Source organism: Ornithodoros turicata, chromosome 5 (genome assembly GCF_037126465.1).
Source record: "Ornithodoros turicata isolate Travis chromosome 5, ASM3712646v1, whole genome shotgun sequence".
In the NCBI taxonomy this organism is placed as follows: Eukaryota; Metazoa; Arthropoda; class Arachnida; order Ixodida; family Argasidae; genus Ornithodoros; species Ornithodoros turicata.
Window position 1 is genome coordinate 55,552,355 of NC_088205.1, and position 144,179 is coordinate 55,696,533.

A 144,179-nucleotide genomic window follows, 5' to 3' on the forward strand; every position below is an offset into this window, starting at 1 on the left:
CTACCTACTCCGTTTGTTGCAAAATCTGTACTTGGAGTCGTGTATCCTTTGGTGGCATCATGGACGCTCAGGACCTGCCCCCGCTACAAAAGCTATGCCACTTCGGTGTTTTCACGGCCAGAACAATAGAGAAGTAGCCCCTGTGGACAAAGTTCGGTGACAGCAGTCTTTGCTATCCTTTTTTCTTTTTTTCTGTGTCATCTTGTGGCGACAGGAAATAAAGTTTATTTCCTGGAAAAGCTACATATATCGAACCCAGAAACTGAACCTGACGCTCCGTCCAGTGGGAGACGCGGATTTTGCGGGTCGTATGCGGATTACATGCTTAACTTTGCGGGTCTGATTCGGATGCGTTGTGCGCGGATGCGGGTTGGAGGCAGATGTCAAAAAGCTCATATGCGCAGGGCTTTAACGCCAAGCACTTGATTCCATTGAGGGGGCTGGCATCACGTTGCTAATCCTGTGTTTGAAGGCTTCCTTTTGGTTTTGTTTTGTATCCGTAGAACGCTTCCGATGTGCTAAAACTTTAATGTGTGCTTCCTTTTGATTTCCCTGAACCTCACCCAGCTGCCGTTCGCTCGCACCGCATGCCCTTTCCGCACCGGCGCGTGTACTCTCTATTTTAGAGCGCAGCTCTTAGGCGCGCGATCCTAGGTTGAGGGGCGTCGGTGTATGTAACCGGCAGAGCGAACGAGGAGCGAAGCGAAGGATGAAGGTACGGGAGAGCGCGAGGAGGAAAGCGAAGATGGAGTGTACGGCGAAAGTAAAGGGGCAAGGAGGAAAGTGAAGGAGGAGGGTGCTACGAGTGCAGTCGAATGAGCCACGCTCGATCTGCGACTTCTGCCTCTATATGAGCAATAAAACACGCTCATGATCACCTTGATCATCAAGAACTGAGATAGGAGTGCTACCTGTAAAAAGTACTATGTTTGCAAAATAAAAACAGTGGTGTCTACCTCAACAGCTGCGCTCAAATTTCGCATTACGGACTATCGTAATCGTCCAGTGATCTTTCTTCCCCTCTGACGCGGAGAGGCCAGGAGGTTTTTGCCACACGGACAGGGCTATCTCCTAATGGAACCTACCGCTGTAAAAAGTTGAGTACATCCGATGTCCAAGAGCATACGTATGAGATCAGCCTATCAAAAGGCCGAAAATCATAAAGCCGCACTACCAAAAGGCCAAAACTCATAAGGTCGAAAAATCAAAACACCGAGCACTCAGAAGGCCGAAAACCAAAAGGCCGAAAAGTCAGAAGACCGAACTATCGAAAGGCCGAGTTCACCATCAGAAGCTACCAAGAAGTGAAAAGTATATTCGAAAAGTTTCCACAAAGTCGAGTTTAGGAGAGGCATTGGGAATTACTGTACTAATAAAAAGATTTGAAAACAGTAGAAATCACGGAACCTGCCCTATGGGTTATACGTTTACTGAACACATTGGCACCCCAATAAACTAGCAGGCAGAAATTCTCACCAGCATCGCCTCAATAAATTGTAAAGTGAATTACCAGCAACCCGCCTGCATCACACGGCAGCAGGTCGTAAGTAACGAACTAACCGTAACCTATCCCTGCCGCGGCCTACGTCCTTCCGCCTACATCAGTCGACAGCATGTCGTAACAAACTAACGCTAACCTATTGCTGCCACGGGCTACTTCTTTCCGCCTGCATCTGTCAGCGGCATGGCATGACGAACTAACGAACTACTTTTGTAACAAGTTATTTTGAAAAAAAGCCATTCCATCCTGGTGTAAAAATTAAACTGTTCACAGACGATTGTTTATAAGATAATAGGACTGAGGCTGATCAACAACTTTTGCAAAACGCCTTTGATGAAGTTACACATTGGTGTCACCAATGGGAAATGGTCAATAAAACTGTTTCGATGGCTATAACTCGTAAACATAACCCTTGTACTTTTACATATGCTATTTCAAATACATCACTCGTAAAAGTTAAGACGTACAAATATCTTGGCGTTATCATCGATTCTGAGCTACGTTGGAATGTTCATTTAGATTATGTACTAGGAAAGGCAACCAGGAGACTCAATTTTTTACGACATAGACTTGATAATGCTCAACAGCAAAATATCAGCATTCGTTCTTTCCTTACATGTGCCAACACTGAAATTTGCTAGATGATAATATGATGCGTCGTGAAAGCTCGGAGATATTTTTAGACCGGGTCTCATCTTTGTTTAGGTCGTTCTATGCTTACAGTTTTATACTGGGTTTAGAGTTAGTGATTAGAGTATATGTTTAGTATGTGTTAGAGTTAGTGTTTGTGTAGTAGAGGTGCCTAGAGTTTATACTGGGTTCACATGCATGATGTGTTGGTGAAATGATGTGCGCCAGAATTACCCGCAATGTCTATTCTGGCCGTATGTTTCTTTTCTTATGTTTATTCTGTAAAATCAATCCTTAATTTTTTGCTCTTTTCTCCCACTCATGTAACGACCCCTTGGGTCAACAGTATAAATAAATGAAGTGGAAAAGCCTTCGAGAAAAGCTTCAGAATCGTTAACGCTATCATCTAACTTAACTGCCAATAATTATTGTGGTGAACAAGGCAATAAAACGCAAGCAAGCTGGTGTAACGATGTTGATGGTATCATTTCCTTGCGCTTGAGGAGGAGGTAGGGACAGGAACACAAAACACAAGTTGAGTCAAACCCTGTCTACTTCTGTTCCTGAACCTACCACCTCCTCAAGCTCAAGGAAATGATACCATCAACAATTATTGTGGGTTGTACAGCAAAAACAAGTCCCAAAGATTCTGATACTTTATCTTTCAGGCTTCGGCAATTTTCAACCAGGACAGACAAATCTGTGTTTAGTACACAAGCCTTTCCCTTTGGTATACCCGTCAAGGTTGTTCGACAACTCCCCAAGCAGCACAATGTACTGAAAGTCGAGTGCATTAGGGGAGGACGGGTAGGTGGAAGGCCTTGAACAGACTCGTGAAACTAATGAACGTTGATAAGACACATACCGTCCACCCCTATTGCACTCGACTCTCAGTACATTGTGCTGCTTGGGATTCTTTATGCGGTGTATCATACACGTGTGTTGCATCGCAACTTAAACGTTTTATCAAGTGACATTCCATACTCGATTAGTTTCCCTCTTTGAAGCTTACATTTGCTTTGAAATCTTTCTTAATCGCAAAATTCGATCGATCCAGCCATTTCGTCCTGGTAAACAAGATTTCCTGCCTTTTCTTAAAACAGGAGAACTTTGCGATCAAGAGCCGCACACTGCTTTCCTGATAGTTATCTGTTCTGCCCCGCTTCCATTGCTGCAGTGTAGTACTTAGTGTAGCCCAAATAAATGCTAACGCCAGTAGTATACGATAGTGGCGAGGCTAGTTAGAGACATAACAGGTGTTAACCGCGATCTACCTGTTTTTCAGCCCCTTTTAATCCAAGTGCCATCTAAATGAATTCGCGTGCCATATTATTAATCCAGGTACCATAATTTAATATGGCTGGTATAGAATAGACCTCTACCCAAGTAACATCACCTGACATAAGTATGACGTTGATAGACAAAGTGAGACCAAAACAACGTGTACAGAAAACTCTGTCGTTTCACTAAGCCGTATTCCTTGGCGAAGGTCACTGCTTTGTATTGGTGGTACACAGGAATGAGGCCACATTTTTGGTAGCCTTGGTTTTGTTACCAGCATGTGCCTTTGTAACCAGTTCACCGCAGAGAGGACAGAAGGCTCCACCCAAGGGTTGAATTTGTCTTGAAAGTCAATGTTGTAATTCTGTGCAGAATGTGGTTTGTTAGTGCGATTTAGTTCGCACTTGCTTTGTGGGCAAATACACCACGTGTACTCTGAGTGAGGCCGAATACTACTCAGGCTCTTGAACATGGAAGAGCCTGGTAGCCAATTTTAGAAAAAGATACGGAAAAGGTAGGGCCACCAGTAGACTGGAGCAGAACAAGGCCATACAATGAATAATATGTAAGAAATTACATATAATTATTTTGTTTATCAAATGCTATATTTTAATGTGACCTTCTTGTCACCTATTGATTTTTTACTATAGTACCAGTTTGCGAAGTTGGTGTTTGCAGCATCGGGAGTCATTTGTTCGTAAACAGTGAGAAGTGTATTAATCCATGGCATTTTTAAGCACTCTAAATGTAATTCATACCTCATCATTTAACTTATTGACAGATAAGTTGTTATTGGTGAGTATTCGTACAGATGGACCCGCCAAAACTGGATAATGGATGCTGGATACTTTGCACAAATTTGTGAAAAATATAATATTCAACTGGTGATAATTCTGGACACGGTCTAGACCAGTGTTGATTGGTTGGTAGGGACTGACCAATTGTTTCTGGTAACTGATAAGGAGCTCTTGTCTGATAATGATTGATAATTAGCTATAAAGCATAAGAACTGACAAGGTTATTGACGTTATAGATGAGATAATGGGGGTGACTGCCCAATTGAAAATTTTTCTGATGGAACTATCAAATCTGGTAGCTTTTTGGCCCTGAATGGACCATTATGTTGATGGTCCATCAACCTACTGGTGCATCAAGCCATCAGGGTTCAAAAACCCACCAGATTTGGCCCACCAATTCTGATGGGGGCTCATCCATCAGGCCTCATAGTTGATGATCCACTAGGGCTGAGATAGCCGGACAGTTGTGTATCTCCAAAGCAAAACCATACAGATTCATTTACATATGAAAAGGATAATAATAATGATCGAATAATGTAAGTCCAGGTGCCAAGCGGGAGTTACGTAAGACTTTCCTAACGCATCGCAGGTCAACGGCCAATGTCCACAGCGCGGAACTGTAAGACAGATTGATGCATGTCGTAAACGACTCGTCACAGACACAAAACATGACCTACCTGTGTTTTGGATGGAATAATCGGTCGATCGTACTTGTTACACCTCTCATGAGTAGTCAAGATGGAATGCACACTGAAATTAATATGCAACTCCCTCGAACAAAGGTTCGAGTGACTGCGAAGCGGTTGTGTTAAGCCTTACAGTATTCAGAAACATCCCTCACGTCCTTGTGGGTGGGCCTACTACTAAACGCATTCAGCCAGAAGAACGTTCCGAAAAGTATCAATTCCAGTGGACACACTGTATTGATACTTGTATTGACCACTGTATTGATACAGTGGACACACTGAGTTTCACATATTCCATCCGTCTCGGGTACAGTGAAAACATACAATCACATGTGTTGTGAACAGATGAATGTCAGCGTGAAAGACGAAATTGTGTTAGGGTTCAAGGGTTCGGCAGAATCAAATATGTGCATAGATAATATGCGTGCGTTGGTTGAGGACGAATGAGTTACATAGTGCACCTATTTTATGACATCATGGAGGTGTACATTTGAGTTTTTGAGGTGTATAAACGTTTAAACATCCCGTGAATTAGTTAGTAATATACACGCGGATGAAGGTGCAAGGGACGACCTCGGTGGATCTTTTTTTTTTTTTTCTTTTCCACAATCCCAGCGCTGTGAACGGCCGTTTCGAGCTTCTTGGCTCTTATCGGCAGAGCGCAGTAAAAAAAAAAAAAAAAAGACCTCGGTGGATCAGTTAGTAGCGTGTCCGCCTACGATCCCAAGATCGCGGGTTCAAACCCGGTCGAGGACGGTGGCAACTTTGTAGAAGAGAAGGTACTCGGACACGCGGTCTTCCGCGAGTGAGTTAAATGCGGCATGCCATGTGTCGAGATTTCGGCGCACGTTAAAGAACCCTCAGGTGAGCAAAATTAATCCAAAGATCCGACCACTGTGGCGTCAGTCATGATCACAGTTGTCTCGCGATGTAAAGCCCCGAATTATTATTGAAAGCGCAAGGAGGCAAAGCAAGGTGGCAGAAGGAGCTCACCAGCACCATCAGATGCAATCTGGTTGTCCACCAGTCACCAATTTGGCAGTCCATTAGGTACCAGCAATGACAGTCTGCTGGTCTCTCAGGCGCCACAAAGGGCGGTTTTGGTGGTCCAGCAGGGATCATCAGAGTGGCTTTTATGGTCTATTAGATGCCATCAGAGTATTTCTATGATTCATCAGATTTCCTGGTGGTCCATCAGAAAAATTTTCAGTCGGGTGGACTATTGGGAAGTCACTAGTAAGGACTTGCAACAAAAGGCAAACTAAAAAAGTGGCTTTATAGCACCAGAGTAGCTTGATGGGCTTGTTGGTACATGACTCGGAGAACAAGGAGCAGTCTAAACAAGGACAACGACACAAGAAGACACACAAACAGAGGCTCTGTTTGTGTGTCTTCTTGTGTCGTTGTCCTTGTTTAGACTGCTCCTTGTTCTCCGAGGCTTTATAGCAGCTGCTGTGCGGCCTGCTGAACTGAGCATAACGGTTCGCTGAGTGATCACTGATCACAGCTGATAAAGGCTGGCAGACTGATAACTTTACTTACTGGTAAAGAAATGATGAACAAGGTATCATGCTCTCTTTGAGAAAAACCTAGTACGAAAACCTGCCGCCTGATAGACCACCCACTGTTTGTATACAAACTACGTCACAACGCCAGATGTCGCGACCTGTCGGCAAAACAAGCCACGTGCGTTGGCTCCCGCGGATCACATGCGTCGTTTTGATGGTTGTTTCCGATGATGGATGCCATTGCGCGAAGGAGATACGAAGGAAAACTTCATGTGCGAGGCAGATATTACCCTGACCTCATCTCGCGAACCGCGTTAACCGCGAAGTTACACGACGGCAACACCAACGTGGGCTTGTTTCACCAACGATCCACTCTTCCCTAATCACATGACAACTTGATGTGACGTGCTGCAGCGGGTGGCCTATAAGCACCTACCAGTAAGGGACAGGTGACTGATAAAGCCTCACTTATAAAGATAACTGCCGGTCTCTGGAAATGACGTATTGGCAAGCTTCACTGATAATTGGTTGTTGGTCGGCACGTTTTGTTACTTTACGCCAGATCAGAGTATGAGATGTTGTTTATCATTTCCTTATTGCTTAGTAATGTTATTAGTCTACCAGGTCTTATCAGTCGCTATCACTCAGTCAGCAGTCACCCCCAGTCCACCGGGGCGCAGTAGCTCACATGAAGCTCACGTACAACTATAGTTCGCCTGCTTATGAGCCCTTATTAGCAATTCCTTATCAGTCAATGCATCATAATATCTATGACACCAGGGATCTTGTCAGTCGTTACCTGTCAATTAATCCGGAATGGCTAGGAGGTGCACCTTTTTATCGAGAATCGAGTATTGAAATGAGCAATAACGATTGATAGGAACTATACTATACACGCAATTTTTTTTGTTTGTTACAGATTTCTTATAAAAAAAACTAGCAGAGCAAAATAGATGCAGTTTTTGCAGTTGAGTTATATGTCCAGGTCAACATTCCCTCAAAGTAAGTATGTAATTACCTAAGGTAACCACAGGTTACATGAGGTAATCTTGAATTTCACTTAATTCACTTTAATTACGTTGACTTGCTTTAATTACCCTCAATGTCCCTTTAATTGATGTTAATTACCTCTGGTTACCTTTGGTAATCTTTAATTTAATTTCATCTTTCTCTTAAGAGAAAGATGGATTGCCATAGTTCATTCATTCATAATTTCATTCATAATTGTCATAGTTCATTCATGCGAAAGATGAATTGAAAAATTATTGAAAATTTTTCCTGGGGTTACCCTAAGGCTCTGGGGTCCTAAGGTATTATGGGACATCTGAGGTAATCCTAATGTCTGGGGTCACCCTAGGGTCTGAGGTTACCCTAGGACCTGGGGTAACCTCAGGGTCTGAGGTTACCCTAGGATCTGAGGTTACCATAGGGTCTGGGGTTACCCTAAGGTACAGTCGCAGGAAAGCACACAAACACTATAAATAGCACCAACAAATGACTTTATTCAACACTTACGTACCTTTAAAACCGTATCCATTCATAAGCACACACTGCCGCAACGCACAAGGTGTCACGGTGTTCGACGCGTCCAAACGATGAACAACGATGGTAAAACACTGTGATGATCCGTTCTTCTGCGTTCCGTACCCTTTAGAAGTCTTGCTTTCTTGTCCAACTTGTTTTTCTTGCATAAAATACCGTCAAATATCTGCGATCGACTATCCCCATCGCCAAGAAGAAAGCGCTAGAACCATTGTTGACGGTGTCTACTCCTTTGTAGGGCCTTAATCTGCAAAAAATATCATGTCAAGAACACGGTTACACAGCGTGCCCGTAATAACATACAGGCTGTCCCAGAAAACGTGTCATTGAATTATAATAAAAAAAACTACACCACCTAGAGTCATGCGGTCAATGGCATTTGTTCTTACTGGGTTTTGCCACCTCCTCATGTGAATGTCGTGTAACGTAAGTTTAATTATGTAAATTTTTGCGAGCTTAAGTCGGAAATTTGCCTAGTAAAGGTCACTTTTTTACCCCACCAATGTGAAGAGCGTGCCTAATTTAGTCAAATTAATGATAATTGACAGGGATATTCAGGAGCTATCCCATCGGAAAAAATAGCCGAACATCATGCTCTACGGAGGTCGCACAGAATAGCGCACGATGAATTTTTCAGCGCAATCTTTGTCAGTCCGACGAAAGGAGGTTGGAAACCCAGCCCTCCCTGACATCGCAGAAAGAGATAAAACAGGCACGGCTTATCACGTCCGACTTTCGATGGGATAATGCTTTCCCTCTTCCAATTTTAGGAACTGTTACTTTTACTACTATCACTCTGTGGGCTGGCTTCGGAACCTCCTTTCGTCGCAATGAGAGCGATTGCGCTCAAAAAGTCATCGCGCGCTATGGTCCGGTGCGCCGAAAAGCATGATATTCGGCTATTTTTTCCGATGGGATAGCTCGTGAATATCACTGTGAATTATCATGAATTTGAGTGAATTCGGCAAGCTCTTCATATTGGTGGGGTAAAAAGGTGACATTTACTTGGCAAATTTCCGAGTTGAGTTCGCAAATATTTACACAATTAAACTTGGAGTACATGACATTCACATTAGGAGGTGGCAAAAACCTAATGTGGCGTAGTTTTTTTATTATAGTTCAATTACACGTTTTATGGGACACCCTGTATATAACATACCCACTGTATCTCCCTGTATTCCATCTTGAATTCTATCTCCCCAGCAGCGCAAACGTTACCTGCAAACAGAAATATGATGAATGGGAATATGTAGTATAGCCCAATATATATACGTTACGATATGTTACGTACCTCAAATGGTTAAAATGCCGAAGGCGAAAAGCGGTTGTTTTCAGGTCCGGGGCCGAGGACTTCACGCTTTGACGACTGATCAATCTGCTGGCGGTTTCCAAAGTCGCTTCCACTTACAAACTGTGCAATGTCACAGGCTTACGAGAATGATACTTTCACGTCAAAGACGACAATGCAAAGGTATTACAACGATGAACCACAAAAAAAAAAAAAAGATTTTTTAACGTTCGAAATCACGCGAAGTAAAAGTGTCAAGTTTAACTAACGAAAAACATAACAACAACACCGGACGAGCTCAGGCTATCAACTGAAAACTTTCCCAGCGCAACAAGCCAAAAACCGGTCTTGGGAGAAAAATGAATAAAAGGCTATTGTTCATTGGATGAGAGACGAAGGACCAAGGTCACCTCCCTGTACGAGACAGAATAGGTTGTGTCGGTTTCGCGGATTAGTGACGTCAGCGCTCCGTCGTCTGCTACTTCCGGGTCAAACTGCTGCTGTCAGTTAGCACCACATTGTATGCGGCAGCTGTTATTCATTCTTTGCGGACGCAAAAGGACGCTTCGAAATGGGTGGATGCTGTGCTTTTAAGTGCACAAATAGCACTACAAAAGGCCATCGTATGTTCCGCGTTAAAGACAGAAGCAATGGGCGATTGCAATCAACCGACTGGGCAAGGACGGCAAGCTTTGGATGCCATCGCTCAACAGCCGGCTATGTAGCGAGCACTTCATCAGCGGTAATTGGCATGCTTCAAGGTCTACCTGTGCATGACTAGGCATTGTGGACAGCATATATGTTGTACGTGATACGACTTACACATTAGGATCTAGCAGCGACGACCCAGCAAACGTGGACTACGTACCGAGCATTTTCCGCCACAGCCAGAAGCTGAGCGAGAAATGCGACAAGGCGATTGAGAGGTAAGTTTGCCTTGTTGAGGTGATGTGCTAGATGGTGTCTTAATGGTATGAATATGACAGCCACAAACGCCGATGCCGTGTTGCCGAAAACCGTTGCACCGCTGCGGCGGCCGCCCCTGAACCAACCGCTTTGGAACAACAAGTTCCCGCAGAGGATGGAACCGAAGTGGACATGGACGTTGGTTAGTTTTTTTCTTCAGTAACTAGTCAATACTTTCACTGTATGGTGTGGTGTGCGCTATTCCATCACGCTTTTGATACACTACAGATACGACGCTGTCAGATCTGACGACAAACCACGTTGTGGACGCAGAAGTGCAAACTGCTCCATGTGGAGCGCTATGCACCTCCTGCAACATCCTGCACAAGAAGGTCAACATTCTTACACAAAGGGTAGAAGAACTTACCATCTCCAACAAGAAACTGTCTGAACAGCTTGCATCACAGAACAATGTCAACTTGATGCCAGAGAAGCAGCTGATATTTTATACTGGTATGTAAACCTCCCTTCATTGTTCCCTTCCTTGTTGTGCCACCGTCAACTCGTTACTCTGTCATCTCCCGGATCATTTATACAAAAAACATTGCTTGCAGGCATTTCGAAGGCAAGATTCTTAGCCTTGCTGGCAGCTATTGTGGTGTGCCTACCACAGGCACAGAAAATCCCACATTCAGCTCATCTTCTCATGGTACTTATGAAGTTGAGACTAGCACTACCGTACCAGGACTTAGCATACAGGTTTAACGTCCACCGACACACTGTCAGCTCTACATTCAAGATCTGGATCAAGCCACTGGCAATTCTATGCAGCCATCTAGTGAAATTTCCCAGTCCAAGTGTTGCACAGAGTTGGCTAACAAGGACAGAAAGAAGGAAGTTCCCACGTCTGCGCTGCATTATCGACTGCACAGAAGTGAAGGTATCACGGTAAGGACTCTCTACTGCAATTTGGATAGTAGCATACATTCAGTCTGTCCTGCAGGCCACACAATCTGGATACTCAACAAGTTGTGTGGAGCAACTATAAGCAGACGTCGACACTGAAGTACCTCGTGTGTGTCAACAATGCGGGAGCAGTTGCATTTATTTCAAAGGCATATGGAGGTCGTATATCGGATAAGTCCATCACCCTGAAGAGTGGTATGTATAAATCTTGTTTTCTTGCTCCTGTCTGCTCTACCTAATCGATAATTAGTAAGCCCTGAAAGAGGCACTGCAATAAATTTGAAGAACACAATGTCATTGCTTTTAAAGATATATTATAGCTTGAATGCACTGTTGAAGGCCACCTTAAGTATGGAATGATTCAAATGCATTCATACTAGGAGTACAGAGACCAAGCATATTGTATTGCTATATTTGCAGGGTTCCTCGATCTTCTCAATGAAAGGGACCAGGTCCTGGCAGACCGAGGATTCCTTCTGCATGACGAATTTGCCCTGAGAAATGTGGAGCTGATTACGCCCACATCACACCAAAAACAAGCAACAGTTGAGTGCCCTTGAAACTACCAAATCACGGAGAATATCCTCAACACGGATCATTGTGGAGTGGGCTATTGGGTACCTGAAGAAGTGGCGTATCTTGACGGGGACTGTTCCATACCACCTCTGCCCAATGTGTGATGACATACTTGTTGTGGTGTCAGGACTGACAAATGTAGCACTACCGATTGCAAAGAAAGGTATGTTATACGCCAATCAGCTACTCTACAGAACAAACAAGAGATATCTGTTCAGACTTGGAAAATATTTATGAAACACGCAATGATGTGAGAGAAGACAGTGTTGACCAAAAATAATGGGATTAAGCACTTACAATGAAAAAAAAAAAAAAGGGTACTATGGACAGATGCTATTTACAATATCAAAGACAATGACAGCAGCATGGGAAAAAATAAAAGCAATTCTTCATTACGACACTCCAAAGGAAATTGTGGGGATAACTGAAAATATATACAATGTGCACAGATTTGTGTGTAGGAATTAATTGCTATTTAGGAGCATTTGTGGGAGGACCTTCTGTGTATAAAATGTACGCAACTTAGCCATGTTTCGGTTCAAAAAGTTATCGTCCTTTTCGATACACCAAATCTCCTCCACCATTTACGTGGACGTAAAAGTAGCACTTGTTGATGTTCTGCAGGTTGAGGTGGATTTGTGCTTGTACCTGGTAATAGTACCTATGTGCAGTCTTTAGGTTTCCGTCTTTATCAAGACAAAAATCCTTCTTTGACTGCCCCACAGAAAGGAGGTCGCAAGGATTCACGTCCTGCAAAGAGTACAGGCATTTCACCTTAACCAGTGATGGAGGGTGGCAGTCACACTCAAAAATTCCGTCCGGTGTACAGCCCAAGAAGGGGTACTTAGGGTGCACCATCAACCCACATTCCTTCAGGCGGGCATTGAGATGCCTCTGGCGGATGGCATTCAGTAACGCCACTTTCGCAATTGGCTCATTTTTCCGGCCATACAGTACTGCCGGCGTAGTTAATGGTCGCGGTTCCAGGATTTTTCTCAGCAGTGAGGAGCAGTTCACCATCTTTGAAAGACACACGTCCTTGAACAGAGAGGCAGTGATGCGCCCCTTACGATGGTTTTCCCATTCTACGCATTCGTGCTGCGCACGTGTTGCCTGTTCTATCTCAATGGCATCGTCTTCACTCACACACAAGTGGTGCACAACACTTTCACATAGTTCAGTTATGTTCTCATTACAGTGCCCTTTCTTTCGCAGGGTTCGCTGAGTCAGTGAGCACAGAGGAGTCTCCAAGTTAATGACAATCTTCTGTGGCTCCTCTGGAAGATCATCACTGTCGGATATGTCATCACTACTGTCAGAGGCAGCTTCTGGCATTTCGTTCATCTCCACTAACGTGAAGTACTGTGCATCTGGTGCAATCTGTAAAGGAATATTCAATGTCAGTGATGAATTTGGACAGCTCAGCTCTGCATGTTCCAAGTGAAGTCATATTGTGCAAAGCTTACTCTCTTCAGCTCTGCCAGGAACGCATCAACTGCTGGTTCAGTCTGTTGTGCAGCTTCCAGTGGACGTTTTCTTTGCCTTACTTCTGTCCTCTTATGGACAAACAACAACTCCTCAGCTGGCACAGGTTGAACCAGAAGGGAAATACAATCATGAAACGTGAGTGTATCACATGCAGCAACAGACTGTACATGTGTGTTACAGCAACAAGAACATTTTTAGAGCCTGAAGGTTTACAGAAAATATTTTTTCGGGAAAATTTTTTTTCAATTTTGGGTACAAATCGGGTAATTAAGTATGTGCAATAAATTTATGCAAATAGGTAGGAACCCTTTCAGCATGCCAGTTTCACGAGGCAACCGGACTCTAGAATCTGAAGCAAATTTTACTGCACCCTCAAAAACCATTAGTGCTGTAGGCTTGTTTTGTACACATTATAGAACAGGTAGCACAACCTATACACACATGATGATATCCTATGAAATAACCTAAACATGGAGACTAGGAACACAAAAGAAGGACAACTAAATCAGACCTATTGGCACAGCTATAGTCATGAGGCTCGAGCGATCCTGGGTGTTGGTAGGTACTATCGTAAACAAAAAGTTTTTGTGTGCACTAATAGTTTATTCATGATTTCGAAAAGCTATCTGTTGCCCCAGTAGTACACGTATCCGAAATCATCAACTGCCTGAGCACGCTTCGGTATCCTGCTACCCTGCACGTGTCACATTGGGCTTGTTTATCCATGCATCTCTGTATCTGTGCATCGTAATGTGGAGCTAGTATACTTTTCGGATTAAACTGGGAACAAGGTTCACATGTGCAAACTACTAATCACTATGTGTACATTTATAGCTCTATGTGAGAAATGGACCTTAAGTGAACCTTCATAATTTTTGTATGGTGGTCATGATACCCTTCTGTTTGGAGTTGTCAACACCTGTGATAACTAAGCATTTTGAATTACTATGCGTCATTTATTCTCTGTTCTCACGTAGTATGGTTAGCCTGAGTGATTAGTATGGTTCGGTTAGTGAACCAACGGCTTTTGAATGCCTGTAACAGCTGTTCAGAATACAACGCAAACGAAGTGCGCAAATGTAAACGCACCATGACTAATTATCTAATTATGTATTACTTATTATTCATACTGTTGATGTAATCTCTGGCAATTGTAGTAGTCCAGATGGATGGCACTGACTGTCTCTATCACGGTGCCATTCTGAAGACGCTGGGACCAATGGGAGTTTCGCTACCTGCTGTACTTTGGGTTATCATTATGTATTAGTATCACCAGCTCACTTGCTTCTCAACCATCCTTTCATTACCTGCATATGGTTTAGCAAAGGGCTATTTTTCTGTTAGTAATCAGGTTTTACCCTAAAATAGTCATCCTGAATTCGCAGTGTTAAATCGGGAGAGAATCTGGTTAAACTGCAAAACTTCAGGCTCTAACCATTTGCAGATGATTGCTACAATTCCAAGAACAACTTCAGATTATGTTGCTAACTAACGCATCATCGTATGAAATCAGAATGCTATTACAATTACTGTTCTATATGTAATAAAGTGCAAAATACCTTCTTGAGGCAGGGCACAACCCACTGGCAGGCCTGGTCTGTTGGACCACAAGATTGTGCAGTTTCTTCGTGCCACATTTTTACTGTGAAGCAGATGGCAGCTGCATGGCTGCAGCACCTACCATAACTGAAGGTTTCTTATTAGTAAAATTTCACATGCAAAACAAGTGTCATCCAGTTATCTCCGCTGAAACATTACACTTACCCTGCCATACACGTGCAGTATGCGTCAAGTATCTTGCCATATGCTGTTGCTGCTACCCAGCAGGTGTACGGCTTCTCGGATCTTTGTGAGGGGCTCACTTCACCTTGCAGAACAACAGTGCCAACTGCTGGACTCGCACTCAGCACGCTGTCCACTTTGCCTGTGCAAAAAGGGGTTTTGATGATGTTTGATGTTTTTTGGCGCAATAACATCAGAAAAAGGTTTTGTTACAAAATTTGTTACAGTAACATTTACCGACTTAACCTTTAAAATTGCAATGTCTTGTTTTTGGAAAACCTGCTGCACACAAAGCCCCTGGACGTAACTGACATAACATAGTTGTCGCCCTCAAGGGCTTTAAAAGCCTCGAAAGGCTGGCTGTCAACCCCCAGTTCTTGCAGGAAGTATGATTTGATATCTGCTTCTGTCAAGAGGGGCCACATGCATTTGTCTGCAGTGTACTGAAGTGCCCGGATGTCATCCAGATGGATCCCACTGTAAGATTTATCAATACAAGGTGCTTAGCGTGCCGCAGTAGAGTCACTGTAGTAGAGTTACAAACTAGCTAGCACATAGAGAAATGCGACAGGAATGATATACAGTGGTCTTACCTGAGCAGGCAACGGGGATTACCTCTCTGCATTGGCTCACTGAAGAGTAGAAAAGTTAAAAATTATATTATATATATTTTGACCAATATTTCCTGACGTAGATAGGGACTGAAGCGTTGATTTGAAAGAGAGTATAAAGGGAACCGTGTGCCCTTGATCAGCTGTCAGGGCAGTAAATGCAAAGAACATGTGTTTCGATAACGCCTTCCAGATGTTAAAATATTGTTCCAACATCGAACTGACGCGTTGTATTTACTACAAACTTGCTAGGGAAATAAAATGTAAGCTGCTCTTTGCAGACCTTGTTTGACGTTCATTTCCTGCGCCGTTTCTGCCCTGTACTTCAATATTTCGCAACATGCTAGCGAAACATACTGCAGTGTCTGACCATCACTCTAAAATGAGCAATCGCCCCATCTGGTTTCATAAAATCTCGGCAAAAGTCTCAACATTTTCCGTCCGGTGACATATGCATGCAGAGCGAACGAGATGCACGCATGCAATTTAAACTTCGCCGCTGAACATCGCTTAAAGTTTATTTCCTTCAAAATGTGTCGCTACATGTGTCCATGCTCACAAAATACGACTACCCATTTTGCCACATTCTAACAGAATACCTCGTAATTGATGATCGTTGGCCAGGGATTTCACGTATACGACACGGAGAGACGCTGAAACTTCGACCCGGAAGTGCTTCCTCCTCTCACCTTTCCTCCTCGTCTGTCAAACCCACACAACCTATGGGGGGTTGACTGACGTATTTGTCCAGCGCAACTTCGACACCCTGGCACCTGCTAAGATTTAGCGCTCGTGTTTTATAAAGTCGAAGTATTGCAGTTTTTTGGAGGCGAAACTCGGTACTCAAGGTCACAAGCATCAACATGACTTCTCAGCTGTAGGGGGGTCGAGTGACCGAGGGAGCAGGTGTGGTCAAGCTTGTGTTAATAAAGCAGCATCCTATTTGTCGAACATAAATAGCGTTACATAACATTTTGCAAGTCACCTCGTCAAGGCAGAAAAACTGTTTGCTTCGCAAAGCGGGCTAGTGTTCTGACGTTACGGAAAATTACATCAATAAAAAAATTTGAAGGAATTTTCTTAAGCCGATGTCTGAACGTGTGGACACAGGGAACAACAACGGCACACCGCCCGTGCTGTTTTCGGGTTTTCGCTCATCGTTCAGTAACGTCACGCGAACTTTCAAGAATGAAATGTGTTCGACTGCCTCCGACGGATTGGATTTGAACATGCACTTTCGTGAAGAGAGGGTGAGGTGCTTCGTGTTGGTTCACAAGATAAACAGAGTACACACATATTTTAGAAGAAAAAAATACCATGCCAAGTTTACTCTCGGATCCGTTTCAACGGCTTGTTTTAGTATTCCCATCTCAAGCGACACATATCCGTGTTCCAAAACTGTGTGGATTCCTGGCAAGCCTTTTAGGATATCCGCACAAACAATCCCTAGGAAAATTTAAGGCAATCCCCGAAATTCTTAAGATGCGCCCAGCAGGCTCTTACACACAGGCCCTGAGGTATCATAAGAATTTCAAAGGATAGCACAGCAAACCTTCGGCTTTTTCTGAGGCAACCCCAGAAGCTCTAAATGCAACCCCAGATGCTCTTCTGGTAACCCCAGACGCTATTGGGGTAACCCCAGGAGCTCCTCAGGCAACCTCAGAAGGTCCTGGGGTGACCCCATATGCTCTTGAGGTAACCTCAAAAGGCCCTGGGGTTACCTCAGCATTACCCCAAGTAGTCCTGGGGTAACCTCAAAGACCCCAGGATTTTTTGCGGTAACCTCAGGATTTTCTGGGGTTACCCCAGACGTTTTTTCAATAGGCAAGAGTAAAAGGTAGGAGTAATAATTAGAGGTAATTAAAGGCAATTCAAGCAAGAAAGTGGAGTTTAAAAGTAATAAATGTTAGATATACGCAATTGATATTAATTGTATATATCGAACATTTATTACTTTTAAACTCCACTTTCTTGCTTGAATTGCCGTTAATTACCTCTAATTATCTTTAATTACTCCTACCTTTTACTCTTAATTACATTCAACTTCAATTCTACTTCACCTTCATATCATTTACCTTCATTTACATTTACACTCTTCTCTTCCCTTTACATGTCCACTTATATCTCTGCCTTGATGAGGCTTCACCATCTCATACACACACAGACCACACACACACACATATGCATACAGCTTTTTCCATTTTGACGCTCTTAATGCTAACGCATTAATACCTGTCATTGAATTTCGCTAAGCAAATTAGCCCTAACGAGAACTATGCACTTTTCAAGCGCTGAAGTGACGCGACCTTCGCCTTATCCGGGTCGGAGAGCTGTCTATTTGGCCAACAGATTAGCTCCTACACCAATCAGCTCTATCGCTCGAAAGCATGTGGCCTTCTCACGTGGATTGACTGGCGCTCGAAAAGGGCGTAGTTCTTGTTTCGGTACATTTGCATTGCGAAAATCAGCGATGGACATTTCACCACACGTGCGCGTTTAAGGATTTTTTAAACATGGATTGGCTTTCAACGAGGAATATATCGCGTTCTGCTATATCGGCTTTTGCGCGAAATCCCCTAATTAAAGAATTTCTTAATGAATTTTAGGTAATTAGTGACCTTGTAATTACATACTTCCTTTGAGAGAATGTTGGCATGGCCATGCCAAGTAACGCTCTGGGGCTCCAGGGTATATTGTGCCCGAGAGCATGGAGCCAGAAAATCTACAGAGCAACCTTCGCGTCTACGGCTTGTCTACTAATTTCGTCCCTACGCTCTCGAACACGCTCGAACAACCTAACAGCCTCCACGTCGCCTGCGAGAGGTTCTTGAGCTACACTAGAATTGTCAACTTGAGCTGCACCGTCCCAGTCAAATGTGTGACTCATTGACACAATTGACATCGCGAAAGTCACCAAAATTCTACGCCATCGGACCTTGCGACATCTCTGAACAGAGAGACCGCCCCCCCCCCCTCCCATTTCGGTGCGGGTGGTGTTGTACGATCATTGGGGTTTGTTGGGGGGCGGGGTCCTTGGAAAGTCCCCGATTCGAAGTCAGGACTAACTCTGGATCTAACCAACGGCGGGTGTCTAGTGGTGGTGGCTTGTCTGAACAGGCGGTCCAGTTGTCGTTACCGAGCTCTCTATGGCGCCCACTAGATACCGCGATGGGCGACGTCTAGAAGACATCGACTTAGTGTTGCACTTTTTTACCACAGCACGTTGACATGTGATTTGTTCCTTCTTTCTCAGAGTACCCGCAAAGTGTGCGCAATTCCATCTATCACGCTTTGTGCCAAATCCTCGCTGACGCAGAATGGCAGAGTGAAACGTTCAACTTCCTTAGGGTTGCTGGTGTAAGTTTGAACAATCGTTCTACCGTCAATGAAATAATCAAAGTAATGAGTGATTGCTGTGCAGAAAGAATGGAACCGCCTCCTCAGCGACACTGTTCGGGACACTGCCAAAGAGTTGGGTCTACCCTTGTACAGAAAGGTAGGATATACTCCACTCACAGTCATGTAACGATAAGTGCTTCAAGGGAAGAGTATGGGAAATTCCGCCACGTGTAGTATCAATTCCGTTGCCATCGCTTTCTCGGTGTGGTAATGCAATTGCCCCGCCCATATTCCATCATCGCACCGAATCATGCTACGTGGGCAGTTTGGTGAAGTGTTGCTGGGACAGACTAAAGGAGAACAGCGAACGTAGCAGTACCGAGTGCTATGACGGCTGAGGGCCGTTTGACCTTGTACGTAAACTTGTCGAACGCCATCGTCAACACACTCTCGTGTCCTTCAGTTCGCACGTATAGCAACTAAAAGTGCTCGGAAAGCCCCGAAATTGAATTTGCTGGCTTTTGCTGCTGAGGCAACACGTCGGTAGAGACGCGAGCATGGCTAACGTGCACTACTTTACAACGCTTTTTGTATACGCATTATTTCGTGACTTCCTTGGTTGATTTCGAGCACAGGTGGATCACATGATCACAAACATCCGCTCTGAGCATGGGCGTGCTGCGACAAAAATATATTGCCGGTTAAGCACCCCAGACCGGCCCACGGATGGCCGACACCGCCCACTACACTATCTGTGCTGCTAAATCGTGGCGGCCTACCGGGAACTTTACACCACTGACGGAATAACAGTCATCGAAACTTCAACGATGACGCCAAAGAATGCGGCCCATATGTGATGACGCACGAAACTTGCACTCGACATACGGCCACAAACATCACTGAGCCATGAACGTGCTAAAGAGCACCTAGCTTCATATTCCTTCCGAGGAATATCAGCCATCACAACTGAGAAGAAAATAAGGGCCACTCGCAGCACAGCGGTCTATACATGGAGTTCTCCTTGTGCGGAAAAGGAAATATTATCTGCACTAGAGGGTATTGAGAGGAAAGAAACAACAACAACTACTTTATTTTGAGACGATGAATGGGGAGTTACATCGCCAGGGGCGATACTCTACCCGAATCCTGGTGGTGATGTGAAGAATGAAATAATGAGTCCCCCCACAATAAGGATCGAAGTCCGATGGTGTCCGAAAAGAGCTTTGACTGCAGAGCGTTTGTGGGCTGTATTTGACCAGGGACCAAGCAATTTTGATAGAGAGAGAGGTGGCGAGAGTCCAGCTGATTAAGAGACCCTGAGAGTGTGGTTCGGGAAGGTTGGTAGTGTGGGCAATAAAGAAGAATGCGCTCTAGATCTCCTAGAGCACGGCAGTGACAGCATCTGGGAGAGTCAACTTGTCTCAAGCGGTAACAGTCACTGAGCTGTAAAAACGGGAACGGCTGTTTGAGGAAAGAAAAACGTGTAAAGATAGGATGAGTTTTGTCTTTGTAAGGGCTTTGTCGGCGTAAATTCACGTATAAAGACCAACGTGCAATGGTTATGTATTTATTTATTTATTTATTTACTCCTCAAGGCCCGAAGGCATTACAGAGGGGAGTGGGTTATTACACACAAACACAATATACAAAGGTAATAAATACAGGTCAGTATAAACGCAATCGTACACAAAATACCAAGCAATTAGATAAATAACACTAAAATAAGTCACATAAGTCACAATGAGCCACATAAATAACAAAATGTAACATTGTTATGCAGTACATCATATATATCACAATCAATTAGAAAACTCCAGTAAAGTAATTAGTGCAGCATTGAACTTTGAATTGTCATATATGTCAGTGATGTTACCTGGAAGGCGGTTCCACTCTTCCGACGTACGGGGAATGAAAGAATGAGAACAGGCAGATGGTTTGGCAGGGAGCAATGCCAACTTTATGTTGGTGATCTAAGCGAGATGAAACATAGGAAACTTGTATACGTCACTTCCATTTGTACATTCTACGCTGGCAACTGTTAGACCAAATGACGAATTAACTCCCGCTACCGGTGACATCACGACGGTTTGGACTTATAGGGCGCCGAGGCCTATAGAACTGATTGGACATTTGCACGCTCCAAAAATAAAACGCCGCGTACTACCTCAAAGCTACTCTCCTTCTTTTGTAACACTGTCAAGTTTTGTCGAAGTGCAAGCACTGAAAATACAGGTGTGTGTCTTTCTTTACGGCCGTTGAAAAGTGATTCCGCGGGATGAGAGTTGTCGTAGGGATAATTTCGACAGACGCCCGAAGTTGTAGTTTACAGAAGGAAATGCCATAAATGACAATTACATTTTACTTTTGACGCTATGTTGCTACGGAAAGTTAGTGTGCGTGAAGCTACTCGCCCATGTTTCCCGGATGAAGCACGTGATCTTTTGTTTCTCGTCTCGAACCTTTGGATAATGAAATACATTGCTTTGCAGCGCACCGTCGGCGAGCAGAAACTGGTTGAGTCAAGATGGCATGAGCTAGGAAGCGAGGAACTTGGTATGCCCTGTTCACTTATCCCAAAAATTTCGCTGCTACAATATCGCTACAGATGGCATTGTCCCAATAGTGCATATATCCGGGATATCAGAGAATCACGACGATAGAGATGCTACCTACACTGCTGCTGCTGGTATACTTAATGTGACCAGACTTAGGCGGGACAGGTGCCGCTTGCCACCAGCCTGAGCGTGGGATGGTGTTTTATCCCGCTTTTGACTGAATTGAATCCCGAACGGCAAAAGGATGCGGCGAAACAAGGAAGGGTTTTCGACTTCCACGTGGCCCTGTCCCGGCTCTTATCTCGCGAAGGTCTAACAAGTCATTCCCATAGCAGAGTCAATACTTCATGTATGGCGGGCTAGAATGCAATTTCATACTTCATGGAATGCAAGAAAAATCGCGTGCTTTGTTCATCAAGCTGCCTCATATGGTCTTGACACAATGAGCAATCATCGCGGCGCTAACGATAATGACGAAATGAAAGTGCGAGTTTGGGCCGAGATTTTCCCTTTGTACCTTATATGGGTATATACACAGGGGTGGCATCCAATGTATTTCTCCGTAGAGGAAAGCGTGCTGGGCGAACGCAATGCATCATGGTCAGGTCCTGGTCGCACGTCACAGCAAACGTCAAGGCGCACGTGACCTTAAAGATGGCGGCGCCCGTGATCGGTGGCCAAACCGTTTGTAAACAATGCGGTTGTTGTTTCTGGACGACGTTTTGGATGTTTTTCGATCACGGTAATTATTTTTATCCGATAATCTTGCAGTAAAACGCGCAGTTTTACACATAAAGCCTCGTATTGTTGACTTCCAAAGATGTGATGACGACTGTGCGTTAAGACTTACCGAGCCGATGCCATGTACTTGTACCAACTAAGGAGAAATGGGCTACCATGTTGCGGAAGAAGCACCGCATAGTTTACGCTAGCAAAATACGGTAATCTCTTGGTGTTATGACGGCGAAAATATGTCGGTAAGCGGCAAAACGACATATAAACAAAGTCACATGACCTGAAAATGACGTTCTCTATGACGTGCGACCAGGACAAGATGGCAGTTTTGCCAAAAGCACCCGGTTGAGGGTAGTTACAACAATGGCGGGTTTGTGTCACCCCTGTGGGTATATAGACCTTTCTAGCCTACCCTCGAACAATGTTGCCGTACCCTCGGCAACAGGTGGGTTTTGTTTTGTTTTGGGCTGCTACGAACCGTGGTTGCTGTCGTGTTTAGCAGGAGTCGTGGGTTTAAACTCTGCACTGTTAAAAAAATGTATTATGTATTATGTACGAGTGGTTGTCCGTTAAAACTGACGGATGCTCGACCGCTTCGTGCGAGCGGTGTATAACGTCGTTTCCTCTGGAACAGTGTGAAAAGCAGTTTTTTGACGGTGTAACCATCTGTATCTTTATTGCACGTTGGTCCGTATGCTTCAGAAACGGGTAGGACGTCCGTATTCGCCCAGCGCTCTTTGCGTTTTTGCGTTACAGAGAGGGGTGTTATCTTCGAAATCCCCCCACTAAAGGACACCACTGCTGTGCCGTTGACCGTTGACCTGTTTTCCTTTCCAAATTTCCAATGGCGGTGACAGCGACAGACGCGTATCGGACTTTTTTTTTTTTTTTCTGCCAGGCCCTCGTACTTGGGCCCTTGAGCTTCTTCAGTGCTTGCGCCACCGAAGGTAAGTAACTGACCCTGCACTCATTGTTACTTAAATAGCACAGTGCTCATGAATGTGTATCGCAAAAACATGCCGGCTAAAATCAACATAAGCACAGACTTCTTATTCCCCAGGCTGTGGTTCGTCGTCATGGGCGTTCTTATATCCTGCACTCACAACTCGCTGCAGTGTACGTATATTCAGAAGTTTGCGTATTTTGCTGTCGTATCTAATCGACACAAAACGAAAGACCGAATGTAATAACAATTACGCCATACACAACTCGGCATCATTAGTCAGCGTCTGATTTGCATGCCATTCTTGTAGTGCAGCAAAGCTTTGTCTTTGCTTAAATGATTGTTACCGTCTGATTGACGTGACTTTTTTTTTCTTTTTTGCAGACTTGAATAGAGGTTCCAGATTTTAAGTAGAACTCCTTTTCTATTTCATATTACTTGAGCCCTGGTGCATGTGCTGCCGCAACCATTAAGCTCAGGTTCATACAGTGTGTCCCAGAAAACGTGTCATTGAATTATAATAAAAAACTACGCCACCTAGAATCATGCGGTCAACAGCATGTGTTCTTATTAGGTTTTTGCCACCTCCTAATGTGAATGTCATGTACTCCAAGTTTAATTATGTAAATATTTGCGAACTGAACTCGGAAATTTACCAAGTAAAGGTCACTTTTTTACCCCACCAATATGAAGAGCGTGCCTAATTCACTCAAATTCATGATAATTCACAGTGACATTCACGAGCTATCCCATCGGAAAAAATAGCCGAATATCATGCTATTCGGAGCACCGGACCATAGCGCGCGATGACGTTTTGAGCGCAATCGCTCTCAGTGCGACGAAAGGAGGTTCCGAAGCCAGCCCACAGAGTGATAGAAGAAAAAGCAACAGTTCCTAAAATTGGGAGAGGGAAAGCATTATCCCAGCGAAAGTCGGACGTGATAAGCCATGCCTGTTTTATCTCTTTCTGCGATGCCGGGGAGGGCTGGGTTTCCAACCTCCTTTCGTTGGACTGACAAAGATTGCGCTGAAAAATTTATCGTGCGCTATTCTGTACAACCTCCGTAGAGCAAGATGTTCGGCTACTTTTTCCGATGGGATAGCTCCTGAATATCCCTGTCAATTATCATTAATTTGACTAAATTAGACACGCTCTTCACATTTGTGGGGTAAAAAAGTGACCTTTACTAGGCGAATTTCCGACTTAAGCTCGCAAAAATTTACATAATTAAACTTACGTTAGACGACATTCACATGAGGAGGTGGCAAAAGCCCAGTAAGAACAAATGCCATTGATCGCATGACTCTAGGTGGTGTAGTTTTTTTATTATAATTCAATGACACGTTTTCTGGGACACCTTGTATATTGTCGTTTCAGGGGGTGACATTTTCAGTCAGAGCACTTTTGTCTTGCCGTGAAACGAGCGATACCCTTTGAAGCTGTTCGGATGTTCCTTGATGCTCCGATGCTTATGTTCTCTGCATACTTTGTCCTGAACATGGAACACCCAGGATGCATGCGAGCTTCATTGGAATTCATTATTGAAAGGTACGTTCAAGGGTAAATGAATGTAATACTTGTCCACTGATTGTATACCAACTAAGCGCGGCATGGTCTCTGACAATGTCCTACAAAGCATAGGCCTAGCCTAGCCTAGTTACGACTGCCCTCTTGAGCTTTCTCCGTGCAACCGGTCTCTCGACCAGCCTCTAAGGCCCTTTTGTGTATCTGTCTGTGTGTATGTGTGTGTGTATTCCGTTTTCTTTCCTTTTTTTTTCGTTTCTTTCTTTTTTTTCGTTTCTTCTTTTTTTTCGCTTCTTTCCTTTTTTCCTTTTTTCGTTTTCTTTCCTCTTTTTCGTTTCTTTCCCTTTTCTTTTCGTTTCTTTCTTTTTTTTCGTTTCTTCTTTTTTTCGCTTCTTTCCGTTTTTTCCTTTTTTCGTTTTCTTTCCTCTTTTTCGTTTCTTTCCCTTTTCTTTTCGTTTCTTTCTTTTTTTTCTTTTCTTTCTTTTTTTCGTTCTCTCTCTATTTTTTCGTTTTCTTTCCTCTATTTCGTTTTCTCCCTTTTTTTTTCGCTTTCTTTCTTTCGTTTTTTTTCGTTTTCTTTCATGCCGCCTTCTTTCCTTTTTTCGTTTTCTTCCTATCTTTTCGTCCCCTTTCCTTTTCCGTTCCTCTTTACGAAAGGAATAGCAAGTCGGCCTTTGCCTGACTAACCTTTCCTTGTTTTTTTTTTTTTTCTCAATAAACATATTCCCCCCCCCCCCCCTACAAAGCCAGCTTGTGTATTCCACTACTTATACGCATGATACACTATTTCATTAACGATAACGAAAAGCAACATGTGCAGGCCATGACTAGCTGATACCTGTCAACAGAATTCTGCACTGCGAGTGTAGTAAAAGCTTAAACCCTGCCACGATTTAAATCTGAATGAAAACGAATCCCTCTTTAAATCACATTTATCAAATCCATCGCCAAATCCAGAAGGCTGGCAACATAAAAAAATTTTCCTGGAAGAACAAGCCAGCTAGCCAATCTAAACCCTGATACTTCCACAGAAGTAGAATGCAGTCAAATTTTGAATTCTTTATTAGATGCATTATTTATTCTGAAGCTAAATTTGCTTGCAAAATGAAGTTTATATCTAAATTCATTGGAATTTTTTTCTCATACTTGATTTTGATTTGTTTTGTCGCATCCTTTCAAATAACCTCCAATTTGTTTGGTCAAATTCACATCTCTCATGTAGACTGGTATACATATTATACTGTGAAGCCAATGTACATCTCATTGCTTAGTCGGCCACTGAAACTGCAATTCATTAACGGACGAACGTTTATCAGCTTTACATACGACATGTGTCTCTTACTTAAATGCTTCGTGTTTCTTCCTTTAGACATATCATGAACCAGCCAGAGGAGCGGAGCACAGAACAAGCCAGGAAGACACATTCAAGAAAGGCACTCAAGGTGACTGAGCTGATGCGTCAAACGAAGTGAGCCTTCCAACAATACCAACTTTTTAAATAAATATTTTATAAAGCACAGTTCCTGCACCTGTTGTGTTGGTGACAAGTAATCCGAGCAGCGAATGTTACATTGTAGATGTATTCAAGTAGGTTTTCCAGCCTAAAAGAGACGAATTATCACTTTAGAGCACAAGTACATCGTACAGTATATCAGTCAGAGGCTGCGATGCCCTTGTTCTATTTGTCTACACATCTTTGTTCCTGTGAAGCATTGATATGCGGTCTCCGTTAGTACAATTGGGTATGGGTTGAATAGCAGAACCTCGTCGTAAGTACCACTCGTGTATAGGGAATGTGCGTCGTACAGGAGCTAGTGCAAACGCGTGGAGCTGTAGCAAAAAGCTGGTACACTTCATTATAAAGGAACAATCAATAGTAAAAAGACGGCGCACCTTAACATTTTATAACGGAACATGTGCGGTAAAGAAACAGTTCGCCGTACACCATAGAACGGATAAATCTCTGCAAGTACGGCACCGGTAAAAATGTCTGTTTTTCTACGGCGCTTTCGTAACGTCTTGCAACGGAGCATTTGTTTGTAAAAAAACTGTGCACCGTTGATCAGAAAACGGACAAATGTATGGCAATATCATATTGAGTAAAATTCCCGTTTTTCTACGGATTTATTTTTACCTGCAGTTTTCGACTACGTGGTGTGCGGAGTGTAGTACACGTTCAACACTGCCCGCAACGCATAGCGTTCTCCGTGAAAAGCAGCGGGTGGCAGCCCAGCGAGGGCTAGATGGCGGGTGCCATGGTTTTAGGAAAGTTAGTTTGTCTATAAAGACACATTGAACGGAATACATTCTGGTCAAAGTACTCGATGTGCACGCATGGTAGTACGTAAAATAAGAAATCATAAAAATAAAAATAAGTCACTAAATAAAGAGAATGGCAATCAATTTAAAAAGACGCCATTCCGCACATTCGAAGTAAAATGTATTCGATTTGTTGACCGACAGCAACCCCCCTCTCCCCAACGTCCCGCCTTGAGGTCGGGTGTATGATCACATTATCTAAACGGGACGCCGAGTCTGTAGAGATACTCCCGCATAAGCAGACGAAATCACGGGCGTTGTGGCGCTGTTGCCATGTCAGTATCTGTCGTTTCTACAATTTTTTTACATCCTTCGTACCTCCATCCCGCCTTTACGATTTCAAGGACATTATATTCGTATTTTCAATTTATGTACCGCAATCCAAACTGGTTCAGGAAGCGCCTAGAAAGTGGTTATGTGCTGTGCAGAACAAGTGAAATCGGAAGAGGCATTGAAGCTACGCTCTAAAGGTAGAACTTCACCCCATAACAACGTACTCTACCGAATGCTGTCGAAACAAGCCGAAGAAATTGCGCAGTTTTGATTCCATGTTAGCGCCGCGAAGCAACTGCGGCTATGAGCGGCGTATAGACGTGGACAGATGGAGAGAGGACAGCAGGAAGGAGTGGGGGACAGGTGGTTAAGTATGCGTATGGTGAGCTAGAATGACAGGTGTGCTTATCTACCCCAACAACACCGAATATCCACTGGATCTACGATTAATGGCTAACGTCCGTGGTTCGTCTGTCTGATGAATATTCCTCCGATATCCTGCGTGGATGAAGAAAATAAAGCGCGGAAATGATATCCTCAGGATATCCAGAAACGGACATGTGCGGTGATCTATGCCCCCAAAACACGTGACAGTCCTAAGGATATCCGATGTACGTCTGAAACTGTATGTTGGAATATCGTGGGGATAACAAGTTTCGTCTGACATATACGTATGTACGCTCACAGGTCCAAGTGGAGAAAGGACTCCTCAGGGACGTCCGAACGACATCCAATGTTCTGCGCTGCTTGCCCATGACATTGTTTTTTTTTTCCTGTGAGATTCAAGCGTTTGATGTGACATATTTAATGAAACTATACTTGTTTTGCACCGTTAACACGGATAGACAGTTAAAAGTTAAGGAACAACATGCCGAGACTGAAACCGGAATTTCAACAATTTCGAAACATAACTGACAAGAAAAAGTGACGGTAGCTGTGAGGGTATAATCCTCCGCTCCCACAGTTATTCTACCCTATAAACACGACTTTCCTTTTTCGGAAACATCAAAGAACCAGCATAGTAGTGTTTCTTGGAATATTCGAACTTTGCAAGTGTGCAGAATACGTCAGCGAAACGACACAAAACGAACAATAACCGATGACAGCCGAGAAATTAAGGGGCTCTCCCGTTGGAAAAGTCCGGAAGATTCTGGGCGTAGCATTTACTGTGTTAACCATTAACTTAATGTAGTCCAACAATTTCGTTTGATTAATTAAATTATTCACATTAAAACGGGTTAAAAATTGGACTGTTCGGTTTTCTGGAATCATGATTAAAAGCGTTAAAACCCCATTGCCGGGGAGCTAAAAAGACAGACAGAGACACAAGCACTGTACTGGGTCACATTAGTCACATTAGTAACGTAGCATGTGTGCTTTAAAATTAAGAATACATTAACCAGACAGAGCACCATCTCCCACGGACGTCCGAAATAGATCCCAATGGTTATATCCGAAAATGGACCTCCGTGGAACTCTCCTCGGATATTTATGGAGGGATATCCGTAGCCGTATATCCGCAGGAGGTCCTGTTATGGCTGTTTCACGGATTGTTCTAATCAGCTCCCTGATGGGATGCTGTATGTATCATGTATTGCAAGAGATAGAGAGAGAAACGGGGGACGATGTAGCACTGCATAAATTCGACTTTCTATGAACCAACTCAGTTTCTCAAACCAAATGACTAAGAAACAGAGACAACCTCGACGGTGACTTAATACGCCAAGCAATTTCTCATTTCACTGTTGTTTGTGTACACAATCGAATTAAACTTAGACATCTCACCCTTCATTTCGACTCACAGGCGAACAGGGCTCTCGAATGTGTAGAATCTCGCAAGAACACCAGTGTACAGCGTCTGTTTTCTGTTTGGAAGTGAATGCCACTTCATTTCCAAAGCTTTCCGGCTGAGTGGCCCAATCTCTCGTTTTTTTCTTTCTTTTTTGAACCGCCGCGCTTATTCTCCTTCATGGGGAACAAACCGGAGCAACAGAAAACAAAATCACCGGCGACGTTGGCAGATAAGATAGAAATACCGGAAAGACGCTTTATATTCTCGTATACTGACTTCTAAAAAAGTAACACTTGCTCAAGATACACGCTGTGCCTGCTTTAGTAGAAGCATTAGCTGTAAGAAATATCCATAAAACGTCCCTCCCTCGTCTGCTTAACGTCCCTATGAATATCCTTCAGACGTCCCAGAGGACGCCTTCTTTCTCTCACTTGGACGTGTGAGCGTACATATATTGGACGAAACTCATTATCTCCAGGATATCCCAACATCCAGCTTCAGGCGTACACGGGATATCCGTAGGAGAGCCATGTGTTGTTGGGCTGAATGTCTGTCGGACGTCAATGAGGACTCTTTTCTCTCACTTGGACCTGTGAGCGTACATATATCGGACGAAACTCGTTATCCCCAGGATATCCTAACATCCAACTTCCGACGTACATCGGACATCCATAGGACAGCCTTGTGTTATTTGGGTAACTACAGGGAAAAGCTAAGTCTCCGCATCTGTCTTCGTGTAAGCAATTTAACATTTTTGACGTCGAAGCTTTCCCTTTCTGCTTGCATTTGTGGTTGCCTATTGCGGGGCAGTGACATCAAGGACGTCACGAGACAACGGCAGACGAGTGTGCCTAATGGCCGGCACCTGAACACCTCGATGCGGTAACATGGGCCATGATGTAGATGTTCGTTCGTCACCTTATCAGAAAGCGGCATGGGCGTGTGCATGCTTTGGTTCCCCAGTCCGGTGAACAAGAAAATAAATAAGGAAAATAAAAAACGTTATCTTGTCTACCTCCTGCTTTGATAGGCGTAAAAAGAAGGGGTTTCGCAGCATGATATTCCACTGGTGAAAATATTTCTATTATTGCTTCTTCGAGAGCGTATGGGTCATCGGCATGTCTGGATAGTTGCTTGAGCAATGGAAACAAAAAAGTATGCAAAAGGACGTCAGGCGGGGGGGGGGGGGGGGGGAATATAGGTCTATTGCAAAAAAAACACAGAAAGAGGGGAAAGGTTAGCCTGGCTCCAGAAGCCGACTTGCTATTCTCGCTTACAAAAAATGAAAAATAAAAAGAAGAAAAAGAAAGAAAAACTAAAAGAGCGAAAGAAATGAGGCGCAGTCACAGGCTCAGCGCGAGCCCTGTGTCAGTAAGGAAGCGTACGAGCTCCCTTCCGACGCGCCACTGAATGGGGCGTTGCAGAGGGCCCAGTAGCGTTGCCAGCGAGACCTCCCTCAGCCCTAGGGCAGCTAGCCGCTCCATGAGAGTGGCACGGAGAGCGGCGAACAGGCGACAGTGGAGGAGCAGGTGGGAAGTGTTGCCCTTGGTAGAGCAGGCTGCACATGTAGGGGTGTCAAGCGTGCTGATTTGGAAGAGCCGTGTTGGCGTTCGAGCCACGCTTAACCGCAGACGGTGGATAACAGACGCCTCACTCCTCGTTATAATAATAGTGTTTTATCGGTGCCCAAGAAAGGTCGTGACGGCCCTAATGTTGGCGCACACAAATACAATACAATGCACTACAAATAGACACAATATACATACAAATACAGCAATACAATATGCACTAACAACAAGACACGATCTACGCGGTCACACACACACAAACAAAAACAAAAGAGACTGTACATCAAGAAAAAAAAATACATGACTCGAATTGAAAACGAGAAAAGTGCACACGCTCATTGTAATGTGAGAAACACATGCAATCGCACTGCAACAAAAGGGAAATTATCTGAAAAAGTCAAAGAAAAGAAATCTCCGAAAAATGAGAAGAGATATGACACCTAAATGATGTACATGATGCTGAAAAAATATCAAGAGATGAAGGGAGCGAGTTAAAGAAGATTTGGCATCGTGTAAGGGGGTCATTAGGGCAGCAGTGGTTGATATAGAACGTTGAGGGGTTCCGCAGAGTAGCACGCGGGAGACAAAAATTTAGGCGGCCTAACAGAAAAGAGGAATCAAATATGGAGTGCACACATTTATAAAGAAACATCATGTCATGAATGTGGCGGCGGTTAACAAGAGGAAGCAAGTGCAGGTAATTTGAAAGCTTGTCATAGTCATACGATAAAAATGCGGAGGACATTCCGCAACAAACGCGAATGAATAATATGAAGTGCCCTCTTCTGCACAGCTTCAATAAGTTTGATATCGGTGGCACATAAAGCATTCCATACTACTGACGCATATTCAAGTCGGGGAAGAACGCAAGCTTTGTAGAGAGTAAGAAACACCGTGTGAGAAGAAAACATTTTACAGCTGTAGGTAAGCAAACCAAGCATACGCAGAGCAGCAGAACGAATTGCTCTCACATGCTCATGAAATTGAAGCTTCGCATCAAAGACAACACCGAGATCACGAGTGCCGTCGACTCGGGCTATTTCGCCATCAGAAAAGTACTGAAATCGGGTTACTTGAGACTTGCGCGTGAATGAGATAACTTTAGTTTTTGACGTGTTGATTTTGAGGAAATTAGAAGTACACCAAGAAATAACACTGTAAACATCATCCTGAAGCAGTAAGCAATCAGAAGGCGAGGTTATGCTTTTCATTAATTTGAAGTCATCAGCATACTGTAGCATAGTGGAATGTTTGACACAAGTTACAAGATCATTAATAAAAATATTAAACAGTAGAAGTCCGAGATTTGACCCTTGGGGTACGCCAGACGTAGAAACATAGGTATCAGAGTAGGATCCGGACACACAGAGTATAAGCGATGCCGTAAGTACGAGGCAAAGAAACATACAAGAGAGTCAGAAACACCATATAAACCAAGCTTACGAAGGAGCAAATCATGGTTCATTAAGTCAAATGCTTTCGAGACGTCAAAATAGATTACATCCATTTGACCACGAGAAACAACCGCTGGGGAACAGGCTGACATAAATGATACAAGATTTGTGACTGTTGATCTCCCAGGCATAAAGCCATGCTGACTGTCTGCAATTTTGCGCTTAAAGAACGAGGACAGATTAATATAAATAATGTGTTCAAAGACTTTGGAGCTGGCGCATAAAATACTCATAGGTCCATAATTAGTAACAATGTTATGGCTGCTCGATTTATGAACAGGAATGACCAGGGAAGACTTCCACGGTTGTGGAAAAGTATTTCGTTTAAGAGAAAGATTAAATATGAATACGAGCACAGGCGAAAGGATGTCACGATAAACTTTAAGGAAAATAGCGGGGATACCGTCTGGTCCCGGTGTCGCTGTGGGCCTTAGTTTACGAATTGAATTGTGTACATCATTCTCAGTAATAACAAACGAGGACAGATGATCACCGTGCATTTGCGTAAAAGAAAAGGCAGAATCTGTGCTGGCCGAGTCATCAAACACAGACGAAAAGTGTGACGCAAAGATATTTGCCACGACAGGCAGATTGCATTGCATCACATTACCGTCAAACAGAGACATAGTGACATTCTCACGCTTACATTGTTTATGCCAGGTCCAGAAATTACGAGGATTGTTTTTTACGTCATCCTGAATCCCTTCCAAATACGCATTACGGTCTGAGTCAGCAGACTTCTTGAAGAGCCTCCGAAAAAGAGCAAATTGTTCATAGTCAAACGCCCTTCCAAATTTCTTAAATCTTCTATGAACATATCTCTTTTTGGTAAGATAACTGCGTGTGAGAGCAGAAAACCAAATTGGGTATTTGCGCCGACGTGGTATGGAATATGGGACAAACTCAGAAATAGCATTTCTAAGAATATTGGTGAAATTCAACACTGCATCATCAGGATCAATACAGTTATACACAGAGGAGAAATCGCATGCCGCAAAATGGTGATAGAGACCAATATGATCTCCCTTACGCAGACCCAGTCGAGGGGTAGATGACAATGAATGTACGCGCGCGCACAAGAACAGAAGAGAGAAGGGAGGATGGTAAGTGTCAACCGGAACAGTGGGCGAAACTGAACACCCCAAAGAAACATCAAAGTTTGAAAAACACAAGTCTAGAAAATTACCATGCTTTTTAGGTATGTTGTTCAACTGAGCTAGTTGATGAAAGCGCGCGAAATCAAGAAGAACATTTCCCAGATGAAATGCAGAACAATTACGTGACACTCTGTCATTAGTGAAGTCAACACCAGGAGCATTAAAGTCACCAAGAATTAGAACTTTGGAATTAACATTCATAAGCTTCTGCCCTATTGGAAGTAAATAGTTCTCAATAAGAGTTACATTAGAACCTGGAGAAAAATAATGCGCACCTATTAAGATTCTGTCGTTATCACGAAAGCAACATTTAAGCCAAACACATTCCGGTACAAGCTCCAGATCAGAGCGACGAGATACATTGAAATGAGACCGAACAGCAATAAGGGAACCACCACCCCTCTCGTTTTGGGTTTGACAGCGATCGGACCTATGAACAGTATAAGACGAAGGAAAAAAAGAGGAACTGGGTATACCTGGCCACAACCATGTTTCAGTGAAGCATATGACATCAAAACAGCATTCAATCACTTCATTAAAACACACTACATCTTTTGTCCTAAGACCCCATACATTCTGATAATAAACGCTACACTGAGTAACGTCAAACTGATTATGCGGAAGTGAGCCAATTTTCACCTGAAAGGCACAAACAAACTATTGTGAGGAGGCTACACGTTGCCCTACGTCATCACTTGCAAATATCATATGGGTACGCAAGGGACCAGTGAATTCGCAGAATAGACAGTCTTCAGGCCACAGATTCGCGTCCATCAATTTTTCAAAATCACTATCTTGGCAAGAAATGTGAAAGGAAGCATAGGCAGGGCTCCGAATTACCAGTTTAGTACATACCTGCAGTTCAATGGCAATGGACGTATTGCATTTTTGGGTCGATGGAGTGCAGAAATGTATTGGGCGAGATGGCACGCTCTATGAAATCTTGGACACAGCGAAAGCGCAAGCGACGTATTTGGAGCAGGCAGGCTGACATTGAAAGCGGGATGCTGAGACTCAAGGCAGCCGTAGTATGGGCACGTTTCGCAGCAATGTCGTCACGGGTATTTCCGGGCAGCCCGACGTGACTGGGTACCCACTGGAGCCGTACGCAGTGGCCGGAAGCCAGGAGCTTGTTGTATCTGGCGATTACAAGCGTGCAGCGATCGCAAATAGCACTGCACCGGTACGACGCCAAGGTATCCAATGCTTACTTGCTGTCCGTGAAGATGGACCACGAGTCGGCCTGTGAACCGGATATGGCGTTGAGCGCTTCATAGATGGCTGTCAGTTCCGCTTCAATGGATGAAGTTTCATGCGGCAGCTTGAAAGCCTGTGCAGTGTCGCTGTGAGGCATGTAGAAAGCTGCAGACGACGCGCCGTACACAACCGAGCCATCCGTGAAAATTGCTTTACGCTGACCGTGGACCGAGTTCAAATGGTCAGAGCAAACTGGCGCGCAGCGAGGACAGGAATGTCGTTTTTACGGGACATGTCGGGAATATGCAGGTCCGTCGTGGGCAGCTCGAGGGTCCACAAAGGTGGGGCGTATAGCAGGCGCGACGGAGGGGGCGGATGAGACTGTGCCAGTCTGCAAACAGCAGCCCCGAAAGCTGAGTTTTCATACAGTAGGTGAATGTCCCGTGCGTAGTGGGCAGCATGTCGTGTGCGGTACCGCGCACAAGAGCGGAGGGTCTCCATGTCGCGTAGGACGTGGGCTGGCGTCCCCTTCGCCTCAGCCAAGACCAGGAAGGTGTCGGTCGTTTTGGGGACACCAAGGCACACTCGAACGCTCCGCGCCTGGATGTTCAAAAGTTCGCGCTCTGTTGTTGAACTTAGACCGTGCAATACCGGTAAGCTGTAACGCAGGAGCCCTAGGACGAGTGAGGTATGCGCCTGGCGAAGGTCAGGGAATGATGGGCCCCAGGACGAACCAGAGATGCGGCGGAGGACGTCCACGATGGTAGTCGCCGCTGTGGACAGGACCTTGACGTGCTTGGTCCAAGTCAGCTCCCTGTCAATGGTTATTCCCAGGTATTTGTGATGACGTACGAAGGCGAGCTGTTGGCCGTCAACGAAGAGGGGGAACTTGCGGAAGAATCGGCGGGTGAATGTCATGGCAACAGTCTTGCTGAGTGAGATAGAAAGACCACGGTCGGACAGGTAAGATATACCTATGGTGGTAAGATATATATATACCAGCGGCATGGCCGAGTGGGCTAAGGCGTCCGGTCGCTGGTGTCGTGCTGTAGACTGGGAGGTGGTGGGTTCGAATCCTACCGCCGGCTGTGCTGTCTGAGGTTTTCCCTGGGTTTTCCGAAGACTTTCCAGACGAATGTCGGCACAGTTCCCCCTGAAGTCGGCCCAGGACGCATACTAACCCCCCTGTCCCCCACTCCTTCCTGCTATCCTCTCTCCGTCTGTTCACACCTGTACGTCGCTCATAGCCACAGTTGCTTCGCGGCGCTAACATCCAATAAAAAAAAACAGGTAAGATACGATAGTGTCCAGAGCACCTTGCAAGCGACGCTGGATTACATCCCGTCGAGTGGAGGAGGCCGATGCAGAGGTCGTTAACGTATATTTTGACGTTGACATGTTCACTTAATTGGGCAGGTAAAGCTGCCATAATGACGTTGAACAGCAGTGGGCTCAGCACACTCCCTTGCGGGACACCTCGCAGAACTATGTAGTGTGCGGTGTCCCCATCAGAGGTGCGATCAACGAGGAAGTCCCGAATCCATGCGAGTATGGCCCCCAATGCCAGCGTGGCAGTGACAGTGCTGTACACCACGCTGTCATATGCTTTTTTTACGTCGCGGAAGACCGCTGCTGTGAGCTTCCCTTCCGATCGCGCTTGTTGCAAACTAGAGACAATGTCGACGACGTTGTCTATCGCCGACCTTCCGTGGTTTAATATAAAAATACTACGCGTATGAAGAGTAAACGTTCCGTTCTTCGTTGCTTCAAACATGCTTTCTTCGGTCCGTACTGATGTCGATATCATTCGTCATCCGCAAAAACGGGACATATGTGTTCACTGAGCCAAAAACACGGCGGAATCGACACTCTAAAACGGGACAGTCCCAGCCAAAAAGGGGCACCCTTCCCCAGACTGAATTCACCCATGATTCAAACTCGCACATAGCTGGTGTCATCTGTTGTCGCTCTTCAATATAGCCAAGTTCCGTGGACGTTATCACGTCCTCCCTTGACAGCCCGTCGGGATTTGCGAGACGTGACGCCATCTGAATACCATTACGCCCAGGACACGGCCTATAGTGGCGACATCTAGTCGAGAGAACGGACGAATTTAATGGCCTCTGCTAATGGCTAATCTCCCTAGTGATTCGTTTTCACTCTTGTGAGTTATTTACAACAATAGGCATGTGTTGCGTACTGTGAACGAAAAGTATTATTTTCTGAGGGTGTATACTACCTTGAATACTACCTTGTGTTACGAGTAAGTATAATTCGGTTAACGGGGAGTCAGCGCAACCATCCAACTTCGAAAGATATAGACAACAAGGCTTCGAGCAAGGAACTCGATAGTTTGCGTTATGCGTTGAGATATGGATTACAGATATAGCGAGTGAGTAATACAAGGCGTCTTTTTTTTTCTGTTCGACATAAACACATTTCGTATTAAAAACAGTACTTAAAGCAGCTGCACCAAGGCTGTTAGAGGTGCGTAAATTTCGCTTTCGCAGGTGGGTTATACGGCCAGGCGAACATCCTGTAGCACATGCAACTACTGGATGACCAATTAGCTAGAATTCGTTAATTAAATTGTGAATTAGATGTTTTCCCAGAAATGCGAGATAGCAGAATTGAAGCCAGTCATTATTCAAATCCATCGTCCTTATCAACCCTAGAAGCGAACGTTCCTTGAGATATAAATTCCCGAATTCTACGATGAAAAGAGTCCGAAACCAGAACTACGCACTGCTCTAGCGCATTTCAAGTTGCTCATGTTACACACGCAGAAGCAACGCGTACATTCGTATATATCAAAATCGTAGTGTAGGTGAAATACAGCTACGCTTATGCTACTTTATTTGCTTATATATGTTTTGACATAACAAATTATTATTTAGGGTTGAGGTCTCGCCAGGGTTGTCTGGATTTAATCCACATGAATTTTATCCGGTGGATTTTTTGGGATTTTATCCATACAATTTAATCCGGATTTTTAAGGGATGCTGTCTACATGCGATGTGAAAGACAATCTTAATTCAATGTCGCACGGAAAACTCCCGCGTTATTTTATTGTAGTGTTGGCTGTTTACAAAAGCCCAGGTAGGCGCAACGTTAACTTCTAAATTTTTTTATCTTAGTAACTTTTTAACTTGACCTTTTGAGCTTTTCAGGTTTAACTTTTTTTCTGCTTCTTCTGCGCATTCAGGGAGAGGCTTTCTTCTGCTTCCTGGAGGCATTGACTTGCAAATAAAGTACGACAGCTAATCCAGGTGTGTCGCGTCTACACCATTCACCCACGCAAGAACCACGCGTGCATGGAACTCTACCTTTCGTAAAACAATGAAAACTCATTCAATGTTACTGAGACAGGCAGCTTCATAAACCGAAACTATGAAAGGTCACCCTAAATCAAGAAGGACAGCAAAACACATTTGTTTTTACTCTGTGTCACATTTCTAGGCTTGTCTGTGTTCTCCAAAAATATCCAAGAATATCCGGGTTTTATCCAAAAAAAGCCCACTGGAGAGGATCTTTTTAGGAATATTCGAATTTTTTTCAACCCTGGGTCTCACCCCATTTCACGCCATGGTGCCCACTACTTGATGGAATATTGATAGAAATGAGGATAGTTTTTTGTACACTACTTTCGTGCTGTATTCGCAGCAGTGCCCTTCTAAAGGGCCTTTGGGGTGTGCTGAAATGAAATAAATAAGTCAGTTGATTCGCATATGCGCTGTAAGTTATTTGGATAATTAAATAAATACCTACGCAAAACACACGTATTCGCCCATGTTTGCCAATGTCGAGGCACAAATAACTTGTACATTTTGCAAATATTTCGTGTTGCTCCACTAAATGTTTGCTAAAGTTTCGACTTTTGTAGTTGAAGAGTTGGCAGAGGCCACAGGAGCTTCTTTATCAGTGTCAACCATGAGATTGGTTGGGTGGTTTAAAGAAAGACAGAGAGAGGTTGGCCCATCCCTGCGTTAGGACTTGGGGCTTTCCCAGTATGCGGAACGAAAGTCAAGAGAGAAGAAACTCTTAGCACAGTCAAGACCATCCTAGACATGATCAATCCTCGGCATTAGGATAGACATTCTTAGTGGTTCTCCTGTTCGAACGACGGTAATCCGCAAAATAAATTATTGTCCCGTCTATCTTAGTTCCGATGTTCCCGTTGTTCTATCCTGTTTGGCAAGCGTGTCTTTCAGCTTCCTTGAGCGCCCGCGGCGACGCGGTGTTCAACATGCCGAGTAGCTCCCAGAGGAGATTTATTGAAGCCAAAGAGATGCGCGTAGGACATCTAAAAAGCAAACAGCCTTTCATTTTGAAAGGGACAGATGATAAGCGCTATATATGCTTCAAAAGCTGCTGGAACGTTTGCCCCGGGTACGCAGTGTCTGGCGGTGATAGGTGAAAAAGATCAATATGTGGAATGCACCAGTGTCATCGACACAAGCATGCTACGCGTGCACTCTAAGAAAAAAATGAGTAAAATAGGGAACAATTGCAGCTTCTAGTCCCCTAGATTTCAATTACTGCAATTGTCACTGCAAATTGTCACTGAACTTCGCGAATGGTCTTCCGGATGCAACAATCTACATAAATATGTGCTCTTGGTCAATTTGATGGCATAAGGTCAGGGGCGGATCCAGGGGGGTGGGCCTGGCCCCCCCCCCCCCGAGAAATCCCTCTACCCCCCCATTCCAGCAGATTCTCCTGCCGCACGCTCCGTTTTCCGCACACGCCACACGGTGGCGTTCCTCTACAGCTTGCTATGCTTCGCAACATGTAGATCATAAATAAAGTTATGGTGTGAAATGAAACCGCATCAGCTCGCCGTCTTACATGGCGACCCCCCCCCCGTCTTCTCTCATTTTTTTAGTGCCCCCCCCCCCCCCGAGGATCTCCCCTGGATCCGCCCCTGCATAAGGTTGTATAACTCAGCCAACTTAGAAATTTTCCACCCACACAGAGTAAGAAACAGTTAGCCCTTCCTTCGAAAATTGTGCCCTATGTATGTCGCAAGATTTTATATCACTCGATATATCACGGTTGACGGTTTCTATCAAAGTATTTTCATGCATGCACACGAATTATGTACCTGGAACTGTTTGAACACAGCGTGAGATGCAGTCCCCACTCTGTGACATTCGTTTACTCCCGTCATAGCAAACATGGTGTCCCAAGTGGGCACGACCTAAAGAATTCACAGATGTGGTTAGCAGTTATGTGAGGATGGTGACATCCACGATACCAGTGTCGTGTCTTGCTCGGACCACAGTCACTTCTAGAGCACTTAATTGATGGCAGTGCTGCTACTGCATCAAGCCCGAACAGTGTGGTTCATTGATGCACTACGTGCAATAGAAGTGAAGCGCTCTGCGTCTTGCACTTGACAGGGATGACAACACATCCTCGCGCTGGTATCTGCCCTCTTGAATAGTCATGAAGCTGAATCGAGGATGGTCGCAGTAAGAAATAACTGAAGAAGGTGGAATGATAGACGTCCCTGGACAGTATGGAAACAGACGATGCTGTGTCGATTAAGAACTTGACGTTCTTGTCTGCAGCTTCCACTGAAACGTAGACGGCCTTTTCCTTGGTCGCATATCACCTTGAGAAGCAGAGCACTTGCCGTAATCGAAGAACTGACGTCGTCCTATGAGGTATCGAACTCCCGAATCTGCTGAAGTTCGGAAGACAAGCAATAAGTTGTATCTGTTCTGTCTTGGAAAGGAAATGCTGTTGCATCATATGCCTTTCTAAGTGGTTTCGCTGGTCTTGGTGGCCTAGGGACCTTTTATATATCTCTCATTGTTTGTGATGAGAAATACGCTGAACAAATACAGATGAGAAACCACGTATGGTAGCTGATGACCGAGGTTGAAAATGTATAAAAAACACACGCACGCTGACTGGGTGCTCCAAATGTGCCCGCACTTCCCAAAATAAATAATTCACTAAGGTATCTGCTTGTGCTCCTGAAGCCACACTAGAAGTGTCCTTGGGGGATTTGCCGGGGAAGTTCTGAAGATGATACGCGGAGTCTCATTCTAACACATTTCTGACAAATTGAGGACCATTCGGGGACGTCCTAGGGATATTATTCCTATCTCTGAGTGACATCCCTGGGACAGCCTGGTGAGGTCAGTGTGTTCTTGGGGGTTTGATTGAACCTTGCACATGGCTCTGAAGTGACCTACATTCTTGCAGTTAAAGCATTCTTTATCTCGTGCGATACAGTTTGGCGAGTTAGCCAAATGGCGCGTTCAGCCGCGTTCAGCGATAGCAGACAGTTGATTCTTCGCTTTCGGCTTGTCTCGGGGCTTGCTTGAGCTCTTTGTTCTGTTGCTTTAGAGTAGTCGAACTGTAGCGGTTTCCTCATCAAGCTGATGATGAGCTGCTTTCCGACTCTGTTCTACATGACGCGCTAGCACAACCGCCCTCCCAGAGTAAGTGCTAAGCCCTCTAGTAGTAGACGTTCCCGTTCCTGCGGCAAAGCGGCTTTATCGACAGGTTGGTCACGCAGAGTTTCGTCAAGCATCGGCCCGTAATTACAAGTAATGGCGAGTCCTCGAAGAGCTGTAACGTAGTCCTCGACGGTTTTATCGGGGAGCTGAACACGCTGCCGAAACATCTGGCGCTCTACCATAATGTTAGACGGCTCCGCGTACCTCTTTTCAAGCGTAGGGCTTGTTCGTAGACATTGACTGTGGCTGCAGCCGTCGTCGAGGCTCGTCCGTTGACTGGTTCCGGTGGTACAGCAGCAAGTAGCAGCGTGTAGAAAAATTCGCTGGCCTTCCGTTCCCAAAGCATGAAGAAGCACGGCCTTCTGTCGTTCTGGCACGAAGGAAGCCCCGTCGATGGCGAGCATGTAGTTCTGGGATATATGCAGACATATTGATTCCATGGCACGAGTGGCTTGCCAGGTCGGTCCAGGAGCGGTAGTACAGTAAGAACACCGCCAAAATTAATGATAATTGTACCGGTTGAGACAAAAGTTTACGGAACACGCGAGTGGCGTACTCTTTCTTCGGTGCCGCACCCTAGCAGCTGGCGGAAGCGGGTGAGTTCACTGTTTCGGAGGGGTGGAAGGGTGCGCTGTTGGCGACACACAGTGGTAGTTCCGGTGTCCCTTGAGTGTGTCTGGGAAGTGGAAACTACCGCTGTGTGCCGCTAATAGCGCACCCTTCCACCCCTCCGAAACGGTGAACTCACCCGCTTCCGCCATCTATTAGGGTGTCGCACCGAAGAAAAAGTACGGCACTCGCGTGTTCCGTAAACTTTTGTCCCAACCTGTACCGCGTACAACAGATGCAGAGCCACTGAAATCCTTGACCTTCCAAGAAGTCACGTAGCTCTTTCGACAAGTCGCCAAAATGTCGTGTCTTGCTCAGAACACAGCCAGTCCTAGAACACTTTATTGATGAAAATGGTACTCGCCATATACACCAGCGGCGTAGTGGCGACACCACAACCAGCAAACGGAACTCCTCAATGCCGGCAAATCTCAAAGCTCATCAAGTATGTGTGGCTGAGCTGCCGAGACCATGGGCAGGATCTAAAATAGCACTTGTCACATAGAATGGATATCTCTCAAGGGTGTGAACTTCTGATGTGTAGGCCACGAATTTAGTACCTAAGGTGACAACTCTTCCTCGGCTTCACGAGGGGATGAATGTGTAGGTCATAGACTTGCGTCGCCAAGGGAGCGTAAAGAAGAAAGCTCAAGAAACCCCGTTACTACTAGGTTCGAGACTGGTGGCCGAATTCGCTTAATTCCGCAGCCTTATAAGACCCCTGTGGAAGATGGGGAAGAATGTGCCGACACAGAAGACAGTACTTCTGGACAAAACTGCGCTTTGTGACGATGATATTCATGCTAGATCTGCTCGTTATGTGAAGGAACCACAAAATTACCAGGCGCGTTCAGTCTACGTTTGTGAACTATGGACTGAATGTGTGTTTATACCTATTAATATTTTGCTTTAAATTCAGAAGGGGAGATGTGGGATGCAGCAGTGTCATCGACACAGGTACTAGACCCGTGGCAGGAGCCCGCTTGAGGTTTATTCAATCAAACGTAGCTCAGGCTTTCGAGTATATTAATCTCCTTGCGTGGTTCCACTCTGGTCACCACGGCGTCACGCTACTCATAACAAAAACAATAGTACCGTGAGAGCCCCAAGGCGGCATGACGGCTATACTAAACCTGTCTGGAAGTAGGCACGCGGAGATGTTCGTCAATGTCATAGCACACTGAGAATGACCCATACACCAGACGCATGACGAACCAACTATACCTCTGGTTCAGTGAACAGACAAAACATACCTTCATCTGGGAGAATCGTACTTACGTACCCATAATCCTATCTCGGCACTGTAAAACAGAGGGAATTATAAGATCGACAAGCACATGCAACCAGGGGAGGGTAACGGAAATGGTAACGGAAGCAGAAACGGTCTATTACCGAAATTCGATAACAGAAACAGAAACGAATACCACGGTCCTTCATTACCAGAAACAGAAACGGAAACCAAAATTATCGTCCGGTATTGAATTCGGGTAATGGCTTTTCCTGTTGTGCGATGACATTTGAGTGACGTTTCATTTTATTTTTGTATTTTGATAACTCCATTCTCTGTAATGCTTTAAATACTACACGTGCGTGAGCATGGAAACAAAGCACAATATTGGATCTCGAGGGTGCATCCCTCGCTTACCTCGTCCCAGTCCTCATAACTCTATGACATCAACGTCTGACTATAGACTCCACGATAGCACGAGAATGACAGCCTACGATTTTTAGTTGTGTATTTTTTACTTTTTTTCATTTCACCGTGGCTATGGCAGTATTATTTACTACTGAGAGTGCCCGCTTATGAATGCGACGTTGGATGAAGATTACGCCTGTCTTGAGTTGCTGGACTTAGAGTGACGAAAGACATGTTCCTACATTTTTTTAAAAATCTTGCAAGATGTGCGCATCCCAACGACGTAAAATTACTTGTGTAGTGTGTACGCGTGACACCAAAGCAGGACTTGGGCAAAACGGGGTGCTGACAGAGCCGGACTGGCTGTCCTCTCGCAGCTCTGTAACAGCCTTTCCGTTACCAGAAACAGTAACGGAAACTTAACGGAAACGAAATTGAAAAAGGCTGGTATGAGAAACGGATAACGGGAATGAAAATATAGCAGTAGCGAAAATGCAAACGCTAACGAAAATACGCCCGTTACCCTTCCCTGCATGCAACTTGTACCCATGCCGAGAGCAACAAGAGGTTGCGTCTCCCAACGAGGGTATGCCGAAAACATGGTTTCAGCTGGACAACAGTCAATCAGCGCCGCATTTTCATGCAGAAAATCCAATCTACGAGAACGTCATGAGTACAGGCACGTAAGACCGAAAACCGTACACAGTAGCGTACTGCTTGAATTTCGACTCGGACTGTACATTTGACTACGGGCACAACATGTGTATTTGTCGCGCTTCTGAGACATTGAGGACTGAGAAATGAACTGAGAACTTTCCGTACGCAGTAACAAAATACGGACGACTTATGTATGTGTTGCACCTGGATCAGTTGAAGAAAAAAACGTTATCCACACTTACTTGAATCATTTCGGGGAGGTTCTTGACTGACGTCGTAGTCCGCCCTCCTCGTACTGCGGCTGTGAGTTGTCCTCATGGGTTGAAGTCCTTGTGCGCACTGGATATTGTCGAGACTGCCTTGACGTGGAGGGAGAATGTTGGCGATCCTTATCGAGTTTCCTCTTTCAGCTTGACATGACACTTGGCCTGCACATATGAGCCGTGTCATCCAGTTTTCGCAATGGTTCAGTGAAAGAAAATAACTTGTGGTCCCACACATTTTTAGCGCAGCAACATATCCTACAGGTTATTTACGTTATGCTGCTTTTCCTATGATTATGACTTTGGACTTCATTTCAGTTATCTTATCTGTGTTCGATAATTATGACATATAAATTACCGTGATTGCATAAATAATGTTTTTTTTTTCTTTTTAAATGGTAATTACGGCTTCAGTCTCTGTTGCCTGCACTCGCTGTTGACGGCCTTTTCTCGTTTGTTTTGGATGTTCACTGTTCCTGTTCACTCGCATGTCCTATTATGGGTCTGCAAAATATATTGCCATATCCCACTAATCCCTTGGCGTTTGCCCTTCAGATTATCCAGAGTTGAAGAGCATTTATTCTCCTGGGAATCTACTCGAATATCTTCTCCACCCATTAGAGGATAATGATGATGGAGATAATAAAGATGTTAACGGGTAAGGTATGCAATTAAATATTGTAGTTTGCATGAAATTCTCATGATGAACCTGTAAAGTATTGATCGATTTCCCTGCTTCATCTTTCTGTTACATAACTTGTGTTTGGATTCCTTCAGCCTTTTCGACTTTTCACTGCTACAACACGAAAGCTGTACGCCGTAACAACCCATAAACGTATGACAAGCAGCAGAGAAAACACGGACAAGGGTGAGGAACAAGGGTGCTCACCCTTCTCCGTGTTTTCTCTGCTGCTGCTCATACGTTATGGATTGGCACCAACTACGCCGCATTGTTCCCGTAGAGCCGTAACAACACTTATCATTACAGAGAGAGAGAGACACCCTAACTGCCCTGATTAGCAGTACGAGTAAGGAGTGATAGTATCATTTACGCACACGCATCGACACCATAATTAAAGGGATTATCGCATCCGTCCCGGTCAATTCCGAAACTGCAGTGCAGTTTTACGCCGCGTTCATCGCTGATAATAATGCGGGAAATCCGACGCGAATCGGTGGCGTTGTTCCTGTGCAGTCGCATGTTACACATGGCAAGAGCAGACGACGTATTTTTAGAGTATTCCAGGATTCCCTTCTCTCGAAACGTCACCCGCACAAGGCCAATCAGTGAGCGCCTTTTGGCGCGGACGAGACCAATCAGGGAGCGACCGGAGGGACCTTGGTAGCTTTGGCGACCCAGCAACCGACAGGCTGGCGGGCGAGCTGGAATACTAATGGACGGCGTCTGCTCTGTGATTGGCTTGCGGAATGTTGTTTCTGGTTAGCGTCGGACGTGTTCGTACAGCCGGGAACGTAACACCGTGTTCCACGCAACCTGGTCACGTCACAACTCACACTGGTAAGCGAAAGTCGGTGTATCTGCCGAGGACTTTTCACTTAGTATATTGCGATGCGAACGTCAAGCAGACGACCTCGGAGGCAGTCGCCTGCGCTGCGCTCCCAATCGTGTCCCAGGCTTACGTCATCGTGGTGTTAACTGCAAAGGGAGCGCGAATCTTTAAAACTTGTTTATTTAATATGTAAACTCTTTTCGGATTAGAAATTTGGCCAAGTTGACTGTAAAGCGGTGACGAACTTTACCGTATCGGTCTCATGCATACGTTCCTGGATGCGATATTCCCTTTAAGTTCATAACACAGAGCTCCAGAGACTGCAAACGTGCCAGCCGTAGAGCTTTGTACCAGGTCCTTATACGTAATTACGAATTTCGAGCGATAAGTAGGCAACGAGTTTCGTGTGCCAATGCGAGTGTTTTTTTCTTTTTGCACACACCCTGTACATAAAATATGTCGGGGTCTGGTTTAATGCTGCTCTAGCAACTACTTAAGGGAACACGAAAAAACACTCACAAAAAAGGCTTAACAAAATTTGGAAATAATGAAAAATGATTCGTTGTGGACGTACAACAGCCATGAAGTAATCTGTATATGGTTTGGGAAGGGGCAATGGTCCCAGGTGTGACTTTTGGAAACGCAGTAATCGGCCCAAACCCAGGCATTCTTCCTTCATGGGTACATGGCAGAAGAGAATTAGAAAACTGGCACTGGGATCGCATGGAAATGCACCGATGAAGGGGTAACGAGGGAGATATGGGATGGTCATCATTTGAAGTATGAGGGGCAGAAAGTAAGTACGTGCGTCTAAGGAAATTAGACGAAAAGATGTGGTCTAGGAAGGTAGTATCATATGTATACCTAAACAACGTACACACGAAACGGCGGTAAAGAACTCGGCGTTTGTCTGCTCAATATTTAACTTGTAGGAAAGTAAGAAGAGAAGCACCAACACTAGGGTACGAGAATCGTAAAAACGAGCAAAATGCACGTCTGATGAAAGTATGTGTGTCATTTTACCGAATGGCGCTAAATGTTTTGATGTGTGCAATTTGTTTCCCAGAAAAAAAAGTCACATAAACATGTGTCCGCGTCTTCACCCTTAACTCGCCACTCCGGGTATTACGAGTGAGATACCAGGCCCAGGGAGAAATAAACGGTTTAATGGGGCAAGGTGAGAGAGACCGTGGACAGCGAAGCTTCCCCGTCGAGGCCAACGATCGAAGACGAAGCTGATCCTACTAGCTGGTGCTGAAGAGCGCGAGAACAGCTGACGACGTTTCGTCTTCCTCTCGATCAGCTGTTTCTTGCTCTCAGGCCACTACATCCCTTCCACCTTAGCTGTAGCCATAACGTTGGGGGCCTCTCCGGAGACGCGAAGGATAGCGCCTGGTGGCAGCATCTCCTGAGCCCATGACCTGTCCAGGCTCGTGATGACCAGGAGCAATAGCGTCATTGTTACCATGGGGTTCGTGGAAGTCGTTCTGGTTCCCCTCTTCTGGACGAGGATCTCGGCGGCAAGGAGGGGGAAGAGGAACCTCGTCTTTTCGGAATACCTCTGGAACTGAAGCTTGGTCAGGCCAGGAATCAACGGAGTGCCGGCACTTGAGGTGGTCCTTGTGTACGCGGTGTCGCCTCTGCTGCTCATCTTCGACGACGTAAATTGCCGACCCTTGTTTGGAGAGAACGACACCAACTTTCCAGTGGGATTTCTTGCCAGGGTCCAACATCCAGACCTTTTGGTTTATCCCAAAGCTCCTGTCTCGGCTGCACTTGTCATAGTTGCGTTTCTGACGTTCGCGCGACATGCGCACTGTACCGGAGATATCGGGCTGACCAGGACGAATAAAATCTAGGAAGTGTCGAAACTGACGTCCATTTAACATTGCACAGGGAGAGCGCCCTGTTGTGGCATGCGGGGTTATCCTGTACTTGAACAGGAAACTACGAACACTGTCCTTCGTCCCTTCCAGCGCTGCGCGGCGAAGGGCTGTTTTGAAGGTACGCACAAAGTTCTCCGCGAGACCATTCGATTGCGGATGGTATGGCGGCGTCAGAACGTGACGTATCTCGTTTGCCTGAAGGAAGTTCTTAAACTCCTTGCTGGTGAACGGTGGACCATTGTCGGTGACCAGCACCTCTGGCAAGCCATTTCGTGTGAACATGTCGGAAAAAGCAATAGCAGTCTTCTCAGCAGCTGTGCTTGTCAGTTGTTCTATTTCCGGCCATTTGCTGTAGGCGTCTATTACTATGAGGTAGTGCTTCCCATTTAGCTCAGCGAAATCGGCATGCAGACGTACCCAAGGCTTATCTGCGGGTTCCCATTGGTGAAGTGGCACCGGTACCTCGTGGGCAGCAACAGAGGCGCATGGCTCACAACTTCTCACTTCCCTTTCGATATCTCTGTCGAGGCCCGGCCACCACAAATAGGACCGAGCTAACATCTTCATCTTTGTTTGTCCAATATGGCCCTCATGAAGGAGACTTAGCAGAGGACTTCGGAATTTGGGTGGTATCACCGTTCGTATCCCCCAGAGCAGACCTCCTTTGTAGATCGTTAGCTCCGTGCGGCGTTGAAAGAACGCTTCCAAACCGGGATCGACGTGCGTCGGCCAACCACCGGAAACGAATGCAGCCACCCTGGCCAGGTCCGGGTCCTGTGACGTGGCCACAGCAATATCCTCGACGGAAATGGGTAAGGTAGAGACCTGATGGTCCAACACTACGTTTACCTCTGTCAGGAAGACGTCGAAGATGCCCCGTTCCATCTCTCGGTCAAAGTCTCCATCTGGACCCTCAGGCAGACGAGAGAGGCCGTCGGCGTTTCCAAATTTCGCAGTTGGCGTATATTGAATGTCAAAGATGTAGTTCATTAAGATCAAAGCCCATCGTTGCAAGCGACTGGCGGTTGTCGCAGGAATTCCTTTCTTGGGACCAAAGATCGTGGTCAGGGGCTTATGGTCCGTGTACAGAACAAACCTCCGGCCCCAGAGATACTGATGAAACTTCCTGACGCCAAAAATGATGGCTAAGGCCTCCCTCTCTATCTGTGAGTAGTTCTTCTCCGGGGCAGTCAATGTCTTCGAAGCGTGTGCTATTGCCATGTCTTTGCCATCGACCTTGTGATAGATAACAGCTCCAAGACCTCTAGAAGAAGCATCTGCGGCCAAGAAAATGGGTTTTGCAGGATCGAAATGCGTAAGCGCGTCCACAGATACCAGCATCATCTTGACCTTTTCAAAAGCCTCCACACAACCCGAAGACCATTCCCACGGTACGGCTTTCTTCAGGAGGTCATTGAGGGGCGCAACGACATCAGCAAGCGATTTTAGGTATTTTCCGTAATGTTGTACCATACCAAGGAATGACCGCAGCTCGGAGACGTTCGTGGGTGCTGGCATATTGAGCACTGCGGACACCTTCTTGGGCGATGGCCGGAAACCCTGTGCGTTGACTACATGCCCCAAGTACTCCACTTCGGCCCGAAAAAAAGCACATTTCTCGCGCTTCAGTGTAAACCCAAACTCGCGTAGTCGGCCAAAGACCTGCTGGAGATTGTCCAAATGCTCATCATCGGATTTGCCTGTGACGATGATGTCATCTAAGTAGCAGGCAACGGACGGTATGCCTGCGATGACCTGCTCCATGATTCGTTGAAAAACTGCCGGTGCTGAGGCGATTCCAAAGGGCATTCGCGTAAATCGGAAGAGTCCTTTGTGCGTATTGATGACAAGGACCTTCTGTGCTTCGTCGTCGAGCTCCATCTGGAGATAAGCCTCCGACAAGTCTAACTTGGAAAACCGCTGTCCGCCATTGAGTACGGCTAACAGCTCTTCAGGCCTAGGGAGTGGGTACTGCGATACAGCCAACTGCGGGTTCACCGTCACACTGAAATCCCCGCAAACCCGAACAGCCCCATTCGGCTTAGGAACGACGACGATGGGGGTAGCCCACTCCGAAGCGTCGACCGGCGTTAGCACTCCGTTCTTAACTTGTCTCTCGATGTCTGCTTCGACTGCTTGCCTCGTAGCAAATGGAATCGGACGCGGTTTAAAAAACTTTGGTTGAGCAGCCTCCTTGAAATGTAGATGCACCTTCGCCTTTGTGCACCTCCCCAGACGGGATTGGAACAGGTCGGGAAACTTGGACAAGACCTTTTCGAGTGAACTTCCAGGCCTGACAACACTTCCGACGAACAACTCATTAAGATCCAGTCCCAGGTGACGAATCCAATCTCTACCCAGTAGGTTAGTGTGCTCCATGTTAGTAAAGAACACTTCTAACTTCCTCTTCCGTCCACCATAAGATACTTCCACTTCCGTCTGGCCACGAAGGGGTATATCGTCTTTGCTGAAAGACCGAAGACGGAACCGTGGTTGTTTCAGCTTGGGTTTACCTAACCTAACATAGGTAGAAGTATTGAGAAGAGTGGCCTGCGATCCGGTGTCCACTTGTAGCAGCACATCGTGCGACCGTATCTGGCAAGTCACAAACTTGTCTTCACCGGTACCCGCGAAGAAAACATCCGAAACATACTCCACGTTCCGATAGCTCTTCTTCCCTTTCGAAGGACGATTGGTACGGCACATCTTCGCGATATGGCCAGTTTTGCCGCAGTTATGGCAGTCTTCATCTCTGAATCGACATGTGTCCGAGTCATGATTACTATTGCCGCAGCGAAAACATCTTGCATGATCGCTTCTTTTTTCTAACTTATGCACGGTCTGCTCGGCATGAAGTTGGCGAGACTCGGCTTCTGCGGTCAACGTTTTGTCAGCCAAGTTGGTAGCAGCTTCAAGCGTGAGAGCCTTCTCTAGGACTAAACGGGCGCGAATTCGTGCATCATGAAGTCCCACAATGAAGGCAGTTAATAAAGAACATGCTCTCACATCGGTTTCTGCTTCATATTCACAATGAGGGATGATGGCGGAAAGGCGTTCCAAAAAGTCTTTGACCGACTCCGACTCGTTTTGACGGGTTGAAAAAAGTTTCCACCTCTCAAATTCTTTAAACTTCTTTGGGGTGTAATGCTCGGCAAGCTTCCTTGTGAGTTCAGAATATGCAACGGACAGAATGTCCCGTGGCTGAACAAGGTTGTATAAATGTTTGAATACTTCAGGGGTGAGCGACGTTATGAGCAAATTGGTTTTGTCTTCCTCTTCGGTGACTCTAGCCACCCGAAGTGCAGCCTCAAACCTTACTTGATACATGTTCCAATCTTCCTTGGCCGGGTCAAATATTCCTGCGTTTCCAAATTGGGCGTTTCCAAATTTCGCAGTTGGCGTATATTGAATGTCAAAGATGTAGTTCATTAAGATCAAAGCCCATCGTTGCAAGCGACTGGCGGTTGTCGCAGGAATTCCTTTGGTCCCAAGAAAGGAATTCCTGCGACAACCGCCAGTCGCTTGCAACGATGGGCTTTGATCTTAATGAACTACATCTTTGACATTCAATATACGCCAACTGCGAAATTTGGAAACGCCGACGGCCTCTCTCGTCTGCCTGAGGGTCCAGATGGAGACTTTGACCGAGAGATGGAACGGGGCATCTTCGACGTCTTCCTGACAGAGGTAAACGTAGTGTTGGACCATCAGGTCTCTACCTTACCCATTTCCGTCGAGGATATTGCTGTGGCCACGTCACAGGACCCGGACCTGGCCAGGGTGGCTGCATTCGTTTCCGGTGGTTGGCCGACGCACGTCGATCCCTGTTTGGAAGCGTTCTTTCAACGCCGCACGGAGCTAACGATCTACAAAGGATGTCTGCTCTGGGGGATACGAACGGTGATACCACCCAAATTCCGAAGTCCTCTGCTAAGTCTCCTTCATGAGGGCCATATTGGACAAACAAAGATGAAGATGTTAGCTCGGTCCTATTTGTGGTGGCCGGGCCTCGACAGAGATATCGAAAGGGAAGTGAGAAGTTGTGAGCCATGCGCCTCTGTTGCTGCCCACGAGGTACCGGTGCCACTTCACCAATGGGAACCCGCAGATAAGCCTTGGGTACGTCTGCATGCCGATTTCGCTGAGCTGAATGGGAAGCACTACCTCATAGTAATAGACGCCTACAGCAAATGGCCGGAAATAGAACAACTGACAAGCACAGCTGCTGAGAAGACTGCTATTGCTTTTTCCGACATGTTCACACGAAATGGCTTGCCAGAGGTTCTGGTCACCGACAATGGTCCACCGTTCACCAGCAAGGAGTTTAAGAACTTCCTTCAGGCAAACGAGATACGTCACGTTCTGACGCCGCCATACCATCCGCAATCGAATGGTCTCGCGGAGAACTTTGTGCGTACCTTCAAAACAGCCCTTCGCCGCGCAGCGCTGGAAGGGACGAAGGACAGTGTTCGTAGTTTCCTGTTCAAGTACAGGATAACCCCGCATGCCACAACAGGGCGCTCTCCCTGTGCAATGTTAAATGGACGTCAGTTTCGACACTTCCTAGATTTTATTCGTCCTGGTCAGCCCGATATCTCCGGTACAGTGCGCATGTCGCGCGAACGTCAGAAACGCAACTATGACAAGTGCAGCCGAGACAGGAGCTTTGGGATAAACCAAAAGGTCTGGATGTTGGACCCTGGCAAGAAATCCCACTGGAAAGTTGGTGTCGTTCTCTCCAAACAAGGGTCGGCAATTTACGTCGTCGAAGATGAGCAGCAGAGGCGACACCGCGTACACAAGGACCACCTCAAGTGCCGGCACTCCGTTGATTCCTGGCCTGACCAAGCTTCAGTTCCAGAGGTATTCCGAAAAGACGAGGTTCCTCTTCCCCCTCCTTGCCGCCGAGATCCTCGTCCAGAAGAGGGGAACCAGAACGACTTCCACGAACCCCATGGTAACAATGACGCTATTGCTCCTGGTCATCACGAGCCTGGACAGGTCATGGGCTCAGGAGATGCTGCCACCAGGCGCTATCCTTCGCGTCTCCGGAGAGGCCCCCAACGTTATGGCTACAGCTAAGGTGGGAGGGATGTAGTGGCCTGAGAGCAAGAAACAGCTGATCGAGAGGAAGACGAAACGTCGTCAGCTGTTCTCGCGCTCTTCAGCACCAGCTAGTAGGATCAGCTTCGTCTTCGATCGTTGGCCTCGACGGGGAAGCTTCGCTGTCCACGGTCTCTCTCACATGCCCCATTAAACCGTTTATTTCTCCCTAGGCCTGGTATCTCAACTGGCGACGAGTTGTCGTCGCCCGACAAACTGGGTTGAGTCGCCATTGCTCGTCGCCAGTTGAGATACCAGGCCCAGGGAGAAATAAACGGTTTAATGGGGCAAGGTGAGAGAGACCGTGGACAGCGAAGCTTCCCCGTCGAGGCCAACGATCGAAGACGAAGCTGATCCTACTAGCTGGTGCTGAAGAGCGCGAGAACAGCTGACGACGTTTCGTCTTCCTCTCGATCAGCTGTTTCTTGCTCTCAGGCCACTACAACGAGGAGGAGAAGGTATCATATCACGTCACCGATGACGTTATAAGGAGAACTCGTTCTGGTTCGCCGGTCAGTGGGGGTCAGCGACTTGTCCCTTTGCCGCCGTAAACCAGTTTTGCCATGTTCTCCCGGAGAATTGGGGATAGAAGAGCGGCCGAATCATTACCGACCGAGAAGAAAGGCTTTTTCAGAACCCCGAACAGCCGAGTAGCAGACGACAGAGGAGTAGCAGATAACATTTTTCTAGACTAATCAGCGAGCGTTCTCCTTATAGCATCAGCGCGAGGTTCCATGAGGCAGATCACAGGCTGGTACTCCTCTTCACCGCCGTTGCGCACGGTCGCTTTTTGCACCGTACTTTAAATTCAATTTCTGCGACAATCATGACTCTGTGGTGTGAATTACTTCGCATGGTGCATGTTACTGGCCTACTGAACAGTTTTATAGGAAGAAAACTGGGTGTTAAAAATGACTTCTGTGCTACTTTAAAGCGGTACAAAATACAAAAGACCGACTAAATGATTGGTGTCATAGGAATAATTTAGTTAAATCTAATTCGAACACGGGTAGAGTACAAATAGTTCTGCCGTAATTTCAATCATGTGTTAATTCTAGGCTAGGTGGCGCAAGCTACCGCCCGTCCAAAGGGAAAAGCCATCCGTCCGTCCGCCTATGGCGATTGGTTTCAATGACGATTGAACTAGCTAAGCCTATTTTGACAGTTAGGAAATACGAACTCAATGTACAAGGTGTGTGCAGAAAAACGTAAATCGCATTTGCACACGTAACTCGTTTCCTATGTACTCGTACTTATCAGACAAATCTCCGGTGGCGTACGACGATGCATTATTCGAGCTAAGGTCTACAAAATAAATAGAGCGACGAAACTTGACCTCTCGAAACTGTTCCCCGGAGAGTTGTGTGCAGGTACCGCTATTGGTGCAGAAACCGAAATGACTGAAATGAGCATCCATGCCTGCGACTTCATTTCGGCTTCTGCACTAGTAGCACGCTTAGCTGTACTTGTACACAACTCGGAGAACGTCATGTTGACGTCGGTCTAGCTTCTTGTTTTGTGCGGAAGCCCAAGTTTCGTCGCTATATTTATTTTGTCACGGAGTGTTTAATTTCCACGTTTTCCTTGGCCTTACTTCGCATAAATGCGCTGTCGTGCGCCACCGGAAGTTCGCCCGATAAGTAGGCAAGGAGCTACGTGTGCAAATGAGACTTAGGCTTTTCGGCACACAACCACTACATCAATACACTCTTAAAAATGAACTTCACCACATAGAACGCTCCTATAGCAAACACATCATCCGGAGTGACGTTGCTCTTTCCCCTGGTTTGTTGAAAACTGGAGGCATACGCCATTTTTGTGGCATTTTGCGTTTCATAATTGCCACAAAAATGGCGTACGCGGTACGCCCCGTGTTTTCATCAAATCAAGGATGAGAACGTTGTCACTTGGGATGATGGTTGGCTAGGACCGTGCTATGCAGTAAAGCTCTGTTTTTAGAATGTGGATGTGTCGCTGCAAGTGACGCCCCATTCCGGTGGTGTGTCGCGAAACCATTTTCATTTGGAAGATGAAACAAGACCAGTCGATTTCCAGCTGAGTGAGTGAGTGAATGAAAAAGAAAAAACTGAGAAACTTATTCCAGCTGATTCTGAACACAGCTCGAAGGGTGCCTTCCCAACGTGAATAATGTGAAATTGGGGCAGTGTTCAGCAAAATCTGCAAAGAATGCGGTGAGTACCACAAAGATGCAATGAAAAGGCTGACGGGGCTGCAGCAGCTGCATACCGTTCCCTATCAGTCGTGCGGATTACCCTCCCCAAATGGAGACAGGCGAACCTTCCTCAATGATGTGGTGAGGCCTCTCGCACATGCACAATGGTCCTGTGACGTTCCATCAAGAGTTCTGACGCGTGAAGTGGGCCCTGACCTTTGTTCATATGCACTATGCCTCGCCATTTTGCATCACTGATGCTTAGGATTCGTCTCGGGGATGCGTTCACCCCCCATTTCACGCATCTGATCGGACGCTCCGACTCCATGCTCTGCTCTCACTGTGCTGTTTTGGCGGATACCAAGTCTGTGCTTCTCGACTGCCATCTTTACAAGTCCCAAAGAGCAGCTCTGCAGTGTCGTCTGCAAGTCTGCAATCGATCGCGGCCGCACCATTCACATTGGCAACCATCCTCGGCCCATGGTCTAACCAGATCGACCATAGTCAAGCTCTTGAGTACTTCCAGATTTTTCTCCGGGAAACTGGTCTCCTCTCTACCCTATGATGTGTCTGCGTACCTGTGTGCTGTGTGTGTTTTTTTGCCTAGCGTTCTGTTGATGTTGTCTCACTGACACCACTGACTGTCGACCTCTATTCAGCGTCGCTCATCGTTTCATCTCAAGACACATCTCATTCCGTTCATTATGCCTTGCGCTAGTGGGCCGCACCTCACGTGGCGAATTTCCCCATTCATCATCATTAATTCACTCAAAACACCCCATTTCAGAAGCCTTAGAAAATCTCTAAATATCTGCATCGGATGCTGTATTTAGCACACAACATTCTCGTTCGAAATGTTTCTACTCTACTACACATTTCTTTACACATTCTACGAAACCAATCGCGAAACTTTTCAGCACGCACAGCACGTAACGCTCAACTCACACAGCGCTTGCTCGCGGGATTCTTTACGATGTTGTCATATCAGATGTTGACTTTTGCAAAAATAAATAGATGCCCGCTTGTCATATCAGGTATAACCATATGAAGTAATGCATCGTTATGCTTCCGTTTCCATTGCACTTCCGTTGGCGAATCCGTTACTTGCTCCTTTTCATTTCCTTTGTTTTTTCTCGATACCGAACCGCTCTCCAAATTGCGTTTTCTTACCCCTTTCAGAGCACTGACGAAACATTTCCGTGCCTCCTACTTATTCTTTGCATCTCTTTTACGCGAACGACGCTGTTTTCTCATCCTCTCGTTATTCAGAAGACGAAATACCGATCTCTAACGCTGCATATCCTACTTCTTCCTTTTTAATATACATGACTGTCCTTTATAACGTCCTGAGGTCGCTGATATCACTCATTTCTCATAAATGGAGCGCACATTTGTTCATATAGCTGTATCGTAGTTTTCTTTTTCCTCCCGAACTACAAAGCATGTACAAATCCTTCCTTTTTAGTGAAGCATCCATATGGGACCAAGCCAGAGTAAGTCTGAGCACGAAAGACATGTCAGAACTGGTAAGTGCACCTATTATGTTCTTCGTTAAACAACGGCTCAATTGTAATGTCGTTTTTGTTATTGCTTTTAGAATAATTCCCACTTCTGTATGATCGTTATGTAGAATACCGTGTCCATACGTCACCCGGACCATTAACTTGTCTCCCTAGGCCATGCACCCATGTTTACACAGGTTAAAGACAAGTGTACCTTGACAAGTGTTTGCTTGTTCTGCCCTAGAGGGAGATGTTCGCGTCATGCAATTACTTGGGAAATGCATTACCGCACGACTTCCTTTCGCCGCTGGAGTGCGAACGCTATGAAAGAGAAGAACTAGGAAATATGAGTAAGTGGCTTAAATGAGCATGACTCAAAGTCACGGAATTAAGCAAGAAACTAATAACGCCTGCCTATGTTGTCACCAAAAACCTGGTGTAAATGCAACACTTGAATAGTATTGGATTCGTGCAAGAAACGCCTTAAAGAGGTTCTCGTGGTCTTCGAACTTGTTACTGGAATGCGAACTACGTGTTATCACACAAATTTAGATACAAAGAGTAGTGAAGACAATAACAATGAGCATTAGTAAATACCAACTAAATTGGAACCCACATCCCGAGTTACGAAAGCGAGGCCGAATTCGAGGGTGATTCAAGCGAAAACCGCAAGTGTGTGAATAACTATCGAAGGCTCAGGAAAACGGCATGCTAGCGTGGTATGGTGTTCTCTTCAGTACAACGGTGCTATAGCGCAGAGCAGATCTGGCCATCCTGCCTCAAGGCAGCGTGACAAAACCATGAAAGATGGTGGCTCGTTTGGAAGTGTGCACGGAAAAAGTGCAAAGTGCTGTCTTAAATTTCTCACCGTGAAAGATGAGAAACTGCTGCAATTTTATCGTCGGATGACAAGGTAGTGTGGTTCGTCATGCATGTCTCATGGAAGTGTACAGGTGGGCTAACAGAGAGTGTAATATTCAAGAATGGTGTGAGTTGTACGGCGTACTCCTCCAATCCAGGCCAGGCGTACCGAGTCAATACTCCAGAAACAATTGCGCCTGCTGAGGTGCTTATTCGTGTGAACCGGCGCGTCACCGTGTCGGGCCGACATATACTCCAGATGAGTGCAAGGCTCCCCAGTCACATCACCCATGAGGAGCTCGAGTATTAGAAGGTGACCACAAGATGGGTCCCCGCCAGCTGACAGACGAACAGCGAGTATAGGTGGGTGAACGCTTTTTAAAAAGCGGGATCGTAAATCAGTGGGATTGACTTTGCGCCTCAGAGCCGCGCTCGCAGCCATTGCATCTCGTGTCCTCCAGATCCCAACGTCTTCGCGTCATGCGGGTGTCGTCAGCGTTTGGTAGTGTATCGATGAGGAACCGTTTCACGACTGACAAAATCGAAAAGCTAGTCTTCGTTCACTCGAATTTTAGCAATAAGCGAGACAACATAAATACAACAACACAGTCTAATGTTTCTTGGAGAGCAAAGGGTCGCCTTCAATTTGGAGGTATCAGGACTTTTGTTACGACTTTGTTCTGTTTGCCCATACAACCGTCATAGCTGATGGTTGGTTGGTTGGTAAAGCAAAATATGGAGAGGTTGGCCCAACTCTATATTGGGATGGCTACTCCACAACAGTTTGGCTGGTAAGGTCTCGCTACCAGACTTTTAAAAGAGCTCCACGGGAGCCCTAAAGAAGGAAATCACAGATCGCGATAATTTTTGGGAAGGCCAGCTCATACAATTTTTCAACCTGCCCTTCCCGCTAGTGGGCCACAGCTACTGCCAGCTAGTGGGCCACCACGTACCTGTCCCGGAGCGAGAGAGCACGAGTTCAGAGGTCCTCAGACACTAAACCAAGAACAATATACCTTGCACCGGCCAGAAGCACCACTTGTTCTACTGATGTGTTCCCGTTTCTATACTGAAATTTTGCAAGTAACTATGTTTACGTGTTGGTGTTGCATGAAAAGTGTGCCAGCATGCTCGCATATATTTGTATGGTAAACTCGCTGGACTTCAGAAAACTCTGTAGAAAGGATAACGTGAGGTGTTACACCGTGCAAGTCGTTTTTTTATTGTTTCAATACTCATCAAGACAGTTTCGCTAGCACCGTCTGTAATTATTGCCAGCAACTTTGCATCTGCTTTATACTGAGCCGAATAAATTTACCATAACATTTTGTTAACCTCATTCATTCCATTCACTCAAACAATAGAGCGCTACGGATGATCGGTTGGGGTGCACAGACTTATTAGAAAGTTTTAGTGCATCGTACGCTATCGCCTTTGCGTACGTAACGGTTAGCGTTGGTGGTTCTGCGCACGCACATAACAAAAAGAGAGCTTCGCGTATTGCGCAGGACCACCATGCTATTCCTTACGTACGCAAATTGATAGCGTACGATGCTCTAAAGTTCACTATTTCCAGGTGCGTGCCAATGGGATAACGACATCGAATCTCCGCAATACCTACTAGCTACTTACCTAATACCTACTAGCAAGCATTGGCTTAAAAGAAGAAGACCTGCTCGCATGCATCAGAAGCAATGGTCAAAAACACAAACACGCGCTGCATTGATAACGCCAGCTCACTTGCGCACTCTCCAGCGCACCACGACGGACGTCCCTCTAACTGGAATGAGAATGCCGCAACACACTCCCCCCTTTATTTCTGCTAAGCGCCGCCAGGGTGGCTCTCCTCCCGCTCTGCTGGGTCGAGGCAGCGTTAAAGTTCACTCTGCTCTGAGTTGTACGGGTTGTGGGGAGCTGCTGGTGTCTTTCACTGCTGGAAGCGCCACTTTTGAAGGCCCCGGCTTGTACTACGGCACGCTGAATGGCGCTGAGAATCACCATAGCATTCTGATACCTGAGGAACTTAGTCCTGAATTCCACGACTCGATACTGTGTCATTTTTTAAAATGAATATGTGTTTTCTGGTGAGATGCGCTCTCTCTCTCTTCTTGGAGACGTCCATCGCTCACTCTGTGATATATTGTACTACGTTAAAAGTGAGCGCTGCGCCCTGGTTCGCAGCGCTGTCCATTGCTTTGCGGACGTAAGAACATAGATATCATCCGCACACAAAGTGAGATGAACACCTCACGATAAAACCATAGGGAGACCTGCAACGCTGAGGTCTAAACACAGCACCAGAAGATGGATTCCGTACGGAAGCTGCAGCGGAATGGAAAGGACCTCGAAACACGTTGTGAAACTGAACAGCAGAGAAGCAAAATATAGTTAGTTAGTTTGAAATATCGAAAAGGTACGTAGAATAGACTAAAAATAACCTTCCGAAAAGGTACTGAGTAAGATACTAAAATACTAACACAACTATTTAAATACTGTAAACGTAAATAAAAATAAAAATAATGTACGGTGAAGTGAAAAACGCGGGCCATACTTGGCTGCACTGTCCGCTCATATACGAAGGACGTTTTTCACACGGTACTCACGCTTTAGCGCACCGTCGACGCAAGTGCAGTACCATCGGGGGTGATTACATTGTAAGGTAAACGCGTGCAATGTCTACCCCACGTAATATACAGTTACTACAAATGGTGTTCGTTTGAATCACCCTCTAGCTTTAGTACTCCGCTTAGGTACACTCGTACTTCCAGCATGGTAAACGCGCGAGCTGTGCTTGACACACATAGAATATGGTGATCTTCTGGTCACCCAGCATGGTAGTTACTCCTGTGGTATTGGTTCTGAAGTATGTCAGTACACAATACTAATCCTTCGATTAACTATCGGCGTGATAGTAAAAGAAGACCAACTTACAAGAGATTATATAATTACGAGATTTCTCGCAAAATGGAACGAGAAACATCTCTATACAACGTCTCTTATTCCATACGTACGGCTGGCGTCAAAGTTAACTTGAACACCGCTCCATCCTGCGAAGTGGGAAGAGACCCTGGCAGCGCCTAACAGAAGGCAAGCCTTCATTACGAAGATCACACCTCTAACTGTAAATAGATGACCAAAAGACATTCAGCCGTTATTTCTACTACGCACTACCAGGGTCCGCAGGCTAGGATGGTGTTCATGTTAACTCTGATGCGAGCTGTACAGGGTGTCAAATTTTACAGGGTGTCCCATTGACAGCGTTAAAAACATTTTAAAATATCCTGCACTTTGGTGTGATATCGTCACTGTCGCGCACACGTGATGACGAGTCTTCATTTTTTTTTTCTAACTGCGCAATCAAAGTTTTACGCTATTTCACTTTCTTGTTGATTAAAACATGGACAGGGCCGTAATTGCGGTGCCGTCGACCATGTAGTATGACGACCTCACTCCTTCCCTCTGCATTTCTCAGACACATCCACTGTTTTGGACTGTGTTAAATGAAAAAGGGTGGCTGGAATGGTGAACGACGTGCTTAGGTCACGCATGAATAAGAAATGCGCCGCAGTCACCCACAAATGAATCACGAACTGCATGGATGCCGAACACACAGACACACAGACAAAACGAGTAAATAAATACAATATCCCAGTTCTGAAGTCTGATAATTCGACTTCATTCCGTCTGAGGTAGTTTGATTAAATATGTTAGATGCACGTCCTATCCAACTGGAAAACACATGCGTCAGTCTATAAACGGCCAGTCGCTAAGAGAGGCTATGGGCTATAATGGACATATTGTTTATTTACGCGTGGAATTTCTCGCAGTATTCGAAACCAACGACGTCATCGCAGCGAGGGAGTTTCTCAAGAGTGGTTGCCCTCATTCCCTGCGAAGACATTTCTGGTCGCTCGTTCTTGGCATCGAAGCTGCAGAGAAAGTAAGTGACCATCTTCCTCCGATCCCGAGGCGGGACTCTGGGTGGATCTGCCGACCAGCATATCCAATACATTTCACTTCGTTGATACCCAATTCTGTTGCTTTTCTTGATTAATAATTCGTATAATTTTTCTCATTTCTTTATTGTTTGCATTCTGCATGCTGTAGAGCGCGAATACTTGAGCAGAAGGTATTCCGCATACTGTGCCCTCATACTCGTAAATCTGAACGGAAAATCTCGCCCCGCACTCGCTGTATCGCTGAACTCTCACTTCCATTTTGTCATTCTCGTGAGTGTCGCGATGGCCGATCATTAAATGAAGAGCATTATCCTCCCGCCGGGGCAGCTTGATGATCTAAGTGTGCGCAGGCGATCTTTGCTTTCCACGAAGTATTGTCAAAGGGATGACTTGTTAGCCAGCACATCACAATGTTCCACTTTCTGGTCCCTCGTTTGTGACAAGTGTTCCCACTAGTTCTTGATCTTTGTCTCCCGCCCCCCAACTACTGGGTTTTCTCACTTTTTTTCATTTATTCAATCAACTAACTGCGGCTAAGTGGTCTGGGGTAGCCAGTCTGACTTTGTCGTGATTTAATCGTTTTTTTTTTTCTATCACATCACATCACATCACATAATGTTCCGTTGCCTATAGCGGGGAAAGATGTGAGGCGGAAGAGGGCAACGTGGAAGTAGAAAACCCTTGTTTAGCGGCACCTTTTCCATTCGGGGATCGTTCCAGCCGAAAGCGGGACAAAACGCCGTCCCCAAGCAAACTGGTGGGACAGCGGACCACCACCGCAGAAGCGGGACTGTCCCGCCTAAATTGGGACGTCTGGCCACATCAAGTAAATATTAATTATTTCGCCATCTTTTAGTGATAGTGTCCGAATTACGAAGGTCCAGTCGCACGGCTCCATGTCTGCCTCCAGGGAGGAGAGCCGTAAAATAGTTTTGTCTGTAGTTCAGAATATTAAGGTAGTACTGTAATACAAAATATCTTGTACCTGAAAGAACTGATGTTCTGGCTAACCTTTTCAGTGACTTTCATCTTTCATCTTGTACCTGTTCCGTCGAGAAATTTGCTGTAACATCGTAATGCTTCTTATATGCATGAACATTTCGCTCTTGGAATGTTAATAGCTATTCCCGTTCGAATTTTAAGACAAGGCGCGGGAAAAAACCTAAAGGGGTGTAGGGTTAAGGACTCTGCGTGTGGTGATGTACCGTGGTTGTTATGAAAGTATGACACAAATGAGGAGTTAGCGCCGAATCATCTATAACCTTTCGATGTACAGGTCTTATTTGTTGTCATGAACGACATAGTCTAGCCTAGACAATGGTACACTCACACTTAAAAGGAAAGAGGAAAAACAGCATGTAAATTACGTAGCTATATTGTTCGTGTCGTAGTTAGTGCCTTCTTAGGATAAATATCCCTCAATCAATCAAAGTGCCCTCATCCATCTGGCGCACATTATGATGTTCGAAATGGTCCTCGTACTTTGACTTTCAGGTTTTATGATTTTATTCCGGTCCCATCTGAAAACGCGAAAGAATTCAACGTGCTTTAATCACATTGTACACACAGCATCCCTGACGTTACGGACACAACGTGACGTCCTCTTATTTGGCAGGTCTGAAGTTGTATCGCTTTGTTTGCTGCATCTGGACGACAATCTAGACTGTAGGGGGAAAGTGCTCCTCCGTTTTTAAGGTTGTGAACCATGTAGTCAGCTAGTCTACGTGAACCGAGACAAGCCGCTCATCACACTACATCTGTGCTGCAATGATGCATATTATGAGACCGCTTGTTTTACAGCAACAATCTGTTAAAGGAGTACAGAGGGACATCCGAAATATTTTCAATTTAAGACGCCTGATGAAAGTATGTGCGTCAATTTGCGGAACACCACAAAAGGTTTTGATGTGTGGATTTCCCCCCCCCAAAAAAAAAACGTACACAAACACAGCCGCGCGCGTTCACTCTCGACTCGTCCAGCGGGGTGTAACGAGGAGAAGAAGGACGATGCTCACGTGATCAGTGACGGCATAATGTCAGCGCGTTCCCGTTCACTGGTCAGTCGTGGTCAGCGCCTGTCTTTTTCTTTTTGTCTTGAGGGCATTCTGCTTTTGTAGCCGGTAAACCTCTTCCCTCGGGCGATTCCGGATTGAAAGGGTTACCGTGCGCATGGAGAATTTCATTGTCCCGCCGGAGTTTCCCTGGGTTACGTAGTCACCCCGAACTACCCTGGGAGCAATGCCTGCCTGGGCAGGCGCGTACATGAGCAACTACTGCCTGGGAGCAATGCTTCTTCAGCGCCCTGAACAGCTGACTAGCAGACGACAGCTGAGTAGCACACAACATTTCTCTGACCCAGTCAGCGAGCGCTGACGGTATGACGTCAACGCAAGGTCAGAGGATGGCACTGCTCTCCACCACTGTCGTGCACGGTCGCATTTTGCGGCGCACTTTAAATTCCATTTCCGCAATAATTATGACTCCGTGGGGTGAATTACTCCTCATGGTGCATTTTACTGGCCTGCTTACCAGTTGTGCAGAAAGAAAACAGGGTGTTGAAACTGACTTCTTTGCTACTGTAAGGGCTCAATTTCCTGAAGATCCTTTCCTGTACGTACGTCGCGTCGCCGAAAAACCCAACGCGCGCCGCATGTGTTTCTCTCTTTGGCGCGAGATGAAGCGAAGAATTGAGAAAAAGGCGCAAGATGCAGATTGATCATTTCGGAGAGTCACGTTGGCTGTGACGTTGACGTCACGTGCCTCGGAGGAACAGTGGCAGCGGCGTTTACCGCTTCGCATGTCCGGGAATGTGAAGAGGTTGCGCCGCGTGCGTGTCGACTCTTCGTCGCCCGCAGCAGCAGCAGAGACGGTAGTGCAATTGTGTGCGGAGGTGAATAGCGGCAGTATGGGCCGTCCTAAGAAGAGTACGTACGGAAGATCTTGCTGCGGACCACAATCGACAGTGCGAACCATGCACGTATCGACAGTCTGTCGCTGTTCATCGATGAAGGGAACCGCGAAAATACAGTGAGACGAAATGCCACGCACCCTTCGCAGCGACAGTGATAGTTGTTTTTTATATACAGGGTGAATTTAGCAAAGGTTACACATTTTGATCACGTCGTAAAAATAGAAAATGACGATTGTGGAATCTTCAAACTTTGCAGACTGCTAGTTATTCACCTGCAGTTTTATCCATATTTTTTTCAAATGCACTTTGTAGAGCAAAGGTATAAGCAAAGCAAATTCTCACCCCGTGCATTTCCTATGGCCTATACCGCCCGCGAACCGCCATTTTCCCCTCTGTCTGCTTCACGTTCACATCACCACGTATAGGTGGCGCTGCCTCAAAACCCTGCATCTGGCCCATGTGGTTGTTGGTTGTACCATAGTTGTTGGTTTTGATTCGTCTCCAGGCAGCGCCACCTATACGTGATGATGTGAACGTGAAGCAGACAGAGAAAAAAATGGCGGTCTGCGGGCAGTATAGGCCATAGGAAATGCGTGGGGTGAGAATTTGCTTTGCTTCAAACGTTTTTCTACACACTGATAGCATTTGAAAAAAATATGGATAGAACTTCAGGCGAATGACTATCAGTCTCCAAAGTTGAAGCGCCAGAGACGTTATCTTGTATTTTTACGGCTCGATCGAAAGGTATAACCTTTGCTAAATTCACCCTGTATATACAGGGTGTCCCAGCTAACTGCAAACATATTTTTTAAAAAAATATATAACACTTTTTCCAAGATGAAATCAATTGCAATATAGCATATGCTGAAGGGCACTCCCTAGAAGGGCATTAGCAAAGTCCAAAGGCAATGTCGTAATTAACTTTCATTAATGAACTTTTTAATTATAAAAGCTACAAAGTTCTGCCAATGAGAACATCTGTTCCTTTCGGTCCCCTGATATCGTAGCCGTTTTCAGAACAAAAATCTGTTCGATAGATCGCCCGCAAAAAATTCGTGAAGGAACGCCATTTTTTTCTTTATTTTGTTCATTGCGCATCTTCGCAGACGCGTATTTCCTTCATCCCCAACGTGAGAGGGGAAAGGAGTACAGTGCCGCCTCATGCGTCGAAGATGAGCTCTATCGGAACTGGCCTTATCTTGGGTTCCATTTTCTGTTTCCTTTTAATCTTTTTCCAGGACGCGAGAGGCGATAGTGTGCTAATTCTCCTTCTTGAGATAAACTGATGTTCTGAGGCTAGAACAACATAGAAGGGACAGATACAAACAAAGCCTCAAACTGCCTAAGAAATCAACGATGAAAAATGAAAGTCACTGCAAAGGTTAGCCAGCTGTAGGGATCGAACCCACATCTTCTGGATTGCCGGTCCAGGGCTCTACCAATTGAGCTAAGCTAACACGCCTCTCCAGCGACTTTCGGGGAGCGTCATCTGAAGGGACGACAAACCAGCCACTCACTCTCACTCACCCTCCAGCTCTCCAGCGACTCAGTCGCTGGAGAGGCGTGTTAGCTTAGCTCAATTGGTAGAGCCCTGGACCGGCAATCCAGAAGATGTGGGTTCGATCCCTACAGCTGGCTAACCTTTTCAGTGACTTTCATCTTTCATCGTTGATTTCTTAAGCAGTTTGAGGCTTTGTTTGTATCTGTCCCTTCTATGTTGTTCCAGCCTCAGAACATCAGTTTATCTCTAAGAAAATGATGTTCCTTCACGATTTTTTTGCGGACGACCTACTCAACGGATTTTTGTTCTGAAAACGGCTACGATATCAGGTCGCCGAAAGGAACAGGTGTTCTCACTGGGACAACTTATTAGCTTTTATAATTAAAAAGTTAATTAACGATTTTTAGGTAATTAGTCATTTTACGGTCGAGCAACATATGGCCAAGAACGTCCGCCGGACCAGAGATGATAGAAGTGAAAAGAGCATGTCTATAGCCCTTATAGTTTTTTTACGAAAAATCTGTATCCCCTAAAAAAGACACCCTGTATAGATATATATATATATATGTCGCATCGTTCCATGAGTATTTATATATATATATAATATATATACTAGGAAAAAATAGCCGGAGCTCTTTGGCTGCACGTATAGCATATGTTTGTAACTCAAACGTCGCCATGCCAGTACCGGACAGCCGTTTCGGCCTTCTTGGGCCTCATCAGCAGTACGCAGGCAGGCAACGTTTGAGTGGATGGCGTCAGAAGGTCACGTAACACGTGATTCCTCCCGTCAGGGTGAGATAACTCACTCACTGAAAGCCCAGTGCAAAGCCAGTGAATTATACTAGGAAAAAATTGCCGGAGCTCTTTGGCTGAACGTATAGCATATGTTTGTAACTCAAACGTCGCCATGCCAGTACTGGACAGCCGTTTCGGCCTTTTTGGGCCTCATCAGCTGTACGCAAGCAGGCAACGTTTGAGTGGGTGGCGTCACAAGGTCACGTAAACGTGATTCCTCACGTCAGGGTGAGATAACTCACTCACTGAAAGCCCAGTGCAAAGCCAGTGAATTATACTAGGAAAAAATATCCGGATATCTTTGGCTGCACATATAGCATATGTTTGTAACTCAAACGTCGCCATGCCAGTACTGGACAGCCGTTTCTGCCTTCTTGGGCCTCATCAGCAGTACGCAAGCAGGCAACGTTTTAGTGGATGGCGTCAGAAGGTCACGTAACACGTGATTCCTCCCGTCAGGGTGAGATAACTCACTCACTGAAAGCCCAGTGCAAAGCCAGTGAATTATACTAGGAAAAAATAGCCGGAGCTCTTTGGCTGCACGTATAGCATATGTTTGTAACTCAAACTTCGCCATGCCAGTACTGGACAGCCGTTTCGGCCTTCTTGGGCCTCATCAGCAGTACGCGGGCAGGCAACGTTTGAGTGGATGGCGTCAGAAGGTCACGTAACACGTGATTCCTCCCGTCAGGGTGAGATAACTCACTCACTGAAAGCCCAGTGCAAAGCCAGTGAATTATCCTAGGAAAAAATAGCCGGAGCTCTTTCGCTGCACGTATAGCATATGTTTGGAACTCAAACGTCGCCATGCCAGTACTGGACAGCCGTTTCGGCCTTCTTGGGCCTCATCAGCAGTACGCAAGCAGGCAACGTTTTAGTGGCTGAGCGTCAGAAGGTCACATAACATGTGATTCCTTCCGTCAGGGTGAGATAACTCACTCACTGAAAGCCCAGTGCAAAGCCAGCGAATTATACTAGGAAAAAATAGCCGGAGCTCTCTGGCTTCACGTATAGCATATGTTTGTAACTCAAACGTCGCCACGCCAGTACTGGACAGCCGTTTCGGCCTTCTTCTGCGTACTGCTGGTGGGGCCCAAGAAGGCCGAAACGGCTGTCCAGTACTGGCATGGCGACGTTTGAGTTACAAACATATGCTATACGTGCAGCGAAAGAGCTCCGGCTATTTTTTCCTAGGATAATTCACTGGCTTTGCACTGGGCTTTCAGTGAGTGAGTTATCTCACCCTGACGGGAGGAATCACGTGTTACGTGACCTTCTGACGCCATCCACTCAAACGTTGCCTGCCTGCGTACTGCTCAAGAGGCCTAAGAAGGGCGGAACGGCTGTCCCGTACTGGCATGGCGACGTTTGAGTTATAAACATATGCTATACGTGCAGTCAAAGAGCTCCGGCTATTTTTTCCTAGGATAATTCACTGGCTTTGCACTGGGCTTTCAGTGAGTGAGTTATCTCACCCTGACGGGAGGAATCACGTGTTATGTGACCTTCTGACGCCATCCACTCAAACGTTGCCTGCCTGCGTACTGCTGATGAGGCCCAAGAAGGGCGAAACAGCTGTCCAGTACTGGCATGGCGACGTTTGAGTTACAAACATATGCTATACGTGCAGCCAAAGAGCTCCGGCTATTTTTTCCTAGTATAATTCACTGGCTTTGCACTGGGCTTTCAGTGAGTGAGTTATCTCACCCTGACGCGAGGAATCACGTGTTATGTGACCTTCTGACGCCATCCACTCAAACGTTCCTGCCTGCGTACTGCTGATGAGGCCCAAGAAGGCCGAAACGGCTGTCCAGCACTGGCATGGCGATGTTTTAGTTACAGACATATGCTATACGTGCAGCCAAAGAGCTCCGGCTATTTTTTCCTAGTAGAATTCACTGGCTTTGCACTGGGCTTTCAGTGAATGAGTTATCTCACCCTGACGGGAGGAATCACGTGTTACGTGACCTTCTGACGCCATCCACTCAAACGTTGCCTGCCTGCGTACTGCTGATGAGACCCAAGAAGGGCGAAACGGCTGTCCAGTACTGGCATGGCGACGTTTGAGTTACAGACATATGCTATACGTGCAGCCAAAGAGCTCCGGCTATTTTTTCCTAGTATAATTCACTGGCTTTGCACTGGGCTCTCAGTGAGTGAGTTATCTCACCCTGACGGGAGGAATCACGTGTTACGTGACCTTCTGACGCCATCCACTCGAACGTTGCCTGCCTGCGTACTGCTGATGGGGCCCAAGAAGGCCGAAACGGCTGTCGAGTACTGGCATGGCGACGTTTGAGTTACAAACATATGCTATACGTGCAGCGAAAGAGCTCCGGCTATTTTTTCCTAGGATAATTCACTGGCTTTGCACTGGACTTTCAGTGAGTGAGTTATCTCACCCTGACGGGAGGAATCACGTGTTACGTGACCTTCTGACGCCATCCACTCAAACGTTGCCTGCCTGCGTACTGCTGATGAGGCCCAAGAAGGCCGAAACGGCTGTCCAGTACTGGCATGGCGAAGTTTGAGTTACAAACATATGCTATACGTGCAGCCAAAGAGCTCCGGCTATTTTTTTCCTAATATAATTCACTGGCTTTGCACTGGGCTTTCAGTGATTGAGTTATCTCACCCTGACGGGAGGAATCACGTGTTACGTGACCTTCTGACGCCATCCACTCAAACGTTGCCTGCCTGCGTACTGCTGGTGAGGCCCGAGAAGGCCGAAACGGCTGTCCAGTACTGGCATGGCGACGTTTGAGTTACAAACATATGCTATACGTGCAGCCAAAGAGCTCCGGCTATTTTTTCCTAGTATAATTCACTGGCTTTGCACTGGGCTTTCAGTGAGTGAGTTATCTCACCCTGACGGGAGGAATCACGTGTTACGTGACCTTCTGACGCCATCCACTCAAATGTTGCCTGCCTGCGTACTGCTGATGAGGCCCAAGAAGGCCGAAACGGCTGTCCAGTACTGGCATGGCGACGTTTGAGTTACAAACATATGCTATACGTGCAGCCAAAGAGCTCCGGCTATTTTTTCCTAGTATAATTCCCTGGCTTTGCACTGGGCTTTCAGTGAGTGAGTTATCTCACCCTGACGGGAGGAATCACGTGTTACGTGACCTTCTGACGCCATCCACTCAAACGTTGCCTGCCTGCGTACTGCTGATGAGGTCCAAGAAGGCCGAAACGGCTGTCCAGTACTGGCATGGCGACGTTTGAGTTACAAACATATGCAATACGTGCAGCCAAAGAGCCCCGGCTATTTTTCCTATTATAATTCAGTGGCTTTGCACTGGGCTTTCAGTGAGTGAGTTATCTCACACTAACGGGAGGAATCACGTGTTACGTGACCTTCTGACGCCATCCACTCAAACGTTGCCTGCCTGCGTACTGCTGATGAGGCCCAAGAAGGCCGAAACGACTGTCCAGTACTGGCATGGCGACGTTAGGGTGTCCACGCTAAGTGTGAACAGATTTTTAAAAAATATATCAATCGCGTTTTCCGAGATGAAATCAATTGCAATATAGCATATGCTGAAGGGCACTCCCTAGGGGGACATTAACAGACTGCTAAGGCAATGTCTTAATTAACTTTCAATAATTAACTTTTTAATTATAAAAGCTACGAAGTTGCTCCAATGAGAACATCTGATCTCTCCGGTTCCCAGATACCAAAACCGTTTTCAGAACAAAAATCCGTTCGGTAGATCGTCCGCAAAAAATTCGTGAAGGAACGCCATTTCTTTCTTTATTTGGTTTATTGCGCATCTTTTAAGAAGCGGCTTTCCTTTACCCCCAGTGTGAGGGAGTGAAAGAGTACAGTGCCGCCTCATGCGTCGAAGATTAGCTTTAACTTGCGGAAACAAAACAAAAACACAAATCTATCGGGTGACTCTATCGCGACTGCCCTGATCTTGGGCTGCATTTTCTGTTTTCTTTTAATCTTTTTCCAGGACGCACGAGGCGATAGTGTGCTCTTTCATCCTCTCGGATTGGGGGCGAAGGAAAGACGCGTCTCTAGAGATGCGCAATGAATACAATAAAGAAAAAATGGCGTTCCTTCACGAATTTTTTGCGGACGATCTATCGAACGGATTTTTGTTCTGAAAACGGCTTTGGTATCTGGTGACCGAAGAGATCAGATGTTCTCATTGGAGCAACTTCGTAGCTTTTATAATTAAAAAGTCAATTATTGAAAGTTAATTAAGACATTGCCTTAGGAGTCTGTTAATGCCCCCCTAGGGAGTGCCCTTCAGCATATGCTATATTGCAATTGATTTCATCTCGGAAAAAGTGATTGATATATTTTTAAAAAATATGTTCACACTTAGCGTGGACACTTTGTATATATATATATATATACTCATGGAACGATGCGACAGCACCAGAGGACACGTGTTTTGCCGTGTTTGCAACTCATCAGCTCTGGGTAGCTGCGCATCGTTCGGAATTGGCAAACCAGGGGTCAGTCAGCGAGCGATATACACCTGGGAGGGTGACTGAGCACTCCTTAATGCCACAGTGCAAGCCAGTGAATTATAATGAGGGAAAAAAAGCCATTAAAAGAAACAACTAAATGACACTAGACGTGTTGAAATTCAAAATTATAGGTTAAGATGGCTTCTATGGCTGCACGCAGACAAACAGATACTCATGGAACGATGCGACAGCACCAGAGGACACGTGTTTCGCCGTGTTTGCGGCTCCTCAGCTCTGGGTAGGTGCGCATCGTTCGCAATTGGCAAACCAGGGGTCGCTCAGCGAGCGATATACATCTAGGAGGGTGACTGAGCACTCCTCAATGCCACAGTGCAAGCCAGTGAATTATAATGAGGGCAAAAAGCCATTAAAAGAAACAAGTAAACGTCACTAGACGTTTGAAATTGAAAATTACACATTAAGATGGCTACTCTGGCTGCACGCAGAGAAACATATGCTCATGGAACGGTGCGACAGCACCAGAGGACACGTGTTTCGCCGTGTTTGCGGCTCCTCAGCTCTGGGTATGTGCGCATCGTTCGCAATTGGCAAACCAGGGGTCGCTCAGCGAGCGATATACATCTGGGAGGGTGACTGAGCACTCCTCAATGCCACAGTGCAAGCCAGTGAATTATAATGAGGGCAAAAAGCCATTAAAAGAAACAAGTAAACGTCACTAGACGTTTGAAATTCAAAATTACACATTAAGATGGCTACTCTGGCTGCACGCAGAGAAACATATGCTCATGGAACGATGCGACAGCACCAGAGGACACGTGTTTCGCCGTGTTTGCGGCTCCTCAGCTCTGGGTATGTGCGCATCGTTCGCAATTGGCAAACCAGGGGTCGCTCAGCGAGCGATATACATCTGGGAGGGTGACTGAGCACTCCTCAATGCCACAGTGCAAGCCAGTGAATTATAATGAGGGCAAAAAGCCATTAAAAGAAACAAGTAAACGTCACTAGACGTGTTTGAAATTCAAAATTACAGATTCAGATGGCTGCTATGGCTGCACGCAGTGCAAAACAATTAGTTACCGGAACAAATGATCCGCTTCGGTGGTAGATTTTTCTTTGAAAGGTGCCCACCGAAGCTCCCAAAAGGGGTAGTACCCATTTTAATGCAGACGCCGCCCTGTTTTATGTTTTTCACGTCAAGTCATGTTTTTCACGAAACTCATTTGAATTTTTATTTAAATAATGAGCCCCTCGCACTCATTCACACTGTGCGTGGCTTGTAGGTGGTATCGGACAGATACTTTTAAAACAAAGTTCTTCGATTGGTGCACCCGTTCGCGAATTATTTAGCCCGGGAATTTAACTGAGACACCCATTTTTAAATGTGGGTTCTGCACATGCGTTTTTCTCTTCCAGGTTCAAGAGGAGTTTGAAAAGTTAAAAAAGAGAGCTATAAAATACGAATTCTTCATCGACCAAATAATGTTCAAGGTAAATGTGTTCGCACCACAAAATCATAATTTTGACACCTAACCATAACTACCTTTTCGTAACTCTCCGCAGGACAACTGTAGCACTGTATGTAATGATGAAGAGTACTTCGTCTTCCAAGACATCGTTTGCGAGGTTAGCTTCTTGTATTGGTCTGAGGAAGATGAGTGAACTTCCATCTGAAGCATGTAGAAGTCACTCTATGGGAGTTTCTGTTCTGTTGAGTTTTATTTTGGTAATTCGGTCCTTATTTTCAGATTATCGTGGCATTTATCCGTGATACTTATGTAGCAAAGCGCTGCAATAACGGCGGCAAGGGTACAAACTCAGCGGCATCGGTGGCAGCTTGCGCTATAGTGCCTTTCTATGGGTTTGCAATGTACGGTAAGTGACTGGAGCGACCACTGATAACTTAAAGGGGTTGTGACACTTCGATAGATGTGATTCATTACATCATGCACACATTGTACTGCATTGGAATATCTTGACACGAGGTGTCGCAACCCCTTTAATGCTGGGGCCCATTTCCTTGTCTTTCTTGCAATGCACATAATTGCATTTTGCTTTGATCTGGAATGACCTGAGACGAGGTGTCGCAACCGCTTTAATGCTGGGGCCTATTTCCTTTTCTTGTTGCAATGCAAATAATTGTATTTTGCATTTATCTGGAACGACCTGAGACGAGGTGTCTCAACCCCCTTAAAGGAGTACAGAGGGCCATCGAAAAAAAATTTCAGATTAAGACATCTGATGAAGGTGTGTGTGTCACTATACCGAATAGCGCGAAAGGTTTTGATGTGTGCAATTTCTTTCCCAGAAAAAAAAAACTCACATAAACATAGCTCCGCGCATTCACCCTTAACTCGCTACTCCAGCTATAACGAGGATGAGGAGGTATGATGCCGCGTCACCGATGACGGTATAAGGAGAACTCGTTCTGGTTCGCCGGTCAGTGGGGGTCAGCGCCTTGCACCTTTGCCGCCGTAAACCTGTTTTGCCAGTTCTCCCGGAGAATTGGGGATAGAAGGAGCGGCCGAAGCATTACCGAGCAAGGAGAAAGGCTTTATCAGAAGCCCGAACAGCCGAGTAGCAGACGACAGCGGAGTAGCAGACAGCATTTCTCTAGGCCAATCAGCGAGCGTTCTCCTTATAGCGTCAGCGCGAGGTTCCATGCAGATCACAGGCTGGTACTGCTCTTCACCACCGTTGCGCACGGTCGCTTTTTGCGGCGCATTTTAAATTCAATTTCTGCGATAATTATGACTCTGTGGTGTAAATTACTTGCCAATGGTGCATCTTACTAGCCTACTTAACAGTTTTGTAGGAAGAAGACTGGGTGTTAAAAATGACTTTTGTGCTACTTTAATGCTGGGACCTATTTTCTTTTCGTTTTATAATGTAATTAATTGCATTTTGCATTTATCTGGAATGGCCTGAGACGAGGTGTGGCAACCCCTTTAATGCTGGGGCCTATTTTCTTTTGTTTTTGCAATGCAAATAATTGCATTTTGCATTTATCTGGAATCAGCTGAGACGAGGTGTCGCAACCCCTTTAATGGTATGGCTTATTTTCTTTCCTTTTTGCAATGCAAATAATTGTATCTTGGATTTATCTGGAATGAACTGAGACGAGGTGTCGCAACCCCTTTAATGCTGGGACCTATTTTCTTTTCTTTTCGCAATGCAAATAATTGCAATTTGCATTTATCTGGAATCACCCAAGACGAGGTGTCGCAACCCGTTTAATGGTAGGGCCTATTTTCTTTCCTTTTTGCAATGCAAATAATTGCATTTTGGATTGACCTCGAATGACCTGGGACAAGGTGTCGCAACCCCTTTAATGCTGGGGCCTATTTTCTTTTCTTTTTGCAATGCAAATAATTGCATTTTGCATTAATCTGGAACGACGTGAGACTAAGTGTCGTAATCCCCTTTAATGCTGGGGCCTATTTTCTTTTCTTTTTGCAATGCAAATAATTGCTGTTGTGTTCATGTGTCCTTCATTTGCCGAACTGGTTTTCTTTTTATTCGTGTTTTTTTTCAGTGGGTCCGTTGTGTTTCATGTATACGGATGTTCCTGAACTGTACGCCGTATTTCGGGAGATGTATTGCCGATACTTCCACAAACTCAGCAGCATCAGCTCGCACCCGCAGGTAAGGTTAAACTACATAGTTCACATTTATGTTTCTCCTATATCATTGATAACACTTATGTATAGTCTGTAATATGACCGCACAAATTTTCACTTGTTTGCTTCTGGCTTACTCAGGCTATTATACATATATATGAACTGTTTTCAAAGTATGCTAACTGAGCTTGTAAACTCGTCCACTGAGTGCCTGGACTAATAACATTGCAATGACTTTATAAGTAGGCATGACGTTTCACCTAGCCGATTGGCACGTGTTACTAAAATGACATTTGTCCGAACATTGCGGGATCGACAATAGGTATTTTAGGGAATTATGTGTATATACGATGTATATAGGGGAAGGTGGAGCAAGATGAGACAGAAATTTGCAATGAATATGGAATATTTTTCGTGTTTTTCAAAAGAGAAAAACTAGCCATAGGCACATTCTCAGTGGTATAGAGCTTCTGATCCGTAAATCGAACGGACGTAGCCCGTTAAAATAAACACAGAACGGGAAATTCAAATATGCAGATTGTCTCGTCTTGCCCCAACCCTCGGGGCAAGACGGGGCTGTAGAGGAGATGGTCTTCCCCTACATGAGTCCTGATCGGCGATGATGATATGTCCTAGCGGGCAGATGGACGTGGCCTCACACTAGGACGGTGCCGGTAGAACTGGCTAGCAGGCGCAGAGCCGCGCGCCAGCAGAGGCACGTCTTCATCGTCGTCCACGGGCCGCCACATCACTCCCCCCCCCCCCCCCTCAGACGCGGAACGGTGCATGCGGTTGAGGTCCGCGTCGATACTATGAAGAGGAGAATGAGGACGACTCGGGGATGGAGGACGACTCGACACACGGCTGTGACTGACTGTTGATGCAGCAGCAGCGGGATAGCGGGAACAAGAGCGCTGCGATCCGGGCGGGTTCCAGTGATGAGGTGTGAGTGCGGAGTGGGTGCTGATTGCGTGCAGTGGCTGCTGATTGCATTGAGTGCGTTGCTGAGTGGGCGACAGTACCGCGACCAGTACGAGAGTGTGGATGCTGTTTGTCGCCAGAGAAGTGCCGGGGAGGACCGTCATGAAGCAGGTGGAGGCCGTAAACTGAGCTTGATGTGGTCTTCCTGCGGGTCCCCGGTGGAACAGTGGTCCCGGTGCGACTTGCCTGCTAGAAGGCGGTTCGCTGCTGGTTTGCCGAAAAATTTAGGATGCTGAGTGGCCCAATTACGCCGAACATGGTGTTCGTTGTTCGGGTCACTAAATGTAGAGGAGGTGGTGTCGCGCACAAATGCGCCGGGTCACCAAATGTAGAGGAGGCGCCCTACATGAGTCCTGACCGGCGATGATGGAATGTTCCAGCGGGCAGATGGTCGCGGCCTAACGCTAGGACGGTGCCGGTAGAACTGGCTGGCAGGCGAAGTGGCGCGCGCCAGCAGAGGCACGTCGTTGTCATCTTCGTCCACGGGCCGCCACAAGGCATCGCGTAGGGCAAGATGAGGCACGCCATGGTAATGAACTATACAAATTAGTTCTTGCAATCCAAGCGCCAACACAGTCCCCTTGAGCCCACCGCCCACATGATGTGTAATAAAATCCACACAGAACTTGGTGCTATTTCCCTTCACCGTCCTTTGGAAACAAGGCACCGCCAGTCTGGTGTGTCGCTGGCCATTCGCTTTCGAGTGCGCTTCTGCTTTGCTGGAAATATCCTAGGAAAGAGGAAAATTTGCTGGAGAATCCTAGACAATATGCAAAAACAGGAATCTCTGAGGAACAAGCATAAAACCACCCAATAGTTGACTTTCTCTAAATTTCATTAAATTTAAATTGCATAAACACATTGCATAAAACATTTAAATTACATTAAGTTGTCGCGTCATGCCCCGTGCATACCATCGGATGCATTAATTTTTGTGTTAAACACCGGATAACCAAGAGTGCCCATATTTTGCATATATATAGGTGAATGAATCAAAAATAGGATGTTGTACTTACATTGACCGAATAAGCCTGCGACACGCTACTGCACAGCTGACAAAAAAAAGCACTACAGAAAAATCGCGCCTTCTTTGCGGGTCTTTACATTCCAGAAGTAACCGTTTTTTTCTTCTTCAACGCAAACACCAATCCGGACAATTCTCACGTACAACAAAGCGGACATGCAGAGCTACCTATGACTAAAGTTGCAAGCGCATGGAGCAACGCGTCTCTGAGACAGTAGGCGTCGAGCAGAAAATGTCGCATCTTGCCCCGTGTCTCATCTTGCCCCACCTTACCCTACACGGCGGTGTATACACGCTCCTTCAAACCGCTAGCCCACATTATAAAGTACGTACCTCACGTAACATCCCACACTCCGGATTTATGCGCGGTACCTCACACAGAACCCCTACCATTATCTTCGGCTCATCGATATTGATTGTTCGGACTCTAGCTTTGGCATTGCTGTTGACCACCTGAATGTGTGTCTCCCCACCACACCAACAGTGCGTTCCTATGCCACGCCAATGTGGAATCTTCGCAGGCCTCCTGTACGTGACAACATTCCTGGTCTTCTGAAGAAAAACTCTGTACCTCCTGTTGTTGCTCATCAAATTACACTGTAACAACCTAGCTCAGCTTACTCTCAACGACTCCCTACCGGGAGTCGTTGAGAGTAAGCTGAGCTTGAGACACTGATCCATCGGTGTACACCAATGGATCAGTGTCTCAAGGCGGATCAACAGCAGCCTTTTTATATCCCACATGAGAACCTCGAAGTGGCGTAGAATCTCCCCGAGGGAACATTGTCGACCAAGCAACACATGGTGACTGGTCAATCCTTCCTGATTCTAAGAGCTGCCTTCAAGCGCTACGCGCACCTGTGGCCTCCAGTGGCCTTGTGGTCATAGTGTACGACATCATCTTATCGTATAATGCCGCTGTCGCAAAAGGGCACACAATCGAGCTCCAGTGGATCCCCTGTCACATCGGCATTGCTGGGAATGATGCTGCTGAAAGAGAGGCACGTGATGCTCACCAACGAGGTCCCACGCAAAAGATATATTTCACCTCTGAGGATGCGAAACGTATGTTGTGCGTCATCCAGCGTCGTTCAGTTCGGAGTCAGTGGTCAAATTACGCAGAGCCGACGTCGCTGCTGTGCAGAATTGGCCCGGACGAGTCTTACCGAATCCCTCCGCGGATGTCCCGGCCGCTCGAAGCTTTGCTTCACAAACTCCGTCTCAATGTCTCATTGGCCAACGCATTTCTGTTCAAGATATGCGCCCATCCTTCGTCGTTGTGTTCAACGTGTGGTGTGCGTGAAGATTCGGAACACATTCTTCTCGACTGTGCGCGGTTTCGAACTGCACATTTGCAACTTCAGATATCCCTGGACCATCTTGATAGCCGAACCTTTGACGTCGTGAAAGTGCTGTGCGAATGGCCTACGATTCATCGTCAGGGTGCACAGCGCTCACTCATCACCTTCGTTAAGAGCAGAGCTCCTCTCGTCTTTTTAGACGTTTTTTTGTTCTTCTTTTTTTCTCTACTAGACCTGGAGTAGCTTGTCCTGCAGTGAGCCGGCTCACATCTCCATTTTTTTCCTATCATCATCATCCCCTACGAAACGTCAGCTACCGAGTCCGGGCTCTTCGCCATACTGACCGCGTTGAATCACATTGCGGGATCAGCGCCTTGCGCGTGGACTGTGTTCACGAACAGTAAGCCGGAGCTAGAAATTCTGGCAAATTATTGTACCAGAACAATCGGCGGCCTAGACACCATGACAGTCGCAACATACAACCGACTTATATACACGGGTCATAGCCTGTGTTTCCAATGGGTACCCACTCACATCGGCCTGCACGGAAACACCCGCGCAGACGCCTTAGCACGTCGGGCACATGGGGACGTCACCTTCAATAACTGTTGACTACCACTTTCAGCCTCAGCATGTCGATTACAGATACGCCGAATTTGCCACAGCGGCACTTGGCAGTTTCAAGAGGGCGCTGCCCGACTGAACGGTCATCTCCGGTCCATCGACCCGTCGATGGATTTCGTTGCTACACACCTCTGCTCGCGTCGAGAAGCGTCCATCCTACACCGACTACGGCTTAATATAGCCAGGACACCTCCGCTTCTCTCTAAAATGGGTCTTCTCCACTCACCCAAATGCCACGCTTGCGCTGTTGAAGCTGATATTCCACATCATCTCCTCGACTGTCACAGATTCGACACCCCTCGAGCCACTCTCAGATGACGCCTACTCGAGCTGGGGTGGACAGACTTTCCTCTGGCCACTTTTCTCGGTCCAGTACGACATCCCACACCAAAGCAGTTTTGACGTTCCTGAGCGACACAGGTGTCATGAACAGCTTGTGAACTCAAATCGTGCCATCTCATTCTTCAGTGCCCCACTCTCACCCTCAACGTATTAACCTCATCTTTTTATTAGAGTCATCTTTTTCTTTAATCCATGTCATCCTTCTTTCACCGTTTGTTAGTTCATCCTTTACTTCCTAAGTCTCTTCTTTTTATTTATTTTATTCATCTCTTATTTATTTTTATTTTTTCTTTGCGGAATAGCAAGCAGACGTCCCGTTTGGCTGACCTTTCCCCCTTTTTTTCTTTGTTCTAAGAAATATATCCCCCCTCCCCCAGATATATTTTCTTACGCTCCTGTTTACGCTACTACTGAGTTTCCGTAACCTTGCAGAATGCAATCATTTATTTAGCGTTTTTTCTTCTTGTGTGTATGCCTGTAGTAGTATACACAAGAAACATCATGCCTTACAAACAGCATTACTTGCTCCCCGACCTACAGCCATTCTTCAAACTAGATCGCCCGGCAACCCCTGGGGCAGTGGGACCCACTCCTACACCGTCCTCCGCGTAACGCTGACACGCTCCTTGCAAGTGGCAGATGTTGTCCCTCGCGTTGCCCGGAGGTGTGCCACACATGCGCGATAGGACTGAGTTGCGAGGACATCGCAGATCAATCGATGTCCTCATATGCAAGGCCCACGATGAAGTTTCTGTAGGGACGGGAGTTGTCCGTATGCTGTATCACCGTCTCTTTATGTGTGTGATGTGTGTGTTTGTGTGGGCAGATGTCGCGTCGCTTGGTTCGGTAACATAGCTATGCACATCGCCATATGCACAACCTGCACATTTTATACACACCCGTCTCTCTCCCTCACAAACGCAAACAAAGAAACAAATCAAACAAACAAACACAAGCAAGCTAACCGTGCTTCAGGCTTCCGTGAGAATGCGATAAAATGGTGATCCCTTCGCGGCTGACGATATACAAAAGACGGTTATAGCTACCCCTTTGACCCGTTAGTGGTCCTGCGCATGACATTCGGGCTCAGGAATTAGGCATAGACGTTCCAGAGGTTGACTCCGTACCCCGTGGAATACCGTCCACAATGACTCACATTCATGAGCTGCTCATCACGGGCTCGTCCCCACAAGAGCGGCGTGCTTTCTCGTGAAGGAACTCCTGCAGGACTGCTTAGGTCACTCATTGTTTGGTCCTACGATGGCTCCGTTTCGCAACGTCAAAGATGCTTTGGCATCCGTCATACCTCTGGCCCATCCGCAGCAAAGTACTCCAACCTTCCTTGGTGTCCAGCAGGAGTCCAGCAGGTGTCGCGTGCACTCTACCTTATCGTGGAGTCCCACGGTTATGTTAGAACCAGAGAAGAACGGTAACGTGCGCCTCAGTTGTCACTGACTCATCGAGAGGGTATGGCGGTGCGCTTACCCGATGTCGAACATGATATCACCACTCTCGAGAGCTCTCATTGCACGAAGTTTTTATGGAGTGTGGCACAAAAAAGTCGATAACTTCGGCAAACAAACACAACACCCCACCAGAAAGGACGATGTTCACTTGTCAACAGTGTCCATTTCAATTCGCGGCTTCGCTTTCGGCGTATTAAACGACCGGGTGCCTTCCATCTGTACAGTGACGGCATCTTTCAGCTGCAGGGGTGGTGTTTCAGGGGAGCATCTTTGATTCCAGTACACGCACGATAACACTTGTCCACACGGGGGGCTGCATCGTGGGGCTGCATCTACCTTGCGTATGAGGTTGCCTATCGTTTACATAGACATTCTTGTTCCCTTTGCCCCAAATCAACGGAGAGTAGTGGAGCGCTCTCTGACGAAGCATGGCATGACATCAGCCACGTGCAGGGAATAATCTGAAGTTCCACAGAACATTGCTGGAAGGCTGAGATCGAGAACACAGAGTAGCTCTGCAATGTGTTTCCAGTCCGTTTTGGCGTATATGAGCGGAAAACAGATCTTATTAACCCCCTCTACGCCACGTTCAAGTGCTGCTATACAGTCAAGTATGTGAATCTTCTTGTGCTGCTCATCTGTATACCGTCTCTCGCACCGCACATCCACCACAACTGCGGAGTTCCATGCCTTTTTGTTCCCCTTCAAGCGCATTCCATCCGTCGGTATCAGCTGCTGGGTGATATTGTTGGAACTCAAGGAGAGACAAAGCGAACCGGCTGGTTTGACGGCGAGAGCCCAACTGATTTATTTTCCGCGGCTACACTCTTAAAAATGAACTTCACCACATAGCACGCTCCCAGCCAACCATCACCCCGAATGACAACGTTCTCGCCCTAGATTTGTTGAAAACGGGAGGAGGAGCCTATTTTGTGCCGTGCATAATGGCCACAAAATAGGCTCCTCCTCACGTTTTCAACAAATCAGGGGCGAGAACGTTGTCATTCAGGATGATGGTTGGCTAGGAGCGTGCTATGTGGTGAAGTTCATTTTTAAGAGCTCTCAGACATATGTCGGCACAGTTCTCTTAGAAGTCGGCCCAGGACGCACATTCCCCCAGGGCGTCAGTCGTGACGTTGCCCACATACGTGAGGCCGACAACGGCAAGCCCTTTCACCATCACCACCACCACCATCATTTTTAAGAGTGTACGCGGGCGCGAGATGTTGAACCAGGATGATGATAGCACCGCTGGGGCTGCTACGTGGCTCCCCCCTCAGCGTAGCGGTTGATGAGATGAAGGAGCGGAGAGGCCCTGCGGACACGTCGTTGAGGGGTGTGGCGGGGGGAAGTACTGGGGAGGATTGGGGAATCAACAGTCTGTGGTAGGAGCCGGGACGCGTCGACTTCGTCGTCCAGGAAAGCCGATTTGAGTCGGTCGAGCGAGACCGTTTCCGTGCGGTTGGCTATTTTGGACTGTGAAGTGCTTGGGGCCACGGGACACGACCAGAAAGGGTCCGTCGTACGGGGCCTGGAGGGGCTTGAGCACCCCGTCGTGTCTGACAAAGACGTGGGTAGCCGTCTGCAGGAGAGGGTGCTGGTAAGACGGGCGGGCACTAGATCGGGGGGAACGGGGCTGGAGGTCGGCGAGGCAGGACCGTAGTCGCCCGACATAGGAAGTTATGTCCACTGGAGTAGTCGGGGCAGCAGGTGGGAAGAAGGCGCCGGGAATACGGAGCGTGGTCCCGTAGACAAGTTCAGCAGGGGTAGATTGGAGGTCCTGCTTGATGGTTGTTCGTAGCGACAGCAGTATGAGAGGCAGAGCTTCTGTCCAAGGGAATGGGGTAGTGGCTTTGAGGGAAGTCCTAAGGCTTTGGTGGAGTTGCTCTACCATTCCGTTAGCTTGGGGGTGGTATCCCGTGGTACGGGTCTTGTGTCTGCCCAGCAGGGCGGAGAGCTCGGCAAAGAGACGGGACTCGAACTGCCTGCCTCAATCCGTTGTAATGGTAGCGGGCGCGCCGAATCGGGCGACCCATGTCTGCACGAAGGCAGCTGCTACCGTACTAGCGGAGATGTCAACAATAGGCGTGGCCTCCGGCCATCGAGAGAACCTGTCGATCATCGTGAGGACATAGCGGAATCCGTTTGATGGAGGCAGTGGGCCGACGAGGTCAAGATGTATGTGCGCGAAACGGATGTCCGGTTCAAGGAATCGACCAGGGTTCGAAGTCGTGTGCCGGGTGACTTTGGACTTCTGGCAAGCCTGACGGGAGCGAACCCAGCGCTTGACGTCGCAGCGCATACCAGGCCAGACGTAACGGGAAGAAATTAGCTGTTGCGTGGCCCGGATACCGGGGTGCGCAGCAGAATGGAGGTGGTCAAACACCGAGCGGCGTACTGCAGAGGGTAAGAATGGTCGAGGAGGGCGACGGGAAACTTCGCAGCAGATTGGGGTACGAGCTTCGGGGAAGGTTACGTCCTCAAGAATCAAGCTTGTCGACGCCGCCTCTTATCACAGCTGTTTCACAGCTCTTGTATTCTTTGGATTTTCACAAAAACTCACAGCTCTTTAGTGTATAGCGAACATGGGTATTCGTGGATCGCTGGAGCCAGTGGTTGTGGAAATACTTCAGGAACTAAGCCGTCTTGAGATGAGCAGGCACTCTGCCTACTTCCAGTGGAATTCTGCACACTGCGTCATCCGCGGGAATGAAGAAGCTGACAGGGCTGAGGCAACTGCGTACCATTCCCGATCAAACATGGCGACTGTCCTCCCCAAGGCGACAGGAGGACCTTCCTTAATGGTATGGTGCGGGCTCTCGCGCATGCGCAATGGTCTCGTGACGTTCAAGAACTCTAATGCGACAGGTGGGTCCTGACCTATGTTTCACCATGCCCTCCTGCGTGGCTCGCTATTTTGCATCGCTGATGCATAGGCTGCGTCTCGGGGTTGCGTACACACCCCATTTCAAGTATCTTCTCGGCCTCTCCGACGCCATGCTCTGCTCTCGCTGTGCCGTTTCGGCAGATATCAAGCATGTCCTTCTCGACTGCCATCTTTCTAACTCCCAAAGAGCAGCACTTCAGAGTCACCTGCAATCGATCGCTGCCGCACCACTTATATTGACAACCATCCTCGACCCTTGTCTAACATGATCGAACATCGTCGTGCTGTACAGTATTTCCTGGTCTTTCTCTGTGACATCTGGCTCATGTCTATTCTATGATGTACCTGCGTACCCATGTGTGATATGTGGTTTTGTGTGTTGTGTTTTTGCATTGCATTTTGTTGATGTTTTCGTCAACCACAATGTTGACATTCGTACTCCGCTGACTGTCGACCACTCCCTTCAGCATCACTCATCCTCTCATCATGATGTCACATCTCATTCCATCCATTGTGCCTTGGGGTAGTTGGCCGCACCTCATGTGGCGAATTTTCCCATTAATCATCATCAATTTATCCGTTGTTGTTGTTTGCCCATCTGCTTCACTACGATGAACATACCTCTCTAATTTGAATTCTATTTGTCCAAAACAATCTCAGAGTATACTGTCCCTGATGCTGACCTTCGAACGGCTGCTGCAATGCAGGGAACCAGATCTCTTGGCTGCGCTGGCTTCTAAAAACATAACACTGTAAGCCTGCTTGTACTGCAGTTTTGCGTATTTAACTCTCGCACAATCTGATATTGAAGTTTGCGTGCAAAAGGCATAATCATACGAAATTGTGATCAAATTGCGACGAGTCACCTCCGAATCAAAACCGAATCGGGTAATCATGATATCTGCAAGAGAAAATAGAATCGAATTGATAGCGTACGTTACCTGAAATCTGCGTTGCTATTCAGATTAGATGAACAGAATGAGTGATAGATGATGAAAGATGAATAGAAAACCATGGAGTTGTCAGTCAGGACAGGGTCAGGACTGAATAGTCCAATACCCGTAGTCTGTGTTTTATCGCGTTGGTTTTACATGATGCACGTGATCATTTGCCTGGTCCATGTGCTAATCCACGATGTCAGTGTTAATGGACAATAATAGGAGCGGTGGAGCCAAATCAATCGGCGAGCGATAATCGTGGTGGACTACATTGGAATAGTCTCAATGATTTAGACAAACCTTCGTTCGTTGCCCGATCGAAAAACACGACAGCAATTTCTGTCGTGATAACAGGATTGTCTTTCGTTACAACAGGATTTTTTGTCGTACGACAGGCACTTCTGTCGTCACTACAAAAATTTCTGTCGTCATGACAGAACTTTTGCCGTAACTACAAAAAAGTCTGTAGTTACAACAGGAGCGCCTGTCGTGACGACAAGCGCTTTTGTCGTGTGACGTACACGCTTGTCGTCATGACAGACTGTTCTGTCGTTACAACAGTCGGTCTTGTTGTAACTACAAAAGAGTCTGTAGTAACGGCAGGAATGGATGCTGTACAACAAGCAGCTTTGCTCATCGAACTCTTCGAAGAGTTTCCGCAACGGTAACAAACCGACAGTCGCAAGAGGTAACACTTACGGATAAACAGATTTATCATTAGTTCACAGTTTATGACTACGCAAGAGTGAGATAGCGTGGGCACCGAACAGTTATTATGGGTAATTTCTTTGAAATTCTGGAACCCAGTTATATTGAAAAATCCAAAGTCAAAGCATCGATACATGGTAGTCCATGGCGGCTCAAACGACTGTCGTGATACAGCGCGAACGTGATGCAAAATAATTCACAATTCGCCCTTCGGAGAGCTTGGGAAATACCTTATTTCGAAACTATCTCTGCTTTCCTTTTATACAGCACTTTCACTATGAGATCGCTGCTTTGGTTATTTAAGTCTCTGATTCACTTGAAAACGCTTCTCTCTTCAGACTGCCTGCGGCCATAAAGTTGCTGATGGGCTGTTTTACGGGATCTCTTCCCGTGGAAGAAGTATTTGAAGTGTGGGACAGAATATTGGCCTACGACTCTCTTCACATTATACCAGGTAGTTATTCTTTGTCAAAGTAATTCCAAAAGAGGCTTCTTGCTGTACCCCGCACTCTACAGCAAGGAACTGAGAAATAGTTTACAGCATCTCTTTGCAAAGTGCTATGACCTCTGATGTTATTGGGCTAAAAAACGTCAAACATCAACATCAAACATCTTTGCAAAATGAGATCTTTTTAGACCAGATCTTTTGTATCCAGCTGCACCGCTGACACAGGGTATCTTCCAACAAAGAAAGTAGGAAAAATTCATTCAAAACGTAGGCTATTAGCCTAGAGGAGGGGACACACACATACATTGGATGATGATGGGGTGGGCGATTCACCGCCGCTCAGGCGGTACACTGCCCTATTCCGCGTTGGGAAAGGATGAGGGTATGATGATGGGGGCTTTCAGACAGCCGTCACCAGACCGGAGGAGCACAAGTATTCCGCAAGAAGGCGAAGGCCTTGCATCTGGTGGGCAGCGTTCGACCACGGTCCGAGGATTTTCGCGAGGTTGAACGGCCGCTTGTCAATGCGTTGCATAGAGACTTTCATTAGTGCACGCTCGTGGTGATATTGCCCACAAGCCAGGATGACGTGGCAGAGGTCGCCGTGCACTCCACAAGTGGGGCAGAGGGAAGACGAGGTGGAGCCGAGACGGTGTTGAAAGGCAGGTGTAACGGCAACGTTGAGCCTCATGCGGTGGAAGAGAGCAGTAAAGGGAGCGGTAGTCGCGGAGGAAGTACGAGAGAAAGCGTGGGGTCTACATCCGAGAGAAGGGAGTGAGCTATGTCGTGTTGCCACTGAGCCTGCATCTTGGGGCCGGTGAGTGCCGAAAGGAGATGTCTTCGGTCGCCCGACGACATCATTATCGGGGGAAAAGCTGCGTGCTGATGGGCGCTCAAGGCGGCTCTTCTTGTCTGCGTCTTCATTGCCGCTGACGCCGACATGTCCAGGGATCCACTGCAATGCGACAGAGTGCCCTGCAATGGCCGCCTTCTTATAAACTTGAGGAGGGGAGAAAACACATTAATATAGGATAGGATCAAGCTCTGCTCTCTGAGGAAGGTCTATCTGACTGCACAACATACTTACAGAATAAAGGGCAAAACCATTTTGGTTGTGTGTATGTTGTGCAGTCACCACTAATATCCAATTAATAGAGTGCATCGAACCTTGTTAACTTTTTTTCGCTGAAGCTTTCCTCGTTCCAGTTTTAGCAGCCGCGATAATCTACTCCACAAGAGAGGCTATCATGAAGGTGGAAAATCAAACTGCTCTCGAGGTGAGCCCAACACTCGTTTCAAAGCTGTGCCACTTGTACAGTTATGTTTGGAATCCCCACTGCCGCCGCTTTGTGCAGAGATACCAGAATTTCAGGGACACATTTTAGCATGACGTAATTTATGTATTATTTTCTGTTCATACCTGGTCATTGTAAAAACAAAGGCGTCGATGTACATCCGTCATTGTTGTGCAAACCGCATTGTTTGCAACACGAAGACTCCAAAAAGCAGCGCGACGATGAGCAGGTCCCACTTTTTTTTTTCATGCTATACACTCGTACGACAGGTAGCACAAAACATGCTGAAGGCCAGCCATTGCGCAGAATGATACCGGCATCACTCCTGAATTGTGAAACCCATGGGGTGTGCACCTTTTTGTGACAAATACCATAACTGTGTAAGTATCGCAAAAAGGCGTACGCGTCCCGTTTTCAACTAATCAGGGGAGAGAACGGCATCATTCGGGATGAAGGTTGGCCAGGATTGTGTTCTGTTGAGTTCTTAATTTAATACACTATTATGCACGAGCAAGCAAGCACTCACATGTACATATCCATAGTCAACATTTACGTACATCATCATATACATACATCATCTACAGCGAACTAAGGTAAATCGTTCAGGCGTGTTATGTGGTGAAGTTCGTCTTTAACAGTGTATAATTTCTAAGGTGAAAATCGGGCTGACTGGACGCGGTGAGGACCCTCCTGAAGTCATCGCCTGTGTCTTGTATGCGTGTCAGATGCTATCAGATGGGTTGCTGCTGTTGTGTGCTCTCATTGAATACAGGAATGCCACTATAACAGTAATCTGCAGTCATCGATATGGAAGGACGGAGAAACTGAGTGACGCGGAGCGAATACGTGTGACAAAAAACTCGTATACTCGCATCGACAGGCGGGGCAGTTGGTAACAGTACATACTGAATAATTAATACAGCATGGGATAAGGACAGGAACCACGCGAACCAACTGCTGACTCAAAGCTGATTGGAATAACCACACAGCCATTTTGGGTAGGAGAACCACAATGAAGAACATTAATAAAAGAATTCCCCTTTGCACTGGAAATAAACTGAACAAGCGTCGAGAGGCGGGGTACATGTTTTTTGCTTCATGAAGAGTTATGTTCTACTCAGCCAACAGGCAATTTCTTTCCATAAAAATCGGGCTAGAGGAAAAATGGTGAAGCACCGTTTAACGTGTTCTCTTTCAGGATCTAATTTCTGGCCTGTCCTGTACTGGTGGTCCCGTGGTGCCGATGTTACTGAAGTTCCTGGACATCGAGCATCAATGACACCAGTTGCACCTATGCAAGAAAAAGGAAAACATACGAATAAATATTATATCACTTGGTACAGAATTGCACGAACTTCATTTCGTCTACCAGAGAACAGATTAGTAGAGCTCGACCATGGCGAAATTACAACCACAAGACCAAAGCACATTCTGATCGATGTCGTGCAGCCCAACTTTCGCTTGCCAAAATCTCGTCAACGCCATTTCCCTGCGCCTTCCTGTCCCCTCACACAAACAGAATAGAGTACACAAGTGTGACAGCAGTGCTTTATGTGGCGGCGCCACTAGTAGTTTCTAGAACAAGGAAAAACAGGGAACGCAGTAACAAAAACAAAAAAAAAAAACTGGCGGAACTTCTTTTTCTGCGTTTTCGTTCTTATCCCTTGGCCAGGCGACAACAGAAGAAGGAACGAGACAGCGAGACATATAGTTTTCGTTCTTATTTCATTTGTGATACTGAAGAAAAATATTATTTTATTATTTTTCATTGCAACTTATTGACAACACTAGAAGAGCGTGTTGGTTATGGAGAAGCATATACGAAGAACACTACAGGGCAGAAGGACTGACTAGACTCACGTAACCGCATATCACTTCGCCGTCTTGACAAGTGCTCCTCCTCGATAGTTCGCTGGACCTGTTAGCAATTAAGCCCCCTGGTGTCAAGGATGGCTGTTGACGAAAAGCCAGCGAGTGCCCGTGTCGGGCCCCTGATAATGCATCATCCCTCTTCAATTAATTACTAAATCAGTCAATTTACTGACTCCCAAGGGACCCCGGAGAGGGCGTTACATGGGAGGAGATATATCAGGCGAATAACAAACAAGAAAAAAAGGAGTGATACATTGTCACAAGATAAATACACTTTTAGAAGAAAAAAACCTAAACTAGTATAGCTCAAGTGTAAACAAATGCAACGGCACACAAAGAGAAAAATAACAGAAATTCAGTGAGTTATCGAGTTTTTAATGAAATATTAAGTGGTGTTTAATATGGAGCCGGAAAGCTGGGAGTGACAGTGATGGTTGCAATATCAGATGGGAGGTTGCTCCATCCGGTGGACGTCTTAGCAAAGAATGAATTCGACAAGGAAGAGTTGAAGGTTACACTTAAAACGAACCAATGCATGATCGAGATGGGATGAGATCCGATATGATGAGGACTGATATAGTACGATCGCGGAGGTAGCAGTGTGAGAGAATTTATGAAAGAGTGAAAAGCGAGAGATTCTGCTACTCACACTTGGATATTCTAAGTCAATTTGTTGTCTTAGTAGAGGGATACTTGCGTAAGGTGGTTCGTTGTTGGTGGCGAATCTGGTTGCACGATTTTGGATGACTTCAGGTTACTGGATGAGGCAAGCCGTTGAGGGATCCCACACAGCTGAAGCGTACTCCAACTGGACACGAACAAGTGTGAAGTAAGCCAAGCGTTCAGCATGGGAAACAGCGGGAGAGAGATGCCGATTAAAATACCCTAGAGTACGATTTGCCTTTTCAACAATGTAGTCAATATGAGTCGTCCACGAAAGGTTGGTATCCCGTCGTGATCCTACAAGATAGACCCAGACAAATCAATGCTGAGTGCAAAAGAGACGGGACAAAACACAACTGACGCGGACAAGCACAAGTGAGTTGTGTTTTGTTCCATGTCTTCTGCACTCCGCAAGGATTTGTATTACCAACGCGCCGCGTCTATTACACGACCCGAACAACATCGTTGTGGTTCCTGCATCGTTGTCCCGGCCCATTGAGGTACTGCAGCCTCGATTTCGACTAAATGTCCCCTGCGGTGGCCGGATTCTACACAAGACTGGGAAAGGGGCCATCCCCAACTGCTCTGTGTGTGGAACTGTGGAGGATGTGGAGCATATCCTAGTTATATGTGAACGCTACAACAATGAACCACGTCGCCTGCGATAGCAGTTGGCAGCGCTGAACGGCAGCCCATTCAGCGTCGTCAAAATTCTAGGGTTAATTCCCTATTGAAAAATCCTACAAACTTTCTTACAAGATCAGAGCTTTCCTTTAGGAATTCTCACAGAGGATGTGGATTCCTACAGGCATTCTTACAGAGAACACATTTTCTCACACAAAATCGTTTAAATGAACTTCTGATGGTGCATTTTAAGAGAAATTTCAAGGATGGTTTTTGTGAGAAGAGATGCAGAGCTCTGTAAGATCTCTCACGGCCTCTAAGATCTGTAAGAGAATTCTTTCTCAAAGAATTCCTTATAGCAACCCCATCCGAGTCATGTGACAGACTGGCGCCGTGTTTCTCTCTCTACTAGTACACTCTACTGTGTTTCACTCTCTCAGACTGGCGCCGTGCCTCACCGAAAAATGATCTAGTAGACCGTGGTGTTCGTGGTTTGACCGTTTGGCGCTGCCATTCAAACACATGTAGTGAACGGTGCAGGAGCGGAAAGTCTGCTGCGAATACTCAATATGCGTCTACGTAAACTACATCGAAGACGGCACGGAAGCGATACTTCACGCAAGTTTATCATGGAATCTGAGACAACGACATAGGAAGGCTTCAACAAGAACATTAAACTGGCGTTTTGGTATGCTGAGGACGGCAGCGTGGCTGGGACCAGGCAGAAGCAAAAATCCGTGGAGGTAAGCTCAGTTATCTCATTCAACGTGGTGACTGCTCCTCAGGAGTACGTATTTCTAGTGGGCATTGCATTTGTGTAATTGCGTACAAGCGTCTTGTAGAGGTTTACAGCTTTATCTACTTTTGTGCAGAAACCGAGAGTGACCTTATTGCGACTGGAAAGAATATACCCATACCTCGTGTTTTAAAGTGCGAAAATTTATTTCAGTAGACCGGTTCCTCCCATTGTTTCGACTGGCCGCCGAATCCATCCGTGCATCGCGTCAACTGTAGTCAGTTTCATGTTACTGTTTGCATGAAGTGTTCGGTCTAACGTCCAAAATTTTAAAATGATTGAGGTATATAAACTAATGGGTACGCTGATATCGAAAGTACTGTACGAAGCTTCCAAAATTGTGTATTTAGAATATTGTTGATCTCCCGCTAGAGAAAATTATCTCCCCCCCAGCTCACCATCAAATATCGTATTTGTTTACTAGTTGTAGTATCTCCACACCTCTTCTTTTTTTGGTAGGGGTGGGAGATTAGGAATGTACAACAAGAATCTGTCCACATACGCGGCAACTCAACAACAACCTACAGTTGGCAATACGAACTCAACAACAACAAGCGGGATAAATGGTTAGGGAAAGCTTAGGAAGTTGAATACACAATCTTCTGTGGCTCATCTCATAGAGTCAACAATACAACTCAATAAAGCAGTATGAATAACAATGAGAAAATGCAGGGCCCTGAGCACGTACGCAAGTAAGTCCCTGCAACGTCCGGGTATTTCCCTGTAACTTCCTGTGAGGACAAACGACGGATATTTGTGGTAAGCCCAAATCGTGGCCGGAAAAATGTCCGCCGGAAAAATGTCTCTCTCCCAGGGAGATCCGAATTTCCGGGGTAGGATATCCCGAGGAACACCATGGGAAGTTTTGTTCCGTTTGGGTGTAGACGATTTTTTTCTGTTTTTACGGACTTAAGACATTCTGCTTTCGGAACCTTCTGCATGCTGAACATTCTGTACCAAACGTAAGACAGTATAAACACCGTGTAAATGTGTTTACGGTCTTACTTTTGGAACAGAAGGTGCAGACTACGGAAGGTGCATAAAGCAAAATGTGTTAGGCCCATAAAAAGAGCATGAAAATTAAAGCAGCGTCGTTATTCTCATATTGGAATTCTATATGACTCGCAATAATGGTCTCTTCACTGCGATATGGTTTATCATAACTAAAACAGCTTATCCCGCACAGTAGTCACCATTACCTGCGAGTATAAATTAAAGGAACTGTAAAGTGAAATTTGACCCCCCTGTTTCTGTGTGCGACCTGATAGTGTTTGCCTGTGTGATGCCTCACATAGAGCCTAAGCACTCAAAGCGGGATAATTATTGCACAACGTAAATTAGAAAAAATTAAATCGGACGGTAGGTTGCGCCCCGTAACAGCTCAAAAAGTCATGATGGGAGTACTCCTGTCACGTGATACCTAAGTAATACACAACGAACTTACGACGGGCTACTAATCTCCAAGAAACACTACTGTTAGAATCACAGGAATTACTGAGACAATTCTTCAAAGTATCGAAGAAACAGTATACCAAAATACTGTCAGCGCGGTCAGCGCCCTCTCTTTGTTCTCCCAGCCATATTGCACGGCGACGGCGTCGTTTATTGCGGCCTTGCGAGGTTTGTGTGCGCAAAAAGTTCCTTTTCTGCCGAAATTGAATAGAGCTTTGCCTGACAGCTATACCAGGTATCTACTGTAATGTTCGGGGATACACCAAGTGTGCTCTTTCGACAAGGGACGTTGTGTACCACAAGATTCCAACGGAAAATGCACGGAAACGAAAGTTGTTGCAAGCGCTTTGTCAATACATTCGTCAGCCACGCCGTATTTGCTCAACCCATTTCTCTGACGAGTTGTACGAAATGGTAGCAGCGGACGGTCGAAAACTTCTCACACGGACGGCAGTCCCGACACCAGTGTTTCAACGTGTGACGTCTGACGTTGCGAACACCAGTGCTGACGAGGTATGTATTTACAGATACACAGGAATGATACATATATGTGGTTCACTTGAAATTCAAATCGATTTGTGTGATGCCTACGCTGCGTAATGTACCAAACAAAATATCCCCCGTCCCCTAGGGAGCCCTGAGCTCTCGCAGGAGAATATAAGTGTCAAAAATGTGCTATAGACACTGACCGCATTCTTCATTCATATCAGCGACACAGCCTTCCATCGTGACTGACAAGAATATGAAACTCAGAAGTAAAAGCGTGTCAATGGATGATTTACCGTCAACACCTCTCAACCTTTATCCAGTGATGAATTCAACACCTATTGTCCATATACACTCATGCTCACAGGTGGGTCAAGCTCTTGTTTTGTTTAACATTTGAACTTCTGCATGTCTTGCAGGTGCATGATATGACAATATCTGCACCACTGGTGGAACTAGCTGTTGAGTAATTCTGGAAATCTAAAGACAACAGTTTTGAATGGCGTGCTGATACAAGATTGCAGATACCAAAAGCTCTTCTACTTTGCAGTGTGTGTGCCCTCTGCTTCACCAGACCAGAAGAAGTACATCAAATGTGCATCATATTCAGAACTTCCGGTGCATCTCACAAAGTGCTAATTTCTTAGGCAAATTGAGGCTTTGTATGTGTTTGTCCCTTCTATGTCGTTCCAGCCTCAGAAGATCAGTTCTCTCATGGCCACAGATGTTCGCATCACGATTCTCCCCACAAAAGCCGAGTGCCCAAGTGAACACAATTTATCTTGGAAACTTCACTCCTTCACTCCATCACTTCTTCATTTATTGTTGTTGTTGTTGTTGGAAACTTCGGCCAGAAGTGAACAAGATGGCTGCAGGGAACATCCTGCTGTCCTGCACAATCCTTTTCAATGGGACCAGTGCAGCCATGGTGTGAGTTCATAGCGCCTTATGCTTTCACAGGTTCAAATGACGCCTTGTAGTATTTGCTGCCGACCAGGTTCCGTGGTTACTCGAGCTGACTAATATTAAAGTCACATTAACAGACCTCACCTACAACACCTACTAGAAAGTTTGCAGGCTCCCTTTACCGACACAGGTAGGATTATCAGAACTCACGATCATGAGAGACTGAAACACCCAAATAATCTTACTGAAACACAAGCTTTCGAATAGAGTCTGTCCTTCATTGGGCATGATACAGACATACATGGTACAGATATTTATAATGATGTACATTAGAGAAAGGAAACAAAGAAGGCAGTGAGGAGGAAATCCAAATTATTGTTAGAAAGTATTGAGGGCACGAAAAAATAATACAAAACAAGGCACACAGGCTTTGCGTAGTTGAATTTTCTGTTACAATAATTCTATCTGCAACAATGACATAAAAGGTACACGTCGTAAAAGGTAAAAAGAACAAGCTTGTACAATTGCAATACGCAAATGCCTTCCTTGGGAATGCTTAGTGGCCATGTAGAGCACAAGAGGACCTTGTAACAGAGGGCTAACATACCGATGGGTTAAGAAAAAGCTTGAATCTGTGGTCAGGTTCCGTGCACGTGCTGAGCTAAACCCGTGGATGCAGCGTACTTGTAACCACCTTTACAGGTGTAGTTCCAATTCTGAGGGAAATGCAGAGCTTCTACTTAGCATGTGGAGAAGTATGAGCTTACGTATACAAATCAGCTGTCATTTAGGAAACAATGTATACAAGCTTCGAGATAATGTGTCTAGGTTTGACCTGGCACGCTTTCCACATCCTTGACAGCCATGAGGGAACATGTTTCGATAGAAAGAGCATAGGGAAGACACTTAGCCATGACCATACCTTATCTTCGCAGAGGATGTAGATCACCTCCTGAGTGAAACACCAACAACTTGCAAAGATGTGAGCTACAGTGAAATAGTAGCGGTCTGGAAATGGCCTGAGCCCACACCAATGGCTGCAATTGGACTGGTATGAGGGCAAACATGGGAAATTTATAATAAGAAATTCATAAAGTGTTGCAACGATGGATGTGCACAGACACAGAAAAGGTCAAATTTTTGTCAACGACAGGGATGCCTCTGAAGAGAAGCCTCTGTTGATGCCATTGGCATGACCCCACCTAAGGCCTTCTTATACTGATAAAGCCATGGACGCGAGATGTTTTATTTATGTACTTATCTATTTCTATTTTTCTGGTGCCAATGAACGGCCAGAGGGCCTCCCTAATGGTGCACCATACAAACAGTCAATACAAAGAAGTGAATTAAAACACCATCATTACATAAAATAAAACAAAAACAAATACTACGGCAAAGACACAACCATGTAGATGGCGAGGCAACAACTGGCCTTGCTTTGGACCCATCATGAAGGAGGCATCGAAGTTGGCGTACGACGCCAAATAAGTCACCACTGAACAGATCAAAAACCCCGAAATGGGAGTTATATACAATCTGAAGCCTCAAAGAAGGTGATTTTTCGTAAATATTACAACGTACATAAAATGTTTTGTGGGTTCTATTGCTGCAATGTGGAACATAGAAATTGAGCATTGATACGATGGCAGCTGTATCGATATATATCTATATCGATATATAAATCGATTATAGGCAAGGTGATAGCCTATGTTCTCTTAAAGCTTATGGACTGGAACGTCTTTGTGGCAAACACCTGTGCACTGAACAGAATAAAAAAAAGCATACATACATTGCGTTACTGGTTGGTGCGAAGTAGCACTTGCAAATTGATATGAACACAGTATGGGGATGTTCTCTTTCATTGTTCGCTTGTTTACTGTTATCACTTATATGCTCATTCATAAACACAGTGATCAATAAAGCAACATTACAAGCTTTGATGTTTGTAGAATGCATTTTACTGTGTAATGGCTGTCTGGTTATTCCAGAAGGGTATATGGCAGACCTCTATTGTTCATGAAAGGTACACTCTTGTGATCAAGCAGTGTTCAAACCATCCAGTGTACTGCTGTCAAGATGGGAGGCATTCAATGCAGCATACAAGCACCTGAAAGAAAGGTGAGAGCTTCATCTCAGTGAAAGCGAATAAACATGCACATGGTCAGACAGCATCTACTGCATCACACGTCAAAAAGGCAAAAACCTTTGTGTGCTTCAGAAGGAAAGTTTTCCCTTATGGCATGTACAGCGCATGCTTCGAGGACTTTTCTGCAGTGCTTTCAGCTTTCCTAGTTGTCCCCAGAGCCACCTGGTAAATTATTTGCAGGCAACGTACCGAAACTTCCTGCGTGTACCATGGACAGCGTAAAATTATGATATGTAACTTTACTAATAACAAACCGAAGGCACACATGGAGGAACTCACTTGTTCACTTAGCTGTTCCTCTTAACAGCGTACTCGTCGCTTTCTCTCACGTAGCAGTAGGATACCTGGAGCAACTCAGTCTTCAGCCGCAGTATTTTAAAGTACATATTTCTTGAAATGCAACCGCTGCGATGCTTCAGTAATGTCTGATTTCGCGGCAACACAGGCATTCTTCTGCCGACACCTGACACCTGAACCGAAAGAGCAATGGCATATTTCCGCTACGAGGTTCTCAACATTTTCATTACAGATGAAGAGTGTTTCCCACGGCGGCTGGGTGACTGCAATGACGGTAATTCATCCTCCGTCAACGATTCTGCGGATGATGGCGTGTCATACTGCGTTTACCGCGTGCACTCGTACGAACAAACGTTTTACGGGCGTGACTGCTGGACTATCGCAAGCTCGAGGGCATTCAAGTTTGGAAAAATCAACATCACACGACGTGGACCTCAAAACAACATTACGCCTTCGCCACAGACCGGGAGGCGAATTAGAAAGGCAAGACTAGCCGTAGCCGACACGAGCCAACCCAGTGTTGTGTCTGAGGGAGTACTGAGCTTCGCGCTCGAATGTAGTCTTTGAAATTCGATTACTCAAAGAAAGAAAGGATTTAAAAAGAAATATTTCGTAACTGAGATGTACTCTTCCTAGGCTTTCATAAAATCATAAGGTAACCCTGGGTTGAAATTCACTGTACAGTTCCTTTAATACTCCGACTGAACTCAATCATAATTGTGGTTTTCTGGCCTAGATTATGATTTTTATTGGACCATATGCCTGTATTCTAAAATGTGTGCTCCTTCATCCAATTTCCGCACACACATGCTTTGCCTGCTTTTCCAAACAAGAACATATGTAGCGTCGTAATGTCACATTTGACATTATGACGTTCTTACTTTCTTTTCTTTTTTCTTTCAGATGAATATAAACGATATCTTAATCAGAGGCCCTCAGATCCACCGAAGGCTACAAGACTGAGTACTTTTGTTCTTGTTGTTTGAACGATTTATATAAAGAGTGAACAGATAACACAGATTGTCACTTGGTGTAGATCATCATTTCTTTACTGTCTCCTGCAAATCTTATAAGAACATTTGGACTGTGTCTTGTGCGAAACAAGCTATAAGAATGTCTATGAGAAACCCTTAAGAGAAACTCTGTGAGATCTCATAGAGATCCTGTGAGAAATTCTATGAGAAAACCTGTAACAATTTGGGCAATAATCCCATAGAATTTCTCTTAGGACTCTGTGAGATGTTTCTTGTGAGAATTCCTGTAGGATTTTTCGATAGAGTTGTGAGATCCACAATTTAAGCAACGAGCGTTTCGCGCTCTAGTTCATTGTTTGAAGGACATTGAGGCGGATACCAAGTTCACTATGCTCAGAGACCTCAGGGAAAATTATTGTAGCTCATCACGTCACCTGATATTTTCGCTTCCTCACCTTTTACTTCCGCACACTCGTGCGACAGTAGCTCCACTACTTCGCTAGCGCTAACTGTGTGTCAACAGTACCATTTAAAGGGATAATTCGCTCTCCAAGCATCGATTCGTTAATTTCGGTTGCAGACGGTAATGTATTTCGAAATTTATTAGGTGCGCGCATTAGTTTCCGGCAGCTCGAGCGGTATGATTTATTGTAGGCGTCTGAAGCAACGAGATTCACGCAAGTGGGCTTTGCCGAGGAGAATGACGTGCGCGCGACGTCTGTCTGAGAACAATGTGACGACAACAGGGCATTCCCGTTTCCCTGGCATCGAGATGCGGCTTGCTATCGCCAGCCCTGAAGCAACTTCACGAAACGTCACGCCAGTCGACCTCATGTAATATGCTCCTCCTCCGGCGCACGGCCGGTCGGTGCCCACAGGAAAATACTGAAAACTGGAAAAGTACATGGATTTCGAACGAAAGGGATTGACGAAGAGTTGGTCATTCTCTACTGCTCACGTCCAGCACGTTTTCCAGATTCGTTAGGGAGCGCACTATCCCTTTAAAAGGACTGTCGCATCCGTTCTAGTCGATCGCGAAACTATATATGTCTATATAAACTATATATGTCATTTCATTTCTCGTCGACCCTGACCACGTTATTAAAAATCGCACGCGAAATAGTGGCGTAGTTGGACTGCTATTCGATGGAATACATGACGAGAGCAAACGCCGGCTGAGACCTGCAGTGATGTAGAACTGTGCCAAAGCGCCGAATATACGTATACCTTTACTCGGGTGTTGAGAGTTGTTGGGTCTTGTGATCAAGACGACGCAGACCATGAACTTTGATAACGACAGCGTGAACTGATACCGATTCGCGGGTGCTCACACGCTTCCAAGCAGGGGGCGCTGGTGGTGCATCGGAAGGGGATATAAGCGGGCGGCTTGACAACGAAGGGGTTCTTTTCTGGATATTGGCAGTGGAGCATCGGGGCCACTTGTTAAGGAGGTATGGAATAAACCTTTCTTTGTTGTTCCAACCTTTTTGCTTGCTGTGTCTTCCTCGGCGACGGAACGGACGGACTGACGCCCAGAAGTTGTGGAAACACGGGTTTCCACAACTGGCACCCAACGTTTGGGGTCACAGTCCGTCCGTTCGACAGCGGGGAAGACTCAGCACGCGTTCATTTGTACGTTGTTTTTCTTTCTCTTCTTTCATTTACGACTCCGCCGGTTTATTTGTGTTCTTTTTCCGGGGTGTCGTTTTTTTTTTCTTCTTTCTGAGCTAGCGTTTTTTGTTTCGAGTGTGTTTCCTTGTTTGCTTGTTTTTGAGTGCTTCGCAGCTTCCACTAAGTGCGCGAGCCCCGGAGCTGATGCAGCATTCGCCATCGCCAGGCCGATACGACCTCCGGAGCGGAAGGAAAGGCCCTGTACAGAAACGGTCCCGTTGAGAGGAGACGTTGGTATCCAACACCTCCGCGCCTTCGGAGCCGAAAGGACCAGCCGAGGACAAAGGGGCACATGCAGTGCCTCCGTTCCAAGGTACGTCAACTACGGTACCGGCAGTGCCGCAGTTGGACTCCGCTATAACGACAGAATTCTTGTCACGCATGACGGAGTTGGTGGCACAACGCCTTGATGCAGGGTCGGTTTCGCCGCCGCAGGCACAAGCGCCCCTGCGACTGAATTTACCGGTCCCTATACCTTCTCAGGGTATACCGATAAAAGTCGGTAGCAGGCTTCTTGGATGACCTTACAGCCTATCAGACTGGTATGGGAATCTCAGATGAAGTCCTGATACAACGCATCCTGCAGGTTGCCTTGATCGGAGACGCCGCTCGCTGGCTTCGGCTGCAGTCGAGGTTTACGTCCGTTCAGGACTTCCAGAAGCGGTTTAAGAGCGAATTTCTTCCCCCGGATTACGAATATCGTATCCTGGAGGCGCTGCATAAGCGTACTCAGCATCCAGATGAGACCTTAGCAGAATTTGTTCGTGCCTTGCAAGAGCTGTATAGCAGAGCTGACCATACTGCTACAGGGGAGCACCGTGTGGCACGGGCTATTCGTCAGTGTCATCCTCGCTACCGGCCCTATCTTCGAGCTCATCGCTTTAATAGTCTTGAAGCGCTGGCGAAAGAGGCTCGCACTATAGAAGGCGACCATTTAGCGGAACTCGAGTATCGGCCCCCGCCGCCGCTTGAATTGGCGTTAGAACCGCGCTGTGCGTGGTCAGCGCGAGCAGCCTCGGTTGGGCGCCTACCTGCAGTGGAACTGGATGAGCACAACCGCAATTATTATGCGGAGCCGTCACGCCGAGCACCTGATCCCTTCCGTTATGAACAGAAGGCGATACCCGAAGAAACGAGCCTTGGCAGACCCATCCTGTCCCATAACCATGGTCAACCCGGCTATTTAGCTGGCGAAACCCCTAAGACGCCGCAAGAGCAGCGGCATGTTCCACGACAGCAACGCAGAATGCCCGCCGGCTGTTGGACGTGCGGCAGCCCTGACCACTTTCGTCGGGACTGCCCGCAGCAAAGACCAAACCCCCGTAATGTGCCAACGGGAAACGGTCGCAGCCGACGCCAGTAAACAATCGCTCGATGACGTATGCAACCCCCCAGGCAGCACAATGTACTGAAAGTCGAGTGCAATAGGGGTGGACGGGTAGGTGGAAGGCCTTGAACACACTTGTGAAACTAAAGAACATTGATAAGACACATACCGTCCACCCCTATTGCACTCGACTTTCAGTACATTGTGCTGCTTGGGCTGCCGAGAGAGCGAACGAACGGTTAGGGTACATTTATGCTGCAGCATCGCTGCTCGCTGCAGCTTCAAGCACATCGCTGCTCGCATAACCGCTAGGGTGCGTTTACCCTGCAGATTGCTCAAGATTCTGCTCGCTTTCGCTATATCAGTCGCCTAGCAGCGTTCACTGTGGAAGGATGGAAACGAGGAAAAGTGGGAAGGAGGAAACCGACTTCATCACAACCAATCGCAGGTCGGATTTCAAGACGCCAGTCATCAATGATACCAGGAAGACAAACATGTTTACATTCCTAGGTGCAGCGAGCAGAGCGGCAAGCAGCGGCGAGGATAAGCGAGCAGCCAGGCTGCAGGGTAAATGCACCAACAGAAAGCTCTGTGTTTGACCTGTCATCGCCAGAAGTCAGGTAGTCCCCGGACATGTTCAAACATGTTTGGCAGCATTGTTGTGGCGATGATCATGGCGTGCATCTTTGGCAAGCAGCGATGCTGCAGCATGAACGCGCCCACAGAGATACATGTGTTTGTTTCGTCATCGCCAAACAGCGATGTGCCATGTGCCAGCAGCGATGCTGCAGCATAAATGTACCCTTACAATCCGTGACCCTGACAATTCAGAAGCTGGCTTTGCAAGCAGCAAGATAATAGGAGACGCGTTAGCTCCTTTTGCTCTTTCCGTCCGAGATAACATCGAGGACAAGGAAACAAACATCGCTTTTCGAATTTTGGGGAGAGGTTACATCGCTCTTATCGACACGGGAGCTACGGTCTCCTTTATCGGCGATTGCGTTTACGAGCACTGCGTATCAGAGAATGTGGAATTGCAATCCACAGATGTCACTCTGCGTCTTGCTTCCAATGACGTGATTCCTACACAAACTGCAGTTGTGCTCTGGCTTCGCTTTGTTGGGAGACGTTGAAAGCTGCGCTTTGTCCACCTTCCTGGCCTGGCAGTGCCCATGATCCTGGGCAGAGACTTCATCATCCGGCGGAAATAGGTGCTGGACCTGACCAATGGAGGATACGTTTACCACGTATCATCAGGATTTTTCCCTTTAACCGTGGCACAGGACAGCAGTTCAGCTGAGCAAGCTGCAGCGACGTCCGTCGAACCGTCACCGCTCCCGACAGTCTTAGGGTTATTCCATGGCCCTGAGGAGGAGCGCCGTCAGCTTGAACAAGTACTGCGGCAGTTTGACGGTGTCTCCACAGAGAAACCCGGTAAGTCTTCTGTGTTACAGCATAGCATAGACACGGGTAACGCTAGGCCCTGGCGTTGTAATCCGAGACCATTGAGTGTGCGTAAACGTGCTTTGTTAGACGCTGCTCTTGATGAACCGTCGACTTAACGCAGTAACTCTAAGGGACTCTTACCCCTTTCCGTCCATCGAGTCTATTATGTATTGTCTGGGCAACGCTACAGTGTTTTCAACGCTTGATTGTAGTAGAGGGTTTTTGCAAATCCAAGTTGCTCCGGAGGATGTCCCGAAAACAGCCTTTACCTGTCATGGGGGTTTGTTTAAGTTTGTACGGATGCCTTTCGGTCTGTCTAACTCTCCCGCCAGCTTCCAACGGCTAATGGATACCGTATTGGGAGATGCGAAATATAACTTCGCAATGGCGTACATGGATGATGTCGTAGTGTTTTCCAGGAACTTTCAGGAACACTTGAAACATCTGTCAATCGTCCTTGCAAGGATGAAGCAGGCGGGACTAACCATCAACCCCCGCAAAGTGCAGCTGGTATCGCCTAGGATCAGCGTTCTCGGCTTCATGGCGGACGGAGGAACCATCAGTCCTAGCGATGACAAGCTAAAGGCGATCATGGAGTATCCGGTTCCCGGCAACGTAAAAGCCTTGCTGCGTTTTTTTTTTTTTTTTTGCATGGTTGGTTTTCACAGACAATTCATTCCTAATTGTGCTGAGTTAGCGCAGCCGCTTAACCAGTTGTTGCGCAACGATACACCCTGGCAGTGGGGAGAAGAGCGGGAACGATCTTTTCGAGCTCTTTCTGACGCAATCGCTAATAAGGCCAGGCTATATTTGCCTGACCTGAACAAACTGTTTGTTGTGCAAACAGATGCTAGCGATTATGGTGTTCGCGCGGTTCTGTTGCGGGAGCATGACGCTATTCTTTGTCCAGTGGCTTTTGCAAGTCGCACGTTGAATCCGGCAGAACGGAATTATTCCATCACGGAAAAGGAATGCTTGGCGTTCATCTTCGCTCTCAGGAAGTTTGATCTCTACCTGGATCGCACCACTTTCACCGTCCAGACTGACCACCAGGCACTTTCTTGGCTGCAGCGGCTCCACAACCCGCCTTGACGTCTTGCCAGGTGGGCCCTGACGCTACAAGGCTACTCCTTCAACGTAGAGTACAGGCGGGGCTCGACGAACGTGGTAGCAGACGCGCTTTCCCGTGCGCCTCTACCGGAGGGGGGAGAGGAAGGCACCGAGGCGCCTTCTCAACTCCTGGCAGCAGCACAAGTGGCACGAGAGGTATCTTCGTCTTGGGGCACGGTCGTGAGCAGAGAGCACCTCCTAGACGCTCAGAGAGCGGACGGCCTTTGTCAGCGGGTGTCTCAATGGTTAGCTGAGCAAGACTCGGCAGGCATTGGAACGACTGACGGACGGCACGACTCCTATGTGCTGGGCGAGGATGGCATCCTGTTCAGATACATACCCCAGGCGGATGACAACGACGGCTCATCCTCATTCAGAGTCGTGGTGCCACGGAAGTTGCGCAAGTCTTTCATACGCTACTTGCATGACTCTGCCTTGGCAGGTCACAGCAGTGACAGGAAAACTTATGAAAAGTTATGTCGGAATGCGACATGGCCAGGAATAAGGCAGGATGTAACTATGTTCGTACTTGTCCCGTATGCCAGAGAGCAAAACCTCGTGGTGGTTTACCACCTGGGCGCTTACAGCCAGTTCAGAGCAATAGGCCCTGGCAGATAGTTGCTTATGATGCGATGGGACCATTTCCCCGTAGTCCCAGAGGTAACCAGTATTTGTTTGTGGCTACTGATCATTTCACGAAATGGGTTGAGCTGTTTCCTCTCAGGACGCTGACTTCCCAGAGAATATGGGAAAGACTACTCGACACCTTTTGCCGGATCGGGTTTCCTGCTCTGCTCGTCACAGATAACGCAATCTACTTTACAAGTAAGATGTTCTCAGATTCTTGCGCTGTCTTAGGCACAACTAGCTGGATTTTTTTGTACCTCTTGTACTTACGGTCACCCGCATGCATGTTATTTGCGCTCACCTGTGTGTACGTGGTGCAACTAAGCAGAAATGAATAACACTTGTCTATGCAGATGAACAGTCCATTTGATTGGCTTTAATTTTGTCCTCTGACAACTAGCACAGATCGCACCGACACTTAGGAATGACCCAGAGTACATAGAAATGGACTTAGGAACGAGGAGAAGCACATGCACGATAAAATTCCATAAACAGATGGTCTGATTTATGACGAACAGAACCTGCTGTTGTATATAACACAGCCGCACACGGCGCTCGAAAAGTCCTCATGAGTGGAATGCTACACAATAATAATGGTACACAATTCACGCGTCTTTCCGACACACTTGTTCAAAATCAAGGCACGTCTTCTCGTTCTCAAGCCACATTTCACGGCGATCCTTCCCGTAGTGGCCGCTTCGTTACATCCTCGACACCTCATCGCCCACACATCGACTTGTGTTGGTTGCATGACATGTCAGCACATCTTGACCATGCCAGATTCAGGTATGAATACTGAAAAATATATCGCTCCATATTTGGGCTGAAGCATACACTGGGTCGTGAACCACTGTAATAAAACACGCGCACTCCCGAAAACATCACGCAACTGACACACAGAAAGTACAAGTCGTACCTTCTCTTCAACACCTATTTGTATCGTGCATTACGCCACGATTACGCCAATTTATGTCCTACTGATTCCAGCCGAGGTCGCAGTAACAGGCCATGCGGGAGGAATATCGATGCACGACGCTGACGCCGGATAGAGCAGGCAAAGTCATTCACCATGATAAGACACGCGCCGTTCTGGCCCGTCGCCAAGGCAGGTTGAAACAACAACCTCACGCAGTGCACGTAGCCGTTTGCCTTCCCTCTCGCTCTAGCACCTCCCATCTCGATGTATCCCCTCTCCCGGAGCGGAAGCCCACTGGGGGCAGCACAATGCAGCCTATGCTAGCAGACGACAAATGTCCACACATTTGTCCCGTTCATCTTGAATAATACGAATGTTAACGTTGCAACTTAGCTTGTACTGTCATCAGGGGACACAGATGCACGTCCTGACATATTTTTCAGGCGTTTATTTCGTCGCTGAAAGGTCTGAGGAAGTAATTTCTGCTGCTCCCATAGGACTCCATGTATTCGCATTCACAGAAACAAAAAATCGTCTCAATTCGCCTATTTGCTGTATTCAGATAAAAAATATGTCAGGACGTGCAGAATTTGCCCATGTATTACCAGCTCGGCTTACTGCTCCATTACTGCAGTAGTTTTCGAGATGAACTTCCCAAAGCAATGCCCATAGAGAATACCGTAGGTTGATTCCGCCTTAATCAACCATGAGTATTGGAGTGGCCGGCCCCATGTAGAGTTAGGCCAACATCTCAGTATTTTTCTTTTTTACCAACCAAACATGAGGAACGTGATCCAGACACGGAAGAAGACAATACTGTCGCAGAGTGGGGATTGCATTTCACGCTCTGTTCCAACAGTCCCAAGTATATAATCCGTGTGCATTCATGAAAATCTTCCTCTGTGTGGGCAGAAAATTGCTACGTTAGCTAAGTTATATGGTCCCAAATGGACTAGTTATGGACATCAAATTCACGAAGAGCACCTCTTCTGTAAATTAACTCTCAACAAAAGAGGCTTAAACGAAAACGCACGAAACAAATTTAACTGCTTTATTATAAGTACTTATATTTAACTATTATATTATCTATTCTCTATATTATTAACTATTAACTCTATATTAACTATTTTTATTTTAACTACTGTGCAGTAGTTTAACAGTAGTTTAACTGCATGTAGCTAACGACTGCCCATGGTTCCAAGATGCCACGTCTCGGCAACGTACGACAGGCTAAAAGCCATTTGGGCAATTTTCTCGTATGGGATGTCGTCAGGCAGTCCTCGGTGTCGTCTATTCCAACGCCGAGAAAGGGGTCGGGGTCACATTGACGATCGTCAATGAAGGCTACAGTTGCTGGTCGTACGGTATATATACGCGTGTATATATCTCAGCTTGTAGCTATGATCCGACTGGTATATAGTGCCTTACCATGTATATTACGATGTTGTCAGTTCAATAAAAAAAATATAGATAGCAATGGTGTATTACAGCTAAACGGTAGCTTGAACGTCAACACCGCTCAAAAAGGCGTTTCCCTGAACGAATCTTCGTGGCGGTTGTGGTGGCATGGATGACCAAGGTGGGGATGTAAAGACCGCACGCGTTGCAACTGTAAATTGCTGTAATTACGGACAACTGCGAGGATTGTGTGTGAGTACGGATACTGACGGTGACAGTTTATATGATTACGTGTTGAGCTAGATTAGAGATATCATATTGGTACGCTGGTAGTTTCTTCTTGGCAGTCGTTGTCCCGCAAGGTAATACCCCAGATAATTATCACAAGGTTTGTTCTTGCAGTCGTCAACATCTTCACACATTAACACCGTGACTAATATATAAACTTTTTTACATTGCTTAATAATGTTTAAATTATAGCTTTTATTTGGCGCTACACGTGTGTCTTTGCAGCCTGGATAGCTATAGGATGATTTGCACCCGTTGAGCATAAAATGACTATACAAGCGAGCTTATGTAAACTTGATATGGCCAACATGTCCCTGAGTTTGGGTTGACGACAAAGACATGTTTTACCATTGTTTTGTACCTTTAATAAGGTTTAATTTAATTTAGGACAATTTACATGTTTTAACTACGCGACCCAAATACGCGAATAATATAGACTTGTCAAGTTGGAGTTTGTCGCGCTGCAAACGTGTACTATACTAGTATAATACTATTGTTTTCTACTATAATAGTGCGTGCACTATTATCGTGAAGCAACTAACTCGTTATACTTTTCTGTTTGTAACGACGAAAGCATTTCCTTACTCCTGAGCGCTGTAGCGCCGTATTGTTTAGAACACTCCTGTGGTTCAAAACGCATGCCTGAAACAATGGTCCAGTTTTCTGCAACAACAATGCCTCCAGCAATGTGCTTGGATCATACCACGGAGTAGTGATGGGCGATACTATCGAAACATTCGATACTATTGATAGTTTTTTTACTATCGATTGCCCAACTATCCAGTGAACCGGAATTTCGATAGCGACGATAGTTTTTATTACTACTGACAGTATCGTGACATATAGGTAGTGCACTCCGCCGAGCTCCACGTCACTTAAAGCCAGTCCAGCACAACCTCAGAATTCGCGTTTCGCTCCTGCCTGCAAACGATCAATATATATGTTATTCACTCTGAATTTAAAATTTTAGCTTGTTTCTTTTGAAAACGAAACTTTCTGCGAAATTTTCGTTCCGCTTCTGCAAAGTACCAATAGTTTGCTCACTCCCAATTGAAAATTTTAGCGTGTTTCTTTTGAAAACGAAGCCTTCTGAATTCGCGTTTCGCTCCTCCAAAGAAACAAGACAGTCTTCACTCCGAATTTAAAAATTTGAACAGGTTTCTGAACGAAACTTTTTAAATTCACGTTTCGCTCCATCAAACCATCAGCAGTTCGCTCAGTGCGAATTTAAAATTTTGGCATGTTTCTTTTGAGATCGAATCCTTCTGAGTTCGCTTTTGCTCCTGCAAACTATCAATGGTTTGCTCACTCTAAATTTTAAATTTGAGCAGTTTTTTTTTAAACGTAAACTTTCTGAATTCGCGTTTTACTCCTGCAATGTCTGAATAGTTTGTTGATTACGAATTAAAAAAATTACTCGTGTTTCTATTAAAAACGAAACAGTCTGAGTTCGCGTTTCTCAAACTATCGTTATAGTCATTCGCAAATTAAAAGTTGAAAACATTTTCATCGGAAACAAAACTTTCTGAATTCTCAATTTTCGCATGCAGTTCGATCATCGCGTTTCGCTCGTGATTGATAGTTACCTCTCGGGAAACAAATAAAAATAAATATCATGATGAGAAATAAAATATGGAGTTCATGAAATATGAAATATCGGAGTATACGTCTACAGTGCTATAAAGTTGGCATTTCTGAGGAGGAATTAGTGGCCCCTAATTGTCACAAACACGTATTACTGCGACAGTAACATAAACTACTTATGGTTTGACAGCGTATGCGGCTGCTCTGAATATTATTAACGACACGTGAAGCGCACAACAATCAACGAAATACCTTTTTCTGCTTTGTTGGTTTAGGCAGAACAGAAGTTCCTCTGTTTCATGTAATTGTTTTTGTTTTTTCATGCTAACATTGCGAAACTATTTCAAAAATATCTACTGTGCAACAAAAATAGAGGTATTTGAGAGGTAAAAGAATGAAGGTATTGTACGCCCGCGGCGTCTACTAGTGGGGAATTTGCGCCCCCCCCCCCCCCCACCGTATTCTTGCTCCCCGAAAGTTGTCTTTTTTTGCGCCCCTTTAAGCGGGAGCACGGGGGGGAGTTGCCCCACACCTGCCACTCCGTAGACGCCGTCCCCGTTTGGATGACTATATCCCCTCACACGAATCACACAAGATTTTCCATGCCTTTTGACCTTCAGGACGTATGTGGCGCCCCCTATAGATGCAGATAAGTACTAGGTGATGGGCGCGGTTGTTCTCTTTGTGAAAGAGATGGCGCCCTATACCCGTGTCCCTGATTTTCTTCTGCGGCCGCATTTTTACAAGACGTCCGCTATATTTTCTAATGCTCCAGAAATGGAACAATGGCAGAACGAAAAAAAAAAAAGACAAGAAGCATTTTTTTTTCATTCGGTGGAATTCCAATTCAATAACTCAGGAAAAAGCTCCGCTAATTATTCATGTTACTCTCTCGGCGCCGCAATTTCACTCCTCAAAGCTAATCCTCGCAGGAACTTAAGTCATGCTATCACGTGTGCATTTGGTTCGTGGATAAGTGCCATATTCGGACCTCTGCAGCTGCGGAGCAGTTAAGGCAATGTAGCAAAAATATGTGCCTATTTGTGGATTGGTTTGTAGTTCCATTAGTGAAACATAGAGGTGGTATTTGACGAGTACAAGAAAAATGCACACGCTCACCCTGGACATGGTGACTGTCTAAACACGAGCGACGAATGAAAGCAGTGAGTGATACCCAACGCCCTCACAGTAACCCAGGAGGAAACAGAAATGATATGAGTATAGATACCTCGAGTATTGAAACAGCGACCAAGGACTGAACGACAAATACTAACCAACGACATTTCTGATACCTCACTGAGCTCGGCACAGGGAGCCGCGAGGATACAGTATTTGTAAAATATCTGAGCGTCTCGTGTACGCAGTGATTTCCAAAATCACAAAAAGGAGTACGCCCCGCGATCTTCACAAATCCGGGGCGAACAACAGTACCATTCTGTGCAATCAATCGCTTTCACCGCGTTCTATGCGTAGTAAAAAGGACCAGCTGTACTTCTTTACCATTCTCCAGCCTGCTGTTGAGTTCTACGCAGGACGATTTCACCTTTTCAAATGCAGTCCTCCACAAGAACGAAAGGTACAGGGGTACAGCGGTACAACGGTACAACAACGGTTGCTTCGTGTCCCAGCTGGTATCTCTCAACCCTCAAGGAGATTATGAAGTATGGGTACTGGTAAGTTTACAGAGCCATGTATTCAGACGAAGACAGGCGCAATTCTCCCCCAGAAAACCGGTTCAAACGCGTTCTGTTTTCAGGAGTCTTGAACGGTGATCCTTTGACAACCTGTGTATTGCGTGAAACACAAAATAAGCAAATTTCGTCTATCACTCATAGGGCACTTAACAGCGAAAAGTGGCAATTTCGGTTCGGACGTATAGGTTTCGCGCATGACGCGGTTTCCAATTTTCTACACCGTTGAACACACTTCAGGTGGCAAGAATATTAAGTTTCCAAAAACGGAGGGACAGGATGTTGTGCACGGTGAATCGAACTATGTGTTTCTTGTGGGTGCTACATTTCTACTCAACCAGCAGCGTGGTGTTGGCGCGTTAACTTATGTTACAATCGCATCGTATCGTCTTTACAAAGGCAAAGACAAGGTAGCGTTTAGGCTACGCTTCCGTCCTGTTTTATTTTCTCTTTCACCAAATCAAACCATCCATCCTAGGCTAGATCACAGTTGTATGAGAAAAAGTGAGCAGGTTTTCTTTTTGCGCTTCTTGAAATGTAGTAGACAGGGAAGGATAACGGACGTATTTTGGTTACCGTTTCCATTTTCGTTACTGCTGTATTTTCGTTTCCGTTATCCGTTTCTGATACCGGCCTTTCAATTTCGTTTCCGTTACGTTTCCGTTACTGTTTCCGGTAATGGAACGGTTGCTACAGAGCTGCGGGAGGACAGCCCGTCCCGCTCTATCAGCACCCTGTTTTGCCCAAGTGCTGCTTCGGGGTCACGCGTACACGCTACACAAGTAATTTTATGTCGTTGGGATGCGCACATCTTGCAAGTTTTTTTTAAAAAATGTAGGAACATGTCTTCAGTTTTCAGTCACTCGGAGTCCAGCAACTCAAGATGGGCGTAACCTTCATCCAAATATCGCATTTATAAGCGGACGCTCTCAGCTGTAAATACCATGGCCACGGTGAAATGAAAAAAAAAAAAAAAGTACAGTATTCTGTACAGTATAAGTAAAGTAAGTAAAAAGTACAGTATAAGTAAAGTACAGTAGTATTCTGGCGGGAATTGTCGGTGACTTGCGGAAGTTACGTGATCTCCCCTATTATCGGTACACGTATGATGAAAAAGTATCCAGACTGGATACATATATAAAAATTTGAAATACTTCGAGATTTGTGGTCATAGTCATCATTGAAGTAGTTCCCCTGGCACACGTAGTTGCTGCTTACACAGATCGATGCACTTTTTTAAGTCCTTTTGCGGAACTATATAGCGATGAGATCCATCGTCACAATCGTTTGAATCTCCCCTATACACAGTGAAATATTTTTTCTCTCACCTGCGTTTTGGGGAAGGAAAATGTCACAGTAGGGGAAAGGGTGTTTGCCCCTGTGAGTGAGTTGAAAGAGAAAAGTTGTTCGGAAGATTAAAAATGTGACGAGGCAGCTCAGCTCGCTATATAGTTCCGAAACGGGCCGTTTGGGATAACTCGTGACTTTACGTCGCGAGACAACTATGACCATCAGCGATTCCACAGTGGTCGGTCTGGCTTCAAAAAATGTTTCGGTCAGTGGCAACAGCGCAGGGCTAAGTGTATGGTTTCGGAGGCGGGTTATATACTTCAGTGGTGACTATACATTTAAAATCCGGAAGTTGTCTAATGTTTCAAATATAAATTCAGTGTGGATACTTTTTTTTAACTTTTATCACCCCTCGTGTTCGCTTTGGAGACTACAGCTGTAGCTTCCAACCAACAATAACAACAACAACAACAACCACAAAAATAGCAGGGCCGCATGGTATGAAGAAAGAGACATCAAGTGACCTGATAGCATCCAGCGACAGCATGAATGTATCAGCTGAAGGGTGGCCTTGTGCTTTGTCGGAGAGTGAAACGCAGTGCGTTGTTGGTAACGAACACGGAAGGAAAACAGAGCCCGATGGTGTTAGGGTCCAATATATCATATGCGAAGGGTGAGTTATTTCGTCCTATATCCAAGGGAACAGCATAGCTGAGAGCGTGGAGGACCAGAGGCTGCCATTTAATGATCAAGAATAAAATGGTACACGAGGACAAATAACTTACTCCAAAGTCGTGCTGAAGACTGGGAGGGGGTAGGTTCAAAGCTTACCACCGGCTGTGATGTCTGAGGGTTTCGCTGGGTTTTCCGCCAAGCTTTCCCGACGGATGTCGACAAAGTTCCCCCTGAAGCCGGCCCAGGACGTATACTAACTCCCGTGTCCCCCACCCCTTCCTGCCTCTCCATCTGTGCACGTCTGTGCGCCGCTCATAGCCACAGTTGCTCCGCGGTGCCAACACAGAATTAAAAAAGCAAAAACGAAACAAATAACATCATCTGATCTGCTTCGTAGCATATTCTTCATGTTCCTTTTCTTCGGCAATCGGCACGAAGATGTGCTTCGGAAAACAACAGCAGCAGATGCGGCCGTCGAACGCGAAAGCGCATTACACGGTTTGTTGTTTCGGCTTCGGCACAGAAAATCGGGGCAGTACGGACACAGAGCTGCTAAAGTGGAAGACTCGGGTACGCTTTGTTAGGCGCTTTTCCTTTTTTTATACCAAAAAGGTACATTCTCAAATTATAATCTGATCTCATTACTTACTGAGTGATGCGCAGCCTATGCCTAAAATAATTACTGAACTTGAATGCACAAAGCGAATCATCCTGACAGAATCTGAACGTAATCCCTGCTTATTTCCCGTTCCCTTCTTCCTTACACAAGCTAAAATTTCGCGAAGAATATTAGAATAGAAGAAGAAGAATAGAATATTAGAATATTCGCGCTGGAATTCTAGCTGAAAATACAGGACCACTGTCAAAACAGAACGGAAGCTTCATCCCTTCCCCCTTTCTCGAGAAGGGCAACGGTCCGGAGAGTAGGAAGCATCACCTTGAGCATGAGGAGAACGAAGTATAAAAGAGGCTCACTATAGGTTGTACTTCGATATACTTCGTTCTCCTCATGCTCAAGGTGATGCTCCCTACTTCATCGTTACACTAGCTCGCTTGTGTACTTTTTCTCTCTCAGTCCGGAGAGGCCCGGAATTGGTTTCCTCAAACAATCTCCACCAATGATCGGTCAAATCGTTTGACGAGACCAGTGGCAGACCACTACGAAGTGTCGGCTTTGTTTCGTTGGCCATGTCACGTCGAGACTGAGTTCGAATCCTGGTGCCGGCTGTGCTGTCTAAGGTTTTTCCTAGGTTTTCCTCCGACGTTTTCAGATATATGTCGGCACAGTTCCCTTAGAAGTTGGCCTAGGACGCACATTCCCCCAGGGTGTCAGTCGTGACGTTGCCCACCTCTGTGACGCCGACAACGGCGAGCCCTTTCACCAGCACCAGCGTCGGCTTTCTTGAGAGAGAAAGGGAAAGGGATCATAAATTCCGAACGACGGAACGAGTCAAGGAACGGAATTGAGCTGCATACTGCACCACAAAGGAACGGAATGCTACAATAGTAGCATGTTTCCTTGCGCGTGGGGAATGTTTTGTACTTTAGTGCCCCTTTAACACGTTCATGGTCGACCAGCGCTGAGAACTATCGTTCAGGCTGTTGAAAACGGAAGGCGTATACGTTATTTATGGAACACTGTATATATACGCAAAGTGTTACAAGAATTGCGTATGCCCCTCGTCCTCACCAAATGAGGATACGGAACGATGTGGTAGTTGTCTTTCAGCGTGTTATGTGGTGAAGTCTGTCTTTAGAGGTATGCTTGTGCCGGCGTAAAGCACCCATGATGGTGTACAGTTGACTTTGCCGTAACAATTTGTTATAGACACACGCAAGCTGGTGGATGAGTTCCATGAAGAAAACAGCCTGAGCTTGGGCAGCACTTGTTTGTTTGCTGCTCAAGTTTAGGCTGCTTGCTTCCATGAGTCAGTAGGCTTCTCGTCCTTTCGGTATTTCTTTGCCCAGGATTTATCGGTATTTTTTTAGTGTAAGACATTCAGGATTTTCCGGTACTTTTTTTTAGATAAAGTTTTTTCGATTTCGATTGTATGGGGAATAACGTACAGATTGCTCAGCGTGCCTTTCTGTACCAATGCGACTGCGACTAAATTTCGCGGGATATTTCGGCGCACTGGGAAAGAATGAATACAGGTTATTTATTTGTACATACTGCAGCCTCATCTCGAGGGTGTAATTGAGTTGTGATTGCTATTGATTGTTATCGAGGTGTGTGAGGCTGTTATCGATTTTATTGAGGTTGTAACACGTGCACGATGATCGACTCGTGTCAGTCGTATGAGTTACGACTACGTGAATGGGTCTCCAGAACAAATATGAACGAGTTCCTCTTCCGGCATTCCTCACATGAATTAGTATTGCTTACCACAGTTAAAAAGGACTTTGCAAACATGGACAACGTCATATTGAAGGGTGTAGGTGAACGTAAATAACAATGCAACGCAGCATGGTATAACGTACGTACAGTAAAAAGCGGCTACGCGTATAAGAAGCCTCTCGTGATAGCTAAATATTATGTGACACGGATTATTGGAAAGCTTCACTCAAGATTCCAGAACTACTACTAGTCCGGGACCGTCTGCGCGTTCCATGCCCAAATGCACGTAACTCAGGAACGCTTCTGGCGGCAAGTACCAACATTTGTGCAAATTTCGAATTTTTTTCGGAATATTTTCGGAATTTCCAGAAAAATATTGACTGGCGTACACTTTCGTGTTTTTATTCCTTTATTTTTGAGATGTCGGGGAAAAACGAAGTCCTATTAATGTGCACCGTTGACGATGCAACAGCCCGGAAACACGTATGAATAGATACCCCTTGTCTCCCTACGCTTGTATTTTGGGCATTAACCGCCCAAATACGGACGAAAGAAACAAAAGAAGAAGCATCGTGAATATACCGAAATAAGCGTGTTGCAAAGTCGACGCGAGACATCGACCGTCCCCCAGACAAATGATACATATCAATAAATCAAGGAGCTGCACTCCAAGTGTCCACACAGTTTCCTCTGGGCGTTGTTCTCTCTGGCATCGCGTGATTTCGTCGCATATCGTTCGGCGAAATTAATCGTTGGGCCGCTCCTCTCCTGTCGCGTGCACGCATTGGATATTCTGTTTTTCCTTATTAAATACGATTATTACTTAGGTCGAGTAGGGGCGAGGTGTTCCCGAAATCCTGCCCGTACTGCGTGATTCTCGATGGTCCTCCGATATGACCCACCGATTGGTCTTCACACGCAAAAGTCGGGAATGAACACGGGACCAATAGGAACACGACGTGATGACGGCATGTTCGTGCTCTCGAGGAGTCAGTCGACGAGGATGTATGGAAAGTCTGCTGTCGCGATATTTTACTTGGAAGATGTTAGTGTCAGCGGGGCAACGATTTCCTTCCTTTCCTTCTCTTTTAATTTGATTAGGCAGCCCAGTCAACGGAGCATTTGCATGAGTATGCACAGCGCATGCGTGTATCTCGTTCTGGCTGAAAACAGCCGGAACCATTACTACGTTAACTCTACTATGTACAATTTTCCCGTTCCTGGACTCCTTCCGTCAATGAGTGAGGCTACGCTTCCAGGGTTTCGGCACCAAAAATGTAGGGAAAGGACCCAGGAACGATAACGAACAGCTCTAACGTGGTACTTCCGAACGATCGGTGAAAAAATTGCTGCACATCGTAGTTGGTGCATAACATCCATCCACAGTATACCTGCCATCAATTTTGTTTCTTTCTCGTGTGACGAATTATGCCTCAAATAAGCGAGCAATCAAACCGAAACATGAATGTGGGGAGGAGTATCAAAAACTTTCCCTTCCGAAGAGCAACGCGTTACGTCACCCTGCATTAGGCCGGTCGTAGCCGCTGCGTTACATTCCCGGAACACAACAATGAACGAAGATTGTTGATCAGATCACTCAGACACAGATGCAGAATGTCTGCACTACACTCAACAAGCGCAGTCCTACCCTGCGGCACGTGCAGCATGTCGCCACACAAATAAACTCACTCACCTTACGTGTAAATCTACTCCCAATTTGAATATGAGCGCAAGAATCTTCTTCTTCCTCTTCTTCAAAACAGTGTTGTACAACTTATTGGTCTGGCATGGAATAGCACGGCGGGCTCCAGGGTCACGTTGCATAAATCAAAGGGACGCTCGAACTTTATTCAGACAGAAGCGGCAGAAACAAGGTTCGAAACCCAAGATGGATACTCAAAAGGTGAACACGCGCAGTACGCTGGAACGAAAGACACACAAACAAAACCGCGTCGCCTCCTCACGTGCATTTGTTTTCAGCCAGTAGTAGACGACATTTGAGAGGGCGCCACATCTCACGGAAATGGCCAATTGTAAGCGGTAACTGAATTGCACACTTTATACGATATCTAGCAAGGGAAGCGAGCTGAGGTTTCAAGGATTGATACATTAAGAACATCCTGCATATAAACAAAAGGTGATGGGGGGGGGGGGGGGGGCAAGTGTAGTACAGTCGACCCGCGTTTATCCGTACGGCTTCGTCTCCTGTGAAAATGTCCGGATAGCGGGGGAACCGGATAAGTGAAACACGAAGATTCAGAGTGATCCTAAAAGGACATTTTTATTGACCATTACACAGAAAACTATTCATTGTCATCTGTTTCATTCTAATACACGCATCCAGTTCTTGCAAACATTTGCGAATGGCATTGACTTGCAAAATATTGTTCTGTTGCTCGAAAAATAATAGCGCTCTTCTCAGTGCCGCCTGCTCATATTCTACCATCACAGCTAGTGCCATCCACACTTTCATCATCAGATTCTTCTTGATCACTATCGGAAGCGACGACACTGACGATGTCGTCATCTATGATTGCAGCGCGGGGGTCCTCGTTGTGGACCTTCTCAGTCTGAAATCACAAGACTGCTCAGTGGATTACTTTTGTGTAACGTGAAAAGTCGGAAAAGGAGAGAATTCTTCTCAGCAACACAGTCTTTGTGTCAGTAAAAAGAAGGCCACGACCAAGGTTCTCAACCTCATTTTACTAGGTGTGGGCCAAGCGTCATTCCTGGACAATGACCGGATAACTGAAGCCGATTGTTGGGTATTAGTCATTTCTGTTCCCTGAAATTCTCGTCCGAGTCCCGAAGCTGAAGTCCGGGTAAACGAGGGCGAAATACATGGGGAGAAATCCGTCCGCATGCTTTTTTGTCCGGATAGCGCAGGATCCGGATAAATGAAGTCCGGATAAACGCGGGTCGACTGCATAAAGTGCTCGAAATATTATGACAAATTCTTACTTTACGGCATTCGATTAACGAGACAATGACTGGTCTTTCTGTAAGTCATTATCAGACACAGACATGTTTAACTTTGAAATGTGTTTCGTGTAAGAGGGGTAGTGACGGTACCAGTTGCTATGTTCACGCGAAAAGACAGTCCTTACTCAGAAAAGTGTTACCTGCATTAACGTACCTGATCTCTTCTTCTTCTTTTTTTTCGAACAAGTATGCAAATCCTGCAAAGATCTGCCTTATGAGAGAGAATGCCTGACACCTTTTCTGATTTCTATGAGAAATGGGAGAAATGAGTAATGAAATTAGTGGAGGGGGCGCCCCCGTTCCCCCACTTTCTGGCGCCCCTGATAATGAGATGTCACACAGCGGACGTTGCAAAGTCAAATGCAGCAGATGCGAATCACCTTGAGCCCCAAAGAACTGCAAAGCGGAGTCATGTGCTGTACCTCGTGCCGGCAAATGTTACTTGCATCAGGTCTTGCTAGCCTAACGTCGAGCGCGCATGTTGCACGAGGAGACATATTTAACTGACGGTACCTTTTCTTGTTTCCTTTTTTTTTTTTTTTTGCGTTGGGCAAGCAAACAAAGATACTCAGTCGCATCGGTATTACAATTAGTGCCAAGTTCCAGACATGAGCCCAGGAGGTTTCCTCCGTAATTAGCTTGCTCAGAAATTTCAACGTGGAAGACAAAAATGCCAGCACAAACAACGCATCGTCAGGAAACAACAAAAACGATCCAAACATTCGGTTACGCGAATCACATTTCGCGGGAAAAGTCTAATCGAGATTGTGTGGAATGCAATTTCCCATCACGGGAGGTAGATCGGAGAAATTATTGCAGCGAGGCTGCAACCTATACGTCATGTAACCACGCGACTGACCGAGCCAGCAAGAGCAAAGCAGAAACCGCCGAGACGGATGAGTAATTTGAAACAAAAGTGCACGAAGCCAGCCGTTCATTGGCACAGCCGACGTCTGTTGTTTTCCCACTGGCAATCTAGAAAGGTTAGCAACATGAAACCGGAGACCGACGAAGGAGGAACCTTTCTCGATCTGCGAATCGTGACTGGGACCTCCCCACGGATGTTCTTCCAGCCGTGATGAAATAGACGATATCTGTTACAGCGGTCGACAGGAGAAAAGAAAAAGGGAAAACTTTCGCAAACTGAGACAAAAGAAATCCGAGAAGACGGTTTGTCGGAAGAATATCCCGAATATGACGGCGTTCCGGCAGCGGTCGTGATCGGTATGACGCCTGCTTTCTTCCCTTTCGAGTATCTGTGGTTTCGAGACATTCGTTTGCGCAATCATCTTCGCAGGAATGTACGAACAGCCTTTCTGATGTCGCTGAAAAGCATGAATGCGGAACCTATACCGCTGTTACGTTTCCAAATTGCGCTTTCTTTATCACTGCATTTTTCATTTACCGTTCATGGCTGACACTGAGCACGATTTGTTTCAAACCGCTAATCATGCATAGCTGACCGTGAATTAATGCGACCTCCAATTTTCCAGTTTTCCTTTGTTTTTACTCAGCGCATACAAGAGATGTGATGAACTTGATATTTGGCCACCATGATAGAAATTCCCTGTGCCATCCACTGTGTTTTCTTCTTTTCTTTTTTTATTTTGTTTTTGTGAGCCGAAGAGAAATATGTGTGCGACGCATACATCCTAAAGCAAAGAACGGTATCGTATATGAGAATAACAATTTTACACGCAAATATTGCTTGGTATGCTGATAAACGCTGCGGATTCCTGCCAGAATTCCTGATTTACACAGACGATTGCTTTCTCTGGTTGATTATACAATAACATCAGTTATTTGCAACTCTGATAACGACCACCATCGTGTGGTCTGCCAGTTATTTCCACCTGCTCCTGCGTACCACTGTACGCTCCAAAAATATCCCACCAAGCTCTACTTTGCTATGACGCCGCTACTTGTTATTCTAACAACGGGATATTTTTGAAGCACAGCCATTAGTGAGTGTTTTTTTTTTCTTCACTTTTCCTTCTTTTTTCTTTTCGTTTTGTTCTCTATAGTAAGTGCACTGTGCGTTTGACTGAACATTTTCTAAACATCTTTCGTCGATTAAATCCATATTCCCCTCACCCAAGAAAAAAATATTACGTGGAACAAACGTGAGAGAAGATTGGGTTTAACAGTACGGTTTTGTGCACGGCCAATATAAAGCGGAAATCAAATTCAAGATTCGTTTCTTCAAGGTTGATTGTTTTGGTAGTTGTCATCGTACAGTGATCATGATGAATGTGCTGCACATTGTGTGATTTAACAAAAGTATAATTTTACGGACGTTTCATCTTGCGAGATTGCTAAGATCACGAGCAACGCAGAGGAAGAAGCAAAATACGTGGAATCCAAGAAATGTTGCATTTAAAAGCACCCTGTACAACTTTCAGAGTATACTTTGTCCAGACTGTGTGATTTCTTGGATACTCCCCTTGTTGCCGATCAGCGCTCTTCAGACCTTATACATGCAGTGCAGAGTAGGACTCGTGCCATATACAGAAAGAAAAAAAAATCACGCAGATATACAGCCATTTGCATTTAAATGTGTTGTTCGAAGGACCACAAAGTATCTGACGCGCAAGCACACAAGCGGCACCCACATTCGGCATCTAATAAGCCTTCACACAACTCCTATCATGCTTAAGATGTAATGGAAAGATAACTCCCCCTTATATCAATCGATCAGGCCCTTTTAACCCTCGCGCCGCAACGCGATACACTTACAGCCACCGTTTCACGCCATTTTTTTCAAAACTTCCCCGGGGCAGCAGAAAAGTGTATTAGCTTCCAAACGCATCGTGTGCACGTTAAGCGATCACGCTGCTGCAGAGAATGATGCCGATAAAATAACTAAAAAAGGTTCTTGAGAATTGGAACCGCCCACCTCTAACTACCTTTCCATCTTCTTCTCAATTCCTTCGACACAACAGACGCAGCGCAATGAACCTTCACTTGCGCAAGGAAGAACAGCTCGAAAAAGATATATCAGAGATACATTCCCCTTGCGCTTTTGCATCTGATGGATGCTGTAGTGTAATTACAAGGCCGCGATTTCGGCGAATCCTCTTTCTCGACTTGCATCTTTTTATTGACGCTTCGGGCTGCTGGTTGCCAGACGTATCCACTGAATTCAACTGGCAGGAAGGGGAGGGAGAGTAAAATGGCGGGCTTGGGAATCGAGTCTCCATGCTTCCTCTCTCTCTCTCTCTTTGGTTGTGCGTGATGTTTTTGACAAATAGTGAATGAGCATCAGCCATGTGAAGCTCTCATTGGATGACCAGCTGCCGTGTTTCTTCTTCAATGCGGAGAGGAGGATTGAAATCGATGGTAGGAGAGATTGTTGGGTCATTGGGCAGTTTCACGAGAGAGCTATTGCGGGCCTTTTTTAGTATACGTGGCCTATGTGGATTTCTGGAGTGCCACTTGGAGGGGTAAATTTCCGAAAGTAATATCGCTTTTAATGCGGATACGAGCGTCAATAAACGTGCTAGCAAGATGAGAACCGGGCACAATGGCACCCTAAATTGTACGACTTCGTGGTACACTATAGAAGGCAAACGGGCGGATGTGGGCGAATGCAATTTCGGTTTGCGATGGACTGACTGAACAGTCGAGGGGTCGACGCTCAGAATGTTCCAGTGGACTCGATAAATTATCAGAATCCACCCACACTTTGTTCACTGGTGAACGTTCTGAAGCGTTTCCAAAAATTATGTCTAACCCACGAAGTCGTGAGTAAGCGGTTGACGATGCGTTCTATAGCTCCAGGAGTTCTGATAGAGCAGGTCACCTGTGCCACATACGTATATAACAGCCCTTTTCTTACCTGTATATTTCAATATATACCTATCGGCGAGGCGCAAAGAGTTCGATTATAATAAAATAAAAAAACGCGAGCGCTTACATATTCTTGGCTTTTTTTTTTCTTCAGTTGTTTTCGAATCGAACATTGAGCCTGACCCATTCAACTCGCTGGAGATTTGATTGTCCGTTGCAACCGCTTGGATTCGATCAAGCACGTACGCCGTGCCTGTTACTTGTGGAGATTAAATTGTCAGAGCTGTTCAAGCAACGTACGATAGGGGGTTAAGGAACGACGGAGCTCGACTTGACTCGAGACTAACATCTCCATTTTTTTTTCTTTTACAAATCAATCAACGACGGAGCCACGTTTGTGCCAGACGACTTTCATAACTTGCAACGTAGAAAGTTACGTAGTGTTTCATATCCAGTCGATAGGCTTGGTTACCAAAATTTCATCAAATCCTTTGACCTCCCACTTTCAGGGCTCACCGGTGAACAATGACTTGGTCCATATTTGGTTCAATTGGGTTGAAGTCTGTTCTGAGAGTGAAGACGGTGTCCATTATAATAGTACACCTTTGCAGAATTGTAAGCTCGTTAATTTTAACTATACCTTCGCAATTCCTCATCTGCGATATCCATGGACAATCTTTTAAAGTGAACGGGGTATGGAACATTGTTCCTCTAAATGAGGTATTTTTAGGAAAACTTCGGCGACTCAGGGCGTTTTGGCTACTCGTGAGCAGATCACAGGCAGGGAGACCTCTGATGTGTCTTGGTGTCGGGGAATTCCCACTCGATCATACGGTCAAAGTTCAGTAATGCCGCCTGTTAGCTTCGGTTTACGTTTCCCGTTGTTAAAAAGTTACCGGGTACAGCCGACCAGGCAGGCTTGAAGTTCGAATAACTCAGGAGGCTTATGTGTTTGTGTCATCCATGTTTCTAGTCTGCCTCGGCTAATTCTCGTTGTTTACAAGCAGGCTTCTTTCGGTTCCGCCAAGATGCCACAAGAAAATTGCTCCGGAACAGAAACGAGCAAAAACGAAACGAGTAACAGGTTGTAAACTTATGTGTATCGTGTAATTACATAACAGGCCGTAACTAGGTAATTTTTTTTCTGAAATATGGGCACTGACACAAGTACATATACTATAGTAGTATAGCACCTGCTTGCGAGGCATAGTGGTTAGCATGATCGCATTCCACGCCGAGACTAGGAAGTGACACGGGTTTAAATCCCGGCACAGTTCCCGTGAAGTCGGCCCGGGACGCATGCTAAACCCCTGTCCCCCACTCCTTCCTGCTGTCATCACTCCACCTGTCCACGTCTGTACGCGCTCATTGCCATAGTTGCTTCGCGGCGCTAGCACGAAATAATATAAAATAAAGTAGTAGTATAGTCACACTTGATCACTTCAAGGATCACATTAGCATCGTATCATACAATATTACGCTAGACAAAAGTTAGTTTTACTATATCATACGCTATCGCTTTTGCGTACGATATACTAAAACTCAGTAATGTCCAACACCGTACGCCAACGTTTGGAGAGTTCCAAATATTAGACCAGTACGATGGATTAGAAAAATAAAGTTTGGAACGTTGAGAATCCATCCCCAACAGTACGTTATAAACTTATAATCAACGTAACTGAAATGTAATAAAATCATAGCGATCACGGGTGCTGCGCACGAGGAGTTGCACATGACACTCTTAAAGAAAGCAACTAAAGAGAAAACGGTTGAGAGCATTAAACAGTTTAATTTGCGAAAAACGGGACTTTCGTGCAGTAGGCTGTACTTCTTCAGGTTTGAGGGAAGAATTGCAGCAGAAGGGAAGAAGTGCAGCCTTCTGCACGAAAGTCTCGTTTTTCGCAAATTAAACTGTTTAATGCCCTCAACCGTTTTCTCTTTACTTGTGAATCGTTATCGCCGGAAACTTGCACATTGTTTTTTTTTTTTTTTCACGTTCTACGATGTCTTAAAGAAAACAGTTTAAAATACAAAAAAAGTGAACAAAACGAAAGGTGGATGTGGACGGTTGCAGGCCGGAATTGCAAGCGTCCTGACCGGTACCGCATCAAATCGCGGCCGGTATATTTTGTTGCTCGTCGATGCACGACCGCAGAAGTCTGCACATGCATTCTGTATCACATGCATAAATGCCGAAAGAAAAACCGAATAGCGTCAATTACTTCTCACGTGCATCAGCATACATGAGGGGTCAAGATGATCCTCCATACGGTTACAGCTTACCAATGGGATGGTTAATGTGCTCGGCAGGTTGCTTATTATAACGTTTGGCGAAAGATGATGAGATTTATACGTGATGAGAAGTGTGAGCGATGGAGTCCTTTGTACAGGTATAGGAGGCCGCGTAGTTGTTGTCCCGGAAAGAAAAAGTGGGAAAAGGTACGAGTATTAATTGTGCGCGATTGGTGCATCAGTTGCTGCTTTTCACACCCGTGACTGCTGGTGGTGGTGATGTGGCTCCTGAAATACGTGGAAGATGTTCTCCGTACGTCGTCAGGACGTCAAATCGTCTGAGCGTTCCAAAAAAATTTTTAAGATTAATACGTTGAAAATTAGGTTGTAAGTGGAAACAATGGATCACTGACATCACCTGACGTTCCCTCCGCTTTGTTTATCTAAACAAAGTAAAATGGGCCGAAAAAATGGACATCTCAAGGTAACTCATTGAGTTGCGTGAGAGGTTTCATTGTCGTTTCCATTGTTCCTCCTGTTGTGTCTGTTGAAGGCCGTTCTGCGATCCGCAGCCAATACAACAAGGCAATACAACAAAGGCAATACAACAGCACGAATCATGGCCGAGGACTTTGATTGTCAAAGTCACAGTGGCATTTAGTGCTGGCAACGGATGGTAGTTGGTCTATCGGAGAAGCGTGATGTGTGACGCTGTGCTGCGGCCATCGTGTCCAGGTAGTTGCTTGTTATAAATCTTGCATATACGGTCAGAAAAAGGTATAACAGCGCATATTCACCCTACACGCGCGCAGCCTCTCGTGAGAAACTGCTTTGTCCCATCGCAACCTAATTACTTCCGATGGGCAATTAAGCTGTCTATATAGTCCGACACCTTGGCAAAGCCCAAACCAAAAAGCAGTCGCAAGAGCGGATATGCGACGAGGAAACAAGTAAGCGGGGAGTATTCTGCGGATACCATATGGCTGATTGCGGTTACGAAAACGGCGTCAGCGGTTGATGATCATGCTATTCTGTGGCGCTGACAGCCCGCAAATTCTAACGTCATACTGAACGTATACGTAACATGCTGTCAGCACATAAGTGGGCGCGGGGGGCGAGGGAAAATGTTACTTCCGTTGAGTGGAAAATGCACCAGCTTCCGGAAACGTTCACAAACTGCAGGCGCATCCAATAGACCTCTCCCTGTTTGTAAACAAATGACGTCATAGTGTGCGACAGCGCCACCAATTTGGTAGAGTTGAACTACGCTCGAAGCTAGGGGCGAACAAGGTCGCGCCCGAAAGCCACGGTCTTGAGGGGATTACGATGGTCCCTGAAAAGGACGCGACCATCGGTCCTACTTTTCTTTCAATAGGAGGCAGCGAACAAGTGCCCATTTGTGAAACCCAGCCCACCCCTTCCGATGTTTTTCGGTGTCAGTCTGTCTACGAACGTCATGATGAGGATTCTCGGGTAGAGGTCCATGAACAGAAATTCACTGCGTAATATCCTCATAGCGAACCATCATCCAGAAACAACGACGACTTTGTTTTGGTGATGATCATTTAGGGTGTTTTGGGATATCGTTCTTTTCCCCGACTTGTTGAAAACGGATCGCGTACCCCCTTTTGTGACACTTATGCAGTTGTTAATTGTTACAAAAATGCGTATACCCGCTTTCCACAGATTGGAAGTGATGATGGTATCGTTCTGCTCATATCGTATAACACGAGCAAGGCAAACAGTGAAAAATGGCTTTTACTTGATTACCCGCATGCTGGTTGATTAACTGTCCCTCTCTGTTTTTTGTTTGTTTTTTGTCATTCTTTAATGGCAATCCGACCTCCATCTAAATAAACGTATTCCACACTTCCACACCCAGTCCGCAATACTACACAGAATGACGCCGTTACCAATATTGATTTCCGTAGATAGAACGGTATAGTTATAGCTCCTGTCACCACTAACATAGACAAATAGAAACCGTAACGGAAGGGGGGATTCCTATACCATTTCGAAAAAAATAAAAGAAATAATAAAACGTTTCGTGCGAAAGCAAAAGTGAATAAAAAAGTGTGAATGCAAATCATTCTGCCTATATAGTTTCGCATCCATTGACTTGATCAGATATTTAAGGCCGTTGTAAATGCTGCCACTACCAAAGATACTTTTTTTTCATGTTCAGTAGACAGAAGACGATATCGATGTAGATATATGCCGGCGCAGCTCTTCTGTTCACGGCCAGCATAGTATACACTGTAAATGAAAATGTAGAAGACGAAAAGGGTTCTTCACCTGCACTTATTAGCGTGCCCCTGAGAAGCTTTCTATTGTCGTTGTTTGCTCATGTCGTTAAGACAACTTCCCATCAGTGATGACAACACTGATCATTTGCCATTGTGCTCGTAGCGAGTTATTGTCTTTAAGACAAGCAAATTACCCTTCGAACACGCGAATTCTCACCGACCCATCGTTATTTCCTCGTGCCATTATGCATGCAAGATGCGCTCGTATGACCAAGAACGTCATCAATATGTACCTGTTAGTCGTGTCGTCATTGTCCCAAGCGAATGACTCTGGAAAATTTCGTTACCTGGATAGTTTATTCCCTCTTCGAGTTTGTAAGCGCAATACAACGGTGTAACCCTTTCATATTGACTTTGTGTCGTCAATGGTGCATAACAAAGCGCATTGTAAAATGACAAAAGGGGGCTGTATTTCGGCAAGCTTTGCATTTTTTGGGGTACACATTACCATAATTTTTGTGCTCGTTTGTTTCAAGTTTTTCTCACTATAATACCCATTAATGGGACGTGTCCCTTTCTCTTTCAAGTTTCATCTGTTGCACTAGCAATTCAAGAGAACATTCTCAAGCGTTCGGTTATATAGTCGTATTTGACTGGGTGCGCGTAGATGGCGTTCGAAAAGTCTAACCCGACTGGACAGATCGTCGTGCGCTCCAAAAACAGGGTTTCACCAAACTTCATTCGACATGATATCGATCCTGACATGATTCACCGAAAATGAGACACCTTGCACACTTCGCATTTCTGTTATGGTCACAGAAAAGCGCATCCCTATAGTCTCCCTTGAAACGGGGACTGGTAACGGTATCATTTTTGTGACCTGTTTATTCTCTGTGAACGATCCGTCGTGCTAGTGCGGCATGGTATCCTTTACCTTCTATAACCTCCAAGAGCAGAACCAGAGTTGTGCCTAACTCGTTACAAGTAACTCGTTACTTGGTAACGGTTACTTTTTTTGGTAACGAAGTAACGATTCAGTTACTTTTTAAGAAATGGTAATAGTAACGGAATCAGTTACAAAAATTGGTAACTCGTTACTGACGTTACTCGTTCCTTTTCTTCAACGCGGGGGAGCACATTTCGGCACTCCGTGTGGCGCAATGCGAGGACCTGCGTGACCCACGACCACGTGTGACTCAAAGTATTATTGCAGTCCCTCGTTGGATGTGTTGTTGACGTGCTGAATCGTCTTAAACGAAGGCCATTGTCTTTTCTCTTGTTTCTGTAATCTCCAACCATCACTCCTTCCCAAGGATGGGTACCAATTGTGCTATGGCTACAAAAACGCGTTTCGACTTCTAGCCTTTTCTTGTCTTTGCTAAGCTTCAGAGAGCCCTAAATTATGACGCAGCCCCTCGTCTGTTTTTGGGAACCGTTGGTGATCGGTGGCACGAAAACCGGTGTCTTTTCTTGTGTTTTCATAACCTCCGATCACCCCCACTTCGGCAGCAGATGTCATCACACGAAAGAGAACGAAGACCACTGATGTAACTTTTGAGTATCAGCTTCTTGTGAAGTGCAATTTCCCATTAATAATGAGTTGAAGGCAAGTGACGGCATGTTTGTTGGCTCCTTTAACTATGCGGCGGTAACGAAAAAGTAACTCGTTACCTGTCAGTAACGAGAACTCGTTACTTTTGTATGTTGGTAACGAGTAACGTATTTAGTTACTGTTTTCTGAAGTAAGGGGTAACGGTATTTAGTTCCTATTTTTTGGTAGCGGGCACAAGTCTGAGCAGAACAACCTTTCTGAGTACTGAATACAGGGGGCGCACGATTTTCTGTAACACTTTCACGTGTGCGCAAAGTGTTACCAGAATGGCATAGGCCAGTCGTCCTCGTTAAATCAGGAAGAAGGTTAACATAATCATGAACGCGGTTTTGTGTTTCGAGTGCTACGCGATGAAGCTTTGTGTATTAAAGCTTGTTGACCAGCCTACAAATATTCACAGTGATGTCTTTGTTCGTTTTTACTTACTGAGAACTTCGGAAAGTCGTCCGTTTTGTGATGCCTTTGTATTGACATAGATCAAAGCAAAATCCCCCATAAGCGACCGGCATTTCGAATGGATACTGTTGCCCTTCAACTGCATGGTCTTCTTCTTTACTCTGTTGGAAATAGCGGCGGCTTCCGATCGGACCCTTTTGCCTTCTATCTATCTTCACCAGAAAACTGGATATTCCACTTATTTATCTGTTGTTTCGCAAAAGACGCGCACCTCCCACTTCCATCAAAAAAAAAAAAAAATGCGCAGGGATGGGCATATATGACATGACGGCTGTAAACTAGCAGAAAGGAAACGAACACGTAGATAAATATGTTTAAATGGAATGAATGCTACACTTCTTGGAGATTGATTCAAACAACAAAGACACAAGACGCGTCAAGAATGCAATCCCAATCAATAATGCAGGAAGATAAGACACCAAACCAGACAGTAACTTAAGTATGTAATTCTTTCTGGTGAAGTTCACGGAGTTTTTCCGTCCCCAAGTACCGACATTTGTGCCTCTTCACCGCGCCGTGAAGATGCAAATGACCCTTATCTGGTCAGAACATGCTGTTCAAAATGTTCTCGTCAACGTTAAGATCCAACCATTGCCTGACAACTACGAGGCCGTTGTTGCTTCTGTGTATATCAGTTGCACAACTTGGATTTTGTAAGAGTGATACCGTAAATTTTTTTGACACGCGGGACAAACTTCTTCGGGACATGTTTAATGAAACAACATGTCTCTGAAACTCTTTAAACGCTGTTACAGTTTACAGGTTACAGACTTACAGCTGCAACATTATTTGCTCATTTTCCTCACTGCATACAAGGACGTCTTCCTCTTCGATGTGCTTCTTTAACGGAACCTTGTTTACAAAACTTTGGTACGCACAACAGGATCGAGTTGCGTGTTTGCCTTCGGAATTCACGTTATGCGGTTGTAACTGACAGTGTTTTGAAAAACTGCTCTATACCGCAGCAGCACGCCCCGGCATAGAGCAACCCTAGCTAACTGAACTCCAGGGTGGTGTCCGTCACGTGAGTCGAGGATTGTCAGTGTTGCCAACCCCCACTGCAACAAATATCATGCTGCAAAATGTCAGCAAACTATGTTCATACCTATAGTTCTGAATCGTTCTTAGCTCTCCCCGCATTATATAAAACCCTCTGATTTCGGGATCCCAATAATGCAGTGGCGCGATATAATATAATAATAATCGCGAGTCGGGCGCAGCGGAGAAATTCGCGGCCACTAAATTTCTCGAAGTCAAGATGCTAGATTTCGTGGCTTTATGTTCGTAGGTCCTTTTGTGGTACGCCGTATATTCCCCTTACTACTCCCCTCTCTGTATTGCCCGTTTGGGCATTGAGGGCAAAATAAATAAATACTATATTTAATTAAAGCCGTGTTGCACATGTTTGTGCGGCAAAGCAGTTCAAATTCTTACTAGCAACCAAGTGTGAAAATAAAGTGTAAAGTTTTGCTCCATTTTTTTTGTGTCAGTCTCGCGACTTTTTCAGTTCTATAAATTCGTGAAAATTACGGACGCGCGAACAATAGATAACTTTTTCAGCATCTGATGCTGTTGTCTCTTTAAAGCGCATAATGTATCCCATAGTCGTTAGTTTAATTGTTTGTTTTCTCTTCTTCCTTGTGGTGGTGGTGGGGTGAAATCGCTCGCCGTTGTCGGCCTCCAGAAGTGAGCAACGACATGAATGATGCCCTGGGGAAATGTGCGTCCTGGGCCGACTTCTAAGGGAACTATGTTTCCCAATCGTGACAGCTACAAAGCCAATCACTGCAAGCTCGAGGCTGTTCTAACGTTTACGGTATACAATTACTTCAAAGCTCATGAGGGTACAGAGAGAACCGTGTCTTTTGTGCCACACTTTTGACAGTACACATTGTGTGTCTTCAAGAGCAAAAATATCGCCAGTTAATCTTAGCTCGGCTTTGTGCCTCCGTGACTGCATAAGCAAGCGCGCACTCAGCGTGGTACTAAATTGACGAAAATTGCGCTAATGTCCCTTTTCCTCGCCTAGCGCCCAGATAGCTTAAACGCCCTACGAGAAGGCTTATCAGGCCATTGCATCGAGGGCTGGTACGTAGTTCAGCGTGCATGTTTCCTAAACGCTCTTATCTTTCTATCCACTCGCTCGATGACAAACGGTAACGCGGGTATTATGTGTACACTGTTTGTAGGACAATTTTATGAAATATCAGCAATCTGTTATATTACTTATTTATTTTCTTTCCTTTATTTATCGTCTTTCTGTTGACTTCCTAATGGACTTTTAAAAGCGCTAAAAACCCCGTGCTATAGGAAAGAGAGGAGATACACACACCTGCAATGAACTGGCAACCACGCTTTATTTCTGCTCAGTAGAGTTCATATTATAATACCTTTTCTCCCGTTTTCCTTCTCTCGTGTCTATTCTACTTTCTTGTTTATTCACGTGATCTTCGCTACCTCTTTATCTACATGTTATAACCCTTTATTTATATTTTTTCCCTGAAATATGTACCGACAGATTGCTGACGCGTCTTACTGTTTGACCCATTTATTTCCTTGGGTTTTTGATAAATAGCTCGTCTCGTTTTGAACCTCTATGTAAAATTTTTGTTCCCTTTAAAACCGGTTCACATCATGTGCACTGCCTAAGGTGCTAAAGTGCTTCGCTATCTGTATACTAGAGTTAGTTTTTGAACTCGCGTAATGTTATTTCAGTGTCGTATTTGTGCATCTATAGTCGTATTTAACTTAAGAAGGAAAATAAATCTAGTCCGTCAGCTCTCAAAGTATTACTGCGCCGCATATACCAGTGCTGAATACTGCGAACGTATTTTTATTCGCGGTGTATTAATTTTCGTGAATCGCATTTGGGGAGTTATTCGCGAGTATTTAATTTCGCGATTCCAGGTCTGTTTCCTTCCGCGGGATCAATGCCAAGCTGTGTTCGCGAGTACAATTTTTCGCGATTTTTTAGCGGTCACGAATTTCGCGAAAATTAAAACATCGCGAATAAAAGTACGTTTGCAGTATAGTTCAGAGGTGATACCAGTGCTGCACACAGAGGGGTCACGCTCCCGGCCGCCTGCGCTAGACAATGTATAATCCGTCACACTCACTCTGCTGCCGTATTGGCTGTTAAGACTGGCAGCGTGACACTATACGCACGGGATTACGACATTGACTTTCGAGATGCTCCAACCCTTTGGTGGCGCCTCCTTTTCTTTCCGCGGTGGACTGGGAACGCGAAGCGCATGTCCGCGTCGTTTCGGTTTCACTATGTCTATCAACGTCATGATTACGTCATGGCGACGTTTCTTGGGTAGAGGTCTATTGAACAAAGACCACCAAGTTGCTAATATCGAAAGTAACTTCCTGCAAATAGTAAAACACAAATGTCGTAAAACCTCATACATTAATGACGCCAGTGACGAAAAATGTAGTACATTTGCAAAAATGTTGGGTCAGCTGTGCCATTTTGTTTCCTTCACACGTAAAGTGCAGAGAAAGTACGAAGAGTTGCAACGAATTCTATCGTTGTGTCTGAATTACTTTGAATGCTCTATACTAACAAAAACAAATGTCTCCGTGTGTGAGAACCACATAAAGGGATGCGTTTCACCTTTGTCTTGTTCTTCTTTTCTCTACCGCTGTCTCCGTTTCGTTTGGAGGCGCCGAAGGGGTGAAGATGCAGGCTGAATTCTCGGATGAGATGTGGTTTGCTTGGAGTGTGTGAACATTTTATTTTTCAGCGTCCCCCTGAGTCATGGGCCCGACCCATCGTGTCATTCAGGCAACGAGAACAATATTACAACTAGCGTCTAGAAATGGGGTAGTTGGTATTGACTCATGTGGTAAGCGCAGCATGAACCGACACAGGCTAACTCTCAAGGGTTCGCAGAGTTCTGCGAGAGTTCGCAGTTGTGTGCTGTCGCCTGTGTCCCGTGTCCATATGCAGTGCGCTTATATAGGAACACTACAAATCTAACAGCAACCCCAGTTTGCCACGACAACAGGTTTATTCCACACTATACTTCGAACTGCCTCGCATCGTGCGTCGAGCCCCAAGGCCGGAATGGCGTCAGCTGTGTAGGTTGTACAAAACATACAGAATTTATGACGTGGGAGTCACGAAATAGAATCGTGCTCAAAACTGTTCGCGGCCTCTTCATAATATCTCTCTCGAATAATCACGCAACGCAGAAAGTAACATCCACAAATACGCAAAAAAGAACAACGAAAAAATCTTCCAACGATATATACGGCTGCCATAATCATGTAACATCTGTGCAACTATTCATATACCCATGGGGCTTGCTTCCTTCACGTATACAGCTACGGCAGTTTTTTTCTCACGCGACCTTCCACAACGATAAGGTTGTATGACCTTACGATTTTTATTGCATTACATCCTCAACAACGGCAACAATTAAATTATGAATGATGATGTCATGGTGTGTTTCCTCTTATATCCAATGCAGCAATGAAAGTCCATTTACAGCATACGCTGCAAAACATATAAATCTCTCTCTGGCTAAATTAATGCGAGGAAGCGTGATGGTAATGTGGAGCAGTTCTTCTACTTTGGAAGAACATTTCAGACAACGTTGGACACTTAAGTGCCACTCTGGACTCATTAATTCTCTTAATTATTATGGATGATTAGAAGTTTCGCAACGAACCAAGCAACCTGGGTCGACACAGGAGCGCTCTAGGTTGGTTTTCTCCATTATGTATGTATCGGTCAGATCGAATATCGAGCTTTTGTCTATAATTAATAAGGGGAGCTTTCTCATAAAGGGTTCAAGGTAGCGTGTCACCCCTCCTTAGAAAAAAAAAGCAAACGGGGAAATAAAAAGGAAAGTCAAGATAACAATGAAAGGTACGAAAAAATGAAAGCGCTTGCTTTTGGGGAACAGTCGGGAAAATCTACGAAACTGAGTGTTGTGGTCCATGTGTGTTTCGTTCGCCTCGTCCACTGCTATAGATCCTATATATGCGCCTTGCTTGAATATGCCACGCTTCGTTTCTTTGTTGCCAGAAGAGCTTCGGATTGTGAGTCACCCATATTTCGAGCTGAAGAGTGATACATGGTGCTGATTCCGGGACAGAATGACGTCATTCGGGGTGATCGTTGGCTATTTAGGAACGTGTTACGCAGTGGAGTTCTGTTTTAAAAGTCCATCCCTCAAAAAAAGAAGAGAGAGAAAGAAAGCTATACAGTCGAGGGGGGCATCACGTTGGAGTATACGCTTGAACGAACATGTTGTTTTGCATGTGAAGAAGAATATTAATTTGTTATTCACTTTTCCTCTTGTACGTTGCTCAACAACAACAGCCTTATTTTGTGATTATATGATTCGGGAGTTTAATGGCCGACCCCACTACTGTTAGAGTGTCGCCCCTGGTGATGAAGCTACCCAGGGCTATGCGGTGAAGTTCTGTTTTTAGAGTGTATGCATTGCGAAAAGTAAAACTATGGTAGTAAAACGCACGTAATGACTACCTTACGCTGCTATTTTGTGATGGAATTTATTACATTAGATATCGCCCAACTTGTTACAGGACGCAAAGTTACATTACAGGCTATTTGGGTTGGCCTTGAAACGTCATTTCGAATTCGTAAACGACAAAAAAGAAAAAAATAACACGAATTTGATACCCCTGTCAGACGGCGCGTTAAATGTCCGTTAAGAAATGGACAGTTAGCTAAATGGCGTTTGTTCGACTGACATTTCCAACGTGCTGGTGTCATACGTGCAGTTAGCTGTCTATGGGGTACCTCAGTAACTATACCCTATAGGGCACCCTATAGCTGACGTCTTTCATGGAGACGACGATAGCGATATCCGCGAATGCTTGCGTGAACAAATTCAACAATAAGATAAAGATAACGCTCTAGCATAAAGAAAACTGACTTTTACAACGTGCGCGGGCCTTCGTGACGTTGAATGCTGAAACAACATAGTCTCGCACAGAGTGGGTAGCGCCCCCATACTCAACATTGGACACACTCAAAGCAGAGCAGCAGACTCGCACGTAACACGTTACAAGTAATAGCGTTGCTAGTAATCACGTTTTGAGTAATTTCGCGAGTAATCGATTAGTTTTGCGAGCAAGTAATTTTTCAATTAATCTGATTACAATTTCGGGTAATCAGTTACCGAGTAATCGATTACTTTTTTGGACTAAGCTTAATTCATAGACCAGACCAACCCACAGGTTCCATCACAGCATTTCCCATCTCCTTTGCTTTCTAATACAATAACTGGAGGTTATTGTAATAGCATTCCGCACATGCATTTCGAGTATACCTGGGGACACCTTAGTCCCTTCCTACCGCAACCTGCTGTATGTACAGTAAGTCGAGCCTCCAACATAGTGAGTCACCTGGAAGCGCGCATTGGAAGGAGATGCAGAGAGAATAGTTGCGATTGTCCTTCCTTTTCGACACTGCCGTGTCGACTAGCTCTCCTGATTTATCGCCATGGCTGCAGCTTTTTGGAAATGTGTATGGTGATGGACAGAAAACACGAAACCGAAAGCAATGCGTTGTATAAAATGCATAATGTGTTTGCATAAACAAGAGTTCCTATCCTCTTCGATGGTGTCGAACTCCAATCTAAGACGGCGCGTCAAGGTATGTGTGGTTTCACGAACTTTAATGAGTCATACTACTTATTATGAACGAAAGTAACGGTCAAAGTAACGCGTTGCCTTTTTAGCGTTTACTTGGTTACAATTTGAGCCGAATAATTTGTAACGGTAAAAAATACTTTTGTCACCAGTGTTGTAATAACGGTAATCAATTACCTGTTCGAGTATAACGTGTACAAGTCTGCATATCATGCCGGCTTGTTGGCTCAGGAGAGAAAGCGGCTAAGTATGAGGCCGGAACCGCCCAGTGCCTTAGGCAGAGCCGGCAGTGACTTTACACGTTATACTCGAAAAAGGTAACTGCGGGGGAGGGGGGAAGGCCACCGAAATGCCTATCCCAACCTGAACTAACTAAAGTTAGGTAATCTAATCTAACCTAATGCATATGATAGTATATGGTCCAACGCTTTACCTTTCACAAGATGGCGGCGTGTACATTGTAGAATATGTGCGATTACCTGAACCCTCCAAGACGTTCGAAACCTTCGCGTGTTACAGTCTGTCGTGTGTCTCCAATGATGCCGAATACCAGAGACCAAGTTACACAGAAAACGAACGCTTATTTTGGAGCTGCTACGTATTGCAACATTCTTGGCCGATTGCTAAACAGAACAGAAGCCACGAGCTTACGTTTTCTGTGACCGTGGCGTGGCGTGCGGACCATCCCGCGAGTCCACAAAGCAGCCACTCAAACACATTACACAGTCGGCCTTTTAATTGGTGCATATGGACCCAGTTCTATTTGTAAACAAGAGGGCGCATCTGTGCATGCGCATAGAGCAGACGTCTCTGCTGGACAAAACGGAGTAGCAAACCGTATGGCGTGTACGGCGTATTTGGCCTTTCTATTCCGCGTTGGACATCCAGTAGCCACACCACCTTGCCGCATACCTTTAATGACGACCGAAAACACCCAGTGAGTCGATGATCGCGCGATTTTTGCCCACCAAACAGGATAGTAGCGCCGCCGCATCGCTATGACGTCACGCAGTGAAGTGAGTCTATAAGCCGAGCCGCGACCGGCGTCAACAGCCAAGGAGCTCCTGCGTGTGAGGGTATTCGTGACAGCGCCCGGTGACGAGGATTCGCCTTTAACGCTCTAGAGACCGCTAGCAACCTTCTGTAGCCTCAAATGCCAGTTATCGCTAGAGGTAATTTCAGCTGTCGTCTAGAACAGACACAAAAGGTCCTTTAGCTAATTAATTAATGAATTAAGCAACCCAATTTGCAACTCAAAGCAATTTGTTGGCCTTGTTGTTTACGTCCTTTAGCTAAATGCCAGTTCCGTAACTGACATTTAGCGTGTCGTCTGAAAGGCGATGTGCGAATTGCCGTTCATTGAACAACAGAAGGAGATTGAAACAGAAAGGAAAGCTCAACCTTTCAACGGTGGTGTAGCTCGAATGCATCCGGCGACATAATGTAAAGTTCTCGTCTCGCAAGTTGTTGTGCGTGATAGCGCTTGAAAAGTAAAATGTTTCCCTTACATTTTCCATAATAGTGATACCGTTATCAAACTGGATTTGAGGTGAGAGCGGCGTCGCCCCCTGTGACTATTACCACGAACATAAAGTGCGCCAAATCAGAAGGAGCAAAAAAAGAAAAGAAAAATCTATATAATTCTGAGTGACGGTTTCTTGTACTGTTTTATACGGTCAAGTTCTCTTTGTTAGAGTCACATACCAGTCATTCTGCGTTCTGACACACCAGTCGCATACCTGGATTTCTGAGTAGCATCATGAAATCTTTCTTTCGTGAACGTTATACCATCACAAGCCCATCTGTGTCAGAATGACCGGAAGCATTACGTACAAATAAAGTGTACGATGCCCGCACACGCATGAGGGAATGGCAGAGGAGCTTCCTGTCCCAACGACCATTAGGCACACCCGAAAGGGAATCTAAACAAAGAATCTTCCACCACGACAAGGTTTTGTGTTGCGTGCCAGACGTGCCTGGGATTTCTAATGAACTCACACAGAACGCCGTGGAGCTTGGCGCTCCACCAAAGTCCGCCTCGGACTTCGCTCTCCCAGTAATTATACAACAACCCGCAATTTCGCCGATTAGTCCGGAATCTTTCGGTTCTCCTAATTTATCGTGTCATTCGCCCTTGTTTATGTGCGTTCGTGTTTTAATTTCGGGAGTCAAACCCATGAAAGGAAACGTCGCCGAAAAACACAAACAAGCAAACCACGCTGCGTTGTACGCCATGTATCTTGCATAGCAATGTCGTCGTCCGCGAAGTAAAACGAGAAAGGAAAAAATATGCATTTCGCCCTTTCCCCGCGGCAGGTCGCTAGCATCGGCTGCACGCTGACGCGGTATCAAGTATACATAAACAGAAGAAAAGACAGACAACATCTACGCGCAGTCGACTCGAAGCTGTACAACAGTCGTGATGAAGTGAAACAGAATAAAAATCCCTCCTCCGTGTCATACGGCCGCTTCTGATTGGTCACAGCATGGGTGGAGTCACACAGGTCGTTTTGTTTTTTGGACGTTGTCTCCCTCGCCCTTCTTCCTCTCACGTGTCGCCGTTTTCGAGAATTAATATCTCTGCAGCCGGCCTATTGAGCAAGCAGCGGCTACTGTTATTATCTCGAGAACTGCTGGTTGTCTCTGAAGAACGAACGCCCTCTTTAGGCAGTTGACATGAAAATGAAGCTGGCCCCCCCAATGGTCCTTCTTTCTGCGTTATGTTGGTCACGTGACGCTGATAAATGGTTTCGGCCTTTATGATTTGAAGTGATGGAAAGAAGGAAAGCGTACCTACCTGCCCTTTTCATGTTTGCCACAGGGCATACGGTTCCGAATTTACAATGTGGGAAGCGGCGCGTGAATTGTTTTAGAATAAGGACGCCGATAGTCGGGTATACATGGGAGGCACAAATGTTAAAAAGACCGGGGGAAATTTATGTATATCATTAATTTGCCCGATGATCGACTGAATTCTTCGCTGAGCACCTTCTCCTCACAAAAATTGCCAACCCGATATTAGTAGGGCTGTCCGAGTATTCGGATTTTTCGAATACCGTAGCGAATAATCGCATGTTCGATTCGAATTTGGATACCTGTATGAAATTCTATATTCGGATTGAAGCGATGTCTCTTACTAACCGAATAGTTCGGGAGCTGCGCTCGTAACTCCACATGAATATCCCTAGCAGAGGTGGGCACTTGTGACTCCTGCGGACTCATCTCCAGCTCAGCTCCTTGTTTGCTACTCCTGCTCACTCATATTCAGCTCATCTCCTTGTTTGCTCACTCATAGTCAACTCATTCGCCATATAGAGCTCATGCGTTAGCATGCTCATCAATGTGAACTTGTAACTTTGTCAGGTATGCCACATTTTCCGCCGAGCAGATGCAGCCGCTTTCGCTATGAGGCTGCCCTTCGCCGATGTTGTTCTTCTGCCATTGTAACTCTTCAGAATATCGAGAATGACTTAGTAGGCTATCATGATGATTAGTATGGTGGTGGGGAACGACCGACTTAGTGGTGCTTGTCCGACTGATCTACTAATCCAGATAATCCGGATCTAGTAATCCAGATACTTTCGTTAACGCTCACTACAGCTCTCGGTTTGCTCACTTACGACCAACTCATTCGCCACATTGAGCATGAATGACCAAGAATGAGCTGCTCATAAGTTAGTTTTGCCGAAGCTACTCACGTACCACGTGCATGTGCTGTATATCCGTATATTTACTGTATATGTGCTCGGTTCGGTCGTCCACCTATTCGCTCCGGTTGCACAACTATTCGTTTCCTATTCGCTAGTCGCACAGCAATAGAAATTGCATTAACTAGCACATCGATATTTAAACCGCGTCGTTCGTAAGACGACCCTCGCCTCCCAACGCGAACATGCGTGAGAAGGCCACGAGACCACCTATCACATTATCTGAGTCCCAGCCCAAGCGAAACCCATCCACGATCGAGCGAAACAGGATCGTAAGAAGGGACACGAAATTGATCTGCGCACGAAGCAGCTCCACAGCCACAAAGCGAGGGCAGGGCACATTTGGTCGCCCGCAAATCACTACATTCGCCCATGGGCCCGAGCGAACCATGTAATTTCCACTCTCGAAAGCATCATTGAAACTGTTTGAAAACCGATTGACCCCTCATGGGAAATGTCAATGGTTTGCAGAGGGCAATGCGTTCTCGAGAAGCGAGAAACCTTAAACACTTAATGAGGGCTTGCGGATGCCCAATGGCCGCAAGCAAGGGGCAATTTTGGTGAAGCGATTACGGAATTACCAACCGCACATCGGGAAAAACGTTTTGAGAAGAGTGGTTGTTGAGTTCCATATGGTGTGAGTTCCCTCTTGCTGTGTTTGTTCTCGTGTTCGCGAGGATGAGGAAACATTCCTTCTACAAATATATCTTTGAGCTACCATTATGCTAACGGGCGAAATCTTGCATATTGATATCACTTGCCTCATCCTATTGCTACGGAAATCAAATCACTGCTGTAAGTGAGGTTCACCTATCTGGTTAATCATTTATCGATATCTTAAACAAACAAACAAACAAACAAACAAAGACTCTAAGTCATTGTGTCTAAATCTGCTGTTACAAATAACAGTGACATAATGCCGTCCATGCTATTTGGTTGATGTAAGGCGTCACAACTAATAGCAACAGGGCGTGCGTACAAAGGAAACAAAATGAATCTTCATGAACCCATTCCTATACAATAACACTAAGAGGTTGGTGTATGCTTTCAAGTACATTCATCTTTTAACAGATGTGCCACGAACGATACTGCACTGAACGTTCAGAATGTTCATTACAACTACTGAGCTTTTACACAACAAGAAGTTATGAGACCATCGTACACGGACCGTGTCGATCATTGGAGATAAATACGTACTATACGCGCATTTAGTGCTGAGTTTGATTTGCCGTGTTATGGGAGAATATACCTCCTCCTAATTGTAGCACTAGAGACGTACAATCAGAAATATATGTTGCAAACATAACGTACTGCATTTGCTGGAACAACATTGGTGTGTCAGATTCCTTGTCTCCGACCCAAATGTCATATTTCCAAAAACTCGCTTACTTGAATCCAACCGGTTCATGTGTATGTGTGTATGTTCAACCATTCCGCGTCCCGATGTTCTGTTTCCCCATATATCTCCGCTTGCATCAAAGAGTGCATGATCTCAAGAGCGGAAGCGGCAGCGCAATGAAACAAACGCAACAGCTTACAGAAAACGCGACGACGTGATCACCAGTCTCTTCTCCCTGAATGTACTTGGTTGAACGCCAACAAGGCGCATACCCACACCATGCACAGTATAGCTAAAGCCGTATTAATAACTAAGAAAACAAAAAGAAAAAAAGACGGGCACCCCTGCTACATTTAGCACCTTTCTCATTCTGCTCGGTTCATTATGGCGAGCCAATATGCCAGAGGCAAAATCTGTTTTATTATCTATCCTCCGTCTACCTTTCATGTCATCGCCAATATTCTTCTTCTTTAAAGGTTCAGCTGCTTTCGCTGCATTAATTGAGTCACTGCTGCAGTTGCACAAAACGGTTACCCTTGCATTGAGCACCTAAAAATATTAGTGCACAGCCGACGAGTTTTGGTCGAGGAGTTGTGTGTACGATACCAATACGTACGCTATTTTCAGTGCGTCTGTTTGAATGAGTGACCAAAAAGGAGAGCGCTGCACATATTTTATGCGGTACTACGTATTATTAGTTCTGCACAAAAGAAAGAGTCACGTGATAGGGTGCCCGCAATGTACTTTCGAAATGATAGAGCAGATAAATGAACCACTATGAATTCTAGTAGCCGTATACGAGACAGGGATATCCGACGTTATAACGTCGGATACCCCTGTTCTTTCCTTTTCTTTTCTTTTTTGCTATAGCCGTAGCCACGCCCTCTTTTGTGTGGCCAAGAACGGCGAGCCGATTCTGCCATTAACCCCCCCCCCCCCCCCCCCCCCCCCCGTTTTAAGAGTCTATATTGTAGTTTGAGAAAAGCACCTATCCGAGGTAAACGGACAAGTACTTGGCAGTATGAAACCTCTTGCGAAAAATAACGAGTCAGTACGTCACATATTTCTGTGATCAGAATATATTCAACAAACACTGGAGTACACATACATATTTCTCATTACGAACAGCTCAAAGGTAGAAGTACATGGGTGCAAGCGAGCTGGTAGATTGTAAAACGACGACAAAACCCCAGAGAAGGAACATAAAATAAGAGTGAAATAATAAAAAGAAAATAAAACGAAGTCGTGTTGTTATTTTCTGTTCCTTGTCTCAGGTTTTATCGTCGTTTTACGAACAGCTCTTCGTTTACAACTATATACTTCTACGATTTGTTTTCAACACTATCAGCCTCACACTAGATGCATTCATCGTTTTTGTTGTTCTAACGTAAATTAGATGCACCATGATACCTTTCTTCTCTACGGTTTCATGAAATTATCTTCTCTATGGCCGGGTAAGCACCTGATAAGGACGGTGGCGCTCATTTCCTGAAAATGCGAGATGTAGAGCGCAGATGGCGAAAGTTACGTTTCCTCCGTGCTCGGGTAAGAGTGGCCCCGCGGGGGTCGGCTCCTCCCCTCTCTGTCCCTCCCTCCGTCGAACGCAGTCATTATATTAGTGTTCCTACAGTTATATTTCCTTTATAAGATTTTTCTTCTTCTCCCCTTCGATGTTGTGTGCGATGTCTCCTGCAGAAGATAGGAGCAAATATTCGGAGAGCGCAAGAACTTACATACGCGAGGCACAATTAACGGCTTTCTAAATTACAACCTTTCGAGGAATACTTCGTCACTCGGACAGAACCTAAAACGCCTATGAGACTGTGTGGTAGCGCACGGTAAGTGTTTCGAGACCGCGTTTCGTTGCCGCCGGGCAGAAGTCAGCGTTCTTCCTTTGTTGTTGGAGCTTGTACAGTAATAATTAACCGAGTTCGTTACCGGTTCTCTTGTTTCTCACGTGTTTAAGCTCACAGTGCCCCTTGCCACTATGCCGTGCCGGTGCAGAGCACATCGTTATCCTCGCTACTGCCACCTGATGTACAGGTTCCAAAGTTTGAGACTGCAAAGTATGCGTTAAAAATAGGGCATGGGGTCCTATAGCTTTTACTCTCGTTTCCAGGAACCGCATTTTCTGTTTTAAAGCTGCGATTCGACGGATTGGAAAATGACACATTTCGGCGACCACATTCAGTGTGTACAGTTTCGAAGGGACTTTCTCTAGTATCACTTTATTTCGCCCAGGAACAAATATTTTTGAGCATAAACAGTTCTCACATAAGACAGGTCAGCAAAGCGTTTTCTGATCTGGGTTACCTGCGACAAAGTCTACAGCGCTCAACAATCCACAAACTCATACAAATCTTAATTATGTGTGAAGTCAAAATGAATTAGGTGCATGAGGTGAATGAACGTATACTCGCAATATTGGTAATCAAACGTTGTTCAAACGTGTTTTGCCGAAGAATACATGTTGATACACATAACATGCGGCTTCGCAACTTTCTTTAGCCTTCTGCGACAATCAACTTTACAAGCCAGATAGCGCAGACGTGGCTGTTAATGAAAACAAAATACGCCGCTGCGACTACATTTTTCACTACAATTATAATGCTAACCTGAGTTGTTACCAGAAATGTATTCGTTTGCATACGTTGAGCAGGTAATGGTATAAGAAAAGAACGAACTCGATGTATAAACGTGGTCAGGTGCACCTTATTATATTTAATGCTGCCACGGGAGGTAGCCTAGGTGGTTCATTCTGAATATATAGACGGCGTTCCTTGGGGATAGATCTGTTACTTTAGCCCTAATTCATAGCTTCTGGTATCTATTATATATATATACCTTTTTGTCTATAGCACAGTTCTCTAATATAGTCCGAAAACTGATTAATGGAATCAAACTGACATTAAAGGGACCATGAAATGATTTTCGAGAAATCTGAGTACTCTGCAGGAAACCGTTCTCATGATCCATCACTATCGTACACACATCGACTTTTGGCCGTATTCACTACAACGGGGGCGCAGTTACCAGACAAAAATAGCAGGGCGTGACTGCTGGATATATGCCTTCGAAGTGGGCTTACGTCATCGCCATCCAATCCTCTCAGCCAACTGTGAACGACGAGGAGGACACACCCCGCCGGACCACGTGGGTGCATGGTTTCGGTTTGGACAACAGCGACGTTGTATATCTCCCGTCGAAATCACTTGAAATATGGCGAAAGGCATATCAGCAACGGAGGAAGAGGTTATGAGACACACACAGCGTCTATGGATCGTTGGGTACGCAGCAGCTCATAAAATGTCACCGACGAAGGTATGTTCTGACGAAGATGAAGTTAAAAGGGGAAAACGTGCTCCGGTAACCATGCTGACAGTCAACGGCTACATTATATTTCTCGTAGGATTCTGTGTAAACGGTTAGTTACAATCTTGTCTCCAAGTCAAATTAAAACATATTTCATGACGAAGTATACAAGCTTGTTTGAAAATTTCGCACTTTGCTCACAAAAGCCCGTCCGCGAATCGGCAACACGATCTGTGTATGATGTCACGGCCAGTTCGCCTCGGAGGCGGGCCGTAGCAGCTGCTGTTCACGCCTGTGGTAAATATCGAATATTTTCGATATGTGTACGATTTTCAACTTCATATTGCACAGAGTGAATGCTTTAGTACAGGGGAACTAATTAAAAATGATCGTGGGCTTGTCAAATATCGTTTCATGGTCCCTTTAAAGGAAGAAAAGAAAAGGAGTCGGAACATTTGTGGCGGTGACGTGTGTTCGCCTTCATTTCAGGAAAGAGGGGAGACGGGGGGGACTAGTATGCGTCCTGGGCCGACTCCAAGGGGAACTGTGCCGACATTCGTTTGGAAAGTCTGCCAGAAAACCTATAGGGAAAACTCGAGACAGCACAGCCGCTGCGGGGATTCGAACCCGCGTCACCTCCCAGTCTCGGCGTGGAAGTAAGGAGCTGGTCGCAGACTATTGATTACCTGGTGTTGTTGACCTTCATAGTATTTACGTTTCCGCAACCGTGCGCGATGGAATAACTTTTCGTTTTCGGGGCCCCAAGGTACTGGACAGACGTCAAAATAGCTAGTAGAATATATTAAAGGCAGGGTACAGTGCAACAAACAAGCAGCTCACATGCTCGGTGTCATTTAACAGCCTATTTATTACACATATACCTCGCAACAAAACACGCACGTGGCATGTGGCTATTAAAATTTTGGTCGTGACCATTGCGATGAAATAGAGCTCTATACGATAAAATCGGTCGTGGCGACGCCTGGTGTGAGATAACCCTCATTTTAGCGGGCAACACTGCCCCTCATGCATCCCGCATTTTTATTATTTTTATTTTCGTTTAAAAAAAAAAGAATACGGCGGCGCGCCGTATACCTGCGCCTGACACATCTTGTACAAGACACTCACAAAAGATATTTAAGTTAAGTTGCCGAGTACCGGGCAAAAAAGAAGAAACTGAATGGAGTACTAAACACCCAATCTAAACAACCAGAGTATTTAAGATAGAGTATTAAATACTCTAAAAAGTAATTCGTTGCTTTCAAGATACTTTGACGTCACAGCTGGAATTCGCTATCAAAGAAATACAAAGAACGTGAAGCTGAAAATGACATTACCGAGAAGCTTTATTAGCTCGCAGAAACAACCGCTTTTCAAAGTTACTATCCGAAAGCCTGCCCCGGTTTTTTTTAAAAAGCACATTACCCCCAATACTGAAGAGGCGCTCTACAGATTCGAACGAATGCTCTACAGAAACGACATAATTTAATTCGTTTTTCTCCTTATCGTTGGCTAGAGTATTAAATACGCTAAAAAGTAACTCGTTGCTTTCAAGAAGTTCGGTTAACACTTCCCAAAATATGCATTCCAACAACAAACCTGACAAACTAGCAGATACGGGTGCCACTTGCCCGTGGGATGAAAATCGTACATAAATCCTTCTGTACTGGCGAAAGGCGTGTTAAAAAATCTCTCTGCACTGGTGGAGTCTTGCCACTATAGGAAAGAACGGACAACAACAACAACTTTATTAGGTGATTATTATTTTGTAGTTTCATGGGCAGGGACGATAGGCTCTATCCCACTGCCTGTGGTAGTGTGGTGAAATGGAATAACGGGCCGCCTAACAGTGAGGACCGAAGTCCTATGGTGTCCATAAAGGTCAGAAGTGCTTTCAGGGCGGAGCTTCGGTGGGCTGTATTTGGCCATGGACCGCGCAATTTTGGCAAAGTGAAGGCGTGGGAATCCAGCTGACTAAGAGATCATAAAAAAGGTGGTTCGTGAGGACTTGGTAGTGCGGGCAATGAAGAAGGATGTGCTCTAGATCTTCCAGAGCACCACAGCGCCGTCGGGGAGAGTCAATTTTTCTCAGACGGAGAACGTCACTGAGCTATAAAAGCCACACTGAGTCGCATCCTATGAACTAATGCAGCGTCCTGACGGGAGGTGTTTCGTGGAATACGAAAAGCGAGCGTTGGATCAACTCTTATAAGCATAGATGGGGAGAAAATGTCAGTTGTCAACAGGCGGGAAGCTAGGGGTGCCACTAGACGTCGAAGAATGGAACGACGGTCTCCTCTCAGCAGTGCAATACCCGTTCGTCTCCTAGATGAGAGAGCTGCTTCTGTGGCGCTGTCAGCCAGTTCCGTATTCCCACGACACCACTATGGCCTGGAACACTGGAGAACCAGCCTGTGTCCTGCTTCGTACACATGCTGGTAAGCCATTAACACATCCGCCGCAAGGGGTGTTACCGGGCCTCGTATACCTGTGTTTTCGCGAGAGCTTGCAGTGCAACCGTCCATTCGCGCGGGGTAAAGTCAACTATATGTGCTGCCGAAAGAATAAAATGACATTGAGTCCTCCAGCTGTTGATGAGGTTGGATGCGAAAGGCGTTGTTCTTGCCCTACGCCATCAGATGGTATTACAAATGCCGAGGCAGACTTGCCATTTCTGGAAGCGCCGTCCATGTATGCTACTGCAGAAGTGGAAAATTTCTCTTTTACCAGGGCATAAAAATGGGCGCGAAGGACTTGAGGGGGAACTTGGTCTCCTGGGAACGAAGACAACAACGGGACCGAAGAGAAATATATTGTGATGCCAAACCTATTATTGAAGACGAGAATGCGATAATTTGTGGTGATGCCACATCACGAAAAGCGTGCCCTAAGCGGTAAAGCATGCGGCCGGCACCACTGCAGCAGCCACCATATCAGATTAGTGTCAATAGA

The 144,179-nt window shown here is 45.7% G+C and overlaps 2 protein-coding genes and 1 long non-coding RNA gene across 3 annotated transcripts; 2 read left to right on the forward strand and 1 right to left on the reverse strand.

Annotated features, from left to right (window-relative positions):
- Positions 1-7,891: 7,891 nt before the first annotated feature.
- On the reverse strand, positions 7,892-9,514 carry LOC135396056 (uncharacterized). The gene is made up of 3 exons (XR_010423274.1): positions 9,237-9,514; positions 9,105-9,163; positions 7,892-8,192 (listed from the first exon to the last, which is right to left on the reverse strand). It is a non-coding gene; the product is annotated as an uncharacterized LOC135396056 (long non-coding RNA).
- An 817-nt stretch (positions 9,515-10,331) lies between these two features.
- Positions 10,332-11,839, forward strand: LOC135395870 (uncharacterized). Its single transcript, XM_064626957.1, has 5 exons — positions 10,332-10,341; positions 10,428-10,652; positions 10,754-11,087; positions 11,143-11,300; positions 11,526-11,839. The coding sequence occupies exons 1-5, from the start codon at positions 10,332-10,334 to the stop codon at positions 11,663-11,665; spliced, it is 867 nt and encodes a 288-aa protein (XP_064483027.1). The 3' UTR covers positions 11,666-11,839.
- A 9,530-nt stretch (positions 11,840-21,369) lies between these two features.
- LOC135395871 (TBC1 domain family member 19-like) lies at positions 21,370-87,621 on the forward strand. Its single transcript, XM_064626959.1, has 13 exons — positions 21,370-21,454; positions 44,613-44,715; positions 56,196-56,256; positions 56,477-56,582; positions 60,921-61,033; positions 72,125-72,199; positions 72,272-72,334; positions 72,457-72,583; positions 74,244-74,353; positions 83,614-83,705; positions 84,938-85,053; positions 86,254-86,324; positions 87,541-87,621. The coding sequence occupies exons 1-13, from the start codon at positions 21,370-21,372 to the stop codon at positions 87,619-87,621; spliced, it is 1,203 nt and encodes a 400-aa protein (XP_064483029.1).
- Positions 87,622-144,179: the final 56,558 nt, after the last annotated feature.

What these genes read in the sequence shown, in the direction of transcription:
- LOC135395870 (XM_064626957.1), top strand. An exon ending in ACAGAAGTGAAGGTATCACG is followed by an intron (nt 11,088 to 11,142) that starts GTAAGGACTCTC and finishes TCTGTCCTGCAG; the next exon opens with GCCACACAATCTGGATACTC. An exon ending in GTCCATCACCCTGAAGAGTG is followed by an intron (nt 11,301 to 11,525) that starts GTATGTATAAAT and finishes CTATATTTGCAG; the next exon opens with GGTTCCTCGATCTTCTCAAT.
- LOC135395871 (XM_064626959.1), top strand. Translation starts at nt 21,370, where the DNA reads ATGAAATACATTGCTTTGCAGCGCACCGTCGGCGAGCAGAAACTGGTT. An exon ending in GCATCAGCTCGCACCCGCAG is followed by an intron (nt 74,354 to 83,613) that starts GTAAGGTTAAAC and finishes AAACAATCTCAG; the next exon opens with AGTATACTGTCCCTGATGCT. An exon ending in CTCTCTTCACATTATACCAG is followed by an intron (nt 85,054 to 86,253) that starts GTAGTTATTCTT and finishes TCCTCGTTCCAG; the next exon opens with TTTTAGCAGCCGCGATAATC.